At 43.0% G+C, this 122,483-nt stretch overlaps 13 protein-coding genes and 1 pseudogene across 17 annotated transcripts; 4 read left to right on the forward strand and 10 right to left on the reverse strand.

Moving 5' to 3' along the window:
* Window positions 1-5,081: 5,081 nt before the first annotated feature.
* cldn1 (claudin 1) lies at window positions 5,082-8,146 on the reverse strand. Its single transcript, XM_070974645.1, has 4 exons — window positions 7,798-8,146; window positions 6,559-6,723; window positions 6,271-6,355; window positions 5,082-5,501 (listed from the first exon to the last, which is right to left on the reverse strand). The coding sequence occupies exons 1-4, from the start codon at window positions 8,018-8,020 to the stop codon at window positions 5,339-5,341; spliced, it is 636 nt and encodes a 211-aa protein (XP_070830746.1). The 5' UTR covers window positions 8,021-8,146; the 3' UTR covers window positions 5,082-5,338.
* A 1,062-nt stretch (window positions 8,147-9,208) lies between these two features.
* On the forward strand, window positions 9,209-10,801 carry LOC139338818 (carboxypeptidase N subunit 2). Its single transcript, XM_070974090.1, has one exon. The coding sequence runs from the start codon at window positions 9,209-9,211 to the stop codon at window positions 10,799-10,801; it is 1,593 nt and encodes a 530-aa protein (XP_070830191.1).
* A 6,856-nt stretch (window positions 10,802-17,657) lies between these two features.
* On the reverse strand, window positions 17,658-19,004 carry LOC139339186 (transcription factor HES-1-like). The gene is made up of 4 exons (XM_070974683.1): window positions 18,773-19,004; window positions 18,570-18,665; window positions 18,385-18,472; window positions 17,658-18,109 (listed from the first exon to the last, which is right to left on the reverse strand). The coding sequence occupies exons 1-4, from the start codon at window positions 18,878-18,880 to the stop codon at window positions 17,658-17,660; spliced, it is 744 nt and encodes a 247-aa protein (XP_070830784.1). The 5' UTR covers window positions 18,881-19,004.
* A 7,519-nt stretch (window positions 19,005-26,523) lies between these two features.
* Window positions 26,524-43,123, reverse strand: LOC139338844 (polyamine-transporting ATPase 13A3-like). The gene is made up of 31 exons (XM_070974121.1): window positions 43,018-43,123; window positions 41,061-41,130; window positions 40,558-40,731; window positions 40,058-40,237; window positions 39,878-39,948; window positions 39,629-39,712; window positions 39,458-39,527; window positions 39,229-39,363; window positions 39,008-39,080; window positions 38,666-38,797; window positions 37,710-37,877; window positions 37,435-37,592; window positions 37,119-37,307; window positions 36,572-36,633; window positions 36,259-36,409; window positions 35,836-35,973; window positions 34,286-34,436; window positions 33,967-34,087; window positions 33,287-33,411; window positions 32,989-33,209; window positions 32,227-32,337; window positions 31,415-31,494; window positions 31,248-31,290; window positions 30,936-31,045; window positions 30,757-30,853; window positions 30,534-30,606; window positions 30,229-30,406; window positions 29,792-29,976; window positions 29,438-29,526; window positions 29,164-29,244; window positions 26,524-28,326 (listed from the first exon to the last, which is right to left on the reverse strand). The coding sequence occupies exons 2-31, from the start codon at window positions 41,109-41,111 to the stop codon at window positions 28,144-28,146; spliced, it is 3,684 nt and encodes a 1,227-aa protein (XP_070830222.1). The 5' UTR covers window positions 41,112-41,130; window positions 43,018-43,123; the 3' UTR covers window positions 26,524-28,143.
* A 659-nt stretch (window positions 43,124-43,782) lies between these two features.
* LOC139338820 (nucleolin-like) lies at window positions 43,783-49,286 on the reverse strand (annotated as a pseudogene).
* Window positions 48,881-57,825, forward strand: gk5 (glycerol kinase 5). Of its 2 annotated transcripts, XM_070974835.1 has the most exons (17): window positions 48,901-49,143; window positions 49,225-49,549; window positions 49,688-49,781; window positions 50,070-50,145; window positions 50,274-50,367; window positions 50,532-50,663; window positions 51,741-51,816; window positions 52,085-52,146; window positions 52,242-52,315; window positions 52,822-52,882; window positions 53,269-53,395; window positions 53,482-53,586; window positions 53,753-53,847; window positions 54,347-54,450; window positions 54,540-54,599; window positions 55,259-55,392; window positions 55,982-57,819. In XM_070974835.1, exons 2-17 carry the CDS (start codon window positions 49,424-49,426, stop codon window positions 56,152-56,154), a joined length of 1,593 nt encoding a protein of 530 aa, XP_070830936.1. In that variant the 5' UTR covers window positions 48,901-49,143; window positions 49,225-49,423; the 3' UTR covers window positions 56,155-57,819. The 2 variants fall into 2 exon arrangements, with proteins under 2 accessions (XP_070830935.1, XP_070830936.1); XM_070974834.1 differs by having other exon boundaries at window positions 48,881-49,549; window positions 55,982-57,825.
* A 1,847-nt stretch (window positions 57,826-59,672) lies between these two features.
* On the forward strand, window positions 59,673-64,729 carry atp1b3a (ATPase Na+/K+ transporting subunit beta 3a). The gene is made up of 7 exons (XM_070973722.1): window positions 59,673-60,079; window positions 61,315-61,443; window positions 61,755-61,853; window positions 61,985-62,178; window positions 62,289-62,339; window positions 62,889-62,975; window positions 63,061-64,729. The coding sequence occupies exons 1-7, from the start codon at window positions 59,968-59,970 to the stop codon at window positions 63,226-63,228; spliced, it is 840 nt and encodes a 279-aa protein (XP_070829823.1). The 5' UTR covers window positions 59,673-59,967; the 3' UTR covers window positions 63,229-64,729.
* A 2,287-nt stretch (window positions 64,730-67,016) lies between these two features.
* On the reverse strand, window positions 67,017-74,161 carry grk7a (G protein-coupled receptor kinase 7a). Its single transcript, XM_070973721.1, has 4 exons — window positions 73,423-74,161; window positions 71,194-71,649; window positions 68,284-68,564; window positions 67,017-67,991 (listed from the first exon to the last, which is right to left on the reverse strand). The coding sequence occupies exons 1-4, from the start codon at window positions 74,017-74,019 to the stop codon at window positions 67,652-67,654; spliced, it is 1,674 nt and encodes a 557-aa protein (XP_070829822.1). The 5' UTR covers window positions 74,020-74,161; the 3' UTR covers window positions 67,017-67,651.
* A 4,677-nt stretch (window positions 74,162-78,838) lies between these two features.
* On the reverse strand, window positions 78,839-80,204 carry fbxo36b (F-box protein 36b). The gene is given in 4 exon segments (XM_070974093.1): window positions 78,839-78,875; window positions 79,351-79,403; window positions 79,406-79,846; window positions 80,103-80,204. Coding segments are annotated over 4 exon segments (633 nt in total).
* Window positions 80,205-83,515: 3,311 nt separating this feature from the next.
* Window positions 83,516-91,922, reverse strand: agfg1b (ArfGAP with FG repeats 1b). Of its 2 annotated transcripts, XM_070975025.1 has the most exons (12): window positions 91,605-91,903; window positions 88,989-89,082; window positions 88,611-88,726; window positions 87,885-88,023; window positions 87,611-87,767; window positions 87,337-87,444; window positions 86,676-86,820; window positions 86,430-86,509; window positions 86,216-86,308; window positions 85,835-85,993; window positions 85,272-85,366; window positions 83,516-85,079 (listed from the first exon to the last, which is right to left on the reverse strand). In XM_070975025.1, exons 1-12 carry the CDS (start codon window positions 91,769-91,771, stop codon window positions 85,020-85,022), a joined length of 1,413 nt encoding a protein of 470 aa, XP_070831126.1. In that variant the 5' UTR covers window positions 91,772-91,903; the 3' UTR covers window positions 83,516-85,019. The 2 variants fall into 2 exon arrangements, with proteins under 2 accessions (XP_070831126.1, XP_070831127.1); XM_070975026.1 differs by lacking the exon at window positions 87,337-87,444 and having other exon boundaries at window positions 91,605-91,922.
* A 230-nt stretch (window positions 91,923-92,152) lies between these two features.
* LOC139338375 (probable flap endonuclease 1 homolog) lies at window positions 92,153-97,195 on the reverse strand. Of its 2 annotated transcripts, none has more exons than XM_070973314.1 (11): window positions 96,894-97,195; window positions 95,992-96,058; window positions 95,656-95,758; window positions 95,334-95,388; window positions 95,157-95,218; window positions 94,910-95,046; window positions 93,982-94,042; window positions 93,737-93,868; window positions 93,491-93,636; window positions 93,244-93,388; window positions 92,153-93,012 (listed from the first exon to the last, which is right to left on the reverse strand). In XM_070973314.1, exons 1-11 carry the CDS (start codon window positions 96,973-96,975, stop codon window positions 92,956-92,958), a joined length of 1,047 nt encoding a protein of 348 aa, XP_070829415.1. In that variant the 5' UTR covers window positions 96,976-97,195; the 3' UTR covers window positions 92,153-92,955. The 2 variants fall into 2 exon arrangements, with proteins under 2 accessions (XP_070829415.1, XP_070829416.1); XM_070973315.1 differs by having other exon boundaries at window positions 92,154-93,012; window positions 93,737-93,823.
* Window positions 97,196-97,225: 30 nt separating this feature from the next.
* On the reverse strand, window positions 97,226-103,140 carry mffb (mitochondrial fission factor b). The gene is made up of 7 exons (XM_070973317.1): window positions 102,872-103,140; window positions 101,939-102,160; window positions 101,586-101,764; window positions 100,116-100,207; window positions 99,795-99,965; window positions 99,545-99,620; window positions 97,226-99,030 (listed from the first exon to the last, which is right to left on the reverse strand). The coding sequence occupies exons 2-7, from the start codon at window positions 102,153-102,155 to the stop codon at window positions 98,899-98,901; spliced, it is 867 nt and encodes a 288-aa protein (XP_070829418.1). The 5' UTR covers window positions 102,156-102,160; window positions 102,872-103,140; the 3' UTR covers window positions 97,226-98,898.
* Window positions 103,141-104,300: 1,160 nt separating this feature from the next.
* stk25b (serine/threonine kinase 25b) lies at window positions 104,301-110,572 on the forward strand. Its single transcript, XM_070973316.1, has 11 exons — window positions 104,301-104,747; window positions 105,463-105,693; window positions 105,892-105,948; window positions 106,120-106,228; window positions 107,458-107,615; window positions 107,844-108,029; window positions 108,437-108,582; window positions 108,814-108,919; window positions 109,030-109,101; window positions 110,001-110,137; window positions 110,239-110,572. The coding sequence occupies exons 1-11, from the start codon at window positions 104,718-104,720 to the stop codon at window positions 110,276-110,278; spliced, it is 1,272 nt and encodes a 423-aa protein (XP_070829417.1). The 5' UTR covers window positions 104,301-104,717; the 3' UTR covers window positions 110,279-110,572.
* Window positions 110,573-111,255: 683 nt separating this feature from the next.
* Window positions 111,256-121,025, reverse strand: septin2 (septin 2). 2 transcript variants are annotated; one of them, XM_070973724.1, is made up of 13 exons: window positions 120,873-121,025; window positions 119,840-119,883; window positions 118,728-118,842; window positions 116,689-116,775; window positions 116,419-116,542; window positions 116,080-116,214; window positions 115,572-115,689; window positions 115,219-115,320; window positions 114,852-114,997; window positions 114,441-114,524; window positions 113,090-113,150; window positions 112,607-112,703; window positions 111,256-112,456 (listed from the first exon to the last, which is right to left on the reverse strand). In XM_070973724.1, exons 2-12 carry the CDS (start codon window positions 119,861-119,863, stop codon window positions 112,617-112,619), a joined length of 1,083 nt encoding a protein of 360 aa, XP_070829825.1. In that variant the 5' UTR covers window positions 119,864-119,883; window positions 120,873-121,025; the 3' UTR covers window positions 111,256-112,456; window positions 112,607-112,616. The 2 variants fall into 2 exon arrangements, with proteins under 2 accessions (XP_070829825.1, XP_070829824.1); XM_070973723.1 differs by having other exon boundaries at window positions 114,402-114,524.
* Window positions 121,026-122,483: the final 1,458 nt, after the last annotated feature.

A 122,483-nucleotide genomic window follows, 5' to 3' on the forward strand; every position in this document is an offset into this window, starting at 1 on the left:
TCAGATTATTCTGATCTGGGGTTTACTGTTCAGCTTCCACTTGATAATCTCTGCCCACAGTAAAGCAAAGGATGTTACTGTACACTGACAACCTGAGAGTTTCAAACCAGGTGAGAGGGCACCTCCGCTGGCAGGCAGAGGTAGAAGAAGCAAGAATGGCAAAAATACTCCACCACACTAAAAAAAATGTCATGCATTCGAAATCTTAAAATCGTAAAAATAAAGAAGCACTATGAAAAAAATGTGCTTAAAAATAAACATAGAAGTATTTCTTTCGCAGAAAAATGGCATTTTTCTGAAGTATTAATTCATTGGGTTGATATTACAAATGCAATAATTGGTAATTGCATTTTCATCTATAAAGACAGTAGTATTGTGTCTATATTAAAATAGCTTGGTCAACTGCAGTGGTATCAGACAAAACACCTCTGATCCTTATTAAAGACACACACACACACACACACACACACACACACACACACACACACACACACACACACAGAAAGAATATTAGAGTGCAGAAATGACACAAGAAAACATCACCCATTGTTTTTAATATCTATGTTATACTCTCCAATATTTAGGGAGAGTTTCAAAGTGAAGCAGCAGGGATTACATTTCGGGAACAGATCTTCCAATGTCAGCATCTGTGCATAATTCAGTCAACTCTGCCAGCTCTTCAACAAGTCATTTCATTATTCCTGAGGCTATTCTGTGACTATTACAAGGAGGATGCAGGAATCAGACCTCCACTTCCATTGCTTTACACTCTGACAACACAAGAAACTGTTTCTATATTAGGTCAAATGTTCAGTGGTCTGGACATCTGTTGATGAGATAAAGCTGATCTACGACAAGAACGTCTGCTTATTCTGTACTTTCAGGACGGTTTTGGAATATTGAAGAGGCCTCAAACGACACTGGATGAAAGAAATGATTCTCTCAACAGTTTAGTTTTCCGTCTGATTTTGTACCCGCTCATTGATTTTTCTGTGACGTCTGCCAGATGCACTCTGCTGATTACAGCAGTTTGACTTAAGAGTCTGGTTCAGCTCCAGATCCAGGACTGGACTAAGTGAGGGGGAAGCCCTCGAGTTAAGTGCTGCTCTGTCGATGCACTTCATCAGTCTAAACGTAGCGTCGTTTTACAAAAATCATAAAAAGCGTCATTCTCATTGGCTTTTATTGCCGCATATTCTCATATTTTATGGGTTATTTGCTGAAATGTAGATAAAATATATAACAGTATTGGAGCTGAGAAGTACCATACATGCCGTCAGTGCATTCAGTGCGTAGAGTAACTCTGGGGAAATAGGATTTGGATAGTTAGCTTAGATTCATTTAAGAAGCTTCTCAAAGCTGTTGAAGGATAAGGTGTACAGAGGAGCAGAGCTCTAATCTTAGTGTGTGCTGTACCTCACTGTGGATTATTACCAGCCGCCAAAACATAGCTGGTATCTTTTTTACCTGTGTGTGTGTCATAATGGCAAAATGTGGTCCTGGAGGCACCTACTCCTGCCACAACTACCACTGAGATGATTTTCAGTACTTCGCCAGGCGTTAATGCATCTGTTTGTGGACATTTTTTGACTGTGAAATTGCACCATCACCATGCAGTTACAAAACTGTGCAGGTGTGTAGTGGAGATCAAAATGAGGCTGAGTTTGAAGATGGGTGTGGTACATGAGTACCAAGTACTGAAGTAATAATGTAGTAATGACCACGTCATGGCTGCGATCATGCCGATGGTCTCTAGTTGTTTGTTTATTTCTGCTAACTAAGTCTCTCAAACATTTATTTTCAGATGGTTTGACTCTCTTCTTCAGACGTACAACAGGAATGCATATTGTTTTCAGACCATTAACTTATTATATGAGTGTTAAAGTAGAGTCAGATGCCTGTTGATGTCTAAATGATGTCATGAAAGATGCAAAATTGTTTAGCAGATTTACAATATACAGCATGGTTTCTTTGCTAGAAATTCATCTTGGCTATAAATCATGTTCATTCTGTTTTTTCTTTCTTTCATTGTTTCTTTTGATCTGTTAGTGTTGGTCTTATTATTATCATCCAATTTACTCTACAGTCTTTATTAAGTTATGTTAATTATGATGTGTTTTTATGTATTCCCTTACAGTCTTTGAGCAACGTCTCAGGAAAAACCCCATTGCCTCATAATCTCAGTACAGTCCTTAATGCTATGGTTCTTGTCTAACAGTAGTAATTGATGGTGTTCATAGTACTTGTGATAACTCAAAATCTTGATAGAGTTGAAGAGCTTGAATCAAAATATTTATTTTAGTGGTATTCTTTCTTTGATTTGTCATTACAGAGTTTCATGTTATTGAAATTGATCCCAAACTGGGCCTCTGTTGCTCTCTAGTGGCCACTGCAGAATATACCATGTACAGTGAGCAGTGGGTGCTTGTTGCTTACGTAGGAATACAAGAGTTTGTTCGATCCACTGTTGCACAAACTACATGTAACTCAGAGTGAAATCAGCCAGAGCATGCATTAGAAGTCAGTATTTTTTTTTTTTATCTGTCCACATAATCTGCATGAAAGATGTCAAATAAGTCGGTGCTTTATTTCAAATACTGGTTTTTAGATGGGAAGTCCAGATGGAAAAGTCTCTCTCCATTAATTTCCATTTAGTCTCTCTCTGCTGTATCCTATATAATGAAGGCAAGAAATAAAAAAAAATGCCCAAAATAAAAGGATGACTACATAATTTCTACAATTTATGTGAGTGGTTGTGAGATGGTTAATGAGACGGGAGGGGAGAATACAAAAAAACATTTTACATTGTTTGTATATTTATTTGTTCCCTTGTCATATCCTTTGTTTTAAATTATTGTTTGTTTTTGTGTCTCTTGTGTTATATTTGTGTGTTTCGCATTGTTTTTGTGTTTTTTCATCTCTGGGCAAACAAGTTGAATATAAACTTGAAATGCATTTATTGCCAGACATCCAGTGTTTGAACGTACAATCTAATGCTGGCAGCTTTTCTGCTACCTTTTTTGAGTTGAAATGATGTGGAGCTGCCTGGTGCTTGACCTGCAGGCTCGAGGATCACCAGAAGGTGGAGCTCTCTGCTGCAAAATAACTGCACACTGTGTGGCACAATAGAGACAGCTGTGTGGTCATATGGATAAAACAGTGGATAAAATCATGTGTGTGTGTGTGTGTGTGTGTGTGTGTGTGTGTGTGTGTGTGTGTGTGTGTGTGTGTGTGTGTGTGAAACTCTGTAATTCTTCCATACAGAGAAGCTCAGAGTGTGACTTCATGTTCTAAACCTAGGCGGGTATAAATTCTTTGGAATCTGGTTTCCATGAACTCTGAATACATTCGAGTGAGGAGGCATGTTGGGACAGGAGCCGGTGGTCTGAGGTATGCCTCCCTGTTTGGATTACTCTTGTCTTCCCTGAGGCAACACATTTCAGCAGTCACTGCTTCATGTTGGACAAAGACAACTCTCCTTTTTGTTTCACAGATTAATTTGACCTTTTCAAAAACTGCTTCAGCTGTCACTTTTCTGCAGCGTAGTAATGTGTAATAATGCTCGTGTTTTTCCATCAGCCAGTCACAAATACACTATGTGCTTAAAGATTACGGACACATTTTAGTCACAGGTCTCCTCCTTCCTATAAGAAGATGATAATCCCGCTGTGTCTTGGCTCTTATATTGGGGGATGTGCTATAATGCATCACTTTGGGAGACATGGGGGAAGTGGTTGGGGGACTTTATCCCCCTCCCCCATATAGGACTACCTGAAATCAGCTCCCACATGAGCCATGACTTGCCACTTGTTTCAGCAAACCCATGTGATTCTGGTAATTGTTGTACCTGTCCTCTTGTCGACCACCCGCTGCATGTGTGTGTGTGTGTGTGTGTGTGTGTGTGTGTGTGTGTGTGTGTGTGTGTGTGTGTGTGTGTGTGCGCGCGACCAGGTATTTATCACGTTGTGGGGACAGAAATCTGTTTACACAGTCACATTGTGGGGACTCGCCTCCCTTATGGGGACAAAATGCAGGTCCCCTTAATGTAAATCATTAAATTTTAGGGTGCAGATTGAGGATAGGGTTACAGGTTAGGTGAGGCTATAGGTTAGGTACAGGGTTAGGAACAGACAAATAGTGGTTAGGGTTAGGGTAAGGCTCCAGGAAATGAATGTAAGTCTATGTAATGTCCCCACAAGTGATATAAACACAACATGTGTGTGTGTGTGTGTGTGTGTGTGTGTGTGTGTGTGTGTGTGTGTGTGTGTGTGTGTGTGTGTGTGTGTGTGTGTGTGTGTGTGAAGCAATAAGAAGAATTCTGTTCTATTCTATCCAAAACTGACCATGATCATTGATTATTCTAACATGTGCTTTCTCTGGTGCCACTGATTTATATAATTCACTGAATTCATCAGCGCTTTGCTCAAAATGACAGATGCTCAGCTAATTCAGGAAATAACTGCACCATCTTTAAAAATGAGTCTGCAGACTTGCAGTGGTGGAATGTGGCTAAGTGCATTTACTCAAACACTGTATTTATGTACAAATTCAAGGTACTTGCACTTGTATTCCCATTCTTGCCTGACGGCTGTGGTTACTAGTTGCTATGCAGATTACAATTTTTCATACACTTCCTGTCCAGTGAAAACAATGTATCTCCAAATCAGGGCATTCTGATTTTTTCTGAAGTGTAACTGAAGAGATACGTCGTTCTCAAAGGACAGCAATGCTACAAACATATGTTGATCTGATACAAAACACTGATAGAGACCATTTTACTGCACAATGAACACTATAAAAACATGCAGTAATAGAAAAGTAATGAGGATTTTATTTTACATGATGTGGAAGAACAATGGCAAGATTCCAAACAAAGCAGATAAAAATAAAACAGTCAAACCCTGAGCAGATTTATACTAGAGGGATAAAAGCTGTGATCCAGAGATTATGTAGTTGAAAGAAATGTCTGAAATGAGATTTCTGTTTAAAAAAAAAAAAAGATATTGTTTTAAAATGTTCATAATATTTACATTGAAGTGACATTCACTGTTTACTCATTTTACTGATTCTGTCATCTTTAATATTCATTTTCATTGTTAAACTGTGAAGTATCCTGCCTCAGTACATTTCTTCAATGACAAATTTAAGGGATCCCAAACCTCTCTTTTCTTTGTGGACTTAGAAAGAATGGAGTGTATTTCCCAACAAATATAAACATACACCAAATATGAAACCTGCAAACATACATGTTGCAAACATCAAGCAAATCTGACTGTGGAAGACAATTCACGGCAAAGACAGCGTTCTTGTTGAGCACAGGCTGGATGGAGTGATTGTCCTAGACATAGTCCCCACCCGACGGGCCTGCAGAGCGGGACGGTGGGTAGCGTGGGGATTTCCCTGAGCCGTCGTTGGAGCAGTTGCAGCAGAGGAAGCCCCCTCCGATAATGGTGAGACAGGCAGCTCCCCATCCAACGTACAGGGCACTTCCAAATTCATACCTGTGAGTAATTCACACATCACACTGACATTTATGAGGACACCTGGAAAAGGCAGAGCCCCAGCTCCACCTCTAGGTCCAGCTGCACACCAGTTCAGGTCAAACCCCAGCCCTAACCCTAACTGTAAGGTCCAGAGAGGTGGAGCTGGACCAGATCCAGGGAGGTGGAGCTGGATCACCCTTTTGGCTCTGTACTGAGCACTGTGTGCAAATGAACAATCATTACGAGCCCTCAAGTCTAAACACAAACTGATCATAATATGCTCAGGTAGGTCTGATTCACAGCAGTGGTATTCAAGCTGTTATGGTAGCTTTCATGAGCAACATGAACATGAGAGTGCTGGAAAATGAAAGTGGTTCGACATTTTGAAAAATGCACTGCTGAGAGTTACATGAGAAGATTGATGCTGCACACGTGTCTTTTCAGTTAATATGAACTACAGATGCTTGTCTTAGCATAGCATAAAAGCTGGAAACAAGGCTAGCAATTTCCCCCTGTTTCCATTCTTTACTGTATGCTAAGCTAAGCTAACCAGCTTCTGTAGGGTCATAAATTCATTTTGATTTTGCAAAGTATTTTTATAGACTTATTATTATGAGTACCACCACTAAAAATGTCAAACTAGTCCTTTAAGTGTGTAGTACTGAATGAAAGCAAAGTAACAGGCAGTTTGTTTGGCAAGTGTCCATCCTCAACATCATTACACGTTGCAGTGATACCTGGTAATTAGTGTGAATTCCAGAGTAAATGGCAAGACGGACGACCTCACCTTGAATTAGTGGGAGTGAATGGGTCATAGAATTCCTGCGCTATTCTGTGGCCATACCAAGACGTTCCCACCAGAGCAAGCAGACCTGGAAAACCAAGAGAAGAGGAGCATTTTCTCTCAAACAGGTTAAAACATGCAGGACTGCGCCCTGTGTCTTTATGAAGTTCAAATAAAAACAAATTCAGTTCAAGCCAAATCATGTTCAAAAGTTGCTGCATTAACAAAACAAAACATATCCCTGCAGGCCAGATGATGTTCAAACCGTGTGTGTGCTGAATGGACTCTGACCGGCGATAATGTAGATAATTCCTCCAGCTAGAGCCACTTTGTCCTTCTGCTGCGGTTGTTCTGCCATACAGGTGGTGCACCTCATGCCCACCACCTCCACCAAGATAGCAATAAAACTCAGCAAGACAGAGCACAGCATCAGCCCTCGTGTGCCCTGTACAATGCCTGGAGACAAAGAGATGACACCAATCACTTGGTTTAAGCTGGTTTCATTTAAATTTGATGCTTTCTAAAGGCTATTTATTTATTTATTTAGCTTTGACTTTTGACCTTATAAAGTTGGGCGTCATCCTTACTCTTACTTCCTCTGTGCCTTTTAATTGCACAAATACATATTAATTGCACTCAGCTCTATTTCTAGTGTATCTAAAATAAGTTTAAAGGTGCTATATGTAAAAAGAAAAAAAAGGCCATCTGCCAAATTCATACTCCCAACGTACAGGGGGCAGCATATCACCAGGGTCACTGTTGTGTTATGAGACAGGATGGACTGAGGCCAGCTGGTTAGCATGCTAATTTAAATAGATACCTGCAACATTCTTCACATCCTTTCATAGATAAAATATCCGATCAAAGTCATCAAGCATGCAGTCTTTTGTATACAGTCAGTTCAGTATTTCTTTACTGAATCTCAGTGTTCATCTTCTTGTTTACAACAGGCACAAGCTTCACATCCAGCTGAAGTGTAATGCAAACACTAAGATTTTGTTTTTGGCTGAGCTGGTATCAGCCTTTTATGATACAAAAATGAAAAATGCATTTACACAGATCCAGTTAAATTTGAAATCCCTCCATCCCTATCTGTTTGAATTAATTTCAAAAGAGGATTTTTTTTTTCTCTCTCTTTTTGATCAGCCAGCTGCTGGTATTTGACTGACATGTCTCTGCATGCAAAGAGGTCTTACAGGGAGAGAAGAGGGCAGTCTCTTAAATCTCTACAGAGGTTTGAATGACCAGAGAGCTTTACACATTCCAGTTTTATAGTGTACACATCCAGGAATCTTAAACTTCATAAACTGAGATATTTCATAAACTCAGAATTTCACCTCAATCAAATGCTGTTTGAGAAATGCACAATTCATTGTCATATGACCCATTTTCCTACTACGTCCATATTTTTTGCAGAATAAGAAATTTGGGGCATTGTAGTACGTTTATGCTATAATATGATCAGTTGTTGCTCTTTCTAAGGGAATCTTATAAGATCTCATATGAACAAGATGTGTAAAACAACATTACCTGGTAGTTGGAGAAGTGAATCATACACTTTACACTGAACCTGACCGGTGCTCTGCGACACACAGCTCTTCCACAGCCCTTCATACAGCGCCTGAGCTGTGATGATGTTGTCTCCTGCATAGGATGAAGCTTTCCATTCCACCATGACTGTGGATGCTATCGAGCCAATGAAGCCCAGGAAGGCCAACGTGAAGCCAAGAAGCTGGATACCTGCATTGGCCATCGTTTGACTGAAGAAACTAAAAATAGGAAATATGTGAAAAGTGGAAAAAGTTCCAAAAAATGTAAAAGTTCCAAAACTTCTCTTGATGTCGTTCCAGCTGGTTTGCTGTGGTGGATTTGGTCCCAAACAGTGCAGTCTACCTGTGCATCATCAGGTAACACCCTGGAGGTCAGGGAGGATCCAGGAATACCATCACCTCCGACTCAGATTAGGAGGAGCAAGATGACACCTAGTGGAGGTGATGCTCTCCTACAACTTAACCTCACAGCCTTAGAGTACAACCTGCAGGGAAAATACAAAGCTGAGTCCATGTACTGCCAGTAGTTACACTCAAACATAGCTGAGCAGTGCCAGTTTGTGTGCATTTAAAGTGTATCAGGCAGAATATTACATTATTACATGTACTGTACATAATATATAATGTACACACCTCACTTTTATGAGTCATTTTAAATGGCCAAGTTCTCCCCTTTATGCCTGTCTGGTCCTGGTATACTGTACTCAATTACTCTGCACTGCTGTTTCAACCAGGTCACTTGTAGAGATAACATACAAAAGCCTTGCAGGTTAAACAAATAAAATAAATATTAAAATACAATTATTAGAAGTGGTAGCAATAGTTGTAGTAGTAGCAGTAGTAGTAGCAGCAGTAGTAGTAGTTGTAGTAGAAGTAGTAGTAGTTATTTCTGACTGACCAAAAAAACTCTCTGATCTATTTGCTCTGTTTTGGTAAATAGTGACTCCACCATAAAAAATCAAAATATCTGTTTTTTCTACATGTTGTGCATTATAGCAGCCAATAAAAGTCAACAGTACTCTGCGCCATGAGATGATTTACTGAATTACAGGATTGTCCACTTTTTGTTTGTGAGCAAATGAAACCATGGCACGAGCTGGCTGTTGACCAAAGGTTCTGTCTTGCCTAATTCTGACTTGTTGTCGTTTGCACTTCGTGTCAGCCGGCTTGTAGATCCACAAGGAAATTGACAGGATCCCTGTAACCCGGAGGTATGTTGAATTTCATTTATCTAAACATAGAGGTTGAATGTTACTGACTCCTGTCTTTGTGAATAGATGTCAGCTAAAGACAAACAAACATGAGCATAGTGCATTTCTGCTCCTAAAGCAGTATCGACTTTGGTTTCCTGTTAATTTGTACAAGCTTTCTTCATGTTTTGACAGTGGAAAATGGACAAAGAATTGGGCCTGATTCTGTTCCTGATGCTGTTTCTCTGTCACAAAGGCAACACACACTCACAGACCTTTTGTCCATACAAATGCCACTGTTTCACTCCAGTCCAAGTGCTCTGTGGTGATGGAGGGATGTCATCTTTACCCGGGGACATATCCACAAAGGTTAAGGACTTCATAATAATGTCATCAGACCTTGGATACCTGTTCTCCCACACTTTAGGGGAGAGCCCTCAGCTCACCAAGCTTGTCTTCATTAATAATGCACTGCGAAGTATTCACTCTCAGTCTTTTGAGCATCTGACTGAGCTGCAGGAGCTGGAAATCAGTGGGAACCCTTGGTTGGAGCACTTATTTTTGGGGACGTTTGCAAATCAGGGAAACTTGACTAAACTGATCCTTAACTTCAACAGGTTCAAAACGGTGCTTCCTGGCATGTTTGACTCTCTTAAGCAGCTAGAATTTCTGCAGATGAAGGGCAACATCATCTCAGATCTGCCTACTTTTCTTTTCCTGAATCTCCACAATCTGCGTGTCCTGGATTTGTCCCAAAATAAGCTCCAAGGAGTGGGAAGGGAAACTTTTTCTGGTCTGGCAAGACTGGAGACCCTGAAAATGAACAACAACCTCATCAGCAATCTCACATCAGACACATTCCACAATATGACTCAGCTGATAGAGCTTCACTTGGAGGGGAATAAGATATCAGAGCTTTCAGACAATATCTTCTTTGCATTAACCGAACTGAAGGTGCTGAACCTCCGTGGAAACCTTCTTACCACCTTTAGCGATAAAGTGTTTGGATTCCAGGCCTCAAATCTGAAGGAGCTGAACCTAAAAGGCAACAGACTGACTGAGCTGTCCTCTCTTAGCAGTTTGACATCTCTTTCTGACCTCATTTTGTCCTCTAACCAGCTCTCCAGCCTTCCTGAAGATATTTTTAGAAATGTCACAGTACTGGAGAATCTGGACCTGTCGGAAAACCAGCTCACCTCACTGCCTGAAATGATCTTTAGTGATCTATTTAGCATCAAGGCCATCCACCTAAACAAGAACAACCTGAGCAGGGTGCACACCAGCCTGTTTGAGGACCAGGTGCTCATTCAGCAGCTCTACTTGTCTGACAATGAGCTGGAAACTCTCCCACTGGGCCTCTTTGACACTTTTGCCATCCAGCACACAGTGAGGCTGCACGGAAACCCCTGGAAATGTGACTGCCACATGTGGTACATGCATGACTGGGTACTGAGAAACAGCCAAGACATAGAGATGCTTGACAGGATGCTCTGCGAGAGCCCTGACTTCCTGAGGAGACGGCCAGTTGTGTCCATCAACAAGGACCAGCTGGTGTGTCGGTTGTCTGAAGATGTGCTGCCTGATCGCAGCCGCTGTAGCCAAGAAGCTTCTGGTGATGCTGTGATCATCAAGTGCAAAGTGGATAAATGCTCTCCACTGACAGTGAGGGTACAGTTTCAGCAGGATGATGGCAGTGTTAAGGAGCATGTTTTGAAGAATGAGCCTGAACATTCTCATTGTAGTAATGACACACTGATTGAGAGCCCAGGTTCAGTAGTTCTGTCTGTCAATTAGACTTTGTTCTCTGTGCAAACACGCCCTCATGCGTTTGGCCTGTCCTCACACAGAGAGTCACATTACATGTTCTGACTGTCACAGTCAATACTGTAAACAAAACTCTAACTCAGCAGCTGATAACCAGTTTAAAATCATGCTGCTGAATGATAAGAGGGGTGGATGCACCCCTTTCCTGTAAAGTTCAAAGTTCAATCCACTATTTTTAAGATCCGGCCACTGTTGCAGGGAACTATGAGCAACATGGTGATCATCTGCTAACTCACATGTGTTGAGTCTCCAGCATGTGTCTCTGGTTCCCTTGTTGATGTGCTCTAGGGCTGAATGATGTGCAATAACAAACAAGCAAAATGAATAAATAAAAATCACATTTGGCTTATTTTGACATATATTGCGACCCAATATGAAACATAATTTTAGTGGAATTGGTGTTTTTTTGCAATTCATTTCCCTGGAAAAAAAATGATTTGACTTGGTTTGATTTGGAGCTTTACATGCAAATTGTCAATAAATGCTTCTTGAAATGATTACTTTCAATCAAACATTTCTACCACTTTAAAAAGGCAGGAAACATAGACTGTCCTTTGGACAGTGGTGGAAGAAGTACTCAGTATTCAGATCCTTCACTGAAGTAAAAGTCTCTGTACTGCAATGTAAACTCTATTCCAAGTAAAAGTTTTGCACTCAAGGCTTTATTTGAGTAAAGGTGTGGCAGAAGTACCAGCTAAATGTACCTAAAAGTAGAAACAGAATGTAGAATAGCTCTTGTCTTAGTATTAATGTATATGCAGCATTTTAATGCTAGTTTTGGCTCTTATATACTGTTATCATTGGGTTTGTATGTAAAAATCATAATCTGCAGTGTAACATGTTCATGTAATTGTCAGACACATGTATTGCATCAGAAAGCAGTATGAAATGGACATTATAGTAGAAGTACCTCAAAATTGTACTTGTACATGCAGTTTTTAGTGAATATACATTGTTATATTTTACCCCTGCCGGGGCACACATATTTCTAATTTACACAGGATTGTAGTAGTGAACCACGCTGTCATCTCAGGGTTTCAAAAGTCTTCCTCTGATCACTCCACTGCTCCTGAACACTGGGAAGGATGATAAAGAGTGAGGGAGGAGGGTAGCCTCGACACAACAAGGCACACAGATGGCTACACCTTGAATACAGCACTCTAACCCAGGGTTAATAAGGGTCAAAGGCCAGGGGGTCGATTGGGTCCGAGTTGAATGACATCACAATTCACATGACAAAAAGTCGTGGCTGTCTTACCTCCAAAATTTGGAGGGAGTTGGGGGTAATCCTCACTTGACCAAAATGATGGGACAAACATGATATTTAAAGTGCTGGGTTGTTAGCTAATGAGCAGCAAGACATATGGAAGTTGTTAAGTGCTTATTCATTCAGTGAGGGTGCCAGGGTTCATAGAGATATTACATTTAGAATGGCCAACAGAAAAACTACTAGGAAATACAAAAGGAAAAGCAAACCACATTCTCACATGCAAAATGATGATGAGGTTGGCTTTTAAATTGTGGCTCTAAACCACTTTTCAAGCAGAGCTTGAGCAACCTTTTTTTTTATTGTAATGGTATTTAAAGACTTCTAAAATACTCAATTCAATTGTCAAAATTCCAGATTTGCAATTTAAGTTTGGTTTAGGTTGCCTCTCTAGAGCAAAACTTTCTTAATCCTCAGATGGTTTTGTTACATCACAGTTAACCACATGACCTGCACGACCACCATACAGCAGACAGACACGGTTAGCAACTAACTAGAAAACATAATGGAGCATTTAGAAACTAAAGCAGCCAGATATTTTTCTGAAGAGTCAACAGATGTCAACATGACTGCAAATGAATGCTGCAGTTGCACAGCATATTGTAAAGATGAACCAACTGTTGGAGACAGTTTCAGGGGTTAATAGAGTTATCTTCAGTATCAAACCACCTGTCAGCATCCATCACTGCCACTTACTCTCATACCTTGTAAAACTAACAGCAGCAGGGTGTGAGTGCTGTCCTGCGGCCCGATGAAAAGCAGCTCTTCACCCTCACAGTCAGATCCCATCTCTGTCCTGCTTAGCAGGCATTTAATGCCGGACACCACGCTCCACACAGCACCTCTTCAGATGGGAGAGGGAAGAAACGGAGGGGTGCGGACATTATCTGGTGAGACACAAAATGCCCAAAACAACACAAAGCACTGGGGGGGTTTCCCACAGAGGTTAGACCGGCCGGTGAGGAGGGAGGCGGCGAGGGCAGGGCAGAGTCCTCGGGACAAAGACTAGAGGTCATCTGAGACTCAGTGCCCGGGGCAAGAATTCAAGAGCAGAGTTTTTGATCTGGCAATGCACACTAATTTCAGCTTGCTGTGTATGTGTCCATCACCATTTTTATCATTAATAACACGGGGAATATGTGTCAGTCTTGAGTACAAGAATCACAGATATTAACAGAGCATTTATCTCTATTTACCATGGTCACTTAAATGCTCAGTCAGTCATGGAATGATAACCAACACCAGTTGCTATTATGTGGTCAGGTGTCTATTAGATCCTCTCTCTCAGCCGGGGTGGGAGGGTGACACACATGCTCCATGACATGACGACCTAAACGTCTCAAGAACACAAATAGGTCATTTTGCACACTCAAAATGCGAGCCTTGCTTACAAACAAGGGTCAATATTTACCCCCCAGTGCACCCAGACCCCCGGGTGGAAGCTAAATTGGTGTTGCTGACCAAATTAAGAACAGCTGACCTGATGTGGGTGTTAAGTGGAAGCAGAGATGTCACCAGAATGGTAATCTTTTAGCATTCTGGTACTGGCTTTTGTCTTGTTCATCCCTATTGGAGGATAACAAGAGGCTATAAGCTCCTTATCATCACATAACAATTATGGAGGATGAATCAGGAGCTATGGAACTGCGGACCCTGCTCTCATACGGCTATCCTTGTTTTGTTGTTGAGAGTTTCATTATGCATGCATGCAGCCCTTCATTGTCGTCACTGCAAAACTTTGCTGTTTGTTGCTGCAAAACAATCAGAATCCTTCCCACACTCCAACGTCCAGCAGCAGAAGTAATTTCTGAAGAGGCCATTGTTTCACCAAGGAAAGATGTAGTGAAATGTTGCTTGAGTGCACTTGACAAAGGACGGTTTACTGAAGCACTGCTGAGTAGCATCATTCATGCAAGACTTTAAGAATACATCAGGTCCAAAGCTTGTCACGTCCTTTCACAAGACAACAACACTGGTTTCCTCACATTCTTAAGTGACAAAACTGTTAGGGCGCCCTCTCTCAGCTGTGCTGCAAAAAACAACAATCTGCAGAAAAATATGAACAAGTTGGTGGATTTTGGTCCACATGCTTTGCAGCTGTTTTCCAAAGGGAAGTGCCTGAGGGGACTTTTTGAAGAATTAGAGATCCATCTGAAGACAAGAGGAGAATAAACACCAACCAAAGGGATTTTCATAATCTGGTAGCCTATAAGGTATTTTAAAGTAGTTCCCTTGTTGCTTAGTGTCACTACTGCTCCTCAGCCAATTACATTTTAGGGGCATTTTTTCACACATTCTGCTTCATTCATGCTGAACAATCACTTGCTCATTCATCAGCTGTTTGTCTCCAGGCTGACTCAAATGTCCAATCATGTTCATGTAGGTGCACAGCGTGACCATAAATAACATCATACTTCTCAGTTGTTACCATTGCTGCTGCAGCCTCCTGCAAAATACAACACAGGCGATGCCTTGGTTATATTTTTGTGGGTTGAGTGTGCAGTTTCTTCCTCAGACACTAGTTTTTTCTTTATTATGTATTCAGCTTGCACTTGCCAGCACCTCCAGCCAAGTTTTACAGTACTGTATATAACCAAAGGTCAGAGAGAAGACAGTCATAGAGAGAGAGAGAGAGAGAGAGAGAGAGAGAGAGAGAGAGAGAGAGAGACGTTTTTAAGGAAGACATTGAGGTAAAGATAAGAACACATTTTCGCCAAGTGTAATTTTAGAAATGTCATCAATGAACACCATGATGAGCACAATGTTATCATTACCTGTAAGAGCAACCGACAGATTTCAAAAGCAAGAGCAGAGTTGTAATAAACTAGAATTGTCCTTAAAGCTTCCTGTCAGGTCGGCTCAGTCGATGCCTCACACATTGTCTGTCAGACAAAAAGTTCAGACTGTAATTGGAGCATCTGTATTATGGGATGTCTGACTTCGAAGGGACACCTGCAGTGAGAGTGTATCTTTATGGTCATCTTCATAAGCCATCATGGGCATATGGCCAATAACTACAGAGAAAACAAGACCTCCACCCCCCGTCCCCGACATCCAACACAACACCTCCTTTGAAGATGCGGTGACTCGTGATATAGTACCAAAGTTACTCGCTTTTAATGGTCACACCACCATCACTCTGTGTGGGTCCAAAGCCGTAAATTTCGCACTTCCAGTGTTACCGTGTCACGCTGCTACTAAATTCACCCCCGGAAGCTACACTTCCACCAGTATGTTGTTGAGTTTTTCAAAAACAACCAGCTAAATCAAAAAGGGATGAATTGGAGTGAAGGCACAAAGAGCATTGTTCATTCACCATTGATATCGAGTGCATAATCTATTCATTAGCCTTGATGTGAACCACCGCTGACTACCTCGACCCCCATCAAGCACCATAACAACCCTAAGAGCAATACTACGCCAATTCACCCTCAGAGGCGGAGGCAGTGAGGGTTTCCGGTGAGCGCTGGGGGAAACAAGCAGGGAACCTGTCACCGCTGTCACTGCGTTTGTGAGGGGAGGCCATCAATCAACGAGCAGTGTGAAGGGGCAGACCCTGCCCTGCTTCATGTTTACTATTCTCTGCTTTACAAGGTTTGGGAAAATACTGCATCGAACTGGGGTTTCGATTAGGGAGGGGGGCAGGGAGAGGGGTTAAAAGACAATTAGAGAAAAGAAGGAAGGACACCGGTAAACAGGGCAAAGATCTCAAGACTAATACGTCATCTGTTGAGGCTCCTCCATCAAAACCACTCCAGGTTCTCCATCAGGTGTGGATAGGAGCAACCTGCCAGCACTTCACAGCTCCTCTTATCTCAAGAGAACAGCCTGATCTTAGGAGTTCTCCAAAAGGCTTTAAGACCAGGACCTTTGGAAGAGGGCAACAATAAGCCTTCTTTAGCACAGTGAAAGTGACAGCGTGGTCCTTCCCCCCTCCCAGCCATTAAACCTCTTCCTGGATAAACAAGGGGAAGGCCCTTTATGAAGATGGAGAGGGTCACAAAGAGAGGAGCCATTGAGCCACTGAGGGGCCCGTCTTTGTTTTTGTGTTTCGGAGGGTCTTCTCAAAGGATGCTCTGATAGGAGGGGGAGCTCTATTTTTGTCTTTAAGTCCTCTTTACTGCCAGTCTTCTCTCAGCTGTGCCAAAACAGAGATGTAAACTTAATTGACTGTATCATTTGCACAAAGTGAGCAGTTTCAATAAGTTTTAAAGTGACAGAGGTGATTTGATCTGCATCTATGCTGACGTCCACGTTGAAATGCAGAATTAAAAAATATGTTTAGTATTTTCTCCTTAAAAAGCTGCCACATACAAATAGTACAGATGCAGAGTGTTGTGCACCTATTCCTCAGGGCTTTGGGAAAAAAATCTCTTAAATTCCATGAATATTAAATTAGGAACAACTCAGTGGTCATGGATTGTGTGTGTGTTTGCCTCTGGAGGTGCCACTGTTTGATGCTGTCAAAGGGAGGCCCTGTCTTCTGGTGATGGGCTGCCAGGTCTGTTGATGGGTTGCCAGATTCAGGGCAACATGCTGTTGGAGCTGCGTTTGTCTTTGGAGTGTGAATGAGGGGCACCTGTGACCTCTGGTCACGCTCTGCTTGCGTCCTGTTGTGTGAGCACCACGCTCAGGACACACGCTGGGAGCGTCGGCCCTTCAACTGTCCACTAAATGGACAGTGATTGGACTGGCTCTGCAGGGCTGCTGCAGATATTGTGCAAACACACATATCATCAAATCATATTTACATTCTGCTTTGTGAAAAGGTTGATTTGTTATATGAATGTTAGCAATTTCTCTTCTCGGAGCAGAAGTTGCAGGAAAGACACCTCAGAAAGCACCAACACATGCTTAATCCTTGAGTAATGACAGTATCTTATTTAGTTTGGTCTTCTTTTAGTCCTGTCACTCGCTTCACAATCATGCCCTATCTATTACAGCACGATTTTCCATCTGGCAGGAGCACAGTCAGGCCTGAATGCATGTCAACAGACCCTGCCCCAGCCACCTCGCTGCACTGACGCACACCTTTTTCGCTCAACACAACCTCTTGCGTTGCTTACCTCATTAGAGAGGTAGAATTTGGGATGATCAGGCGTGGACAAGGCATGCAGGAGGGTGGCTATATTTAAACGGCTACTGCACAAGGGATGGTGATCGACTTTCAACAGGTCTGAGATTAAGTCAAAGTGTAACCCATATGATCATGAGTGGACACATGACAGGCTGATTTTGACAGACAATGACAAAGACACCACTGCAGCAAACATTGTAGTAAACAACGTAGAAACATTTTATTCGTCTCAAAAAATACAGTGCTTTTCAAGAGCTTTTCAAGAGCTTTTCAAGGATTTTCTTGACCTCCTGAGGCAAATCAATTGTTCCATATCAAAAACAGAGAAAATCACAGTGAGCAAAGAGGCCAAGAATATCTCCTAATGTCCATATACAAATAACACAAATGAGTGTAAACATCCCTCTCAAGTAGGTATAGAAAACATTTACAAAATGTACAAAAAATATGTTGTATTATGTGATAGTCCTTGAGCGGATTTCCTACCAGGGCCTCCACACAGAGTCTGAGGTGAGCGGAGGTGCAACAGGTGACATGTGATGGCTGTTTTGTGGACTCAGAGGCATGAGAGCTGCACTGGGAACCAGAAAAGCAAACTGTCCATCAGGTGCTGGCACAACCTGGAAGCCGCCGTACAGCTTCATTGCGTCTGGGGAGACATGCATCGCTGAGCCGCTTTTGCAAGGCACCTGTGGAGCGGAAGCAGCTGGGATCTGTGCACCGGTCTGTCCGAGTCCCAGTGCACCTGGGTGAGGCGTATAGAAGTTCACAGCGTTGATTTGGGTCACACAGGCCGCCAGGTGGCTGAGGAGGCGAGTCCTCACCTCCGTGTTCACCCCTTCACACGTGGACAGGAAACGTGTGACCTCTCCGACACACTCACTGAAGCCAGCTCGGTATTTACCCAGGATGGAGGGGTCTGTGTTCACAGCAGCTGGAGAAGAAAACACAAATACTGAAATTAACAGACAGACAGATGATAGGACTATAACGAACATTATACATTTATTGACTAATTTAAATAATAAAAACAGATTTCATTCATGCACTTGAGGCCTTGTGAAATCAATTCTTAAGGGCGAGCACAGCAGCTGTGAGCAGGCAATAAATCTTGGGGACCGTGGGAACATGTTTACCATCTAAAGTTAGACATCCAAGAACGACTGCACACGCACCAACGCAGTCAGTGCAGACATGGTGGTCACATACCAGTCATCTGAAGTCGCTGCAGGTTCCTTAGGTGTTTCACAGTCATCTCCAGGATGTCCGCCTTCTCCAGTTTGGAGTGTCTGGAGCTCTAAACAGAGAAAAGGGACGATAAAGTACCAAATTAGCAAATGTGGCTCCTAAATGTAATCTATCTTGGAATAAAAGTGCAGTGTTTATCTCCTTACATCTTTCTTGAGTGCATCCATGATGAGGGTCTTCAGCTGGCCCAGACTCTCATTGATGCGCGCGCGTCTCCGCTTTTCCATGATTGGTTTAGAGGACTTAAAATAAATAATAATAATAATAATAAGTGCCGAGATGACAGTTTTTAAGATAAAATAGCAGTTGTCAACAATACGAATACTAGCGAAACAATCACTTCATATACCTTTCTATTTTCTGACAGAGTGCGGGGTTTTTCGGGTGTGGAGTCCCCACTTGCCGGTGTGGCAGCCACAGCGGATGGAGACGTCCTCACTAAGGTACCGGCTGGCATCTTCAGGCTCTCAATTAAAAACAGTGGTACAGTCCAAACAAAAACTTTATCAATAGCAGGAAGATGTACAGCAGTGTCGGGTTCAGTCCAGGGCGGTGAGCAGCGCCTTCTCCTGCCAGAGCACAGAGCGGTTCAATGATGACAAAGGAGGAGTGACTTCTGACTCCACGCCGAGCTGCCTGTCCAGTCCGCTCCTGTTTCCAGCGCCTCAGGTCTTATTTATAGGGCCCGAGGCTGCACGCGAGCGGCTCGTGTGCGAGTTTCCTGGGTTTCATTCGTCCGTCCAATGGGCGCCCGGGACGGGCTGCCAGGGAGGCGGCAGGCTCGTGCGACAGGGCGCTCCCATTGGCTACCTGTCAGGATGCTGTGAGACTGTTTTACGCAGAAAAGTGACTTCACAGTCGGAGTGCGAGGACAGCAGCTTCTTCTGCAATTAGGTGTGTTAACGACCTTCATTTAAGGGCGCTGCTGCTGTACTACAGTGCGCCATGCAGACATCTGGATTCAGTCCACCTGTTGAAACCTCATCTGAAACAAATGTGTCATTTCACACACCCGTTTCGCTTGAAAGAGTGGTTACTTTTACAAAGCAGCTGCAGCTACAAATTGAACTTAATGTTGAATCCATTAGTCGATTTGGTGTTTAAATCTTCTACAATGCTGATAATCCATTAATGATGATGATTGATTTTGTCACCTTAAATACCAGTTGTTGATTTTAGTTCATATATAAAAAAAAGTTGTTTCTCCTCCTCATTATAGAATTTGTTTTGGCCTTGGTCAGACTAATTCACTGACATTGCTTTGGGCTGTTGTACCCTGGGATGAACATTTGTGTCATTATTGACCTATTATTACAAAAAGTTAAATGTTTAATTTAATTCTGATCATGTCCAATAAACGAACAAATGAAGTACAGAAAAATTAGATTTTTTTCTTCAAAAAATACTCATCACAAATAACCTAAACGGTCTTTACCATCAGATGTGCAGCAAACACAGATGCAACATGTGGAGGTGAGTTAACCAGAACTACAGTCTCCTCATCATGTTATAACTGAATATTTTATAAACTGTTAAGAGAAATTACTTCACTTGTGTATCCAGTTATACAGCTTCTTTACCTCGGTGTGTGTGTGTGTGTGTGGCGCGCACACACACACACACACACACACACACACACACACACACACACACACACACACACACACACACACACACTCAGTGCTTCAGTTTGAGATGAAGACACACAATCCTCTGACACACTCCAGGCCTGATGTCCAGTGAAGAAGAAAATCTCTGACACACTCAGCGGTCGTCTCACTGCCATGAACTCTGACGTCTCTGCCAGAAAACAAAGCTGAAGAGTTATTTCAAGCCATTTAGAGTTTTTTTTTTTAATTAATTTAGTGAAATATTAACACACATGAAAAGGTTTATCTCCAAAATCCTTTAGGTGAGTGGATCTGTTTTGTGAAAAATCTGAACCTGAATTTATATTTGCACATAAAAGTGTTTTTTTCTTTGGCCATAAACAACTGAGCTGATTGACTGACTTCTATAAAAAGCAATTAAATCTGTCATGTTATATTTTTATAACAATAGTGTCACTGCTTTATTAAAAATGTTTATGATATATCAGTGATTACGAGACAAAGACAAATGCACAGTGCAGGGTTATGGCCTGAATTCTAATGTTTGTGTATCTTATATGAAACCAGTGTTATTGCTTTGGGTTTGCTTTTATTGTCGGGTAACTGTGGCAACATTAAAACTCTCATTTTATTCTAGCTCCTTTCTTGTTACTTTGTTGACACAGGAATCAGCAGCGCCACAGAACAACATAAGACAAACAAACAAAATGTATGGAAAGAGAAAAAAGGGTACCAAATCCTGTGCAAAGCCCTCTTATCATTCCTGTTCTGCTAGACTAATTTCACGACCTTAATGGCTGACAGATGTATGCATAGAAATGGCATTTTTATGGTTGTTACATGTTTTTAAAAAATGTTTTTTTCAAGTGTAGAAAAAAAGTTGAGATAAAAGGAGTCAAAACTTGAAATGAGGTGACTTTCAGACAAAACAAAACAAACAGCGAGGATGTGTTTTTTATATATATGTCACAGTTTATACTACATCTTTTCCTTGTTTCTTTTCTCTTCCCGCTTCCTGATAATTGGTAATTCTGACTGATTCTGATCATTATTGGCTGTTAGTGTGACAGTTGAATCCTCATCAGTTACTTACAAATTAAACCCTTGTCACTAATAACCATGTCCAATATCAATGTGAAGTCCCATCTTCAGGACACATGCTGCTCATTACACTTTTTCTTTGATATGTTTATTTGACAGATGTCTCTGTCTGGTTCAGGTTTATCATCAGATGCTTCTATCCTCCCTGATGGACTTCAAACGCTCTCTGTAAAGCTCCTAATTCCTCAGAGGTGAAATGACCCCAAAAGTCAGGTCAGTTTTTGTGTCTGCGTCTTCCTCTCTGTGTGAGCAAGACAACTTCAAGCACTACCAGCTCCTTGACCTGAGTCAATATTAAATTAAGTCAAATGAAATCAAGCCAAACTCCAGCCAAATTGGGTTTAACCTGCCACATAACTATTTCTTACATTAGTCAAAGTCAAAGATAAGTGACTGTGAAAATGATGCTGTTGTGTCTTTGACCTTGTAGATTTATTTTTCACAAATATTTTTTTTTTCTGTTCTCACTAACACTCTAAACTCGCACACACTGACCGCCTCACACTCTTCAACCAGCTGTTTTTCCGGGGATCACTTTACGTCCTCGGTTAATCTTCTCGCTGGATGTTCTAACAAGATGCTCCTTTAAACTGGGCTCTGCTCACAGCAGATGAGAGGGTTTGCAGCAATAAATTACATCCTATCAGTCTGTTTTCAGTGAGCCCGCCGCGGCGCCACAAACAACCCTTTATTGTGTGGATGGTGATGAGGTTTATAGCACAGCCCTGATCTGTATCAGTGTGGGAACTCTGGGACGGGAGGCTCCACAGAGAGGAGGAAGGTTCAGAGAGCTATCAGGGTCCAGCATGGGACTGATAACCACAAGCTGAGGGAAACAAGGGCAAGAGCCCGTAAGTTATTTTGCTTTGCTTTAGTTTGGTCCATTGACTACGATCTGATGTGTTCATAAAAAACATCACTTTGACTTTGCCCAACTCGGTCCTCTGCTGGAAGATGTAAGAACTGATACCTACAACACGAGCATCACGCTAACCAGTTTGTTTTGTGCTCTGTCAAGTAAAATGTGAAATTCTCAGACAGTCTTATTCTATTTAACTCATCCATTAATAACTCCTGTGTTTTTTATATCTATAAGGCACCACAATAGCTGAATTGTCTGTATAGAAAAAAACAAAGAACTTGAGCAGGTTGCTTTTACATCATCAGTATAAAGTCATTTTACCGTGGCTAAGATGAGCCCATACACCTGAGAAAAAATCTGTGGCTTACTTCAGCTCACCCAGCAGAGACAAATTTGACAGATTTATGTCGAAAAATTGACAGTGCTTAAAATTTGATGAACCTCTCTGGATTAGACACAGAGAGGCCGTCTGCCGGCTGTCACGCTCCTCTCCATCTTCACCTGGTCTGAAAGTTGTGGCCTCTGCGTTTCCCTCCACCCAGCCACCACCTCCATGTGGGCAGTGAAATGACCATCATTTCAACGATCATCAAATACTGCGAAGGTTCCCTTTCAACTGCTGGCATGAAAACATCTCAGGCCAGGAGGGGAGGGCGCAGACAGAGGGGATCACTTAAACATCCCATCCAGTGCTCCGCTTGCTCTCTCCATCCCTCCTTCTCCCTTTGAATTCCCCCTTAAAGAGGCAAGGGGGGCCCTCCCATAGCAACTCGCAGCCCCTGGCTCTGCCCGCCTTTTGTCCCCCTCCCCAACAGCAGTTTCTGCTCCAGAAGCCTTAGACAAGGCCTCCATTAATTGCGGGCCTGTGTGGAATACATGTGGGACAATAGGCCCAACAGAGTGTCCGGCCCCCAGACAAGGCTGGAAACAAGTGGTACAGGAATCCGGCAGAATAGACTCGTCCTGGCTGATGTCACTGAATACATTTACCTACCTCAGAGCGCATTCACTCTGCGCTTTGTTTTATTTGGACAAAAAAAAGAAGGGGTAGGGGGAGGTAGCGGTATCAATGGAGAAGAGGAGCTGGCGGGTGGGGGGGGTCTGAAGGATGGGAAATAACTGGTTGTCATGGTGACTGGCTGAATCAAAAATATGGTTGAGTTTAGCGGAGGCAGAGATGTAAAAAGGGTAGAGGGCATTAGATTAAACCCTGCGTGAGATAAGAGAAGGCTGAAAACAGAGGTTTAGTTTTTCTGGTGTATTCAGCCCTGTTTATACGGCAATAAAGGGCGGATAAAGGAGCGGGAGATTAGCAGACTCATCCAGGCTCATGTTTGTCAACAACAACCTGAGCAGTTTCAAGTCAGCTTATTCCAAGTCAGTACACCAGCAGAGAGGATGCTTAGCTGTGGCAAGCGAAGCTGCGGAGGAAAAGGGGACCATAGCAACTGGTATTTCAGCATAACAACCTGCCATCTGTCACCTAACGTGGTGGTTTCTTTCTTAAAAAAAGCCAGCATTTAGATCTTCAACTTGGAGGCAAAGGCAATGAGACTGAAGTCTTATTGAACTCTGGGTCTCCCCCTTTGAAAAGGGAACCCAGTCATCGCCTTATCCCTCATCAAATTGAAAAACGCTTTTAGAGATTCTAAGAGAGGCCTCACATTTAATTTTTAAAACCCAGACATGAAAGTGTTCCCAAACCACATTCAGCAGTGGAAACTCTTTAAAGGACTAGTTAGCATGTAGATTATATGCATTTCAGTGCATTGTCAAAGTATCTAAGTGTATTTACATGTTAATATGTTCAGGGATACTATCGTCTTGAAAAGGTGTTGGGGGGAGGTTGGTTAACCGTGTGTTTTCTCTCTGTGGACCATGGGAATGTGATTTCTTTGTGCCATCAAGGTTCAAACACATTCCTATAAAGCCATGGATATTATGAGCGTTGATTCCCTGCAGCACAACAACCTCTGAACCTGTTGATCCTGGTTATAAGATGCGCCTCTCGTCCAGAAATATACCGTAAAGTTAACTTAGCTGGTGCTTAAACTCCATCTTTTTTTTCTTTCTGATGGGTAAAAGAAGCCAGAATTGGTTCTTTTATATCACCGCCAAGCCAAAAGGCTTCAACAAGATCCCTGCTGATGCGCTGCCATGTGGTACTTATCCTTATCCATGCTTAGTCCATATCCATGAGTGTGTTTGCATTGGGATTTATGAATGTGAAGATGGCCCATTCTTGCTACTCAAGATGACTCACAAGACCGGCGTTTTGGCCACTTACGCTGTGAAAGCAGCCTGGGGGATGGCCTTTCAGCACTCGAGGACCTCTGGCTGAGTCCCCTTCACACGGGAGATCAGCCTCACTTGGGAAAAAGTCCCTGCTCTTTACAGGGGGAGCTGTCCTGAGGGATGGTGCGCTCCTTGTCCCAGGGCCTCCCTTCTTCACCTGCCGGCTTAGTGCTCATCACTTATGCACATAATCCCTGGTTAGTGCATGTGATCCACCAGCCCGGGCCCAGGCCCCTGGCCCCCGAGCCTCCCCTGCTCACATGCTTGCTGGGTGGCTCCTGGGTGGCCATGGCAACTCTCATCTTCTCATGACAGTTAGGCTTCAGTCATGGCTCTAAGTCCCTCTTCAGCCTCTGTGCGTCTTTTTCTGTCCGCTGCTTTCTGTCTCCTAAAGCCCTCCTCTGTTTGTGTGTCGCTCCATCTATGGCTCTCTGTGTCTCTTTTCTCCCGATTTGGCTGTTCCCATGCTTTGGCCCAGCTCAGGCTGAGAAACCAGCTACAACTCAGCAACAGTGCGGCACCTTCAGGGGCCACAAAAGTGCATCAATGCTATTCTAGTATACATTTAAAGACCGGATTCAGCATCACTGCAGACTGTGGACCAAATGAAGGCCTGACCTCATTTTATTGTGAGTCTGATCTGTAAACTGAGATGGTACGATACACTTGTGCACTTCTTTTCAGCACGGTCACTCCAGGCCTCTGAGTGCAGATCACCTTACCCCGACGCGAAGCCTGCAGCCTCAACCATTAGTTTGTTTAAAGCGCTGAATATCACGCAGGGCGAGAGAGGCGATGTTGTGCGGCCCCACACTAACAAGTGTCACAGTGATCCGGGCCGGTCCTCCCCCTGTGTGAACGCCATGTGAGAGGCGGCTCCATCCATGCCCCTGCCACCTCCGCACAAGGCCCTCCATTGACTTCTAACCTGTTGAGGGACCATGGGAGACAAAGCGCCGCAGGGCGGGGCCCGTCCCTCCGACAAGCCTGTGAACAAACGTTAACACGGCTGCAACTGTCCACCCCCTGAATCACTGAATTTATTGACCAACCACAGAGCCCATTCAGGCCTGGAAGGTCTGATAAAGGAAGGGGGACAGGGACGCCATGAAGGCCCAGGGAAGGAGCCCATGCTTAGGGGACAGGAGGGAGGAGCAGGGCTTTGTGACCGTCTGGTGGGTCACAGACCTTTTACCAGACGTGGGTGCCTTTGTGTCATCTGTAAAATGAGGCCAACCGTAAGTGAACATCAGGTTGGCCTTGTGTCCTGACTATTAATCAAGACAAGGGCCTTATGAGCATCCAACAACCTTCAGAGAAGTCACAGCAGATTGGCGTCTGCTTGTGGACGAGAATCAGTGGAAGAATGTGCGTCCAGTGTTTCCAGACGCACTGAGAAAGCACCTGAAATGACAACTTTTGGTGCAGACAGTGTGTTACTGTGGCCGTTGCTCTGCAATTTATTCTAAGCAGGCCTGATCTCCCTGTGGGGACCGTTGTGAGTAAAGAAACAGTAAACAAAGACTGTGTGCATAGACCCAAATCTTGAAAGTACACAACACAGACAAAAAAACGTATGGGTAAAAGAGAATGGAGATGAAGTCCAAAATGTTTGAAATAGCACACGTCTGAGCGCAAGCTTGAGAAAACCTTTTTGAGCAAGTAGCTAGCTGTGAGGAAGAAAGGGTGTGTGTTTTAGCTTCTTTATGTCTTTCCACCACTCCCCATCTGTTGCTCCACCGATACAAAAGGAATACAGCAGAGGGTACACAAAAACCCATATTGCTTTGTGGAGAGGCAACACTATCCACGAAACTACATCGCAAACACCCATCGAAAGCAAGACATCCCGGCTCTGTACACACCAGTGTTTACCGAAAAGATGATCCGTGCAAGTCAGGGAGACACACATGAATTCATGATGCCTCCTCATCCTCATCATGAATATTCCCAAAAAGGCTCTTCCCTGATCTGTGGGAGATTCTTTTCTTTTTGGTACAAGCGAGGACCCCCTTCCCTCATTCACAGTCCCTCCTAAATCCACCCATTCACTGCCTATAGGCCCTGATCTCCACATGAAATGATACCCTTCTTTCTCCTCCACTCTCGCGCCTTTAAGCGCCCATATGCCAGGCAGCGAGGAGGCTGGGAAAGCCCATAATTGATCAGTAAGTCTTGGCTGAAAAAGTGTGACCAGGGTCAGCCCCCCACGAAGCACGCAAGAGTGGCTTAATATACAGATTTATTGGGGAATGTAATGGGAGTTCTGCAGAGCAAACACGGGGATATTTGCTGACATACACCGAAAACACTTTTGTCACATTGTAGAAATAAGAAAATAAGTAGAAATACTGTATTACAATTTTCACAATCATATTCCCTTTGTGTTTTTTAATAAAGGGGAGATGGCTAATTCTCAGATTTTTCACATTCAATTCATTTTTAACCTTGACTAGAAAAATATGTATATAACAGTCACCAACAGTTCCATCAAAATATCACATAAAAATCAAACATTAAAATCAATGGTTATAAAACTGGCACAGCAGCAAGTGTCTCATTGATTCCTTTTGATTAATTACTTCCGTTAATTACTTAAAACATTATCAGTTATCAGTCGTGTACAGTACCTTAGTGATGAAATTATTTTTTCTTTTCAAACATTAAATTCCAACAACAAAGTCACGTTTTCAGACAAAGAGCATGAAGAGTTCATGATGCATTAAAGGGACACAGAAATGGTTAAGTCAGATTCTCTGGTTAACTAACACACTCTCTTGCTCCCTGCTCTCTCTCTCTCTCTCTCTCTCTCTCTCTCTCTCTCTCACACACACACATATACACACACACACAAATTTTAAAAACAGACACAGAAACTTCTGCTTCTCTCTTCCACGGGAAGAATTCGAACAAAGCGACAGAATTGCAGCAGTGGAAAGCTTCCTGTCTTGGAAATACAACAGTCTCTCGCCCAATAATGTCTCACAACTTTCTAACCTTAAAAGAAGACTGTCTTTACTCACAGTGAAGCAGAAGATTCGTCCAGTGTGTTCAGGCTCAGACCTGACTATACTGTATCTGTATGACGTATCTGGATACTGGATCAGATAATAAAAACAACAAAGAGACCATTCTCAGTGTCCAGTGATGTAGTTGCATTGTGTATGCCAGTGGCACCATGTAGTTAGCAAGACATCCAGTCATCTGAAAGGGACACGTTCACATTTTGGGAAATACACTTATTCACTTCCCTGCTGAGGGTTGGAGTCAGTTAGTTATCTTAGCTTAGCGTAAAGACTGGAAACAGGTAGCATGTATTCTGGTCATCATGTGAGGCTGCCAGGCAAAACCACAATGTGTCATTTCTACACTGCGGATTAAACCAAATCAGATTAAATGTGTTAACGAGTAAGCTTCAGAGGATTTTTCCCTTTGAGCAGAGCCAGTCTTTGTGCTAAGCTAAGTAAGCCAACAGCTGTCACTACCTTCATATTTACCGTACAGACAGGAAAGTGGTATCAATCCTCTTATTTAACTCTCGGCAATAGCGCAAATAAGTGTATTATACTATTATTAGCTTATCCCTTTAACAGGAGCCTGTGGCTCAAGTTCCAGCTTTGTGACATGACAATCCAAGTCCAGTGTGTTTGTCTGTTTGGAAGAGGTGAATCAAATTGATGAGAACTTCACGTATGAGCAGCTCACAGTGTCGTTGCAGTCGGAGGCCTCGGCTTTGAGGCTCCCGGATTTGTCGCTGGCATCCAGCAGGTCTGAGCTGAGCCCAGGCTAAGTGTGCGTTAAGGCTTGTCGGGGGTCTTAGGTTTAGTCTGCGCAGCAGTTAGCCTGTTTGTGCTAGAGGGGAGCAGAGACGTAGGGCTGTGGATCGCTGGCGTAGGTGACAGTGGATGGCCTGGGGGGCCAGTCGGTGTCGTCCTGCAGCTCCAGGGCCAGGTGCATGTAGCGCGCCCTTGGTGGTTTGTTTCTCCGACAGAACAGCCAGGAGAGGAAGGACGAGCCCCAGCGGTCATTGGCCACCTGGGGACACGTAAAGCGTGAACATTAGAAAGAAAGAAATAGTTAGTCAGCCAGTAATGTGGATGTTTGTGCATCATCTCTGCTGAATGCACGAGGAAGCCTCTTCAAAGTCGTAGTTTTGTGATTGAATCACCTGATGATATTACACTTACATACACTACTATTACACTTATATATTACACTTACTGCATTAAGATTAAAAGCTTTCCTCAGATAACTTGTTTATTTTTTTGTTAAGAGACTTTATTAATCACAACAAAATCATAAGTTGCAGTAACTTGTCAAGATCTGTAGTCTGATAGATTTATGAAATGATCCAGAAATGGTGAAAAGGATTCTTTTAGATTTAGTCTCTTGATTACTGATACAGCAGCCACGTGTCACAGGTCATACAAGGAAAACATGAAGCAAGAGTCCCTGTAGGAATGTGCAGAAATCTTTCTATAAAGTGAGAACAGAGTAAAAGAAAAGAGTGTAGTCAAAAGCTTCCAACCTGAGGTGAGCCAGCAGAGGGGGACTCTTTGGGGTGATTTAGCCCCTGATTGCCTCTGAAAATTAGCTTCCACAAGATGATGTCAAGGATCAAAATCTACGGGAGATTTCAGCGGGAACTTGAGAATCAGCTGATCATGACGATTGGATTGCAGCCACAGAAACGCACAAAGAAACAACTCACATAGAAAAAATGATTCATTGACTTCAGTGATCAGGCAGAGGTGCACTACTGAGCACTGAGTCAGTAGGAAAAAACAATCAATGCGTGCAAATCCCAGTTTTCTAATGAAAAAGGGAGATGGGCGATGAGAGCGTGCAGAGCGTGACGTCTCTGAAGCATACCTCCAGCAGGAAAGACACAGCCGCGTTCCCTATGACAATGACGACCAGTGTGACGCGCCAGTCGTGGGGGACACACACGATCTGAGTGGAGGCAGAGCAGCAGGAAGAGCACTGAATGTAACACCACACACACACACATACACACACACTGTTCCTACACCTTTGCTCTTCTGTCAAATGCAGTGTATTTTCGGTTTCGACTTTTCAAATCTAAAGCCTGAACACGAATTATATCTTGTAAACCGTCCTGAAAAATGTGAAAAACAGAGTTTACCTCCAAGGCTCTGTAGATGGCAGGAACAGGGTACAGCATGATGAAGAGGAGAAAAGTACACAGACCAACACAGGACAGCATGAACGGCCCTCATGAGAGAAAAATACAGCAATTCAGCAGGTTATTTCCATCACTCACACTGTATATACAGGAAGGGATTAGTGCGTGTAGAGGCTGTAATTGTCCACAATTGTATATTAAACTAATATTGAAGTGATGAAAAAAATGAATTTAGAAAAGGAAAGGATGCTCGTAGGAAAATTAATGAAAATGCGCCCAGAAAATTTAAGCTCGATTTGTGCCGACAGTCATTTTTCTGCAAACACATCGCGCTGATGGTCCAGGAAGTCTTACAGTTCTTGTAGCTTGGCTGTCTGAAGGGCTTCCCCTTGGACAAAATGATGGCCACAGCCAAATACTGGAAGGAGGAGACGTAGAAGAGGGTGGTGTTCTCGTAGTTCTTGATGTTTTTGTGGTCCTGAGGGGTTGTTGTTGCGTTCGGGCTGGGAGAGAAACTGGAGCTGGAAACGCTGCAGGCGCTACAGGAGACGACAGGAGAGGAGAAGCAGAGTATTAGCACAAAGCAGAAAGCAGATGTGTCAGACACAAAGCCTGATGATGTGACTGAATTTACATTTTTAAAATCTGGAGGCAGTGCACAGAGGTCAGGAGGGTCAAAGCTGGAGAGCAGGCCAAGATGAAAGACTGCGTGAAGTAGCATTTACATACATTTACTGATCGGTGATTGACTGATTCATCCGGCAGGTGCTCGTTTTGGACACGTTACTCACTCTGACTGAGGCGTCCACTTCTCGTACCAGCTCTGCTGCTGGACTAAGAGGAAAGCCAGGACCTGAAACACCAGACAGGTGATGATCTGGGTCAGAACTGAGCAGAGCAGCGGGCCAGAGATCAGGCTGGACGGTGGGCGACGCAACACCAGCTCCTTCCACGCCGGGTTCAGACTCACTGAAGAAAGAAACGATCAGTGAGCGGCTTGAGTTACAGCACATGAGGGACGTAAAGACATTAAATCAGACTGCTTTCATGTCTCTCTCTCCCTCTCCCTCTCTCTCTCTCTCTTCATGCCACTCACTCGTGAAGGCAATGACGAGGATGATGGCGATGTCGATGAAGAGGAACTGGAAGTCTCCCAAGTTGCTGAGAATCTACAAACATCAGAAGAAACATCATATTCAGATCTCAAAGAGGAAAAGTGAACTGCCAAGGGGTTGTTAAAGGTGCTTTAACAAAATGTGGAGCATTGCAATGTTGCAGATAAGTAAGCGTGGAAGAATGAGGAGCAGCGGCGCCTTTACCGAGTAGAGCAGCGTGACACTGAGGTACTGGATGATGCTGCACAGAGCCATGAACTTGAAGACGCAGAACGATGTGATGAGGGCAGCTCGGCCCTCCCTTTGGAGGGAAAGATGCTTTGGTTATATTTCTAAGATGTATACGTCTCTGTTCTGATGTTCCTGAGCGAGCGAGCTGCTACCTGATGAGGTTGGGGACACAGCAGATGTTTGGGGTGGAGGAGGTGAAGGGTGAAGCAACAGAGGCCTCCAGCTCAGACAGGGAGATCCCACTGTGAGCTCTCTTCAAAGCCTGAGACAGAGAGAAAACGCCACGAGTGGAAATCACTTTACAATCCAATATCATCCAGAGGAGGTGGAGCTTTTGTTTTTGTTTTTTGTTTTAATGTTCGCTGAGTGACTTTGACTCCTCTACATTTAGGTGCTTGTTACTTCAAAGAACAGGGTTTTACATGTAATACGTTAAGCATAATAAAGTCATAGAACACACTTACTCCACAGTCATTCGCGCCATCACCACACATGCCAACAGTGTAGCTGGGGGGTAAACAAAGAGAGTGGAAGTTGTACATTTCTCTGTTAATCTATAAAATCGTGAACTCCAACAGACAGAAAGCATCAGCAGATTGAAACCGAAGCCACAGACAGAAGAGAGACTCACTCGATGCTCTGCAGGATCTCCACTAGCTGAGTCTTCTGGTCTGGAGCCATGCGGGCAAACACGGTGCCTCTCAGCACGAGCTGCAGCGCCCCCATGTGGAGAGGCAGAGAAACATCCAAAGAACATTCACTCAAGCACTGTGCCTAAGTACAAATCTGAGGCGCTTGAATATTTTGTTTTCATGCCACTTTCTACTTTTACTCCAGTACATTTCATGTTACTTAAGGACCATTATCAATGCAGGAGTACTTGACAACCTGAGTACTTCCTCTACCACTGTCTGAACGCATGACAGCAGTGGAGTAAGACAGAAACCATCCATCCATCCGTCCATCCATCCATCCATTTTCTATACCGCCTATCCCTTTCGGGGTTGCGGGGGGCTGGAGCCTATCCCAGATGTCAACAGGCGAGAGGCGGGGTACACCCTAGACCAGGCGCCAGTCGATCGCAGGGCAACACACAAGACAGACAGTCATTCACGTTCACACACACCTGAGGGCAATTTAAAGTCACCAATTAACCTAATGAATTAACCTAATGAGCATGTTTTTGGTCTGTGGGAGGAAGCCGGAGTGCCCGGAGAGAACCCACGCATGCATGGGAAGAACATGCAAACTTCAGAGCATACAGAAACAGACAGAAACCAACCTAAACTTATTTGTCTGTAAGAGATTTCGAATACAATTACATTTTGTCATTTGGCAGACGCTTCTATCCAAAGCGACGTACATTCACACACTTTAAAGCTATTTAAACCAAATACTGATCTGAATATGTAAACATTCATGTGTCGGAAGATGGGCCTGTACCTTTTGGACGAGCTGAGGGAAGTGCTCAGTGATAACAGCAAAGGCTCTGCCATTCACAGCAAAGTGATAGTTCTGTTCCTGCTGAGTAACTGGCTTGTCATATGCCTCCTCCTCCAGGTTTATCTCCACCGTCTGTCAGACAGAGGATGAGTCAGTCATCACTAGAACACCGGAAAACCTCCAGACTGTATCAGCTCTCCTGACCAATGTCGCCCTTTGGTCTTTTTTGTCGCCCTGTGCTCTTATCTGACTGATACATGTAGTAACTGGAGAAATGTGAGTAACAAGCTCTGCAACAATGACTGAGTCATCAGTCGCTGTTGGTATGAAAATGATGATGTCTTGGAGAGCCAAGTGAAAGCTGATACATGATCTTTTTCCATCACAGTGTTATTGTGGTTATATAAATGTAATCATGGTGCTGTTAGCCTACTGCCAGACTGCCCTTAATAGAGATGCGTGGCTCCCTTTGTGGGCTGAAGGCTGAAGAGCAAACAGTTTAACTGCGGTGAAAATGCTGTTTTTTGAAGGCTAAAGGCCTGAGGCAGAATATTTGAATATTTAAAAGATCTTTTTTGAATAAATTCTGACTTTTGTACATTACAGCACTGTGGAGGTATTGGAAACTGGACCACACCAACTGGAAACAATCTTACACAGCAGCTTATTCTACAAAAAGTATAACACTAACAATATTATTGTAGCCGAATCTTTCTGTGCAACTGTGAATGAATGAATGAATGAATGAATGAATGAATAGACATGCAAGAGCTTTAATTGATTTCTTCCTTCCTCTGGCTCTGAGGCTTTCTGTCTCACCTGATTGTCTCTGATCGTCTGAGCCGTGTTTTCAGTGTAATGCCATGTGATGCTAGCGGGGTGGAGATCCTTCGGAGGCACAGCATCTACTATAATGACCTTCTCATGTGCACGGACCATCCCGCAGTCTCGAGCCACCGATATCGCCGTCAACATGTTGTCACCTAACAGAGGAGTCATACGATGTCAGGCATTAGCGCGATCATGACACAGCAGGAGAACGAGCGATGAACTGATTTACCTGTGACCATCAAAGTGCGGATGTTGGCTTGTCGCAACTGCAGTAAAACCCCAGCTGTCTCCTCTTTGATTTTGTTCTGCATGATGATCAAACCAAGGAACTCCATGTTGGTTTCTATCAGGTCCCTAAAAGCCACAAAACACACATTTCACCAGCGGACTCCTGGTACTGGCATTCACGAGCATTTACATTTACTTCATTTGTCAGAACGATGGCTAACATGCACAGAAAGGAACTTGTTGCTTTTCATCAAATGATGGTCATGAGGGCTTGTAAATCTCACAGGATAATCATAACAGATCGGATCATAAATCAGATCATAAATATCAGGGCCAGTCCCTGATTACCGTTACGCCCTTTAAAACAAATTGCACCATATCTTGTGGCTGTGTTACATGATGATAAGTTGAGGCTTGTGTTTTGTTAATGCTTCTTCTTCTGTGGAGGATTGCCTGCAAGTTGTTGTGAGTTTTCTCATGTTTCAGATGTTTGGAACATTGTCTTCTCTGCCACAGCAGCAACGTAAATATTTGGACATTTATGTCATTTGGTCTATGTTTGTCCAGTTATCAGTGGAACTGCGTCCTCCTGACATCAATGGTAAGTACAAGCTACAGGCTGGGATGTCTGTGTAATGCATCTGTCAACAGCTACGAGTGCTGCGGTCAGTGAGTAATTACCTGCTAAGGCTCTGGACTTTGTGCCAGGAGAGTTTGGACTCCAGCTGCTGATGTGCCAGGGCAATAACCCTGAACCCCTGCCTAGTGTAGGTCTCCAGAGTCTCTGTGAAACTCTGTGGGACTGAAGAGGAGGACAAAGCCACGTCATCCGGGCCTTTGTTACACGACTTCTGTATGCAGGGATGAGGCATAGAGGCCGTACCCAAAGAAACTGAGTGGTTTTTGTATTTCCTTGTCAATTATTTTGTGTGTCTTTTCAAGATGCTGGATGAATGGAGGGAATATCCAGCCAAACCATTAACATACAGACGTGTCAGACCTGTGTGCGGCTTGCAGAGTCTGGCCACAACCTCCGGTGCTCCTTTCAAGTAAGCGTCCATGTGTTTCTCCCCCAACATGCGGACCACCACACTCATCCTCTGCAGGGCCGAGGAGAAGGGGAACTGACGCACAATACCAATCTCACAGGACTGAGGAGCAAAAGACAGACGTTGAATACACCGATCGGTTTTTACTTCACGGTCAGTTTGATATTGTGGCAAAAGGCTTATTTGGTCTATTGCCAAGCCTGGATCTGTTGAACAAACAGTAATAAAATCTGCCTAACAGCTCCAGGACATCAGTGCTGACAACCAGGAAACAGTCCAGCATATAACGCTCCATAAAACTACAATCTGTTGTTTTTACACTTACACAGAGATGCTGTAAGACAGATTTTGTTACCTTTGGACAGAGCCAGGCTGTTACCCTGCTTCCACTCTTCAGCTAAGCTAAGCTAAGCTAACTCGCAGTTGGCAGCAGGCACGGCGCCAGGATTTCAATTTTGGGTGGGTCACAGTTACTTTGGGTGGGCTTCTTAATTACAAAATGTAACACTGTTTCCAACTGGTAGTCTCACTTAAACAAAAATGACTGGTATGCTGTGGAGGGCGACTAGTACATCTAGCTGATTATGACATGTTCGAAATCTTTTTAAAAAACATTTTCAATGCTCTAGCTTATTATTTCACCGCGACAGTTTGTATTTATTACAAGTGGCACGCGCGGCTTATCTCGTTATCTATATTTTCACTACGGATCAAGTGGTTCAATACATTAATTCATAAGGAAAACAGACATTTAAATGCCTGTTAATTCATTTTTATTTGATCTGACTGGATTACACTTTAAATTGATTGCAAGGAGAGAGAAACAGAGCGATCAGAGTACTGGGTGAGCTACAATGACTTTCAACAGGAGAGAGGGTGTTCATTCATGACCTTTACTGTCTGTGACGGTAGAAGACAAGTCAGGCAGGAGTATTTAGCTCTACCTCCTGTATTGTCTACATTTTCTACAAGTTTTATTTTCGATGGGAAATGCATTTGCAGGTATAGAAAATGAGCATAATGTGTCTGGGGTGACCAATGATGGCCCGCTGTGACTGGACTAGACCTCACGTGATAATAGCCGAATAAGTGTTGTATTTTTATTTTTATTTTCAAATGCAAATGTTTTGTTTTAAAGGTTTTATTAAAATGCTGATTTTAATCATTAAAAATAAATGTTAAGAAAATTCTCCAAGTCATTGAGGGTGGGGGCCCAGGCCTGTCAGACCCAACCCTAACGCCGCGCCTGGTTGGCAGCAGCTTTTTATTTAACGCACAGACATGAGAGCTGTATAAACCTTCTCCTCTAACTCCCGGCAAGAAGATGAACATGGCTATTTCCCAAATTTTCTAGTTGCTTGCTAACTAAAGTAACTAAAATGCTAACTTAATGAAAAAAGAAAAACTTACTGATAATTCAGACAGCTCCTGGAAATAAAAGGATTGAATGAGATTAGAATTGTGAAATCACATAGGAATATATTTCATACACTGCTCATACAATAATGAGACGAACCATGTTCTGAGTCAGTGGGTTCTTCTGATTGGCCTCAGGGGCTGTCTGCTTCGGAGGGCGCACAACTGTGGGCATTATGGGATTGTGGAGAGCAGTCTCTTCCTCTGTGGGCTCCTCCAGGATCTAAAAATGACATCATTTAATATCATGAGTTGATCTTAGAGACGCTATTACACTAAACCCGGTGTGACACTCTCAGTCCCTGCTTCCTCTTGACAGGAGGAGGCATTTTCTGCTGTTCATGCTGGAGTATCCATGGGACCAGACTTGAAACATTTTAGCCAAGAAGAACTGGCTCTGCCAAGGCGACAAGCGTGGTGCTGCATAATTCATGAACAGACTGGTGTCTGTGCTCGTTGCAGTGCAGATGACCGAGCACGCTGGTGTAAACATTGAATCTTTGCTTACCCAGCCCGTAGCGCTGAACATCTTGAGGTCTAAAGGGTCTCCGGAGAGCTCGCCCTCGATCTTGGTCAGTGAGTGGCAGGTGGCCATGCAGGCCACAAATGCAGAGTCCACCAGACTTTCTTTAGCTACATCAGACTCTGGAGGAGAAAAGCTGGAATAGAGAGGGAGGATCTCAAAAACTACAACACATAAACACAATATGTGCTACAGTCACACCCCTCTGGATGTGTAATTCTTATCTGTGTTATGGTTACTCTCAGGAAGCTGATACAGATGTGTGTGCAAAAGACCCAAATCCAAGAGCCTCTGTTACCTGCCATCATCAACTCTCTGAATACCCCACAGGTCCAAACCATCCTCAGTCAGAGTGCCAGTCTGAGGGGAAAAACAGACAGGTAACAATGCACATAAAGGTATCAGCTCAGGTACGCCTGACAGCACGAAATCAATTCTAACACCCGACGAGTCTCAGAAGTACAGAAATGTAATTTTGCACACACACTTTCTGAGGTATACAAATATGACACATGAATTAAGACGACTGTGAGCTTCAACATGTGTCCACAGGAATCCACCACTGTGTGTCCGCTATGCACTGAAAAGTCAAAAGTGTTCCAGGCAGGTATGAAACTGGTTTGGACGATCTGTACGATCACAAACCAAACCTCAACAAACGATTGTTTTCAGCATCAATTCTTCTGTTTGTTTTCTCAGTTAATCACGTGATCTAGGAAATGAAAATGAGGTTTGCAGGAATGAAAGCAGAGCCTGAACTTCTACCTTTTAAAACAGCATTTCCTGAATTCCAGACAAAAACAGAAAAATCACACAGCAAGAGCTGGCAGCTGTGTTCAGACTACCTTGTCAAAGCAAACCAGGTTAAGCTGACCACACATGTTGATCCTCTGAGGACTGATGCAAAAGATGCCGACTTGCTTCAGACGCCGCTGCGCATACACGATACCAGCTGTCATGGCCGCCGGCAAGGCCGGGGGCACGGTGATGGTGATGATGTCCAGGGACTCGACGATGATGGTTGCTGCTGGAACCTGGATGAGATCAAGAAGGAAAAGAGAAGGATTTCTACAGGATGATAGGAACAACCACGGCATCGCCAGCAGAATCAGAGATTTCTCTGAGGAAAAGGTTACTCTTCCTCTGTGAGAGCTGTAATACCTGTTTCATGATACTGAGGACGATGGTGTAGATGAAGCCGATCCCTGCCACCCCCACGAGGCACAACAAGAACAGGTAAGCGTCGCGGTACAGCTTGAAGTCTGTGGGTTTAGGGTAGAGGATGGAGCGCACCAGTTGGCCTTTCTCTGTACTGAAGCCTGCGGGAACACGGAGGCGATGATATTTGTAGGAGCTGAATATGTATTTACAACCCCTGAGGCTGAATATGAATATGAATAGCAAGCTGTTATCCCCATCTGTTTTTTCCATCTCACCTGTTCTGACCACAACAGCCTTCACCAGCTCACCAGTGTAGAAGCGGGTCTGGATAACACTGGTACCACAGAACAGGGTGTATCTCTTGTGTTCCTCCATGTCGTAGCTCACGGCAGCCTCCTCGCCTGAACTGGGCAGACTGGTCTTGGTAACTGGCACGCTCTCTCCTGAAGGTGGAGGGAGAAGTAACAGACATGCATCAAGCAAGCACAACTCAGAACAGGACAAGAGCTGCACAAGTGCAATGAAAATAATTAAGAAAACAAACTATTGCAAAACATAGCAGAACAACTAAGTTGCTGTGGATATAAATATTTACATTAAAGCCTTGAAATGAATTCAACTAATATAACTCTACTTTCACACTGCAAAATGCTCTTTTTGTTCACAGCTATGGTTTAATGTCATGTGAAAGAACTGACACTCTATGTTTTGAGGGAACATCAAGCCAACCAAATTACATTTTGTATTAACATAATGGAGAAATGCTGTGAGTTAACAGAGCTGGCAGGTTGATACTACACATAAGTTCCCTGGCAACATATTTCATTTGTTTACAGGCAATCCTGCCGGACACAAGCCGCTCACAGCATTGTTCAACTTTTTTGTGCTTATGTTTAGACACTGTCAGCACTTGATTAGGGAAAGATCAGTATCAATATCACTATAGTCCTGCACTTTGTATGTCCACCGTCCATCCCGACCACGTCCTTGTGACTCCAGCGTGCTCTATAGATGTGTTTGATTCACTCAAAGACACACTGTCTCTGAACATTGTGGAAACAATTCAGTAATAAAGAAATGTCGAGTATACAGGGCTGCACTGTGTGAGCCAAAAGAGGGCTGCAGATGGACTGACTGAGCTTGTATACAAGAGGACGTCGCCCAGCCCCACCCGCTCACACAGGCAGCAGCAAGGACTGTGCTGATGTGAGGAGGTACGTAGAAATAGGACCTGTCAGCATGCTCTCGTTAACGATGCAGGTTCCATGGATGAGCACAGCGTCGCAGGGCATGATCATCCCATTGGCTGGAATAACGATGACATCACCAGGCACAAGCTCTGTCGACATGGCCTGTTCAATATCTAGGAACAGCATTAAGAAGGAGAAGAGTGAAAATGATATCATATGTAGACTGATTCTCTGCAGGCGAGGATGAGGATCACAGATTAACAACTCATGGATTAGAGAATAATACAGATTTTCACAGCACTAATACACATTAACTCTGCTCGTGCAGTGTTAATGCTAATGTTGTCTGTAGCTCTGCTTTATCTTCACAGAGTGAAACTTGCCTTTATCTCCTCTGCACACGGAGACACGGAGCACGCTGTGCGCTGCCACCATGTCATGCAGCATCACAAATTGCTGGAATCAGAGAGACACTTCATCAAAGAGTGGGGAAAAAAAAACTCGACAAATGCACAAAATGCTGATTTTTCAAGAAATATTATTACAGGAGACTATTTACAGCCTTTCCCTAAAAACTGCTTTTACTGTGAGTTCTTTGTCTCACCTTCTTAACGGTATACAGTGAGGTAGCTATTGATATGACAGACATGATAACTATGGCTGTAGCATAATAGTAGTAGTCATCAGCACACCAGAGAATAACGCTGAAGAGCTGGAAGACGTAGAAAGGATTCAAGACCTGACAGAGGAAAAGAAAGACGATATTATTATTGTTGGCATATGCCAAAAGAGGAGGTGTCAGACGTGATATTACACAAAGAGCTCTAACTCACTTCCTTTATGAGGAGCATGAACAGAGAGGGCACCTGTACATCAATCTCATTCTCCCCGAAAAACAGCGCCCTGCCAAAAAAAAGAATTTGTCACGTTAACACGATCACATGCCTGTGAGGAAGTCAAGCTTCCAGTGAAGATACATGAAGTGTGTGTGCGTGTGTGTGTACCTGTACTCCTGCAGTGTCTTAGACAGACCAGCGCTGTGGTCAGAGTGGATGCTTGCACAGCTCGCCTTCACATCCTCCAAGCCTCTAGAAAAGTCACACACATTCATTTCTACTGTGGTCGTGCAGAGCCAGAGACATGTGTGTACAATGCATGTTGTAGCAGCTACTCGATTATGGAAATTTTGTTTATTTAGCAAAGAAATCTGACACAAGACTGTTAATAGCATTGCTTTTCAGTGGGACTCTTACTTATAAAATTCAAAGGTCTGCATCAGGTCATTCCAGTAGTACGTAACGTTGTGGTGGGTGAAGTAGTGGATCTAAGCGGGGGGGGAAAGCAGAGGTGGAGGAGGTGGTCAGAAATCTGCTGTGCAACAGCGAATGCATATCTTTAAAATGTGAATCTGGAATTATTTCAGTTTGAGGTACCTGAACAGGCTCTCTGTGGGCAAATTTCCCACAATGCTCCTCATGCACAGCGCAGATGCGGAGCTCTCTGTCTCCATTCGGCAGCTGAGCCGTGGGCGGCAGATCCAGGCTGTCGAAGGGTTTCCTCCCTGGAGCCAACATCACGTGTACTTTGGCTCGAAACCACTGCTTGAACTCATCCTGTGATAACAATGTGGAGAGTTACGTTTTTCCTTGGCTGGGAGACTGAATTTATCATTCGTAGTGTAATACGGTATGTGTGCCAAAGAATATAACAGGTGTCAGGATGATTTGTGAACAGCAGCAGCACAAGAGTGAACTCCAAATTGTGTGAAAGAAGAAACGGATTCCCACACATACTGTTTAACACACTACATTTAGCAGTGCTTTTACGAGCGTCTGCAGTGTCAAACAGGTGTTTTCCTTGCATGAAAACAACATACTTGAGGAAAAAAACTCATTAGAAATCCTCTAAAATAAGTAATCTACCATTTTCCTACCGTGGACCTGAGCAGCAGAGTGTGTGCGCCCTTCAGCGAGGTGTGTGTGCAGGTGCCCTTGACGCCCCACTCAGGCAGCCAGTAGAGCAGCAGCAGCAGGAGGCCCCCGGAGCACACGGCACCGACTCCCACCAGGATCATCTTCCACAGACAGGGCTGGTAGCCCCACACCTCCTGCACGGGCAGAGGCTCATGTTAACACGCTGACGGTGGGATGAACACGGGGCTCTGTGGCTTGTGACAGCTGGTGATACATCGGGTTTGTAACTGAATAATGACGATGTTTGGAGCCTGTCTGGCTGTGTGAAGCGGGACTTGTCAGCCTGCTTAAGATAAATCTGTTCTTTTCTGTATTTTCTTGTCAATAGATCATACACAAAGACCAAAACTAACAATATATTTGTGCGCTGTGTGTGTGAAAAGTTACCATTTGATGATGCATTGTTCAACAGAAACGACAATCACTCAGAGAACATAGGTTGCAGATTGGCGGTGATATTTACCATCTCATCCTCGAGGCCCTGGTTTATAATGGTCACCTCTTTTGTCTTCATTTTGCCAGAAGTGCAACAACTACAAAGACAAAGAGATATGACTTTGTTACAAAATCTCCAACAGACGCTTCACATACAGAAGCTTTCTTATCATAGAGGCTGACCCTGTCTGGTCAGCAAAGATGTTGCAACTTCAGTCTCGGTCAACGACATGAAAGGATTCACTTTTTATGGCTTCAGGAGCAAAAACAGGCCAAACGGGGAAAGAAAGTCAGTGATTTACTTGCTTTCTAACTCTAGAAGTTACTATTTGTCAGTGGAGACGAACAGCAGAGGTGGGGTGTGTTTGTATAGCATCAAACATAGAACGATTTCTCCTGAACCTGACTGAAGCCCAGCACCTGAAACACATGAAACCACATGAGAAGACAGTGGGCTCAAAGCCTCTGGCACCGCGCTTAAGAAAACAGCAGCTTCCATCGAGGGTTTCCCTCGTCAGTCTTGACGACTCATGTTTTCCTGGAACATTAGCTGACACAGAAGCTGCTGTTCTGCTTCATTAAGGCTGGATTGCAGATGTTTCTTTTTTTCCACCGTTTCAAAAAAGCATTAGCCGACTTACCTCCTTAGAATAACTGTGATCCCTCTGAACGTATAGTATTGAAAGATGCGTTCACAAGTCCGATCTGAGCCTCACGTTCACCTGTCTGCTCTACGCACATGCGTTGCAATCAATGTGACATTTGGTGTGATATAGTGTTGTGGTGTTAGGCATTGATCCAGTGCAGGATAGGCTGTAATACATAGAAACCTTTGCACTGTGTGCACATTTTATGATCAATAACTACACTTACAGTAATGCATGACTCACAGTCTGACCTGACATCACACCATGAACTGAAAAAAAAGCTTTCCTTCAAAGGGAAAACACATCAATCCAGATTAGGTGAGACACAATTTACTGACTGTTTAAGCACTGACCACATCTACGACAGACCTTAAGCATGGGAGCGTCTATGGCCTCATGAGACAAAAGCTACACTTTCATCCTTCGCTGTAAAAACTATGTAACTCCTCATACCACCGTGAGCACCATCCCCATCACGAGGGCCGGTGGTGACAGCACTATGCCGTGGAGACGCCTTTCTGCAGCTGGTCCTGCAAGACTTGAGGAGGTGACACAGTCAAATAAATGTAGCAAAACTTACGAGGAATCCTGTTTGAACCCCTGCTGCAGTCTGCCAGTGAGCCAGGACTGGGGATAAGATTTGTTTTTCCAGCAAGACAAAGAAGCCAAACATAAAACTTGAAGCTACAGGACTGGCCTCACAACAACTATGTTGAAATCCTCCAGGAGCCAAAGGAGGATTTCAATGCAATCTGGATTTGTGGCAGGCAGTCAGATTTTCTCTTCAGGCCCTGTAGCAACTTGACAGAACTTTCTATATAAATTTTGCTTCGAAGAATTGGGAGGATTTACAGATTCCAGATGTGCAGATCTATCCACGTAGACTGAAGTCGAGACTGATGCACAAGGTGCCTTCACTGACTTCAGATCAGGGGTTTATTCCACTTAAACTAGATTGGTAGAGATTTCATAATAACACTGGTCTGACGTGCCAACAAATCCCAATTAATCAAACACCACTCAGTTATAAATAAATAAAACAAAGTCAAGACGGGCTCACGTTGTTTGGACACTGAATTATTAACCAGGCTATTGCTCCAATGAGAACACAACCTAAAGTTTGCGCTATCCGAGGGGAAAGCAGAGGATTTCCACACTGTTGCAACACTGGATCATTTCACACCAAACACTGACTGAAGCCTTCTCACTCGCAGTTCGTGTCCTCAGACGCAGAGTCTGTTGCTGTTGAGCTCAGATGAAGCTCATGTGTAAACACGGCGCACATAAGCACACGTGATGTCCACAGACAATGAGTCTTTGAGTGAATGGACGGCTTACCGAGCGTCCCTCTCTTCTCTGTCAGCACATCACACGTCGCATAATCAGGTGAGTGAACCGCAGAACAGTCGCTGCATGGAAAGTTTGCTCGGACGTCCGCTGCGCCTCCACGCCGCACAGAGCCACGCTGCGCGCTGACCGGACCGTCCCAAACCGGTCCATTCACAAGGAAGTGGGAAAACAGGATGTGAGGTCATTAGAGGACACCGTGTTTGGGCTGAATTGCTTTATGTTGCCGCAACTCGGAGAGCTGCAGCAACGTGCGCAGGGAGCGGTGAAGCTGCAGGAGTCCGTCCGCGCAGCAGCGCTGCATCGGCTGCACAATGAGGCGTGTTTAGCTGCGAGGCTGGTGTTACTGCAGGTCAGTGGCAGAGGAGGAACAAGTCAGTGACTTGGCGGAGATTTCAGCAAGTCCTCGGATAACCTTTCTTTATCACAGATGTTACAAGTAAACTCAGAAACACAGCTGCTTTTATAATTAGAAAATTACACGTGGATGAAATCTTCATCTTTTCACATAATAGAGCTACATAATGTGAAAATAAATCAGGGTTCTTCCATAATAATGATAGATTTAATGGTTTAAAGTACAAGCGTCACCTTCAATCAGGCGGGACTAACAACAGTTTCCACATTTCCACTTGCACAGTCTGTACATTAAACCAAACTCAGAGGAGACATGACATCATATAGGCCTTCAGATTTAAGAGAGAATCTCTGCAGGATCACTTTTCTCACGAGAGTTAGCCTTTATTTCCCACTGCTTTAACAGCAGCCTGGCCTGCCAGCTCCATGTCCTCCACCCGAAAGAAAAGTATTTTTACTCAAAAGCCATTAAAACCAAACCTGTCAAAAATGAAGGGAAGCCAGTAAAGAGTCATAAACGTAAAGAGTGATGACCAGCACATTTCTCCCTGAACCAAACGCTGGATGGATTTCAGCAAAATATCAACAGGTGAATATCACTAACCAACTTATGCAACAACGCATAAGTTGTTCCGCTTTTATTTAAGCTGGAGTCAGGTTTTTTTTTTTTAGACCGCCTGTGGGCAACAAGCTGCAAATACTGACACATGATCATTTTACAGAGCTCTGGCTTTAGCAAACAAATGCTAAAACATCCATGTTTGAGGTTCACTCCAGGATTCACTCTCTCAGCTCCGTCTTGGTCTCCACCAGCTCCTGAGGGCCAGAGCTGGCTCTTCAAGCGGCTACAGTCCACTGTGTTAGCGGGCTGCTAACTGTGTCTGTGGGCAGGAAGCACTGAGCGGTTCATCGCAGCAGCTGCCTGTTTTGGTGGAGAACAAGCTTGAGTGGAGAGCTGAGGCAGAGCTGTGAGATTAAAACACTTTGGGCCACAAAAACTAAACGAGTTGAAAGATGATGAAACATTGGACAGATGAACTGCAGACTCGGGTTCATCAACCCTGGTGACCCCTTTCACATAACAAGTAGTTATTTAATCCATTTTTAATATAAAACATACTGACAGGTGCAGCTTGAAATCAGATTTTACTCTTTCTCAACTACGAATGACACATTTACAGTGGACTGACATGCCAGTGCAGTTCAAGTGTTACCTCCTCCTCCGCCGACGCCTCTTCCTCCTCTGTCTTTACGGCCTCCTCTGCCAGCCCTCTGACCTGCAGGCTGCCCACCAGGACGCCCTGCCAAGCCTGCTTTGGCACCGGAGGGGTCTTTCTTGGCTTTAGGCTTTGCACAACCCAGAGTCACTTTGCTGCCGTCTCTCTCACAGTCCTCCATGACTCCTCTGGCAGCACTGCAGCTTTCTTCACTCTCAAACTCCACAAAGCCAAACCTGAGAAAAAGAGTCAGTGTAAAGCGAACAGCCCATGGGTTCCAATATTGGTGTAAAGCAGAAAAACTGGACAAACACTGACCATTATTAGACAGTTATGACATAAAAAGAGAGCGTCATGCTACCCACCGTTTGGAAACTCTTGTCTCTTTATCTACAGGTACTCTGGCACTGAGCGCCCCTTCAAAAGCACTTTTCAGAGTCTGTGCAGTCGTCTTCTCAGCGAGGCCCGTCACAAGCAGTGTTTTTGACTGGACTGAGGAGGGAAAAAACAAAACTGTAATATCACCTATTCATTACACACCGTGACTCCAACTGACTTCAGAAACATGATTAACATGACACAAACGATCCCACATACTTTTCAGCTTTTCTCGAATTTCATAGAATTGCGCTATGACCTCCCTTTCGCATAACTTAATCTTCTGGGTCGACTGCAGGGCCTTTTCAGCGTCTGCCACAGTTACAAACTCGACAAACACGTACCTGCAGAGGATCACGTGATATTATAATGTATTATAATATTATAATGTATTATAATATAATATTCAAATGCATCCTTCAGTGGAAACAAAGAGCAGGCTGGTGTTCCTGTGCTCACCCTCTGGATTTGCCGTTTTTTTTTTTTTTTTTTGAGGTATGTCGACGCTGACAGCTTTCGGAAAGACGTTCTTCAGTTTCTTCTCTTTCACGTTGTAAGACAAGTTGATCACAAATAAGGTGTTATTTGGAGGAGCTGGAGCTGTGAGAGAGAAGAAAGGGACAACCACTAAGTTCAGATTTAACCAATCAAGAAAAAGAAAAAACTTTAACGGCTACAGAATCATGTTAGCTACAGACCACATCAGCCATTTATCTTTTGTGTTGTTGTTAGCTTTGGCATCTTTAGACACCTTTGCTTGTCCTACCAAGTCCACAATCAAAACCCCGTCTTGGATCTTGGCTACTTGTTTTTCTGCTGTACTTTCTTCGCAATATTTTTATTTCCAAACTCCACAAAGGCAATGCTGTTGAAAGATCAGGAAATTTCATTCAGTATGATTACAGATCTCTGTATTATCACTCATTTTAAATGCATATTTATATTTTTAAATAAACATAACCATTGCATCACTTAACATGATGAATAATGTATGTTTTCCATATAGACAACACTGTTTACTTAATGCAGGTTTGCAGGCTCTCACCCTGTGATTGGGCTCTGAGCTCTTCCAGGAAACCTGACGGCGACGGCCTTGTGGAAGATGTTCAGAATGTCTTGTTTGCTTGCGCTGTACGGGACGTTCTTCAGAAACAAGCATCTGGCATCTCTGGTTGCTAAAAACAGGACAGTCCTCAAGTCACAATCTAGACGCTTTACATTCGAACGTCATCACGTCATAAATCCATTATTTAAGCAGTTCATGAAGAAAAAACGTGCATCAAAGACGGAAAGTAGAATTTAAATTCATGCGTAATAAACTTGGATTTAGTCGGGTTACCTTTGTTGTCCTCCGCTGAAGCTTTCACCTTCACCTTGTCCACACTTTTACCTTTGCTTTGTCAATCTTCATCAGCTTATCAAGCACCATCTCTCCATTTAACGTCAAGGCTTTGGTCAAGTCCATCTCAGAGGCCAAATCGACGTGTGCATGCTTTCTACAACAGCAAAACATGAATTCTGAGTTTTAATGTGGCAGCAATGTTAATTTGAGGTGGATGAAACAATCAATGTCAAATGCACCACGAGAGGCCAAAGGGGCCTGATGATGAAAGTTAGGGGGCGTCTCAACAGTGGAGCACATTTCCTTTTCCCTTGTACTGCAAGAACTTTAAAAAAAATAATTTCAAGATATCACACGTCATCTACCACATTGATATTTATAGTGCCACAAAGAGGACACTCGTGCCTGTTGCACACCAATCTGAACCAGACTGCTGTGAAAAAATCTGAAAAGAAAAAGACAGAACATCTACTTGAAACAGCTTTATCATTAGTCCTGTTTCCATTTCATTATCCAGTGAATCTGAAGCAAACTTTTGGAGTTTCCCAAAAAAGAAAATGCGAATTAGGTGTACGTCCATCAACTGGAGCAAATACATGTGATCTGGAAACAAAACCAGCTGTTTGTCAACCTCCAATACACCTCAAAGAAGAAGAAGAAGGAACAAAACCAGTCGCCTTCTACAAGAGGAAAATGCCGAGAGGTCTTCTTCTTCTTCTTCTCCCCTCAGTGCAGAAACAGCTGATCAGCTGCGAGTTAAATGTTCGCTACATCAGAACTTATTCAGAAAAAGGGCTTCCATCTCCCTTAAAGTGCATTAACTATGGCCATTGACCACTGGTTATAAACACTTGGAAACATATTTACATGCAGTCTCTTTTATAATCATCTGTTCACCTTTTTTGGTTTTCATCTCTCTGTCCCTCCTCATTCGTCTTCTCCCAGGTTACCGTCACAGTGGGCGTACTTTCATTTTCTTCAGTGTCCATCTGAGATTCTAAAGAGGAAGCTTGGTTACTGGCATTGCTCAGAATTTCACATTTGTGACAGACTGTGCTGCTGTTGTATTTGTAGTACCTCCAGGCTCTGCCATCTCTTGCTTCATCTCTGTCTCTGTGTTTTCTCTGGGAGCGTCCTCTGTGGAGGCGACTGCATCAGCTGAAGAGACGATCACACCTCCTGGCAGAAACAGTCACAATTTAAGTGATGATTTGATATTTAAATAAAGACTACCATAAAACCTGCAACTTGTTGGATTAGGAAAAATGACAGTGAGAGTCATCAAGTCCATGATTTACATACATGTGTTGTATTTCAGCCTAAACTGTTTATAGTGGATGCAGTTTAATTATTTATAGTGGAGATATGGCCTGCTACAGATGTAATAACCCAATTACTTACAAAAAGTAGCATCTTTAAGATTTGAAACATATCAAAGAACAACTCTTTCAGGAAAAAAAGTGATGCAATAGATATTTTCGATTCTTGTAATCGTCCTCACCGCTTTCCGTCATCTGACCGCTGGCATTGGTTCTCTTTTCCAAATCATCCATCTGTCCTTCCTCTTTCTTCTCGTCCCAGGATATGGTTACAGTGCTTCCTTTAACTTCAATGACAGCGTGCATCCGAGAATCTAAAGATGCAGCTTTGTTAGTGGCACAGCTCAGACTTTCAGTTAGACCTCGTGTGTGATGTGTTTGCGGAACCTTGTTCTTCTGGGTTCTCCTCCTCGCCTTTCAGCTCTCCGACAGTCTGTTCAGCTGAAGAGGCAGCCTGGGTCTGTCCTTCTGAAACAATCATTAGTTGAATTATCTTCTGTTATTGCCATCATTAAGTCCAAACAGTCATGTTCAGTGTAATTTCCAGCTGTTAAGTGACTTGCCAGTGTTAACATCGTCCTCTTTTTGTACAGCTTCATTGATGATAACTTTGCTGTCGTTTTCTACGTATTTTAGCCTGAAAGAGAGATTTATAAGATGATGACCCTGTGTGATCGTGTTTTTGATATTTTCAAGATAACTGAACATACAACACGTATAAAGTGATGGAATACGACCATAATGTTTCCCAGAGCCCAGGGTGATGCCTTCAAAGTCAATTGTGTTGTCTGACAAACAGTCCAAAATATTCAAAATATATGTATAAATGCAGGCTGCAACTTGTGGCATTTGAGAAGCGTAAACCACTTAAAGTCTGGTATTATTTCTTTATGAGGTACTGAAAGTTTTAAATGATATGCAAAATTGATGTGGATCAACAAACTGACCACTGGTTCAGTTTAACAGTTTAAAAAAAAACTATGTCAGTGCTTGTAGTTACACCTCTGGCTGTGACCATCAGCAACTGTTAGTTAGCAGCTAGTTAGTTTGCAGCTAGTGAGACCAAACAACGGTGAGCTAAAACAACACACTCAGCGCACGCTGAAGCCTCGTTAAAATAAATGTAATGTAACGTAATTCTTACGTCTGTCTTTACCATATTTCGTGTTTCAAAAACACACAATCATAGAGTGGTAAGATGTGACCCGGACTGTAAATACACGCGCATAGCGCCACACAGTACGCATGCGTGTCCTGTACTACGGGTGCCCACAGGGATTAAAGCGTTTCAACAACAACCACTTTCGGAATCCCCATCTTAACGATTCAATGTCCGGACTTCACTGCCAAGAGCGCGTACTGGGTGAATATTGTGTAACGGTGAAGAATGTTTAGAGAGAGGCGGCATTTTGGTCGATGCTACGCCCAAATGTTATTTCCTGACAGCTAGCCAAGTAGCCAATTAGCTTAACCGAATTCTTGAGTTGGTGAAAACCTACTTCAGGTATGAGTAAGTCCAGCTCTCCAGCTGACTCAAGAGGAAATGAAGTGATTTTGAAGTGAAGCAATGTGTTGACCGGGGCAGGTAGAGCTGGAACTGGACTTCGAAGAATCCACCACAGTCCGAAGGTCGAGTTACAGCCTCATCGCGAGAGCTCAGCCCCTGCAGATAAAGTATTATCGGGTCACGCCACACTTGCAGTAGTCTTCTCACAAGAGCGAAATGAGCTGACCATGGAGGACGTGGGACTGGTTTGAGGACTACTGGGAAGACCTTTTCTACAATGGGAAGTCAGAGAAACGGTTTCAAGAAGGAAAGCTTCATCGTGTCAGTGGACGTCGGAACAACATCTATCAGGTGTCATGTTTATGACAAGGAGGCAACAATCCGAGGATCATGCACCACCGAGGTACTCCTCTGCCTATGGCTCCGCTTTTGGCTCTGTGTGCCTCAAGTACACCACTTACTTACAACATACAGTATAAAGAAACTTTCAGGTTTATTTAAAAGGCTGATTTTTCTGTTATTCTGGTAATACTTTGTCCAGGTTGTCCCCTTGTATCCAGAGGCAACACATGTGGAGATGGACCCAGACGCACTATGGAACGGGTTTATCTATGTGGTCAAGGGAGCTGTGCAAGGTACAGGTGCACCAGTTGTTGTTGTTGTTGCTGCATCTATCCACAACTCTACCGACAGGTTACACAAGATATGATTAATTTCACGTTATTATACACACCCTATGATAAATGGCCATCGGGTGAAACACATGTTGAAACATGCACTGAGATGTTAACCCCAGAGCAGGACATTGGTCTATATGGGGATTTGTCTCATGCAGTTATCTCTCTGTGTGAGTCCCAGTTTCAAAAATCTTTCTCTGTTTCTCACCATAAACATTTGAACGTGTGTGTCTGGGCTCATGATAGATGCAGGAGTACAAATGCGTCAGATAGAGGCCCTCGGCATTTCAACCCTACGAAGCACCTTCACAACGTGGGACAGGTAAAACTAATACAGTGAATCAAATTACTGTTTGATCAAAAAAAAAAAAGTTAATATGACTTGTATTCAAACTTGAGGAGAGTCGTGCAGCACATCTGTTTTTCACATCCTGCCTCTCACTTTGACAGGAGAACTGGGCTTCCTTTCCATAACTTCATCACCTGGCAGGACCAGAGGGCTGCAGACCTGGTGAAGTCCTGGAACAGATCCTGCACTATGAAAGTGAGTCTGGCCACCGTTCATGTACTTTAATAATAAGTTTGCAGTTAAAAGAAGAGTGGCCTTGGTGGAAAAAAAAGTGTTTGACAATGCACAGCTTTGGGATCAGTGCTGGTTATCGTGTCCCTTCATACAGCACGGCTTTGATTGTTTTACGACCACTTTAGGCAATCCATGGCGTGATGAAGGTGCTCTACTTCCTGACCAGGCAAAAGCGGTTGCTTGCAGCAAGTCTTGTCATCTTCTCCACTCAACATGTCACCTTTCGCCTCGTGTGGGCCCTGACACACTACAAACAGGTGTGTTTGTGGGGAAGGGGGGGGGGGGGGGTGAGAGTTTGACCTGTCAACTGATAGGAACTCAAGCCTCAAGCAGCTGTGATCCTCATTGAGCAGTGCTATGAGCTGCAGACGTTAGTATGCCTAAACAACCTTTTTACATTGAAAAATTCAATTGAACGAGTCCAGAAATAGTGAAAACTGACATTGTGTCATCTGATACTACAGCCAATTTAATTTTAAGACTTTGCAATTAACATTTTACGAGGGCTGTAACTACTAACTAACTGACTGTTTTCATTGTCAATTAATCCACTAATGATTTTCTCCATGAATCAGTTTATCGGTTGGTTCATAAAAACAATTTCCAAAGCTCAAGTTTTGCCAAACCAACAGTCCAAATCTCAGAGATATTAAGCAGAGAGAATCCTCACATCACATTTGAGAAGCTCGAACTAGAACTAGACAAAGTTTGGCCTTTTTGCCTGAAAAATGACTGAAACAATAGATTGAGCATTAACATAGTTGCAGAATAACTTTACCTCATTCAGCTAAGAAATTAATCAACCAATTGTTTCTTTTTGTTCTTTTTTTTTTTTTTTTTTCTCGATTATTTTTGGCCATTTCTGCTTTATTTGATAGTGGTAGCTGGAGAGAGAGACAGGAAGGGCAGGGGAGAAAGGGGATGTCATTGAGGAAAGGGCCCGGGCTGGAATGGAACCCGGGCCGCTGTGGTAAAGACTCAGCCATGATACACGGTACTCGCTCCTCCAGGTGAGCTACTGTGGTGCCCCATCGATCAGCTGTTTCAGCCTTTCACCACTCACCTGTCTGCCTGCAAGAGACTAGCACTGAAGTAGAACTTCAATGAGCTGTTCAGGCTCTAGTTAAGGTGCAATGAATGCAAACGTGTGATGTGGCCGTATGGATAATCCTGGTGCAGTGCATGGCAGAGCAGACAGCTGTAACCCTCCAGGGCTGTGTGTTAAAGGGCTCATTAGAAGGGTTAATAAAACCAAGGCAAACAGGGAGCGGCTGCATCATCAGCACAGGCCTCACTTGTCTTTTCAGCCTCATCATATTTCTTTCTTCTTCCAGGTTCGTCAAGCAGTGACTGAGGGCAACTGCTGCTTTGGAACAATAGACACCTGGCTGCTATTCAAACTCACTAAAGGTGCGTTCGGCATGTTAAACTCATGTGAATGCGCCCTGCTCATGAGCACAGCTTCTTTTGAGCAGTCATGTATTAGCTGTCCAGCCGGTTGTATTTCGTATTGTCCAACAGGATTTTAAGACCCAGACAGAATGTTCTTTATTTCCAAGCCTGTTGTGTCACTGATTGGCTGAAATTCCTAAGAAGTGTTTTAGCTAACTCCAGTGAGAGAGGGAGAGTTGAGAAACTTTGGAAATGGATTTTCTTTTTTATTTTCTGTCATTTTTAGGACACATCCACGCTACAGACTACTCTAATGCCAGTGCAACAGGAATGTTCGACTCCTATCAGGTCCGGTGGATGTCGTGTTCGCGTACTGTTTCTGTTGTTTGGTTTTTGTTTTGGTTTGTTTTTTTCATATCACTGTCACGTGACTTTCCTCACAGATGTGTTGGAGTGAGTTTCTCTGCTCTCTTGTGTCTCTGCCTTGCTCCATTTTTCCCAAAGTAGAAAATACAGGGTGAGTAAATATTTACTTAAATATTTATAATATCTTCTGATGTAAAAACATACATGTACAGTGTACTTCTCCCAGTGTTCCACTGGTTTTTAGCTGTTTCCCAGATGTCAGAAGTAATATAGCTAATAATGTATTGCAAGATGATTACGAGGGTAGGAAATCAGAAAAAAGCCTTTCATTTCTTTCTTTTATTTCTTTGAAATACTGCATATTTCTGCCTCTTCAGGCCTCTAAAGCTAAACCATTCTTCAGTTGAACTGCTCACAACTAGTTAAAATAATCAGCAGCTCTGTGTGTGATATGCTATGTGCGATCATTTGGAACATTTCATTAAACTTTGGAGTCATTTCACCACCTCCACATTGTTCTAGTGTCACTGTAAAGCACATCATCATCATCTCAACATAGATCGTGTCGTTGTGATTCCCAGTCTGGTCTGTAGTTGTACATTAGAGTGAGTCAGAGTGTGAGATATTGTCTCTGGTTTCTCCCTCATGTTGTGCCAGCCACGACTTTGGTTCCACAGACCCATCCATCTTCGGCGTGCCCATCCCCATCATGTCAGTGGTGAGTTGTGTGTGGCATCGCACACTCTGTTATCTGTGTGTTATCTGTCGGATTGTGTTTAAGGTCAGCACATCCAGCTTGATGTCGCTGACATTATGTTGTAAAAGGAAATTAAGCCGACTTACTGAGTTAATCAGCAGCAAGGAACACATGTCTTGAGCTTGAGAGTGGAAAGTAGAGTCCTGGTGGAGAGATGCCTGCTTTGAATAATGAGGCATGGAAGCTTTAAGTGACACAGGGTCTTCCTCTTTGTCAAACTTGGACTGTCCCTTATTGGACACCATAGGAGCTTTAGGAATTTCCAGCATTGCTCAGACGAAACTAAACCTGTTTAGGGTTTTCGTTGCCACAACATATGAATGACTTCCTCTGTCCCTGCGTCGTAGATAGCGGACCAGCAGGCGGCCATGTTTGGAGAGTGCTGCTTTAATGTTGGCGATGTGAAGATCACCATGGGAACGGGCACCTTCATGGACATCAACACCGGGAACAAACCACATACGTCTGTAGCAGGTAAAGGAAAGTACACACACATGTGAAGTTGTTCTATCCAGATGTGTCCATGCAGGCACATCACACACCGTGTTTGTTCTCTGTAGGTCTGTATCCTCTGGTGGGGTGGAAGATCGGCTCAGAGGTGGTGTATATGGCCGAGGGCAATGCAGCAGACACAGGCACTGCCATCAACTGGGCACGGGAGCTGGGTGAGTGATGTGTGTTACACAATAGGTCTGATGATTGCTGGTTTTTCACCTTATTTGCAAGAAATTGTGTCTGATTGTTGAAAGGTTTTCTGAAAAAATAATCTTCTTTTGTGTGTGTCTGTGTGTCTGTGTGCCTGTGTGTCTGTGTGTCTGTGTGTTGTTGCAGAGCTCTTCTCTGACGTCCAGGAGACCAGTGCCATGGCTTACAGTGTCAGTGACTCAGACGGAGTGTGTTTCGTCCCGTCCTTCAGTGGCCTGCAGGTACATTGTGCATGTTAGTGTGTCTGTGTCAAGTGATGAATGAATTTGCTTTCATGTACAGTTTGGTATTTGGTTCACATGTATTCACTCTGGCCCATGGTCCACCATTACGTTTCTGCTTATACGTAGTCGTATTTTAAACCAGTGCAGGCATTGATTTACTTTTTTGTGTGTTTGTGTGTGTATGTCTGTCTCTTTGTAACATGTGTCTCTTTTTTTTCTCTGCTCTCCATTGTGAACTGGCCTTTGTAAGTGTGTGTCCTGAATGTTTATTGTTTATTCAGTGCAAAGATGTGATTACAAAGTGAGTTTCCTCATGGTTGCATAATCAAGAGCTAAACACAGTAACTGTGTAAGACAGTGTATCTGCTCTGCAGCTGAGCAGAGGCTGAGTGTCAGTTTGATGCCAAACACACGAGGACCAGTTCATACCTAGACTTTGTGTCAGGTCGGTTTTTCGCTTATTGACATGTTTGTGTGTCACCATATTTATCCAAAGGCTCCTCTGAATGATCCCAAAGCTTGCGCCTCCCTCATGGGCCTCAAACCTTCCACCACTAAAAGTCACCTGGTTCGTGCCATTCTGGAGTCCATCGCCTTCAGGTGAGACATTTTGAACAGGTCGTTTCTGTCTAAATGTCTTTCTCATCCTTTCTATCCGCGCTAACTTGTTTTCTTCTTATTCTTTGCAGAAACAAGCAGCTATATGAGACCATGCTGACAGAAACTTGCATCCCCATCACAAAGATCAGGTACAGATTTTCTCACGTGTGAATTAAACATGATCTGATTGCACAACTCCAAAAAAGTTGGGACACTGTGTCAAAAGTGAGTACAAACAGTGCAGTCGTTTTGAAATCTTTGCACAGGGACGTGATATTTGACGCTCAGACTGATAAACTTTATTGTCACAAATAAACACTCATTCTGAATTTGATGCCTGCAACACGCTCTAGAAAAACTTTGGACAGGGCCTGTTTACCACCGTGTTACATCACCTCTTCTTTTAACAACACTCAGTGACGCTCAGAGTGTCCCTGAAAAACACGTCATCTGGATGGCAGCGTGTTGCCAAAAGTTTGCATTCTGCTTTTATTATCTGTGCGTTTTCCACAGTGTCCCAACTTTTTTGGAATTTTACTGCACATGTGGAGATACCGCAGGCATTTGTCTCAAGTAGTCGTCTCACAGCCCCTTGACATCCCAGCTTACAGTGCAATATCGGACTGAGGGCTTGGATTTTAGCCAGCAAACTGGGTGTAACAGAACAAACTCTTGTGTACCATGCTTCTACTAATGCAATTCAGCTTTTATTGGCAATGCATTAGGCGTATATGTTGCTCTGATACTGTTACGGTAAAGTGAGTTGCCGTGTAATTGAGTGCTCTATCTTTCTGTCTTGCTGTCTCAGGGTGGACGGCGGTGTTTCCTCCAATGACTTCGTCATGCAGCTGACTGCAGACCTGTTTGGCAGAAAGTTAGCCAGACCCCAACACCGTGAAATGTCATGTTTAGGGGCTGCATTTGTCGCTGGACTTGGAGTCGGTATGCACACACACACTTGCACACATTTACACTATGCTGTATGCTTTTTAAATCTGAAACGTTGTATTTATATTAGGTATGATATCGTCACAGCCGCAGTTCTTTTGTGTGAAGCTGCGTGTCCTAAAGAGGCCGCTCAGCACAAACTTTGTAATGTGGACATGAAACGAGCAGCAGCTCTGTCAGGCAGTCAGGCACAGACACCTCAGCGTTACTCTTCATTTGGTGCTTCTTTGATTTTCTCTAAAAATATTACAGCACTCGCTCATGGCATCAAGTCGCATTTGAAGAAGTTCTGATCAAAAGTCCTATTTTTATTCGAGGCACTGGCAGAAGAAGCAAACTGAAATGCTGCTCCTTGTTATGTAACCTTTTTGTTCGCATTATGTAATTAGATTGTTATATATTAGTCAGTGCGTTAATAAAAGCAAACACAAACAAACATGAGACAGGGTTGGGTACACACCACTTTCAGCCATTGATTAATGTATTTGTGGACATTGGACTGCATTTATAGGACTCCCTGTATTATACAAGGGTCGTTTTCAAAGGGTTTGTGTTCATGTTGTTTTACCTCTGTCTTCTGCAGGCTTCTGGAGGTCTAAGGAAGAGCTGAAGAAGCTGCATAGCAGCGACAAGGTGTTCTTGCCCCGAGAAGTACACGAGGAGGGTGCTTGTAGCCCAAGAGGGGAATACGTCCCCATCCTCCAGAGCTGGGAGAGAGCTCTGCGACGCTCCATGAATTGGTACACCAAGCCTTGACACTGGATATACGCACAGGGAGGTCAAATAGGAAGACGGAGACATGAGGATTCGTTCATGCGAAAGCAGACAATAACTAATAATAAAGACATAGCAGCCGTCAGCTGTGTCTCTTGGAAAGGTCCAGTTCAGGTCTGACTCAGGCCATAGCGCCGTCAGCCACCCGCACCACCTGCACAGCCTTGAATTGTTCCTGATACCAACATGACTGCACTGTTTACTTGATTTCTTCGCAATGTAGCAGCTTTATCAGATGAATACTTTACTCATTCCACATCTCAAGCCACTGGTGCCTCTTCAGATGACAGTATTTTATTCATCTGGCATAATATTTGTGCAGTTTCCCACACGAGGGCGCTAATGACTGCTTTTACAGCTTTTAAATTTATGAACTTGCCATAGCAACCACATGCCACATGCTAATAGGAAGCCACAGATTGAAAAAAAAAAAGAGCCAGCACTGATTCTTCTGTTCACAGTGCCACAAGATTTAAAGAGCTCCAAACATGAAGCAGAGCTCAAAGATTTTTAAAATGGTTTCATTCAAGCACAGTTTATTAGCTCCTGAACTAAATTTAAACTGCTCTTTTTATTTAAGTGTTTCTTCTTGATTTAACAGTATTCTAACTTTGTCATTTCTAGGAAATGTTTGTCCCTCAGAGAAAATATCCAGTCACACATGTTGACTTTTGGAAAGCTGGAGCAGCTTTTAGCTTGAATCAGAGCTGCACGCTTTACGCAGTACTTAAACAAATTAAAAACAATTATTCAGTGTGATAATGAGACAATTTAAATGTGACTGGAAGAAAGACTGTGTGTGTGTGTGTGTGTGTGTGTGTGTGTGTGTGTGTGTGTGTGTGTGTGTGTGTGTGTGTGTGTGTGTGTGTGTGTGTGTGTGTGTGTGTGCATGTGTGTGTTGTAATGGATTTTAGTGTTTCTACGCCTCGTTATCAGAAATGCTTCCATTAGAAAGGAATGTTTCATAACGTCGACTGTGAGAAGGATTTTTACAGGTATACGTGGCAGCTCACCCACACATCTCAAACACCTGCGTGTTCTGTTGTTTAGGAACAAGTTGATCAGGGATATAAATATGTATGAAGTGAACTGACCTAAAACAGAATTAGGACACACAGAAGCATGTATGGAGGGGTATTCCTTGTTAGTCCATGTTGTGTGTCCATTATTTCAGTTAGGCATCTGTATATATGGTTGAATTGTTCCACGGGGGGCAGCCATGTTGGTGTCATATGATTAAGTTGTGACTCAAGTCTTTAATTTGACCTGATGAACTCTGATGACTAATTTACGAATACTTATCGCGCTGTGATTAAAAGAAAGGCTCACAAATTAGAGAAGATGTAAACTGTGAATCTCATTCTGAATGTGCTGCACTGCTCAGATGTTGCCTTTCCAAATACTGTCATATCTTTCTGCACATACAAAAAGATTTGTTATGCAAAGTGACTGAATGTGTAATGGAAAAATTAACACCTCAGACAATGACATTCCTTTTCTAACACTTCATTCAGTTCTTGAATGGCTAATGTCCTGCCGAGCTGCTGGGAAATAACAGAGTACGTTTGTGTGGTCATACATTTTGTCTGCATGAAAATACAAAGTGCTCTGTATGATGTGAAAGGGCTCGCATTAAAAACGTGAAGTGCCAGCAGCTGCCTGTGTGATTTGAGTGTCCCGTGCCTCTATACAGTAGGTGTCACTGACATGGTGAGTTAACAGATGCTGCCTGAAGGGTCCTGCCTCCACATGGACCCCGGGGAAATGCCGCTGTCTTGTGCCTGGGGAATTATCACAAACCCAGGCTGTTGGATGAGTGGAGGGATTGCTTCCCATTGATGCGACCAGCCTCGCTGTGAGTGTTGCTATGGTAGCTTGCGGATGGAGTGACTGAGAACAAATGGGGTGTGTTTTCCTGCTCGTGGTGCTGGTATGGTGAAGGGGGCGCTAATTGAGAGCACAGAAAAGGGGGTTTTCCTAAACAATGGGAGGATTGTGTGCTTGTCCTCTCAGAGGAGAAGCAGGAGTTTTGTGTAAGATGCACACAGTATAGTTTTTCTGCATCAACCCCCTCACCCCACCCCTCTTTCCTGCAACGAAACACTTCCTCTATCTGTCAATCTCAGTTTGCTTCTTTTTTTTTTTGCCAGTGGGCTTGGCCTGCAACGGGATGCCTGCACAGTGAAAAATGTGCTGGAGTGAGTGAGACAGACAGGACTAGCCCATGAATCAGTGCTGCCAGCTCTCACACTAATCAGGAAAATGGGTGTGTGTGCTAGCATTGTGCTTGGTACTGCATTGTATGAGTTGTGGTGGACCCTGCCTTGCAACAAATTCAATCTGACAGCAGGAACTGGATGCAGTGTGACCACTACTCCAGGTCCCCCTCCCCCATACAAGCTGAACCCTGCATCAGGGGTCATTATATAACTCCCTCTTCTCTTTTCTCTGTGACACACTGGGATTGTTCAGCAGAGAGTCAGGGGGTTGGAAGTTAAGCTTTTGTCTTCCACCCCCCACCCTCCCACCCCCGTCGGTGTCTCAGCCTCTCCCCCTGCTGCCTGAGCACCTAACTCCTCTCTGTTCATTTCAGTGATTGGCACGACATACATGTGTACAGGCTGGCAAAGCCCGAGCTTGAATACAGATGAGATGAGATGTGATTGTTCTGCAGCTGGTGCTGATTGATCCATAGACAATGTCGGGATGAGGCTCCCCAGAAAAGTGTTGTTGTCTGTTAACTTTGACACATCTGTTTCCAGTCATGCACTATATGTACCTCTCTCTCTCTCTCTCTCTCTCTCTGTGCATTCCTTTCTCTCTCTCTCTGCCTTCCTCTCACACTCACACACACAGTGGTGCTCAATTGCCATAGCAACAAGAATTGGCAAATGCTCCAAATATCTATGCTTAACCAGTCAGTCACACGTAACACACTCATGGGCTTCAAATATGCTGATCAGTGTCATTCATGTACTTATAGGTGTGTGTGTGTGTGTGTGTGTGTGTGTGTGTGTGTGTGTGTGTGTGTGTGTGTGTGTGTGTGTGTGTGTGTGTGTGTGTGTGTGCGCGCGCGCGCGCGCTTTCTGCAGAGAGTGATCAGCACAGCATCCACTGCTGTCGAAATACTCTCCAGCCTTTAGGATTGGTTATTGCTTTGGTGACTCAACGCAGAGGAGCTGTGGTGAACCTCGAGCGAATCAAGATGATAGACAACATCACTTTGATGCCACAGAAGACGACAAGTAGCTTTTAGACCTACAGGTTCACCACAGGCGCACTTTAAGCCTCAGATTTCACACTATAAATGCACATGTCTTGTGTCTGCCGAGGGCTCCCACAGCCTGCAGACACTCTATGTGAAATGGAGACCCCAGCTCGTTCCCAAGCATGTGTCCATTATAATAGAACTGATGATCAGGAAGATAGCGTGCGCTCTATTTATAATATATGCGCGAAACGGCGCGTCTGCGTCCCTCCGTCGTTAGCCAATGTACATCCATCTGGTCGCACTGCATCAGCTGCCACGACGAGGCTTGTGTGGACGTCACTGATTTTTTTCCCTCTCCTTTCCTCACCTTCCTCTTCTCGTTTTTTTTATTCCACCAGAGCATCTCTCTCCTTCTGCTCCCCCCCTTCTCTCCCTCTCTCTCTTCACCGCCCACTCCACTCACCGCCGCCTCGCCGGCTTCTTCGCCTCACCACATCGCCCGCTGCCCTTTTTCTGCATTTTTTCAGGGAGAAGAAACCGCACATTTTGGAGCAAATAAATAAAAAAACAAAAACAGAATCACCATGGCGAGCACCGAAGATAAACCGGCCAACAAGGAGAACACGTCCAGCTGGAGGGACTCCATCTACAACCCGAGGACCGGGGAGGTGCTGGGTCGCACGGCCAGCAGCTGGGGTAAGGATCCCTGTTACACAGCAGTCAATTAGGAGATGTGCTTTGACATTCACGGGGCTTAAACCTAATCTGGTGCGCTCCTCTTCTCATTTTCAAAGCATTAACAGATGCTTGCCTCTTGACTATATGGCCTGCTGTATATTTCTGTGCATATATGGGTAAAAATGAATGCCATGCAGATATGGATTAGCGGAGGAGCCATCACAGGCCTACGTGAAGGTGTAAAGGAGAAGCCTGTACCAAGAGGCTCACGGAGATGAGTGATGCTATCAGAGGTGTGTACCGGCTTGTCTTTGCTGCATAGGCAGAAATCAGCAACCAGGTGATGATCAATCTTAACACGAGAGATTTTTCATATGTATCATCCGCATTAACAGGATTATCAGACAATTGACAGTGAAGACCTCAGCTGATCAAAGCCCTCATTACCTAATCCCATCTGATGAGTGTGCTTCAGCATTCCTGTGCTGAATCTCTGCTTGTTCAGGCCATACATTTTATATAATGATTCCCCAGTTATTTCCAGAGTGAGGGAGTAACTCACGACCCTCCCTCCAGCAGCCAGCTCTTATAGGCTAGCGCTCGCTGTCAGGCTGCCTGGGCCCCTGTGCTGCTGTGCAGTGGGATGCTCCATTGCAGTTGCATGGCCGCCCACATTAGCATGCCTGTCAAGGTCAAATGGGATTCCCTCTCTCCTCTTTCTCTCTCTTTCACGCACTAGGCAGGTGCATTGTGGGATGCTGCTGGAGAGGAATGAGAGGAAGGGGGGATGTACAGCAGGAAGCTGAGGGGTCCATCCCTTTTTTTTCCTTTTTTTTTAAACTTAGAGGGCATCCGTGCTGTGCAAGCTGGATGGTGGCGAACCATTTTGAGTCAGATGTTTCCATAGCTGTGGCTCTTTCTTCCCCTCCTTCCTGCTTTGGGTGAATGAGGCTTCAGATGCTGTGAGCACTGTGGCGTCATCCTTAAAGCATGTGCGATTTGACACTGAGGGGTCTCCAGTGAAAAATGGCCACAGATCTGGTAGCAGGGAGTAGCTCAGCCCCCTTGATCCAAAATGGTTTCTCTGTTAAGGATCGTACACTCAAATGGCAACTTCTCTCAACCCGAAGACGAGGAAAGATGTGGGAAATCAGAAGGCATTTGTCCGAGCTCGAGCGTAGTTAATTATACATGAGCCTTGTCTGTCTCTGTCCGTCATTATGTCCCCTTTCTGTTCCTTTTGCTTCCTCCAGCCCTCATCCTGCTGTTCTACCTGGTTTTCTACTGTTTCCTGGCCGGTATGTTCGCCCTGACCATGTGGGTGCTGCTGCTCACTCTGGATGACTATGTGCCGAGGTACCGAGACCGCGTTCCCTACCCAGGTTAGTGTCTGTGAAACACACATGCCAGGGGAGGGAAACAGGGCTTTCAGCTACTGGAACTTGCAGCATTTCTTTTTGAGTACATCCATTATTCATACTGGCACCACAGAGCCGCTGTCACAATAATGTGCTAACATTACAGCTGCTTTTTGTATCGATCTATTTTGAAGTCTCTTCCTTCTCAGCAGTGCAGCCTGTTTGCTGGATGGAGAATGTTTTCCATCCAGCTGTAATTCGAGACAAGCCCGCCGATGGCTGTGCATCGGGATCATTTACTTCTCTACTCTGTTTGCTTTCTGTCTTTGTTGCAGGGTTGGTGATTCGTCCAAACTCACTGGACATCATGTTCAACAAATCCGACCCGCTCAAGTACGCACAGTATGTCAAGCACTTGGAGTCCTTCCTGCAAAGTAAGTGCACTTCTCCCCAATACGAAGATATATGAACATTAAAAAACGGATCCCGCTCGCCTTCCTCCAGACCTTTTTTTTCCAATGATTTTTTCCATTCATCTGAGCGTGTCTGCACCTCCGTCTCTCAGGATATAACGACACGGAGCAGGAGAAGAATGAGGACTGCCCGCAAGGAGATTATTATGTGCAGGACAACAGCGAGGACATGACAAAGAAGGCTTGTCGCTTCAAGAGAGGCTTCCTGAGTCTGTGCTCTGGCCTCTCTGACACCAACTTTGGATACGCTGAGGGAAAACCCTGCGTGCTGCTGAAAATGAACAGGGTAACACCCGTTTTCACTGACCGACAGCTGCCAAAATTCATAATGAATGCTTTTATCTCTAGTGTTGCTTCTACGCAGTCTCAACCCCTCGTGTTTCCCTCACCTCACAGATCATCGGCCTGAAGCCTCGTGGGGATCCTTACATCAACTGCACAGTAAAAGTAAACATGCCTTTCCACACTCTGCTGTACATGTGCTGTACTTGCTTGTATGTGTATTTTTTTCTTTTCATTTCTCTCATAAAAGATGACCATAACAGTCTCAATGTTTTCTTTCTGTTGATCTTGCTTTCATTTCTTCCTTCTTTTTGTTTGTTTTTGTGTCTGATTTCTTTCTGCATGCTGTCACTGACGGCTTTAGGGTAAGATAATATGCAAATTATGAGGATAAGGCCAGTAGGAGTGTTAACACATTTTTATTATGTAACAGGTTATTATGCAGGTGCCTCTAAACCCATTTTAGTGCCATTTTCAAGTCATCTTAAACTAATCGGTGTAGTTTTAAACCACAAATGTCCTTTTTGCAGATTAAAGCAGAGCACATCATGTTTTCTCTCTCGTATAAGTCTCTTTGCTAACTACACAGGGTCATTCATTTTCCTTTTCTCCATGTCCCATTTCATGTGATCTTGGGGAAGTGTGATTAATTTAACATAATGAAATGCATTTAATATCAAATTTTCATGGACTAACACGTGTTCTTCTTTGTAGAAAGAAAACCCGGTCCAAATGCAGTATTTCCCCAGCGAGGGGCGAATCGATAAGATGTATTTCCCCTACTATGGCAAGAAAGCCCATGTAAGTATTTATCCCTGGTCGGATCACGTCTGCTAACGTCCTCTCAGGGATGTGTTATTGACAGGCTGTCTCTTTCTTGATGCAGGAGAATTACGTGCAGCCTCTGGTGGCTGTGAAGCTGCTGCTCACTAAGGAGGACTACAACAAGGAGCTGCCGGTGGAGTGCAGGGTGGAGGGCTCTGACCTCCGCAACGACGACGAAAGGGACAAGTTCCTGGGCCGCGTCACTTTCAGGATCAAGGTGGTCGAGTGAGAGGGAAGACAGGTGGTAAAAAGAAACCCAATGCAGAGGCTGCCAACATTTGCTAAGGATTTATGTTTAAAAATGTAAAAAAAAAAAAAAAAAAAAGAAAGAAAGGAAGGAAGTGTCAAATACGTCGCAAAGATGGCATTGTCGGGGGGGTATGAGGCCAAACAGTTCGATGTAGATTAGTGTGGCTTCCGGTAGGAGAGCCAGTCAGATACAGATATCGAATGTTGCTTTGAGACTTTTCTGACCCTTCTTTCTTTCATGATTCCTTGCTGACCTCCTCAAAGATCCCCAGAACAAAACACAGGCTCTGCTCCTGCTCTGACCCCATCCACCCACCCACACATCGTTCTGTTCACCTGTTGCACTGCTCATCCCTCACTCCGTTTCTTCTTCTTCTTCTTATTTTTAGCATTGGTGTGATTAGATAACTTATAGCCATTGCAACCAAGCCATTTGGAGCTGTTGTGTAATTGCTGATACAACTTTTTTGAAATGTTTTTTATTTTTTTTTTTTAGATCTGCGTTGTTTTCATCTCTCCAAACTGTATGAACAACTGTATTATTGCTGGTTTTGAGAGGATTTTTATCTTGTTGTATAGTACAAATGAGAAAGTAGAGTATTTCCAACACATCTCCAGAGTATTCACATTATCACATCACGGAGACTTCATAGGAACGTACCTTGATAATCAAGTATAGCCACTGTATCCCTGTATATGAAATGCCAATTACAAAGTCCCTTTCTACATATAAATACATTGTGATCTTTACCATATTTAGGGAGTTATAGATAGATCTTTGCGTTGTGGTCCACGTAGCCACAACCCAGTCTTGTGCTGTCTGTCTGTCTGTCTGCATGTCCGTCCGTCCGTCTGTCTGTCTGTCTGTCTGCCCGTCTTCCTGTTTACTCACCTCTCCACCACAATAGCCAACGTTGTGGGTGAGCCCTCCAGGACCAGATAAGTTGTCTCGCTCCACCTCGCAAGGGTGCTGCGTATTGTGGTGGCTGAGGCGGCACACACACACACACACACACACACACAAACACGCAGAAGGTACAGCGTGAAAACTGCATCAAAGGCGGAGAGGCGCTGGGAAAACATTGCAAAAATAAAAAGTTCACTGTAACTATGTACTGTATATCTTTACGTGATCTGTATATCTATCTGGGTCTCAAAGATTGTTTGTTAGTTTTCTCTCTTCTTCAGCCTGTTGATCTGATTGTCTGCCAATCTATTACTCTTCAATGTATATATATATACACTATCTACCATATTTACTTAATTCACATTGTATTTTTGTCACAAAACACAATGTCTGTGCACTGTAAAGAAATAATTTAAGCAAAGATTTACAGGAAATTATCTTATTCAAAGCTATGTTTACACAGTCTTAAAAGGAACCCACATTTGAAAGAACAACTTGTAACATCTCTTCAGGGTGCCTTAAGACCTGATGAAATAAATTGTGGAATAAAAGTGATTTTGAAGAAAAAAAGAGAGATTTTTCTCCTGTCTGTTTTTGAATTCATTGGGTTTAACTCTTTGGGCCTCGAACAGTCAGTAAAATGAAGCCATCTGAGAAGTTTAGAGGGGACATCAGTCTTTGGTGGGACCGCCAACGACTCAATGATGCTTGAAATGTCATAAGGCGCCTTAACCACCGCTTGTTGTCACAAGCCCAAAAGGTTATGAAATACTGATTAATCTTTAAAAATCTTTCTATATGCTGTATGTTTCATGTATACAAATGTAAAATCTTATTTAAGTTTTCCCTAATACCTAGTACCATCTAATACTCACTGTCCAAGTATTTCAACGCTCTGTTAGGTTGTTCAGCTGGTTTGTCTCTGTTTTTGAGCAAAGTCAGGTCAATGGACGTAAGAAGAATTACAAAACACACAAGAATCTGAACTGCAAGTTGTTTGTGGGCTTCATAACTTGACAGCAGAAAGAAACCAGGCGCACTGAGTGACATTGCTGAGATAATGTCTTGGCCTCCTATCACTGAGCTGTCAGCCTTATTCTCACCATCATTGTGGTAGAAATGAGGCGCCACAGGAGGGAGCCAGAAACATGGCGAGCTGAGGGCGAGAGTGTGGCTCAGACGCTGAGGAGGTTAGTGAAGTGTCTTACATTTCCCAATGCTCTATCTTGTGTCTTTTCTGACAACACAAATCAATGTTGACACTTCCACACAGCAAAACATCCCACTGGTTTCTACAGTATCAGGTGAAATGAGCAAAGAGGGTAAAAGCTGCAGTTTGTTTTTTTCACCTCCACCACTAAAATCACATCCAGTAAACTTGTGTTAAATTGTGTCAGGTACATGGAAATCTCATTTTATTTCAAATTATTTGGAAAATTTGATTTGGTAATATCTCTAAATGAGCCTCTGCTACCTGCGTTTGGTGCGTTTGATCAGTATCAGTGGGCTCACATTTCCCTGTTCAGCACTCACAGGCAATTGGCTGATTCTTAGATTTGTCTTTCTAAAAAAAATTTTAAAAAAGAATCAGATGTCAAAATGTGATGAAATAACATTTCCCAGCTCATTACTGTAGCTGCTGTTTTCTGACCGTCACTTGGCAGTAACATCAAGATACTTCACCTGAGGGGATTTGAAGCTGATTTAAGCAAAGAAGGCGCAAGGATAACACTGGTTATCGCCTTATCAGCTAAGAGGTGAACTTGCCAATTTGCGGCAGCCTGGAGCACAGCCTGGCTGTAGTCAGCATCCTGAAAGGGATTAATGCAGCTGATATTTTTAGGTTTTACTCCAGAGTCCCTGGCAGCACTTTCTCTGTGGTTATATTTAGGCCGGAGAACATGCATAACATGGCACAATTTGAGGCCTTCCCTGACACTGGTGGTACTCTGGAAGCCTTTTTAAGCCCTAACACTGCAACAAATGTATAGAGACGAACACATGAACATTCACAGTCACACAACAGACACACATTTTAAAAGACATATATTTTAATTCAAATGATTCAAGATTCAAGGAAATCTCTGCCTTACTATTTCTATAGTAGCCATTCCTCTCGTGTTATATTTACAAGTACACATATCATATATATTTATATCATATTAACATTAACTGTAAAAACTCAACTCTGCCCAAAATCTGGAAATAATTACCCTGAGACAAGTAAACAAGAATAACAAGGATTTTCTTTTGGACTAACCCAAGTCTCTACACTCAGCTTAATGACCACAACAGTGGAGTCTTTTTTCAGGATCTGGCTAGTTTGAGTTATTCTCACTCATCTCAAACTAAGAAAAGGGCCCTGAAGCATCACAGTGTTTCAGGGCTGCGGACAGGGCAACCTGCACATTCCTGCTGCAGGAAATTATTGCCCAAATCCTCTAATTTGCCTCCTTCATATGCAGCAATGAACGTCTGTTCCTGCACTCATCGCTCTCCCAGCATCTCAGCGATACAGACTCTCCATTTGTCACTGAGTTGAGCCTCATAGCACCAACAGTAGAGCGACTCAGTGAAAGGGTGTTCAGTATTCTTCATTTTCTTTCAAATAAATTCTAAATGACTTACATCTTTGCCTCTCGCTCTCTCTGTGCATAGATATAGATAGATTTCTTTATATACAATAAATACAATCGCAACAATTGCCTTTTATGTTTTATATAAAACTAAAATATGTAGGATGTAAATGCAGTGATCAGCCTTAATTATAAGGTTTAGGATCACAGCATATAGAATTAAATAAGCACTAGAACTATCACTGTCGCATGCTTAAAAATCTTTTGTATTGTAGAAACAGCGTGACCTCATAATGGCATCAATAATGGAGGGGGAGTGCTAAGAAATGATGTAATGTTTGAAAAGTCCACTAGGAGAAACAAACCAAACAGTTTCAAGGTCTAGAGGACGTTTGTTCCAATTGGTTTAAAGCTTAATGTTGAATGTAACAGCATTGTTTCAGCAGGTAATTCTACTGCAAACACTGTCTGAAAATTCACTTCTCAGGCCGTTTGGAATTAGACATTTTCTTCATAAAGTAACATAGTGTTTCTGGCACAAAGCCCTTTAACTTAGCAATCTAACACTAGCATCCTTAATGAAACGATTGTGAATTACTCCTAGCGATCATTTATGTTCAACGTGGTTGCACGTCTACATCATTACATATGTATATTTGCAAGAAAAGCTGTGAACCAGAGAGACAATGCCCAAAATATATCATCACATCTTCCAAGTTTTACTGAACCTTGCCTCAAAAGCAGTAGATCTCTAAACCATGAGCATCCTTACAAGAGAGGGGTGGTACATCTTTCCCAGCATAGAGGCTCATGCTCGCCTCTTCCTGAAACATCTTTTACACCAATGTTAAGTACATCTGACTGATAAACACAAATAATTGAGTGTTATTACTGGTTTCTGACATCAAGCATGTGGCTTCTCACAGCAATATACACGTGCCAGACTTCTTTTCATCATCGGGATCTCCTCCACCCTCTTTCCTGTTGGGATCATTAAGCTCATCAAACAGTCCGGTCTCAACCATCTCCTGCTGCCACGGAATGGCCACAGCGCCCGTGCTAAATTCCTTGAAGAATTTATCGTCCTTGGCGTCAAACTCGATGCCCTTGATCTCGGAGAATTCGGCAATGTCGCCGGTGTCCTTAGCATAGACAACGTTGGGCTTGGGCGTCCAAGGAGGATCCACCAGCCCGGCCTCCAGACGGGGGAAGTTGATGGACTTGAACCACTCGTGCTTCCTGGGATCCTCCATGTTGTTCCTAATGAGACAGCAAAAATATACTTCTCCATCAGTGTTTGAAAAGTACACCGCCAGATTTAATGAAGTAAGATGTGGAAACTTTTGGTTACAGTTAAGGTGAACGCGTTGTCAGCTTGATGGTTCCCTTACTCAATCAGATCATTCTTAATAAGCCTGTTGCTCCAAAATTTGAATCATATTCTGTTCATCAATATTCCACACTAATTCCAATAAACCAAAAATTGACAACACGTCAAATTCTCTACGCCACTGAGTGTAGCCACTGCCAACAGCACATGACTTGCTCTTACTTCATGCCAAGGCGCTCTTCGATTTTCTTCTTGAGGAATTGCTGGATGATGTCCTTGGTGACAGCATCAAAGCACCTGTGCTCCCACTTGGGCTCCTCGTTGATAATGCGGCGCTGCACCTCTTCCTTCTCCACCTTCTCCTTCTTACTCTCTGGGCCTTTGAAAGGCGTGTAGCCAGCCACCATCTCATAGATACTGCAGCCCAGGGCCCACCAGTCCACTGATGTCCTGTATGGAGTTTTGTTCAGGAGCTCGGGGGCCATGTATGCTCCAGTACCAGCCTGGAGGAGAGAGAGGAGGGTAGGGGCACTGAATTGAATATGAGGCACATCAATACATCAGGACATGACATGAACATTGCAAACGGTGCATAGCCATGTTCATGAACAGAAAGAACAGAGGTACAGCCTTCTGGATGGACAGAATAATAAAGAACTACTTTCCAACAACGACAATACAACCTTCATTCAAGTGACATTGACGAGTGTTGCATACTGTTCGTCAGTTGCCTGGGTCACTAATAGCTTTACTCTCGTCTTTGCCATCCTCTCTTTCTGTCTCCCTCTGTGTTACTTTGACCTTCGTCTCTCTTGCCTGCTCTGGGCCTGCTCCTTGGTTCCCCTCCCTCTATGACCTGACCTGCATCCTCGAACCAGGAGCTTAATCCTAATGCTAAGCCTACTACCTGTCAAGAGTCATGTGTGTCTACACACTGACAGAGTTGTCCAGCCTCTTATATAAAGTCTGGCCATTTCTGGATGATCCATCCACCAGCAGAAATGCGTAGCACCCAGACAACACACAGACATGCCTCTAATGTATAATTAATGCACATACATGGAAAACTGGTGCGTTGACTGGAGTCAAGAGCTCCTGAAGAAACCCTGCCGCAAAAATCTTTTTCAGGAAAATCCTATGTTAGCACATGAAGTGTTTTAAAGGGACTGCAAGTGCACTGTCCTTTTACAGCACTTTAATATAGCATCACCTAAGAGACATTAGCATGACCGCAAAGCAACTGATTTTGCATTGACACCATCAGACACTGAATCATTTAGCAAGCTCTTACAACTTACAACTGCTACTGTGAGTGTCATGAAAATGTGCACATTGTTGTAGGTTGGGGTTTTTTTGTGTGTTTTTTGCATGACAGATTATGATCATTACACTAATGCGAGAGCTGTCCTTTATGGCATGCAACTCTTTTTGTCCTCATCTTAACTTCCATGCCGCCCGGCATGTAACTCTAAACTGTTGCATTATTTTCAACTTTCCCTGGTGGCTTATTGTAACAACGTTCTGTTCACCTGACGTGTGTATCTGTTGGTAATCAGTTTAACTTCACAAAGAAAGAACCTGCACACTCTGGTCCATTGAAGGGGCAAAGCTCTTTCATGACGGGTGACTAAATGAATCTGATCTGATCTGATCTCACTGATATTTTTCATCCCAGTTGAAGTCACCTTGTTTGCAAAATAATATGTCTAAATATCTTCAACATTCAACAGCTTTTTACTGGGATCTGTCAATCTAATCAGGGACAGACTTGTGTAATGCCCACTAAGAGGATTAGCGGACCAAAGCCAGCCTTGCCTGTAGGAGGTTAGCCCAGCCGTTTTGGCTGGTTGAGGAGCATCAGAGTACTGGATAATGAGCTTACTGGACTTTCATGGAACTGAGAGCTTACTCTTTGCTACTGCAAGTAAGTCCCGAAGAAAGAATACTTTATCTTTCTCAGGTCATCCATAGGTTATGGCATGTCAGGTCTAACATACTGTAGGTGTCATGAGACAAAAATGGAAGATATTTGAAGACAATGTTCTGTACTCTTGCTCATTCTCAAATTCTTCACTCATTTTGTAAGTTTGTGGTCATGCCCCATCTCTATTAAACATTTCTGTCAGCACCTGACAAATTTTTAAGGCATCTGATTTGACAGGCCGTCACGATGTCTGTCACTGACAACCTTTTCTTTTGCATATTGTTGAGTCATCCTCATTTAGATGCAAGAGCCAGTGGTGGAACATCAAGCTGAACTCACTGATGACTGTTACTCTTGCTCATGGCAAGAAGAAGAATTATAGACTAGAGCCTAACTGAAGTGTTCTGCAGATGAGAGGGCACACTGCTGAGGCAGTTCTCTCAAGGTAAGGCCTCTACAGAAATAACTAAATCTCTGTACCCAAGCTGCTGAGAGAAACCTTCTTACATATATTGACTGTGACTGTTACAAGCGCTGGACCTCCGAGGTTTCCAACATAGCCCCTACACAAAATGGTGGCCTATAAATGGCCCGGCTATAATCTGACTGCTTAAGGATCAAATGAGTTACATAATGGATTCAGAGACTCTCATTGCACAGATCTTTAAGCATTCTGTTAATCCCTGTCCGGATTTAAAAGAAAAGCCCCCACCAAGACCGGCAGTCTGTCTAAGAGCCTGAGTCCAGTTTTTAGCTTCATCCTCATCTTCAGATAAATGAACCCAGAGAGGGTGCAGATGTAGATGAGGTGCCACCCAGCAACCAGTGTTTCTTTCTATTTCTTTTCTGTTGCAGTTTGTGTGTATGTGTGCTCTTAAACTTAGTCCAACCCTGCAGATGATGACTTCAAATCCTGCTCGTTTAAAGATCAGCTACGCATAACAGCCTGTCCGCCATTTGGTGTGTGAAAGTTCAAAGACCTTGAATAATAGATGAAATGGCCCTGTAAGCTAGACATCTTTCACCATGATGTAAAGTCTATTATGATTCCCATTATCACTGCTGACATCATCCAGGTCCTCTCATATTAGCAGCAACCTAATGGCTTTGAGAGTGCAATTTAGTGCACTTAGAGCACTTCTTTATTGGGTTTCGAAAGGGAAGAGGCTGGCATTTGCCATTTCAACCAGAATGTCACTGCTACTCACCATCTGTGTAACAGTCTTCTCTGGAGCAAGCTCGATGGCCAGACCCAAATCTGAAAGTCGGCACTGGCCTTGGCTATCCAGCAACACGTTCTCTGGCTTCATGTCACGGTATATGATATTCATGTCGTGCAGATGCAGAATGCCGGTGGTGATCTGCGCTGTGTAGTGGATGATGCGCTTCATCTCAATGCCCTTGTCTGCACCCTTGCCATCATAGCCTATGTTGTAAATGTGGTACTTGAGGTCTCCTCCGTTCATCAGGGTCATGACAAGGCACAGGTGGGTCTTGGTGTCATAAGCGTAGGCCAAGTTGACCAGAAACAGGCTGTTAACCTTCTCCAAGATCTTCTTCTCCAACAGGGCCATCTTCTCCCCACCCTTCTTCTTCAGTCGCTTTTTACACAACTTCTTACAGGCATACATCTGGCCTGTGTTCTTCACCTGAACAGCGCATACCTGGAGAAAGGCATTATTTGTTAAAAAAGATGGGCTTTTGTATTTCCAATGTTTACACAGTTCTCATTGGATATATTAGAGCTAATTTTTCACAGAGCCAAAACATGGTCTGCTGGTACCAGGCTGACAGGCAGGTGTGTGGGCAGCACAGGAAGCACTCTGCTTCACTGATCAGACAACTGAAATTTGATTATAACTTGTCTTGTGTTTGACAGTGTACAAAACTTACAAAACAGAACTTTAGTACAGTACATCAAACAGAATAAATGAGGCTGATACTCTAACTCATCGATCTATGCATCACATTTTTCGTGATATCACCATTGATATAATCACAAAAATGGCCTCTTTTAGAGAAACAGAGGGACGGTGTGTGCTTGCTTTGTCATATTTTAAGATTTCTCTTAAACCTGACCCTGATGTCAAAACCACTGGTTGGACTGAAGGTTGAAGAAGCCAACCTGGCTTGACCCTTGTGTCCCAGCGGAGTCTTGGCACTCCATTTGCCACCTGTCTCACTCACACCTTTAATGTAATGTTTATTTCCTTCTCTATAGGCAGACAATGAGGTTTGTCCACTGCATTTGCACTGCTAAGACAGTTACATGAGCAGTTTCAAACTTTAAACCCCTGTTTTTGCTGCTTTAGAAGAAATTAGCATTTTAGCCACAGTGGATTTAGACAAGGTTTAGTAGCTGCCTTTACCTTTGTTTTAATTAACAATATAGTTAAAAATTACTGAAATCATTTTAGATGTTTAAACTGCTGTCTACACCTGTATTATTGTATTTATCTTAATAACTTTCCTTATTCTGGGATGTATGCTCAAGCTTGTTGCTAAGAGCTTGACTCAGAGAAGAGGTTCCTCAAGGGTCAATTGTGGGCCCTCTCTATGTGCATGTGAGCCATGGTAACTTCTGACAATTTGCCTTTGACTTTTTTCAGACATCTCTCACCAGTCTCAAATCTTTCAGATGATTATCACAACAATGTTTTTCTTTCACCAGAACTCATATCATTTTCGGTCCCTGATATTCTGGCTCTTTTACTATGTTTCCATAACAGTTTGCCTGTCAAAACAGACAAGCCAGAAACCATTCTGGAGTGATTTTATATTCTTAGGTGCTGAGTTATTTTTTTCTGTGCTCTACTGACATCTTCAGGTCCATATTGAAGAAAGGGCTCTTGATCTCAATAAGACAATAACAATCTCTCTTTATCAGCATTTGAACGACCACAGCACTTAAGTAGCTCTATCAAAGCAATATCACTGCTTCCTGCATTGTGGCTTTGTATTTGTTACTTTGCGAAACATCAGCCATGATTTTCTTTAAATTCAAGAGAAAGGCCTGTATGCTACAAGTCCACATGGTCACCTTGAGACAAGGTAAATCCTCACGATTATGTAAGGTATGATCTCTTGTCCTAAAATATCCTTTCTTATGCTTCAAAGCAAATGTTCCTCTGCAGCTTAGAGGTTTCCTAAGAATGGATTGACGCTGGCACTGCATTGTAACACTACTTCTGTAGCTCCATCATTAGAATTCCAAAAGTTGTTATATGCGTATTATTTTGATTTCTTTTTTCTTTTTTCCATACATACTATAAACAATATGATAGTAATACATATTTTTGAAATGGATTATACCATTATATGTAAGGAGCATTTAGAGTCCTGCAACTAAAAGCAGTGTTCAAAGATAAATTGTTTGTCATAGCACATATTTCAACAGACTTGCTTGAAACTATATGTAGGCGTGTTTGCATGCTTACCTCTCCGAAGCCTCCTTTGCCCAGAGTTCTGAACTCATAAAAGTATTTATCACTGATGGGCTGTCTCTCATACTCTTTCCACTGGAGGAATTTATCAAAGAATGGGCTGGCCTGGTAATCTGTGAAGGGTTTGGCTTTTAGATATTCTCTTACACCTTCCATGACTTTGCCTTTCATCACCTCCTCAAAGGTGGCATCTGTCACAGCCTTGCATTTGCCAGCAATCTCATCATTGAGAAAGGACAGGAAGTTCTTGGAGTCAGCCTTGCAGAACTTGTTGATGATGTTTTGGCGTGCCTTGTCTTTTGCTGCACCCTCAGCCAGATCCCAGTCATACAGCTCATCCAGGAAATCAGCAGCAAGCTTATATTCAGGCTTCGTTGCCAGGAAGTCACGGAAATACTTTTTGCCAATAGGCTGCCTTTCACAAAGTGATGTAAAGTCCTTGTCGATGGATGCTCGTACAGAAGCACATTGATCAGGCTTGGGGAGAGACAAGCTGCGACGGCGCTTTCTCATCTCCTTGTCATCGCCACCCTGAGCTTTTAGGTAGGCCGTGTTGGCCACCAGGTTATCCAGTCCCCCCATGTCACACATCTTGGCGGCTGTATGTGGTCTGTCCCCCCTAAGTGACTGGGTTCTTCAGTGGCTCCCCAGGGATGCAACTTCTTTCAGAATGTTTGTGTCTGAGTGAGAGTGCAATTCGCTCCAAAGCCTGCACGCAAATGAGCTCCTTCACCCAGCCTACCTGCAAACCTAAGACACACTGACACACCCAGTAATTACTCATTTAGAATTAAATACCAGGGAGGGATTTTGGCTTAAGGATCTTTGTGTGGTCTATTCAAGGATGCTGTGCACAGAAAGGGAATCGTAAGCGGGCTCTGTCCTAAGAGGCTTTGTTGCTCTCTGTATGTGCGAATGGTGTTCAGTAGTCTCAAACAGTGATCCAATGGGTTCTGTTGACTATGCATTTAAAAAGAAAGAAAACAAAAGGGAGAAAAATGCTCTAGAAAGGAAACTGTCAAAGTAGTGGTTTTGCAGGATCTTCTTATGATCATTGTGAAGTTAGGCATTTACATATTATACTGCAGTATATGGAGAGAAAATAAGACTGTATTTGAAGCCTTTTACAGATTACTGCTGATGAATTTCACTGAGGCAGGCAATATAGTAAACCATGGCTCTACGATATGGTAGAATATCCACCTGGATCCTCATCTTCTCTTTCCTCCTCCCAGCCTCAAAAGAGCAGGTACTTCAGAGAGCTTACTCCTAATCCGTCTGTCTTCTCCTTCTGCCCTCATGCACTCTCTTTCTCACATTTGACTGTGAGTAAATACTTGTTTTTGAAATGTTTCAATTAGTCAGGTCATGTTTACAATACATTAAACATAATTTTTAAAAAAAATTACACATCATTGAACTGAGCAATACTACATTGAGTCATTGTTTAACATATTATAATTATTATTATTATTATTATTATTATTAGTAGTAGTAGTAGTAGTAGTAGTAGTAGTAGTAGTAGTAGTAGTATTGTTGTTGTTGTTGTTGATAATACTACTACTACTACTATTACTACTACTACTACTACTAATAATAATAATAATAATAATAATAATATGTGGCATGTGGAGATCTCTGCTGTATGTCTTTGACATTGAAAGATTCTCTCTGGTCCTTCTCAGTCATGGAATGTGTGTCTTATGTTGGTTAAGTGTACAAAATAATAATGAATTAAAATGAGTGACATTAGGTGCTCAGTGGGATGCAGCCAGTGACATTACAATCACATGGTGATCAAATAAGTGACGTACTGCATAGTGAGTACAAGGCCTCAATAGCTGGTTTCTCTACCATAAAGTACACTTATTCTGCTTCTTTCAGCCACGCTGGATAACAGAGGATCATGTCAATGTGACACCAGACCTTCTTTCTATTAGTTCGTTTGAGAAAAGCCAGAGGAAAATGACCTCATTTATGTGACAGACCTGATTAGACTGTATAAATATGTACTGTTCAATATGGTAATAATGGTAATGAGTTGGCTTTTTCCTTACTTTGTTGCTTTCGCAGTAATCCCAAGTTACAGATATGGCAATGGCTAATTCAGTAAGATAAACCTTGGATAATATTAGCTAATCCTTTCTCAAATGGTCTCAAGCCGTCAGTGCACAAGATCAAGGTCGTTGCTTGCCATGAGAGAGGTCCTGAGACCCTGATACAACAACACAGTGAGAAGGATGGTTGAAAAAAAAAAAAAAAATAGTGACCAATTACATCAAGGAAGGAGAGAATAGAAATATTTATTATATTACTAATATTTCCCAAACTACAACTTCAATTTTAACGAGAACGAGGCAAATATGTCAAATGTCATACAAGCTGTATATGAACAGTGTGTCATAGTGTCAGTAAAGCACTTAATCCTCCTGAGTGGATGAAAAGAGACCACAGGTTTTATCTTAAACTAGGTCAAGGAAGGCAGAGAGGGGTAAGTTGAGGGTTCACCTGCAGCAGCAGCAGCAGCAGCAGCAGCCTTAAACAAATGAACAATGAAAATAAATATGGGATGAAGTGGCAACAATGGAGATTAGAAGAGTTTTTATGTTTGTATTATGTTGCATTTTCTTGTCTTTTTCATGCCACGATTTAAAATTAATTGAATAAATTAATTTTTTATCATTTTGTGTCGATCCAAGGAAGTTTAATGACCACCACAGTTAATGGGGATCCAATTGGAGAATAAAGAGAGAGAGAGAGAGAGAGAGAGAGAGACATTTCTGTTCTTCTTCTTCTCTGTTTTAGATGTTGGATCTTTTCAGATTTAGATGTTCGATCTTTGAGCTGCCTGCTCCTTTAACCTTGGGAGGATTAACCTGGCCTGAGGAGGGAGTAAAGGTTAAGATGTGCAGAGAATTCTCATCCTATTTCCCACATGGTCTGCTACGTGGTCCGCTACGTGGTCTGGCACCAGTCTCTTAAGTCCTCTCTCAAGCTTTCAAGCAAGAGGTGGAAAGTATTCCAGTAGAGGAGTGGGGATTAAATAGAAGAAGGTAGAAATGCATAAACAGGAATGTTTCAGCGAGTGCTTACAAATCAAGTACATGGAACTGGCACAAAAACGCAGCACTGATGAAGTACACACCTGCACGCTTGAAATTCACCTCAAGGTTTCTGTTCTTTCTCATCAGCAAAATCTCCCACCATGCAGGAGAGATACGTGAAAATGATGTTGACAGAGACCATTTGATCTGGCCCGCGAGGAAATCCATAAATAGAAAAAAGCAATTAGTTTTTTCAGCGATAAAGGAGACCAACATTCTTCCATGTGGTCCATGCAGGAAACGTACATGTAGCAGTTGATATCACATCAACGCATCATGCCAACTGTCAGAAAAACCAAATTATATGCAGAGTGTCATGCTTTCCAAGAGAAATGGATAATTACTTAAATTGTTGTACCTTCATAGTGGAGATGAGCTCACAGTGATGAAAAAAAAGGCTTATCTGGAGCATTATTGCAAGGTGAAATGCATTTGGGTAAAATTAACCCTCTTTGCACGGTCTGAATGCCCAACAAGCAGCTTTTACAAGACCACACTCTGACAGAGACAGTGTAATGAAGGCACGTTCTCTGATGCTGAGCTAATAGACAAGAAGCTGAAACCTCATTCAGAAGGAGGATTTGTGAAGGAGTGTCTTGTTGCTGCTGTGGAGCTGCTAACACCAGACAAGGTAAAATTGTTCCAAAGTGTCAGTTTGTCTGGAATAATTCATAGAGATGACGGAAAACCTGACGTATGAACTCAGTGATGGCATAGAGTCAGAGCTGAAGCCTCTCAGCTCTCTGCTGTCAAACATGAAATCATCTGAAGTGAAATTAGGAAAGAGGAAACACTGAATTTTCCTCCTCTGCATGAACAAAAGGCTGCTATGATGTCTGAATATGATGGTGAGTGTGAAATTAACATATTTGCTGCACCATCTAAAGTGGAACCAGCTGATGTGCTGACAGTCTACAACATGAAATCACTGCCTGTGAACATTAAGCTCTGGTGTGACCACAGATCAGATCTCAGGACGGGAAAGTTCTGAACACATACACCCTTTTCCTGTTTACCTGTCGTAACACCATGGAGGATATCGAGCAGCTGGATGAAATTAAGGACCCCACAAACATGAGGGTCATCCTCTCAAAGCTTCCATTCATGGTGAAAGGCAAATGGAGGGTGCAGCCTTTAAAATTCAGGAAAGAAGAGCCAAAGCTGCTTTATCAGCAGAAGACAGCAAGCGGTGTGGAGGAGTCATGGAAGAAAGAGGATGCATATGCACAACACAGATAGAAACAATCACATTATCTTGCTGACCTGTTCTGGTTGGAGACGTGTTTTAATTGGAGTCACGCTCACTGCTTCTTGTAGACATGCCAGGTTTTGATTTTGAATCAGACACTACAGGAGGACAGGCAGCAGCTTGGCGTGGAGTTACTTGGTGAATGGAAAGGTCTCCTCCTTATGACTTCTCATAGAGTGGAAGACTGTTGCTTGCATGTACAACCATTAGGGCAAAGCAGGTCAGGTGAGTTTGGTCAGATACCAAGTAAGGTGGCCACATGGAGTGACGGTTTGCTGGGTATACCTGATTTAGAGCACTCGATTCATAATGATTTCAACTATCATGTCCCAAAAATCAGGCAGTCAGTGACTGAAGTAGCTGCAGATGCAAAAGCCTGGGTGAGAATGGGCCATTACCACTGGCATCTTCTGCCCCCTAGGGGACAGTTTTTCTGTGTGCACTAAACACATAATCCTATCAAAACTAACAGACATTATCTGTGTCTTAAACGAATCCACATCATGATGTAACTGGAACTGACCCACTTTGTCACTTTTATTAACAGTATTACTGACTGTTTTAGTTTTTCACAACTTGAAACCTACAATCATACTATACAGGTACAATAACACAAACGTGGAGGGTGAATCCACCTCAACATCAGTTTATGTGTATTTGTAAATCTTTAAGATGTAACACATCAACAATAACCAGATCAATCAGAACAATTAATTCCATATTCTCAGTAAAAACTTTCTCCTAATTGGTGCAAAAAGTGTACATTGGACTACTGACTGTAATAATAAATCTTATTTTTTGTATTGTCTGTTATTTTCCTTACTGTGATTACAATTGGACATTTTAATTTGTGGGTTTTAAACATTTACCAACATAACACTGCAGATAAGTTTTGTTGTAGTTGTTAAATATCCATTACGTTGGGAACAGTAAAAAATATTCTGGCCAGTTAAAGCCTCAACATCAGCCTCACTGTGGAAACATAAGGCTAATCTAAGAGTTCAACTTCAACAATTAAAAACTTAGGAATGTTTAATTTACTGTCTCTTTCAAAGTGCTACTCTTCCATACTAATAAGAGCTAGATGAAGGAGACTGGGTGACAATGAAGAGCATTCATTATCACATGAATACCTTACCATTACATATGTGTGTCCCATCAGGTATAGTTATCAGGTATAGTCTCATCCTAAAGTGGCAAGCAGATACTGAGGTTTTACTCTGAATTAGTTCATAATTACAAGACACAGACAGGAGAATAGCATACAGGTATTGCTAAAAAAAAAAAAAAAAGAAAAGAAAAAACAACTATATTAAATCTACAACTTATAACGATATTGATATAACAATTTGTATATTACAATGAACTATTATTATATACAAATACTACTTATGTAGAAGATTGACAATCATACCGATCAGTCACACTGAACAAATGCAAAAATGATCATTTCACTTTTGACAAATAAAAGATCAGTATTCTTCTGATAATAAATAAACAACACATTTTAGGTTGAGGCATATCAATATAACAGTAATCCTGAAACACAGAACATATGCAACATCTGACACAAGGATTGACTCAGTGTCTTCTCCTTTACTATTGCTCAGTGCACTGTTCTGTTCTGCGCTGCTGTTTCCACCACAAAGTTGTCCTCCACTGATTGGCCAGACACAGGCATGCTGGAATCAGAGCCAGCCTCTGGTTCAGGATTACGGCCAGGGTCAACACAGTCGGAGGTGGTGTCAAAGGCAGTACCAGTGACGGTGCCAAGGCTTAGATTGGGTATAATGCCTGGGTGAGATTCCTCAGAACCGGATGTCTGGTCTGAATGTGAGCTTTCATCGGGAGATTCCTGTGCCTTTGTATTTGGGTTGGAGACATATTCTTTCTGTTGCTCCTCCAGCTGCAGTCTTCTGCGACTGACCAACTTCTGCAGCTGTAGCTTGCTGGTGAAGAAGATGTTGCACCAGCCCACTTCAGGCACCAGAGACACTACCTCAGCTGAAAGTGTGTTGCAGCAACACCGCACTGCCCACTCCCAAAACTCCTCTGACCCACACAGCTGAAGAACGAAGTAAATTATTACAATAAACACAAGAGCAGATTTTGTTGCATTGATATAATTGCCAATTTTGATCAAATACCTGATGATTTATAATGATGTAGTTACACAACAGACAGAAGGACAGAAGACAAAATGTGTAATGGTGAAACCTTAAATAATAAACTTGATATTTTACATCTAAGGATACAGTTGACTTTTGCCAGCATCTCTGTTTGTGTCTCTGGTTCTAGACAATTTATCATCCCCGAAGTAAGGAGTCAGACAGGCGCTCCAGATGGCCTTTGCACAAATCCTTGGTGTTCTGCAAGAACTGGCGACCGAAAACCATGCTGACCTCACCTTGGAAGAAGCCCATTATTTTAGCTGACATTAGTTCGCCCTCACATACAGTATTCATAAGACATAATCTGAATATAGAGTGATGACACCTAAAGCACTGCATAATAAGAAGAATGCATTTCTGTACAGGTCTACTGTAGACAGAACATGCTAAAAAAAAATCTCTATACAACATTTGAGGCTTATCGAAGCAGCAGCTAAGTAAAGTTTTGATGATAATGACCTATCCACAGGAGCAGAACAGTATTAGTATAGCAGTAGTATTTTAAAAATGTTTAATATATTCAAGCAAAATTGATGGAGTATGTGTCCTCTTTTTAACATCACTTTGCAAAACAGACACAAACCTGTGAACTGGCACAAAACCACTATAGAGGCACCATTAAGAGTTAACAGCTTTTGGGGGGTTTGAGAGCACTCAGAAACACACAATTTACAGATCATAGTAAAAGACCTTTTCACAGCAGATATTTTGGCAAGACAAAAACAGGTGTAACTGATAATGTTAAAAATGACTGCATTCCATTTCTGGTATTGTGCATGCTGGCTCACTGACATGGCTGACTGAGACACAAGTGTGCTTGTGCAACTATGACAAGTCAAAATATCTGCAGTAAAAAAGGTCTGTGTTTTTTTCCATGCCTTTGTTGAAGCCACATATGAAGAAAAAGAGCCACAATTGGTCTTTTCTTTTATCCACAGCAGACCTTTTAACTTGTCAAAAGCACAGGTTTCACAAATAACATCTCCTCTATTCAAGTGTCCCTGTAAGCCATGAAAGTGTGACAGCATGCACAATACCAGGACCCTGAAACTAAAGCAGCTTAATGCAATTCAGCCCATCATTCAGAAATCAGAAAAGCCTTTATTGCCAAGTGCGGTTTTACACATACAAGGAATTCGCTTTGGTGAAGTTGGTGCATGACACATCTAGTAGGGGGGGGGCTTATGGCGTGAGGTTTTGGTCTTGATGGACCGCAGCCTCCTGCCAGAGGGGAGTATCTCAAAGTTTATGTCTGGGGTGGGACGGGTCAGCCACAATCTTTCCTGCACGCCTCAGGGTCCTGGAGGCGTGCAGGTCCTGGAGAGACGGGAGATTGCAGCCAATCACCTTCTCTGCAGACCTAATGACACGCTGCAGTCTCTCCTTGTCCTTGGCGGTGGCAGCAGCGTACCAGATGGTGATGGAGGAGCTGAGGATGGACTCAATGATGGCTGTGTAGAAGTGCACCATCATTGTCTTTGGCAGACTGAATTTCTTCAGTTGCCGTAGGAAGCACATCCTCTGCTGTGCTTTCTTGATGAGGGAGCTGATGTTCAGCTCCCACTTGAGGTCCTGGGAGATGATGGTTCCCAGGAAGCGGAAAGGCTCCACAGTGTCAATAGTGGAGTCACAGAGGGTGATGGGGGCAGGTGACGCTGAGTTCTTCTTGTAGTCCACAACCATCGCCACTGTCTTTAGAGCGTTGAGCTCTAGGTTCTTTTGTTTACACCAGGTCACCAGATGGTCACCTTCCCACCTGTAGGCAGACTCGTCGCCATCAGAGATGAGTCCGATAAGGGTGGTGTCGTCCGCAAACTTCAGGAGCTTGACAGACTGATGACTGGAGGTGCAGCTGTTCGTGTACAGGGAGAAGAGCAGAGGAGAAGGAATGCAGCCCTGGGGGGATCTGGTGCTGATGGTCTTTGTGTCGGAGATGCGTGTTGTCTACAGACCTGTTGGCTTTGTAGACAAACTGCAGGGGTTCCAGGAGAGGGTTGGTGATGTCTTTGAGGTGTGAGAGCACAAGGCGCTCAAAGGACTTCATTACCACAGAGGTCAGGGCAAGGGGTCTGTAGTCATTAAGTCCTTGGTCCTTGGCTTCTCGGGAATTGGGATGATGGTTGAAGACTTGAAGCAGGCTGGCACGTGACATGTCTCCAGTGAGGTGTTAAAAATGTCTGTGAACACTGGAGACAGCTGATCAGCGCAGTGCTTCAAGGCGGTTGGGCAGACAGATCCTGTCCAGCTGCTTTCCGGGGGTCCTGTCTCCTGAAGAGTTTGTTGACGTCCCTCTCATGAATGGAAAGAGTCGTCATTGGAGTGAAAATCTCACTCTGAATTCAGTTCACAACTTGAGAGCCCTGATTTATACAACTTCTCCACAAATGTAGAGATTTTCCCACTGTTTCATGACGCACGAGGCTTCAGTGATTGGTCAGTGAACATTCAAAAGAACAAATACTTATCGATTATTGGACGAAGAGGGGAAGGGCGGCAACAACAGCGCTCCTCTCTACAGACTGTTCATAGACAGACACCTGGCGGCGAGTCTGTGGAACTGCAGACACTTTCAGACTCATCCTTTCTCTGTGTCGTCAAGGGGTGGACAGCCCCTGGTTGAGCTCTGGGGCTTCTCCTCCTCAGGAAGGAATGCAGGTGGAGGAGCTGTGGGAAAATCTTTTGTTGCCTCCTCTTTTTGTTTTGTTTTGTTTTTTTTCCATTTCTTTATTAACAATTACTTTGATAAGATATTATCAGTGAAAAATCGTGTGAAGTCATAACCAGAGAACAGAACGACAGACAATCCAAGACATGAGCATAAGATGATAAATTATATTATAAACAAGAGTAGAAACATACATTGGAAAATGATATTAATTAAAATAAATTAAAAAACAGAAAATTAAATAATTAAGTACAGAAAAAAAAAAGAATGGGGGAGGGGTAGATAAGTATTAATTGATAGTCATTTCATGTAATTTGAATAGAATTGTAGAGCTGGTAAACATTTTTTGTTAGATTCAACAAGCGTTAGGGACTCCAAACTCCTTCTTAGTTCATTTAGAAAAAGAGGAAATGAGGGTGTTGCTTTGGATATTCTAACTTTATGTATATGAAATTTACCCAGTAAAATAAAAAGATTGATTATATTATTGCTTTGAGAAACAGAAACAGAGAATAACATTTGTTTTTTGCTTGTGCTTGATTTTGTTCACGTGCTTTTGTTCTCTACTATATAAGTCATATGAGTCAGTTTTGATCTGGAACATGGTATTTTGTGTCACTATCTAATCATTTTCAGTGGTTTCAAAACCAAAGTCCTTGTTAGACACTGAAACTGGGTAATCTGTGAAAAATACCACAATATGTCGAATCTAACATATATATACAGTATAATGCACATTGACCACAAATTGGCGTAGGTGGGTCAATGTCAGGCCATAAATAGCAGATGGAAGTTCAAAACTGCTATTGCTCACAACAATTTGAGCTGATAAAATGATGAAACACAACATTAGGTGATAATACATATATATTCAAAAAATCAAAACAGTCGCAAAACCTGTAGTTAAAAATCTTTTAATTTATTTATACATATATTTATATATGTACACATTTACTTACCTATTCTTGTAAAGACAAGAAACACATTGTCAAATTTATTGTTAGTCATTGGTGGCACAATAGAGACCATGCTCTGCAGAGACCCAGGCTGACCCAGTAATGCGATCATCCCTACATCAATCTGTTCTTTTCCCTTGCCTTATGTAAAGCAGCCTGAGAGGATCAATATTTCTCCTCTTCCTCCTCTTCTTCACTCCAAAAAAAACTTTTTAATCAGAAGGCAAAGAAGAGAACAGATTTCAAGAGAGTGTGGCAAACACAACTAATATTTCATAAATATTTTGTCTTTTTGCCTAGGCAGGGTCTGGTAAACCTGTCATTCCCTGTCAAGAGGACAAGTCAAGGGCAACCATGTGAACAACTACTTCACTTGTTCTGAGGAAACCCAATTTGGGTCACACCCACAACCCTGAAGCATCTTAACAGTCTTTCCTTTTGTCTTTACCGTATTCATAAAATATAGTGAATATCTGAAATTTGCTCCTCTGACATCTTCAACCAGCAGGAGGGGTTAATGAGACTATATTTAACAATTTTAACAATGTTTTATAGATTAGGTAGGGTACTGTAAAAGGACAAAGAAATGCTCGTCTTAATGTCTGCACCTCTTGTCTCTTTCCTCCATTTGTGCTCTAGTGAACATGCCTGTCCTTTTACTTGGCGGACTAAAACATACGATGTCTCTGCTGGCCTCATATTTAAGGAGCTGCCCTTGGTTTCAAAGCAAAAGTTAGCCTCTGCTATTTTCACACAATATTGGCAATATTTAAAAGGATAACTAATAGCCTAAGATCAATGCTCCGTCCCATCCACTTGCTTGGGATGGTACTCAGATTCAAAAAGATGTGGATTTGGTTGCTTTGGGTTACAACTTGGATCTGGATTACTAAATCTGGTAACTAAAGGGCAATTTGCACCTTAGTGCCATCATAGAAGCAATTATGGTGAAATAAGAAAAAGAAATCCCTTTTGAGAATGAAATACCTGCATCATCATGGTCGCTTCAAACCACAGATCGTGGATTTGGATGGAACCCTGTTAATAACCTAAAAGTGTATACCCTTACCTATGTAGTCTGTAGTAAGTTTTTTTTCTCCACAAGGTGTGTGTATACTCACCTTTGTTAACTCAGTCCTTGTTATACATAACATGTACTTACTTGTGGTTACAAATGATGATATGCACAGAGCTTACAGTCATAAACAAAAAAGTAAAAAGCATATAATGTATATAGTCCAAACAGTACATTTCCCCTGACAAGAGTCCCTTAGTCTTCAATATAGTCCTTTGTACTCCTTCATAGTGTTGTAAACTTTTTTAATGAAAAAAAAAAGAAGAAAAAGAAGTCTTTTTTTAAAAAACGTACTGCCTCTAATTGCACGGAACGGGTGTGTTGAATATGTGCTGCATGCTGCCATCTGGTGGCGATGAGTGGGAGCTGTGCTACAGAAAAGGGTTGGTGGATGAACCCCCTGAAGGGAATGAACCGGCTGGGGCTCCCGCCTGTAAAAAAAAGAGGGAGACAGCATTTAAGACTTAAGACACCTACAGAAAACATTACTGCAGTGAGATCTAATAGCAATGTTTTTCGTGAAATCTTCAGTTCAAATGTTTTCTTAAGCTGATGAAGCCCCTTCCACAGTACATCCTTTCTTTGACAGTCCTTAAAAAGGTTAAATAACAACACATGCTCACCATGAATGGATTATTGGACATGCCAGGGCCAGCCATGGGCTGCCCAAAGGGCGTCATGGTGGGCTTGTTCTGACCGTAGACCGGGAATGCAGGGCCTAGGGGTGATACATAGAAAGGGATTTACAACAGTGGCTGAGTCCACTCAGGCTATAAAGAATCAAAGATAAAACAATGTTTTCACTAAACTATGGGAGTTATTTATTTAATGTTTTTAATTCTATGGCACTAAGGAGTAAAGAAAAAAAAAAGAGTGAGAGAGAGCCAAGCCCCAGCGCATCACATTGCATTCAGGTGTGAACAGAGCCTTATGGGTGAATCAGATTAGTTCATTATATGTCTGCTCCAGAAGCAGAACCCTAAAGCTTTTCACCCTAAATGCAACCTATTGTCACTGTGCAGTAGCTGCAAATGACAAGTCATTCTTCATTTGCTGCAGTAAGACTTCTAATAATATATACATATAATTAATGCCAATGAAAATGCCGCATGTGACCTTAATCACTGACAGGTACTGCACAGGTGGAACAGGGTAGGAGGACAGAGGGATGTGGAAGGCCACTAACCATTAGACTGAGGGTGGTAGGCCCCAGGTTGAGAGTAAGGGATGGGGGCCTGGCCAGGGAATTGCTGCTGGAAGTTTCCGCTGAAACTGGTCGGGAGGCAGTAGGAAGACGCATTCCCAAAGCCGGCGGGCATGCTCATAGAGCCAGTGCCAAACGAGGCTACAGGACACACGCAGCATGTGTGCACAAACACACACGCATGCACACACACACACACACAACACAACACAACACAAACACACACAAGGAGGAGTAAATTCTAGATACTGTGACAAATCACAAAGCTACTTGGCAAAGTAACTGGGTTACATGAGAGTAACACAAATGCCTAAGTAAAAAAAATGTGGCTTATTAAATACACGTAACTTCAAATACACACACCTGCAGCTGGAGCTCTGCCATTGGTCTGGAAAGGGTTGGTGGCCATCTCCGGGGCAACGGCTGCAGCAACGAAAGGATTTGTGGACGGGACGGCTGGATGAAAGACAGGCAGTAAGTTGCTAAATGAGTCTTTGACCTACATGTGAAAATGTAGCACTCTGAAAATGTATTTTCATTCAGTGTGCATCACTGTAGTAGTAATCACTGTTACAACCTCCAAAGCCAGGCTGCATACTGGGTAACACAGGAGGATTCTGGGCTGGCGATGAACCAAGCACTGGTCCAAATATGTTCCTGTGAAGAAAACGGCCAGAATAAATGTTTTTACATGTATTTAACACACGGCAGACATTAATTCACCTTTGTAAATGATTCACAGATACTGTAAATATTTCTCCCTGTTACTTTTCAACAGGCAGTTTAAAAGCAGTGTGTATGCATGTGTGTGCCAGTCGCTCACCCTTGCACGCTGCTGCCTGTGGAGACAGTGGTGCTGAGCTCGTTGTCTAACTCAGCCAGAGCAGCATAGCGATCCTCTGTGCAGCTTCCTATCTGAGACTGGGCAGGGACGGCACTAGACATAGACGGGATTGGCACGCCTCCCCCTTTCAACAAATTTTTGAAGGGGAAAAAAAAAAAAGAAAGATATTCAAAGATCGAGTGCCACATGCATACACCTGCACTCTCACATAACAAATAAAGAAATAACTAAATGATTTTTGTAAAGGCTTGGTATTTCATAATATATGCACAGTGTGAGGTTGAGGGCTTGATGTCCACTGGGTGTTTCCCCTCACAGCACTTCTGACATGTCTAATCCAAATAGAGGATGAATTGGTGCGTTTCCAAGATTGCGAACAATTCAATATGTCTTAAGTGCTCACTGTGTCTGAGCACTACTCTGAAAACCTTTCAAATCTTATCTAAGAGAAATGTGTTTCTATCAAGTTTTCAAAAGTTGCCAGGCAACAACAGCAGAAAGCATCTATAGAGCACTGCTGGATAGAGAGAGGGCTGCCCAGTGGACATAGTGGATATGAAATGAGTAAGAAAAATACTGAGGTGAGGGTGAGTGTGTGTGAATATGGTGGAGGAAGGACGATGGTGGGGAGGGGGGGTACCTGATGAAAAGGACTTTGAGGGGGGTGACGTGCTCAGATGGGATGAAATTGCAGTGTTTCCAAATGCCTCAAAGTTGGCAAAGTTGGTATTTGAATTACCCTGAGGTGCTGCAGCCACACACAACAGGAAAAATTAACACAGAATAAGAATGTGGAAATAATAACAATGGCAGGGCAATGCATGGGATGGTGACAAACCAAAGGCTGCAAATTTTTTTTTTAATCTGTATTAGTCTGAGTGAACTGGTCAACCATTGAGAGCGAGCCGTCTTACCCGACTGGCTTGGAAAATGTGCAAAGTTGGCAAAGTTTGCAGAGCTGGAAGTTTGAGTGGGTGGAGCAGCAAAGATGTCTCCTCCCAGGTCAGAGAGCAAGTCAAACTTCTTCTCCTGAGCAGCACTGTGAGCCTGGGAACGAGTTAGTCCTGGAGACTGGGCAGCAGCCAGAAGAAAAAAAAAGGGTTAAAACATTTCTCCAACCAAATCCCAGAAGGCATCATGGATGGCTGCTGAACGGGCAGACGGAGAATCAGTGTACATTTTGGTTACCTGGCGCAGCGGGGTCTTGTTGAGCTGCAGGGTTTTGAGGGGTTGGACTTCTGGGGTACTCCCAGTACTGCTAGCTGAGGAGCCGGACACAGAGGCCTGGACACTGACTACTGCCCTTGCCTGGTCTGGAGGAACATACCTAGGCAACCAGGAAAGAAGAACAACACATATGTAAAGACATATTTACAAAAGGAGAACAGATTTTCTCATTTGATCCATGCAGCCACGATGTGAACACAGAGCAACAAATGGCTAAGTCTTCATGTGACTGATCTGATTGGGATAAAAGAAGTATTTTTAGTCTTATCAAATGGGTCCTGCCTTTGAAAAGCACAGGGTTTAAAAGTTGTGCTCTCTCTCTTCCAGCAAAGTGACACGTAGCCATAGACAATGAAGTGCACGCTGTCCAACTAAAACATATGGTTGACTAAATGCACAACTGCAAAATGCTTTTTTGGCAGAGGTAGCACTCAACTCTCAGCACTCTTCTCCTTTGCATCACAGCTGATAGTAACAAGCCAGCATTACTCAATGACCTGCAGAACTTCTTTTAGCTTTATGAAGTATTTACTTGTGTTTCGACCACATTATTTACAGCAGTATGCACCCAAGTATAAAATACTGCTCAACTACTGTTGGTTTAATCCTGACGTGATCTTTTAACTACAGGTTTCACTCATCAAACAAACAATAAAAAAAAAAAAAAAATCAACATGTTTATGTTACCATCTTTTCTTTTCGTATTTTTCCTGAAGAAACTCTTTTACTTTCTGTGGTTCTCGGAAATCTGGAACAACTGATGTCCTGTCGTCATAGAGGCCCAACCAGATGTGTTTACAGACCTACGGGGGGGCAGAGGAATGAGGACAGTGGGAGGTAAGGAGGGGATCGGGGTGGGGGTGGTGGCAAAGCCGAGAGAGAGGTGAGAGTAAGTAAACGGAAGGGGGAGGGGATGGCAAGAAATTTGGAGGGGGGACCAATAAAGCTGATGACACAGGGTTCATAAAAATGCCAAGATGAGCAACTTCTGAGTCAAAACCAGACAGCCATGACTCTTGACAATAATGGTGACATGTGTTCTTTGTTGTAAAGTGTGCATGATACCTCATTGCTGTGTTTCTGTAGGAACTCGATTTCCTGGTGTGTGAACGTGGTCATAGAGATGGACTTCACTCTGTGTGGGGGATTCAGTCCTCGCCTGTGGGTGGAGGAGGTATATGTTAGCTTAAGAACAAGAGAAGCAGGATGCAACCCAATGCTGTTCATGTGATATGAAACAAGCAAACAAAAGACCCAACCACAGATGCACTGACACATTGTCTTTTTGGAGTGTATCTTTGGCACATGGAAACTGAGCAAGTGTGAACATATGAGAGACATTTGTAAAATACAAACCAACAAAACACCAGAGTATCACCGAAAATGACAGAGATTGTCCTCACTGTTACTGCGGACTTAAAGCAGATGCCATCATTACTATATATAGTTATAGTGCCAGCAAAATCTGTAAACTCAAGGTTTTTGACAGATCCGCAGCAAATATACTTGAGTGTCAAAGCTAAAACGAATAACTACAAATTTATCTAAACCAAGTTCAAATATAAAACAAAAAATAAGTAATTGCACAAGTATTTATTTGTGACCAACAAATATTAGACTGTAACTGGTGCAGCCAACTGTTAAAGAAGGCACATAATGAGCCAAAATCAAATCGCCTGCGTGTTGTGAAGTCACTCTGCAACTCAGAGTCAGCAAAATAAACAACAGCTAAATCATTAAACTTTATAAGCTTAAGAAACACATCTGACGAGATTACTCCGTTACTGCTTGTTTAGATAGTGTGGAGGCTTGTGTCCTTAGACCCTCAACACTGATAGGGAAAAAATCCACAGACACTTCAGAGAATAAGATTAACCTTTCATTAAAAACATAGATAAAGAAAATGGTTGCAAGTCTCTCTCAGGCCCTGAGCTCTCAAAATGTGAGGCTTTGTACAAGAGGGACACCAAGGAAGGAGGGCTCCAAGAGGCTTCAGGCAAGTCTGGAGGAGTTTTTACTACAGAGGTGGGAGACAGCGCAGACAACAATTGTTACTTCACCAGTTGCGGCTTTATGGCAGACTGACACAGACAAAACCACTGTTGAAAAAAGAAAAGTCACATGACATCTCGCTCAGGGACGTGGGAGACTCTGAAACAAAAAATTCTACGGTCTGATGAGACAAAAACACGTCATCAGCATCACGCTTGCAATAGCGGCATCGGGCTCTGGGGGGGCTGCTGCAGGCCATGGAAGGCTCGAGGGGGTTCAGATTAAAATGAAGTCAGACACTCAAGACGCATCCTGGACAAAAAACCTGATGCAATCTGTAACAGGACTGGCTGAGAACCAACAACATTTATATCCCAGTGTGGCCAAGTCAGAGTGCAGACCGCCATCCCAACAACAATTTATGGCACGATTTGATTATTGTTGCTCAACGCAACTTGACAGAGCTTTCACAGTGTGGCAAAGAAGAATGAGCAACAAACCACAGTCTCGATGTGCACAGCTGATACAGACCAGGCTGTAACTGTCGCCAAAGATGCCTCTCCTTGTTTCACAAGTGAATACTTGTGAAACAAATAAGTTTTAAGTTGATTTAACATTTAATTGTTTGTCGGTGCATGTCAAAAAGGTCCAATTAAGCCACTAGAATTTACATATGCAAAACAATAAAGAGCACTGCACCGTTCATGCATTTAAAGTTACACCTACTTCCCCAGTGTCACTTTTCCCAACTGATGTGCTACTGTCCTTATTCTGTACAGTGTAATAATGGATATGGGACAGACTCACGCAGCTGGAAAGAACAACACAGTATTTTATCTGTGTCACTTTAGCTGATACATTGATTATGTTCTATGCATACTCCAACAGAATACAAGGCAACATGTGTCGATACTGACACTGGACATACGGCTACAATACACTGTGTGGATGTAAGCTTGCAACACCTTCCCAGTCAAGAAAAACACATGTAACATACTGACAGCAAGATTAGCAGAAGTGTAAGCAGCTAAATAGGCTTGGGCAGTTAAGATATTGCATAAACCGGGTTGGCTGCCTACATCACGGTTATGATTTCATAACGATGAGAGCTTTTGAGGAACAAGAAGTGGTTTCTTGAGGCAGCAGCAGAAGACGACCCACTGCCCTACTTCGTCTTTCAACTCTTTGCCAAATTGAGAGACCCACCCTTCTTTGGCTTATCTCGAGGTGTGTGTTTGCGACATGCCTTGTTGGAGGTCCAGCTAAAGTTCAACTAGAGGAAGTTCCGCTGTGACGTTTTTTAACAAGGTGCTCAAATATTTGACTGGGGTTACATTGAGTGAACGTAGCGTTAAGGCGTGCTAACCTTGACCACACAGGCAGTAAGCCACTGAGACCATCCCTCACACTCAGGCTAAATGTATCTGTAACACCACGTCTTATCACCATGAAGTCACGCTGTAAACAAGATAAACTGTCGACGCTACCAGGCCCAGCCCGACGGCCTCGGGCAGAACCGAGGGCAACGTCAACGTTACCTGTCCCGACTTTAACGCTAGCTAACGAGCTAACGGTACCGCCAAGCCAGCGGTGGACCGCACATACCCATGACCGACAGCGGTGACCTGTCCTTGTCTGGTGGACACTGTTATCAATAACCATGAAACTTTGACCCAAAGGGAAACTCACAGGATCCCAGAGCAGGTGGTACAGACGAAGGAGCCCACTGTCATGTTGACATAGGTCGGGCCGCGCTGGTCACAGTCGAAGCATTTCCTATTCGCGGGCAGGCTAGTCATTTCTCGGAGCATCTTCAGATGAGTCTCCTCCTGCTTTCGCTTCGCACTCGTTGCCATGGCCGAAAACAGCGGACTGGTATCACCGGGGGAGAAGTTCGGTTGAGGGACCCGGGAAAGGGCGGGTGTCTACGGGGCAGACTTGTCGCGTGCGACGGCGGCGGCCGGGCAGACACCTTGTTGAGAGGTCTAGCAGGGAGACTGGGCGACTGACAAACTTCTTCTTCTGCACGCTGAAAGTGTGAAACAGACCAGCCTCACGAGCACAGGCGCCATCTGTTGGTTTGGAATGATGCCCCGTCTTTTCATGAAAAGTAACACTGACTTGGAAATATTATTTGGAAATATTTCAAAGAGGAACTGAAAAATTGCGCTGTAAAAACGCTGCGCTCGTAGGGTTTGCAGTGTTTGACGTAGCCACACAAAAATCACACAAAGAAAAAAATATTAAACAAAGACATTATTTTAATTTTAAAAGGCCAACAGCATTACATACAAAAAGGCAAAATATATATGTGTAGTCTGTGTATTTACAAGCATTAAAAATGGATTGAAACATCTCACTTTCTCTTTTAGTACATGTTTTAAAATTCAAGACTTTGGTCTCTGCCTTGGCATGCTTTCCACAACAGGTGCTCACTGAATATCTAGTGATGAGACATCCCCTGTCTCCAGTTTTGGCTTGGGGGAAGGCCTTCCCGACAGTGATCGCACTGTTCTCTTTCATTGCCGTCCACCGCCTGCTCTGCTTTTCTTGGTGGCTCTGCAGGAAACTGCTGGATACGCTGAAGAACTGCTCAGTGGATTGCATTGTTGCGGACACTGCTGTTAAGACTAGATCTGATTATTGTATTGTCAGTGGGGGTAGAGCTCGTGTGCAGTGGCAAAGACTTGAAGTCAGTGTCTTGAAAGATGCCTGTTTCAGCTCCTTTGGAATGCAGTGGTGGAAAAATGCAGTCCTCCGCCAATGCAAAACTATGACACGACTAAACTAAAGCTGCTGAAACTGTTCAAAACAATCAATTAGTGTTAAAGAAAGTAAAGTTAAAGTGAATGGAAAACCATTTGAGCAGAGGAATAAAGCATGATAGTTTGTCAAAATAAACTCAGAGCAGAAAGCCAAGATCAGTATCCCTGATTTGTCTGTCACTGTAAATGTTTGAGATATCTGGAGGCAGACAGGGTTTAAACAACGTCTTTCCAACTTTCGTGGTGGAGGCAGCAAGCGGCAGATGGCGACGGCCTTATTTTGACTTTGGCTGCTTTCTGTTGCTGCTTAAAGATTCTGCAGCTTCCACAGACTGAGGAAGAAAGAGAACAACTGTTCAGACAGATCAACACACCGCTACTGAAACTAGAGTAGAAATCATTACTGATCCAAATACTTCAAAGGTGCTTTTACACAGCTTTTGAGTGAATTTAATCCTTAGAGCTTTTCATCCTACTGACCAACTTCTGGATCATTTTATTAAGCTTTAAAAATGCTTTGAATTAAAACGGATTTTTGTAGGTGATCATTATGTTACGCTCACCTGATGCCTCTTTCTGGTAACTCTGAAGAAGTCGTCCATGCGAGTCTGCCTGTTACGTCCTGCTGCCATCTCCTTTTCCCTCTCCTCCCGCTTGCTTTCCCGCATCTGACGGAACTTCTCCATTCGACGACGGACCCTGTCCTCCCTAAAAACACACACCAGCATGAACACAGGCATAACTGTCATGAAAGAGACCGAGAAGTATGTGAAGTGAAAGACGAATGAAAACACAGCCATGAGTACGTACTTAATGCGTTTGACATGGCAGAGGAACCCGACCAGGGCTTCTTCATCCGGCTCAGTCCAGGTGAGTTCAGGAGCTACAGTTTGTGGTGCATCCAAGAAAATCTTGCGTGCTTCTTTGTACTTCCAGAATTGCGGCACAGGATGGGTCTGAAGGGCGGCAGATAAAAGTGTGTTATTAGATCTAACACTTTTCTGTAAAGCAACGTACAGCAAGAAAAACAAAGAGCAGTGGTTGTCCATCTAGTACCTTTCTGTTGACATGCAAAACCACATTCTCAATAGTACGGTGCTTCTGGATTAGCGTCAGAGCTCTCTTAGGACCCAAACCAGCGATCTTATCACAGTAGTCACAGCCCAACAAAATACACAGGTCAACAAACTGGTGGCAGAAAATTGCAAGAGGAAAAAGCTTGAGCAGATATTTGTATGCAGTATTTTACATTATGATATTCTATGCTTTCAAAGACATCTTAACACAAGTTTCAGTCTTACCTCCTGGTGAGTAATCTGGAGTTTCTCTAACAACTTGGGTAAACAATATTCAATGACTTCACTGTTAAGAAGAAGAAGAGTGCAGATCAGCCTTTGATCAGTTCAAGTTGAAGTGAGACGGCTCATTGTGGCATCAATACATGAATACTGCTTGAAGCTTACAAGTCCTGTCACCAAAGATCCGTCAGCCGGCCAGCGGCTTGTCAGGCAGAAATCAGCAGGAGCAAACAGAAACATTTCAAGTCAGAGTGTAACATGAAAAAAATAATCTTTGGCGCATTTCCAGTGTTTGACCTCACTCACAGGGTATTTAAGACAACAGGGTGGAGCTCATCTGCATGTCCCACTGCCATTAAAAGTCATTTCCCTCATAACACTAATGGACTGTACGCAGCTCATTTTGGTCCAGCGGGTTACTGCTGTGACCTGCACGATAAAATAAGAAGCACCTAGTTTGTCTTCTTTCGAGAGTCTCTGTGTCTTAAAATACTTCTGTCAGCTTGACCCACTTTGCTGCTGTTCATTTTTGTCTGGCAAGCCACCAGTTGACTGGATGATGTCTGACTCACAGCTTCAGGTGATGCCAAGGTCTCAATATCACTACAGATGAGCAACTTAAGGCCACCTTATGTCAGCAGCTCTAATGCCTAGATTATTGTTTAAATGTATAGAGGACACAAGCTTGTGGGTTTAAATTTCCATTGACAAGGGTCATGTTGCACTTGAGTGCACCAGCCCCAAAGCAACTGTACCACAATGCAAGAGGAGTACAGCTTTACCAAAAATACATCTAAACAAGGCATTTTCTGCAATAGATGAACAGGCCTTGAAAACAGGCGTGCATGTGAATCCTTCAAAGAAATGAATTAAAATGTAAGAAAATTCCAGTACAGTCCTTGGAGCGACAGGTGAATTGCACAGTTCTCACCTGTCCCTCTTGGCATTCAGCTGGCGAATGAGAATACTGGCTCCAAACGGCAGCGTGTCCATGTCCTCGGATGCCACGGCGTCCACAGTCCCCTCTCTCAGCAGCCAGGCACAGAGTGCCTCAGCGTCTCCGGGAGCCTGGTGCACAAGACATGAGAGCAGAACAGGGAGATAAAAATGAACATGCATCATGTGAGGGGAGGATGAAGAGGGACAGCAAGGGAATATGTATATTCAGCAGCTTGTACCTGGATGACAGGTACACCCAGAAGCTTCAGGAGATGGAGACATTCATTGGTCCGCTGTGATGCTGCATTGAGCACAAAAAGGCAAGGATTCATGTGAGAAGACAACATTCAAAGTAAAATTCTAAGTAATGAAATTTCAAACCCTGTGCTTGCAGCGATCAGTGTGTGAAGATGTACCTGTGCCTGTGCGGTTGGGGGAGCTCCAACCAGCTGCCTCAGCTCTCCTCTCAAGCTGCAGGAAAAACAGAGGAGCTTCGATCAGCATGGGAGGCCTGTGGTGTGGACAGGTGTGTGCTGTCTCTATCATATCACACTGGCCCATCGAAGTCACTTTCACATCCGTGTTTCAGATACTTTCCTCAGTCAAAACATGTAAGGAGACCAGTTCTACCTCCATTATGAGCACAGGTCTCTGACCTGTGACTGTCCTACTTGCAACAGGAGGATATGTTTAGTCTCAAGTTGAGACAATAGACACAGGCTTAAAGGTGTCCCTTACAACAGCTGTCTTTTCCCCCGGAGGCTTTCCATCAAATACAAAGACTGGCTTTATGTCATGCTCCAGGAAGGTGAGCGTGCGGAAGAACACACCTGTTAGGGGGCTGCAGAGAAAAAATAAAGGCATTATCTGATGGAAAGCCCTGAAGAGGGAAATTAAGTCAACACACAAACAACTAAGCAGCAGTTTGACTATATTACACAGAAACACTCAAAGTATTTAAAGCATTGAAACTGAATTGAAATTGGAATCAATATATATAATTCATTCGTTGGAGGAAAGAGAGGTGCATGTGTTGCTCCTCTTCAGCAACACCGAATGAGTGCAGGAGGTCACCTGAGTGAAGGCGTCGCTGCTCGGAACTGGTTCACAACAATGGACGTATCCAGTGCTATGACTTTTCCTGTGGAGTCACACAGCAGCAGTAACATGAGCATCACAACACAGACTGTGTGTGCACATCACATGCACTTTCACCCAAGTTCAAATTTAATTCATTACATTCATTTAAGATATTCCACTGTGTTTCAGAGGAAAATATTCAAATTGATATTATTTAAATAATGTAACTGTATTAAGTATTAAGCAGCATTAATAAGTTGTCACTAATGCAGATTTGCATTCATTTAGCTACATGAAATCATCATGGTCTCTATTGAAGCCTCAGATCATCATTTCCATTTAAAGATAAAGCAGCTGTTTACCAGATAACAGAGAGCAATTAAATACTAATGTAGCTTGGAGTTTAATGTAGTATTTAGTTTTAATACTTTTGCAGTGGTGGAAGAAGCATTCAGATGTATTAAAGAAAACTAGGACCTGCAGTCAACATTTTAACTACTTTATCGTATTAAGTATTAATAAGCATTAGTATTAAAATTCGAAACAGAAGTAAAAAGTACGTACTAGCTAAATAACTAAATAAGCTTAATACAAAATAGCAAGAAATTTAGATACTCGGGTAATGTTACGACTAGCTAACGCTGCCACAAACATGTACCTTAACACAGAGTGAATATCATCAGTTTCCATCGCTGTACTTCAGTCAGGTTAGCTCCATCTAACTGGTGACACGTTTAAAGGTCCATTATAAGATTACTGTGAGGTAACGTTGATGCTAGCTAAGCTAGCTACTGGTGACTGTGTGCTGACGTCATCGATTAGCCATCACCGTATAACGTGAGTAAGGTGATCAAAACTGCGCTAAACAGAGAGCGGTAGAAATTTGGGTTTATTACCGGTGTAGTCACTGATATCCTTGTAGGAAACAGCACCAGGAGCTTCTGAGCGGATCAAATCTGCTAGTTTAGTGATCCCCATCGCCCTGCCTGAACAAACGCTTTTCTCCGTACTTCCGGTACAAAATGAAGACGACAGTTCAGTTTAGACTTGCTCCAAAATCATCGGTCATCTGTGGAGGCTCTCTGGTTGTATATATAGACTTACGGACGTTAATCGATACCTCTCCCCTCTTATTCAACGATGCCCACCTCAAACCTCTGAACATCTTCCTGGTGTTGCAAGCCCGCTTACAGGCCAGTAGGGGTCAGCATTGCACAAAGACAGTGGACAGACTAAACATCCATCATTTATTACAGCAAAAATATTAAACAATGAATGTATTCATAAATTACAAAGAAAGTCAAATGTGTAACCTAAAACTCCTACTTTAAGTTGTGGGTACAGCGCTGAACAGAAAACAAATGGTCACTGCAACATTTTGTTTGTGCCTTTGCATTATGTGTGATACACAAACCTCCATGAAATATATATACTTGCATTATTGAAAAATAATGACATCAATGTTTCAAATACTTAGCCATCTATTACACAAGATCATACAGACAGTAGCTCTAAGATTTATATGAGGAATAAAACCACACAGTCCATGCTTTTAATGTGGAAAAACATGAGTGGTCAAATTCTGTGGAAAAAAAGCTCAAACTGTAGAAAGAGCATCAGAAAACAGCATCACTTCACAGATAATACCCTCAGTATTTTTGATGGGACTTCATCAAGTTCATAACATAATCTTTAGGCCAAAGAGGTTAAAAATAAAACAACATTCAGGACAAACTACAGCAAGTCAACAATAGGCTATTCAAGTACTGTACACAAATGTTTTGGGTAATGCAGAACTCAAAAGACAAATGTTATGGCAACTCTAGATTTAGTCATTGTACTTTGACACTTGAAGAACGGTAGTGCTTGACAAAACGGATGAATCTCATTTTGAAACAGCCAGGACAGGTCGTGTCTGAGGCTTGGTCCTGGAACTATAGATCCAGCTGTGGGAAACGTTCCCAAAACATTTGCTGCTGAAGTAAATCCTTGTTTCCCCTCGAATCAATCTTTCTTTTTCATAAATGTACAAAGTTAGTTTTCTCTCACAAAGATGGATGTTGGTGAGCTGCACTACAATGTCTCTTGCTGCTGTGCAAAGGATTTATCAAGCTTGAAAGTGCAACCAGTAGTATTTCCCCAGCTCTTTGCACAAAATAACATATCACGAGAGCACTCATTTACTTTAAACTAGCCCCCATATTCCACAGTAGCTGCACCACATTTAGTTTCTCCTAAACTCCAGTGAACATCAGTGCAGCATTTCAAGTCGATCTTCAACACTGAGAGCTGTCATTCTATTTGTTAGTCAGAAACTGATGCTGTAGCCAGTTTGAACTTCGTAAAGTAAGTAAGTTGTTCCTCTAACATGGCCTCAACTCACCACATCAGAGCAGCTGCAGACATTTGACAAACATCCAGCTCTTGTGTCATTGTGCTTTGTCTTGCTAGTCGTTTGCCAGTTTACACACGAATGAAATACACAGACGAATCTCTGAATGTGAGATATGCGAACTTTAGCTTTACCTCCAGCTCCAGCGCTGATGTTTCCCACCAGCACCAGTTTGTAGTCAGGTGTGAAGGTGTACATGCAAGCCAGTGTGAAATTTACAAGCATCAGTTCGATATTAAACACTGGTGTTTGACTGGTTTTGTAAACATTGGTTGTGTTTACTGCCTCAGGTCTTATTTTGAGAGCACTGAGCTTAAAATTTGTAAGTGTAATCCTGATGTAATCTGCTCTAGAAACATAAAGGGTTGCGGAGGACATTTGCCAGTGATGGAGTTCCCTGTGGATGCCTTCAGATGTAGCAAAGACTTGTATTGTATTGTAATGGTTGCACCTTTAACAAGGAATTGCTTTGGCTTTCAGTGTTTTGGGAGACTCAGTCTTGTCCCGTCTTAGCGACGGAACCAGATCCAGGTGTTAATAAGCCAGAACGCCACAGTAGCAGAATACAGGATCACCTCTCGCTTGGAGCGCTCTTTGTTTTCTTCCTCCAGCAGCTGCAGACGCCGGTTTAACTTCACAATCTGAATGACCACATGAACACAAAAACAATGTATGTGCTGGGTCTGGGTAAGATTTGCACAAGTATATGCATTAGAATAACCACTACCTGGTTTTCAGTTTAAAGTGTGCAAGACGATGTCAAAAGCAGACATAGCAGACCAAATCAAAATCAACAACAGACATGAAGAACCTGGAGCTCTCGTGCTTTTTGTTTTTCTGGGGTTATCGCTTTTGAAATACCATCTTACCAAACAAACTTGTAATGCGTTTCTTTTATTTGTTTGGTGTTTGGCGAGTATCTCACAATGCCAGCTGTAATTTATCGCTGGCTGAGTGCTGCTCTGCCAGCATCCATTTCAAGCAGCCTGATACGGGATACATAAGCTTGTTGTGTCAGCATGTCTTCACTGTACCCTAACAGCTGTAATTGCAAATCTAAAAATAGGAGAAAATGCTCACAACAGGTCCGATCTGACCATAAGAACAGCGGAGAAGCATATTAATGACACAGCAGTCACTGAGACGTGTGATTACCTGTCGTCGTAGTGAGGAGGCGTCCATTAAGCCAGACTCATCAGGGTTTATATCCAGGGCCAGGTCCAGGTGTGTCCTGTGGAGATCAACACACGGCCTCTCAATTTACTAATGACGACAGTGACATGCTTCACAACATTAGTCTCAACTAACAAGAATGTCCTAATTTCATGAATTCCAGCTTTTTATCAGAAACACTTTGTGAATTCAGTGACTTCTGAGAAATTCAGGGACAGAGACGAGAAATCACCTCCGGTGGCTGTCATCCAGCACCTCGAGGACCTGCTGGTACGCCCGGCGTGTTGATGACTGGATGTATGAGAGGAACCCCGCAGCTGTGAACAGGTTGATGTTTGCATCCTCGGGGGAACAGAGAGGGGGACACAAGCGGACTGGGGGGGCAGAAGGGGAAGGGGTTACACTGGCAGAGAGGTAAATGGGAAGAAACGATAAAGAAATAAGATATTTTTTAAACAAAATAGGGCAAAGTAAGAGTAAGAAATGAATTGAGCATGGAAAGGCAGCAGCAGGAAAGCTCTAACAGGTGTGTCATTTGTGGATACGTGCTTACCTGATGTCACCTCTGCCCATGTGACCGCTGTGGCGACTAGACATGTTCTCACTCGCGCTGCGTTCCCTTCGAGACCGAATGTGAAAGTGAGCCTGTGAATATGAAGAGTTAAAGGTTAAAAACGAGGTTTATGACCTGTACTGCACTGCAGCCAGACACCAGGAGGCGATCGAGTGGTTTCGGTTTCGCTTTTAAGGAGCAGTCATGTCTTTATATAGTGTCACTGGTTAAAACATGCTGTGTTATTTTTCACTCCTTTTTTCAGGTAGTAGCGAGTAAACTAGCTACTTCCTGACCAGCTAACCACGACACAGAATTGCTGGGATTGATTACTGATTGGAACAAACCCACAGATTTTGGCCACTTGTAATTGCTGTGTGATGACCGTTTTTGACAGCAAAGGGTAAAGTGAAACTTTCCATATCTGAATTTTTCCAGGAGGGGCTTGAATTTTGAAATGTGCTCTTGTTTTCATTCCCACCGTATTTTCAGAATTGCAAATCGAATGATAAGCAAGAGCAATCTCCATCATTAGGCAACCCGACTACACCCATCAATTTAAAAAACTACCTGGATAAACAATGTTTTTGGTTTCAAGTATGTGTGTAACACCATGTCCTCTTGTTACCACAGTCCCAGCTGCAGGTGGTTGTGTTCTTAGTTGATGTACCATGAAGAGAAGAACTGAAAGGGAACCACACTTTTTTTAGCGTCAAGGGGAAGAGGAGGCGCATAAACAACTGAACTAGAGGAGCTGAGGAATTAACTCTTCTGTTTACAGACACATCTGTGGTGACTATGAGAAAACAAAACTTCCACCTCCAATATTCATATTGGTTCTTGTTTCCCACCTGATAACCTCCAAATAATCAGCTTTATACTCCAATGTAATGGCCTTACAGCACTAATCCGATTAATACCTAAAATATTATTGCATGTGCAATGTTTTCATCAACAAACATAAATCATGAGTGATGTTGTAAAAGCATTATTGGGGATCAACATGCACACAAGAGCCATCTTCAATGATGCTGTGTGTTTAACTCCAGGGAAATCGCAATAAATAAAAATTGCAATTTGCAATATCCAAATTGAGGGAGTTGCAGGTTTCTAATAAAGGTAAAATGTGTCACAACATATATGTGGAAATAAAGCATTGTGGTGCTACAGAGACGCATACAAATATGGCATACAAATCAGATTCTGCAGTTGTGAGGGAACATGCTTGATTGGTGCAGGCACCAGCAAAACATCATCATAATTTTTCTACGCTTTACAGTGAAAATGCAAAAATTACCATTGACACTAAAATCCTGACTCATTGCAATCACATTGTCTTTCAAAATAATCGCATTAATATTTTCTTTTGCGTATTGTTCAGCCCTGGTTTCAAGCTCAGTGAAGTGAGGAACTTCAATTCATTATAAAGAGAAATAAAACACCAAATTAAAGCCTCGACTTGACGCTTACTGGCTGGCTGGGATTGCTCTGTGAAGAGGCAGTTTGTTCAGTTTCAAGGGAGTCCAGTGGCTGTTCTGTAAGGGTGAGGACGCGCGGTGGGGCCTTCATGCTCAGGAGGTCCACAGGCGGGATGGACTGAATCAAGTCTAAGTCTCTGGGACGAGAAAATAGAGGATCATCATCATCACCTGTGGAGGAAGACAGGAGGAGAGGGACAGTTAAATAAAAATGGTTAGCAATAGGAGGTAGGAACATGAAAAGTGTAAACAGTGCCTGCTTCATTTTCAGTGTTAAATGCACATTGTTGTGGATGTGTGGGGTATTTTCTGCAATGCACCCATCAAATGAAGTCCTGTCCTCACCTGCTACGACGATCCTCTCTGGCACCTGCATCAGAGTTGTGTGAATGGGCAGGGGTTGCTGAAGTGGCAGAGCTCCTGCTTGCTTGTCTGGGGCCACCTTGAGGGTCTCTGGGATTCGCATGCGCTGGCTGATCCCCTCTGTGTACTCCAACTCATAATGGATGCGGTTCATCTCAGCCACCTCTGCAGAGGGGGAGGTGAAAGTTGGCCCACTCATCCAGCCTGTGGACACATCAGATGGAGGGAAATGGAAAGACAATTTAGAAATACTCAACGGATAAAAGGTAAGACTAGTGTGCCAGTTAGAGTGTAGACATCTCAGGTGCACTTCAGTCATGCCACTATCAGAGTGTCAAAAGTGAAGTAATAACAGGAAAGCTCCTCTCTGTGAGTCCTGGATGTTTACCATTTCCCTCATGTGAATGACAGTGGCCTGCCTGCAACACCACCCTGCTTTTCTGATTATGACTGAAAGAAGCATCGTTTTGAAATGGCAAATGTAGTCCTTGCTAATTGGCTTAGTGGCTTATAGAGTACTGCCCCAAACATGCTCCCTGGCTCGTGTGAAAGGGCATGTCCCGTAGACGAACCACATAAGAGCCCACAGGGCAGAGGGTAGGAGGTGTACCAGCCAAAGCTAATACATAATATATCAAGAATAACACTTAACGTTGTATTGCATGAAATGACGTAACATCGACGTGAGGTGTAGCTGTTGTTGACACATGGCGTCAATGTCACTGAATGAAAATCCACATAAGACGCCATGTCTTGCATGTACGTTAGCCACCATCGAGCTAATGTACAAGTATATCGGCTCTGACAACCATTAGCTAATGTTATCTTTATCACAACTCGTTAGCTAAGCGGTGCGGTGACAACCACGGTCACAGCCTGGATAAACGCACATATCTGTCGCCTGTAACTACTTACCGCTGTAGTTTTAGCAGCAGAGTTCAAAATGTCATGTGTCACAATGTTGTCCGTTCTGTAATATTTGCATCAGGCAGGACGGACGACGAGGAAAGCCGAGAGACACACCGCTTGCAGCTAGTGTGCGTCCGTGTTGGCGCGAGGAAAATACCCCGTGTGTCCGCGGGGGCGGAGCGTGTGAGCAACACCGTCAGTCCAACCGAGCCGCAGCAGCAGGCGGCACCCAGGTTGGAAAACGAGCGCACACAATTACGACCCTCGAATTAATTAGGTTCACATACAATATCGATGTTAACTGTCTAATTAATACAACATAATGCAAAACCATTATTTTGATTTGTTTTTCCATAGAAGTGAATTGAAGTATTCTAGCGGTAATTCGATTTACCTGTCATAAACAAACGGGGGCGAACTGCTAAATCTCCTCGCTTGCAGACAGAACACAACTTTGAATTTTCTCACATCCGAAATAATCTAAGGCAGGTGTCGAAATTAATTAAAATGCATGCGCATACACATTATTCACTACCTGTAAATTTACAGATAGCCAGAATAAGAGGTCATCTGCATCTGAAAATAATGAAGTTTGACCCCATTTAGAGGTGCAAATTCACTGCAGCAATCAGTTACTGGGCAAGTGGAAGTGATTTCAGTAAAAATATGCACACATCCAAAGAAGTTCAGGTGCATCAGAAGAGCTCTAATATATAGCCAAAGTATGTATTTGGGCGCCCAGCAATATGAATTATCCACTGTGCATTATGCATAAATCAGTGTTATTATAGTCTGTTTGCAGGACATTTCCAGTCTATGATAGGATGAGAGTCAGATAAAGACATACTGCACTATATTATGCAATATTATGTTGACCTGTTACATTGTTCTATTAGGCTACATGACATGCTGAACTATACAGTATTATTTTTCAAGATGAATAGAGACAAAACTGAGTATCGTTACTTTATCATATTTTATTCTCGTGTACACTGTTTATATAAACTGTACATAAGTGACCTTGATATAACTAATCACATCACTATGTCGCTCTTGCATTGTTCTTGTAGTTTCTATTTTTATTTTTATTTGAACGTCATTCATATACTTCTAATTATTTCTTTTTTAATCTACTCATCTGTACTCATTTCTGTCCTTGTGCTATTGCAACACCTGAATTTCCCCCAGGGGATTTTCTTATCTTATCTTAGGTTTGCCAGTTACTCTGCTTTAAATCGATTAAACACAAGTGATCAAAAACACGGTGTAGATACAGTTTTTTTTATGATTTGCTTTAACTAAACAGAACTTAGTTCAGAGCTGTCCACCGCTTGTATTTACGAGGTATATTCTGCTTGTGAATGTCTGGCAGCAACTACACTGAAGAGGCGTTCAGGTCCCTCGGCAGAACAGCCCTTAGAAATACAACTCCCACAATTCCGCACGCGCCAAAACCAGTGCGCATGCGTGCTCCGCCTGGGCCATTATTTTGTCCTCTTGAAGCTTCAAATGAACAACAGGCTAAACGTTCCTTGAAATGAATTAAATATTAATTCACGGAAGGAGCATTTTGTCCCTCTTGTTCATCACCGCCGACATAAATGGAGTCTCTCGGTCAGTAGGTCGTTGTGTCGCCGGGCTCTTCGGTCCTCCGTTGGACTCGGAGGCCGAAAACAGTGCGCGGAGTGACAGCGCCGTTAAAGCCAGCAGATTGGGTGTTTATCTAGGTGGCTAGCGACCTAGCTAGCTTCCTAGACAGCTAAGAGGGAAGGAAAAACCCTGAAAGGACCATTTGATACCTTCGGAAAGAGGGAGCCGTGGCTGTCCCTGTCCCGTCCAGCCTGCAGAGGGGATGGCACACCTTCGAGACATGCAAAACCAGGTACAGAAATGCTCTTTTCAACAACTGTCACCTCCCTGCTCCTTGACCAAGACTAGGCGAACCCTCATGACTGCTAGGCTCTCCATGAATAGGTGGGTGGGGGTCTTCATCAGCCACTACGAACAGGCATACGAATGCCTTTATTTCTCATCTCCTTGCCATTGTCAGCTTCAGGGGGGCACGTTGCCAAAGCAATCGACTAGCTGACAAAACCATGTTATTAGAAACTCTAGATTTCATTTAAAAGGCTTGACTGTGTTAGAATTGTTGATGGTACATGCTATAGATGCTAAATACCTAAAATGTGTTGACTTCTTCACGTTCCTCCTACTCAGTCAAGTCATCACTCATTTCCTGCTGTGATGAAGAGGGAAAACCAGTGAACTTTCAAGTGCCATTCGTCTTGAATTACATTCTGGCTCAAGGTTCAGTCTGGGTGATTATATGGGCTGGGACTCAGATGGGTATTGACAGAGATAAGAAAGGTTAATCATGCATCGTCTTTTTTTTATTTGAGCAGCGCGTGAGAACATAATTATAAAGGCCAACAGATAGATGCAGCTCCTACTTTCACATCTAATAACCTTTATAAGAGAGCATCTGAATGTGGAACAAGTTCAGTTCTGGTCGCATGCTTTGCAAGGGACAGGTATACACACAAATAAGTGCAGTCTATATGCTCAGTACTTCAATGCTTTCTTTTGCACTGGACCAGAATACCCGATTGGACCCCGAGGAGTACTTCACCAAGCAGGAGCGGATTGGGAAGGGTTCCTTCGGAGAGGTCTACAAAGGCATCAACAACCGCACCAAGGAGGTGGTGGCGATTAAAATTATAGATCTGGAAGAGGCAGAGGATGAGATCGAAGACATTCAACAGGAGATCACAGTGCTGAGCCAGTGTGATAGCCCTTTTGTTACCAAGTATTATGGATCATACCTGAAGGTGAGACCATTACACAGACACTGAAGTGATACATGCACAGGTTAGATGCTGAGAGAGACACACACACACACACGCGCACGCACGCACATACACACACACACACACACACACACACAAACACACACACACACACACACACAGTGCCATATAGGCAAAGGCAAAGCAGTGTTTGAAATCTTAAATTTTATTTCCTCTCAGGGGACCAAGCTGTGGATTATCATGGAGTATTTAGGTGGAGGGTCTGCTCTGGATCTGGTAAGAAGATTTCTGCTTTTATACGGATTACAAAGTTTTATGCAAATCTTGCAAAGTGGCACTTTCTATACTTGAGAAGCCAAACCAGTCCAGCTCCTGGCTTGCTGTCCCAGCTTCCACAGTTTTCTGATTCATTTGTTGCACCCTCATCATCTCCCTTCCTCTCCCTAGCTCCGTCCAGGGCCTCTTGAAGAGACTTACATTGCTACTATACTGAGGGAAATACTGAAGGGGCTGGAGTATCTGCACTCTGAAAGGAAGATCCACAGAGATATCAAAGGTAATAAGCACTCTCTTCATGCAATGAAGAAAAAAAACGATGCCTCTTTTTCATTTGGCGGTTTATAGATATTAGTTCTGTCCTGTTGCAAAGCCACATTTCACACTCATAACTCAGAGTCAGGCTGTGGCAGTATGCTGTATTGAGTGGAGATGCTGCCCATTAAATGGTTTGATTCATGCTTCCTATCAGCAAGTAAATACTGCACTGAGCAAGACACTGATTGTTGAGCAGTGATGAGGGAGCTGCTGAGGAACATGTGCATCCGGTCTTAACCAGATGCTGCACATAATAAGTCCACACACTGAAATATGCTACTGAGATGCATACATTTATGAACACCATCTGTGAGCTCACAACATGCTGTGGGTGATAAATGTGTATCTGTGTGTAGGGTGATTCTTTTTTTGGCACTGTTCTGTTATCTCCTGAAGCTGTTTGAGTTCGCCACAGTGACAATGTTTGCATGCACAAAATAGTCTGGTCGTTGCTTTTATTCTGAAAAAGACAATATTCCCACTAAGATGTTTGCACGGCTAATGAAAAGGAAAATTCTGCTAATATTCCTGTTTCCATGCAGCCGGGTATACTCTGATCAACACAGTGACATTAATGATGACACAACCTTCATTTGTTCAACCACCTTCTTGAAAAGGTCGGCATTGTGACATTTGTGCAAAACCTGTTGATATCCCAGACTCGCATTGTGTGTAAAAGTAGGTGTGTTTCTCCTTCCGACCAGAAATGTGGACTTTTCTTTTGTGCATGCATCTCTGCTACAGCTTTGCAAACTGTTGGGCAATGCACAGAGCTGACCTTAAACAGGCACCAGACTGTGTGTCGCAAACTGCACACTCTGAATGTGCTGGATACATGTCCAAAGAATGCTCTGAAAACCTGAGTAATGGCAGCATATCCCACATGGCTTCATCGGAAAATCTACATTCAGGATATCCAAACACATCAAATTCAGAATATTGTCATATTCAGAATATTAGTGGAAAATTAGTGTGCATGTAAACGCAGTCAGTGAAACAGGGGAAGGGGCTGGAAAGTCCATCCTTCTGTAATGCACAGTATGATAAATAGTTATTGTCCTGACAGTCCAACACTCCAAACTCTCATCCTTCATGCTGGATGATATGTTTATGTGTTATTGTTGCCTTGTTGTTTCCACTGCTTGTATCACTTGTTCCTGTAGGTTGACTGTCTCTGTCTGTCTCTCCTAGCTGCCAATGTGCTCTTGTCGGAGCAGGGCGACGTGAAGCTGGCAGATTTCGGGGTGGCGGGACAGCTGACAGATACCCAGATTAAGAGAAACACATTTGTTGGCACGCCTTTCTGGATGGCTCCAGAGGTTATCAAACAGTCAGCCTACGACTTCAAGGTGGAGTTTTTTTTCTCACTTTTCGGTGTCTCACTTCGGTACTTTGAATTGAGCCCATGAACAGATGAAACACTGATAAGTTGACACTACATACATTTTTCAGCATGGAAAGACTAATTTGATCCACATCACTGTAGTTGGGGAACCGTTTTGTCGTTCCTTACATTGTTTCCAGCGTCTGTTTGTGAAGTTAACACACCTCACTTACACATTTCATTCTCCCCTCAGGCTGATATTTGGTCCCTGGGAATCACTGCCATTGAGCTGGCTAAAGGGGAACCTCCCAACTCAGACCTACACCCTATGAGGGTCCTTTTCCTCATCCCGAAAAACACTCCACCCACACTTGAGGGACCTTACAGCAAGCCCTTCAAAGAGTTTGTGGAGGCTTGTCTAAATAAAGACCCTCGTTTTGTAAGTAATAAACCTGCATCCATCTGCAGGCATTGCAGCAGAACTAAATGGGATCAGACATGCTTGCTCTGGGCTAAATAAGATCAGAAAATTGGAAAATGATTCCAGATTGGCTGTTCTGAGTGTAAGACTTTGGTCATTTGTCCTACCAAATATTTTTGTGATTGGATTAGCATACCTTGTCATTAACAGGAATTATCATTTGCGCCGTGCTTTCTCAAATATGCAAACCCAGTCCAAATCACATTCTTGTTAAATCTAAGCAATGTGATGGTGGACTTGTTCTTTAAGCATGTTATGACTAGACAACTGATCCCAGCTGTCTGGGGCTCTGGGTTTCTTCAGACGACGCCGTCACTTAATGTTCGTCTTTTTGCTGCGTCTGTCTTTGTGCCACGTCTGCACAGAGGCCAACAGCCAAAGAGCTCCTGAAGCACAAGTTCATCACACGTTACACCAAGAAGACGGCCTATCTGACAGAGCTGATTGACCGCTACCGCCGCTGGAAGTCAGAGGGGCACGGGGAGGAATCCAGCTCTGACGACTCAGATATGTGAGTCTCAAGAACACACACGCACACACTCCAGCTGTACTCTGTCAGTTGGCGACCAAGTAGTGTCAAGAATGAACCTTTTCATGTTGCTAAATTTCCATCAGCATACAGCACGGGCGAACCTGCACCTCTTCCTGCTAATAACAGTAAAAAAAAGAGGATATAACACACACAAATACACACACACACATATACGTACACACGTATACATCTATGTATTTCTCTCTTCAGGGATGCTGATGGTGATGTGGATACATGTCCAATGTGGACCTTCCCCACAGTCAGACCCAACTCAATGAACAAGTTACAGAAGGGCTACACACACACAGAGTCTGAGGTAAGATACACACACACACACAGAGTCAGAGGTCAGATACACACAGCACACAGAGACAGATCTTAGCGCTTTTGTTCCTAACACCTTTTTTTTTTTTTGGCTCTTTCCAGTCAGGCGATTCGGTGAAAAGGCAACCCAAGTCACAATGCTTGTCCGCTTTGGTAACACCCATCTTCAGAGAGGTAGGCACAACTGTTGGGGATGGCGATTCTGTAACCTTGAAAGCAGTGACTTTTCAGCCAAGAGCAAGCCTTAATCTAGATGAGTTAATCCTGTCTTTTTGAAAAACATCTTAAACTGGGAGCCGTTACTTCCTGGCTGTTGAGCCCTGGACAAAGTTAAACGAGGTTAATGTGTAAGTCCTCATTAGTGACTGTATGTGCACAGAGCGCTGGCTTGAGGTTGCTCTGAATAACTGACCTGGATCACCGTCATCTGCTGGATTTGGAGGAGAAAAACAGACCGAAATAAGTAGCTAGGAAAAAAAAAGAAGAGGTCTACAAAGAGAATACCACAAACCTTAAAGCTGCCAGCGCATGAGGAGCATTTCCCTCAGTACATTAATTGCATAGATAACACACTGCAGTGCAAGTCTGGGCCTCAGAGTCGATCTGATCTGCACTGCTTTTTCTTTGTGCATGTGAAAGCTGTTCTGGAAACTGATATCATCACATTTATTGAGCAGGACCAATTTCCTAATAATTTGGCCTTCATGTAGTCCCAGAGTCTCTCTGATCTCCTTCAGGAAATTGATCTAGTTTATCCAAGACTGCTCCAAAGCGTGTCTTTATTGAAGAAATTCACTCTGTCGCACCTCCTCCTCCATTGTTGAACCTAGTATCCCAGTAAGAAGGTATAAAAGTGAATCATGATGTGTGTACATGTATCATACATGCACACATACATGCTGTTTTAAAGTATTTTATATTAGAAGGGATAAAACAGAGGAGAGCAGGAACACATGTTACTCTCTCAGAGTAATCTCTGCTTATTATGAATGTTAAAACCAATGAATGTACTGTTGAAATTAGGCTTCAAACAGTCACATTGCACGACATACATCTTACTATTTGATTTCCAGTTGAAGGAGAAGCGGCGGGCGAGTGGCGGGGGTGTAGGAGCCATTGAGGAGCTGGAAAATGCCTTCAACTTGGCCGAGGAGTCGTGTCCGGGCATCTCCGACCGCCTTGTCACACACATGATGGAGAGAGTGTGCAGGTGATTCACCAACCGTTGTCACAGCTGTCCGCTGGGATGTCCATCATGCAGCAGAAAACATTCATTCATGTGAATAAATCGATTTCATGTCTTTCTTCCAGGTTTTCTTTAAATGGTAACACCACCCCGTCTACGCGGTGAAACCCCAGCTGGATGTAACTTAACTCTGCCCCCTTTTCTGTCTCCCAGACCCACCCAACGCCTTAGATAAGGACCACAGAGGACCCCCCCACCCCCACCCCTCGTATCTTTGCACCCTTCCCAGTTCTGTCCCTCAAGAGATCTTTTAATTAGTTATAATTAAATATTTTTACAGTTTTTCTTTAAGAGCGGAGAGTATTTAAGACAAAAAAAGCCATGACATTTAGAGCGTTGTGTATACCTGTTAGACTGAGAAGAAAAAAAAAACTATAATAAAGTCTATGGAAAATGTCCCTTTGTCTTCAGTGTTTGGTGTTTCTCAGATTCTCACTGGCAGGAAAGCAGCATCGCTGGCACCAGGAGTCGTTTGGATCAGAATGCAAAGGACGGCTCACAGGTGTGTGTTTCCACGGCAGGTTTATCGTACTGTGTATCATATCAACATGGCAGCTGTGCCTTATAACTGATTTCGCCCTTTTTGTCTGTGATGCTCACATTCAGACATGTTATCTGCTCAGACATGCTACAGTATGACTCACCTCAGTCTAGGGCAACACATTATACTGCAAAATATACTGGTCTGTAGTAGAGCTATAAAACTATAAATTATTCATAAATATTGTAAGTTTAGCATGTTTAATTTTTTTTTGGTATATTTCTGTTAAAATTATCATTAATTACTATTTTCATTTTCTTGTGTCTATAAAGAGAATGTAAGCTTAGAGTTTGGGGTCATTAACCTGTAATCACTGACAGGGCAGGTTCGCAGTGGTTTTATCTGCCAGATGTAATTAATCTCCCTGAAATGAAGGGAGCAGGAGGCATCAGCTGATGTGTTTGTGGAGAAGCTTCAGGCTCCTCTGTACCAGCTTTTGATGAAGAGCAGGGAGTCTCCAGAGCAAAACCTATTAAAGGATCGTGATGAACCTTGAATAAACACTGACTAACTAAAAAGCTCAAATCACACATGACATCGATTCAGTTTCATAAAACTTTTATTACAATATAATCATCAAAAACAATATTTGGAACTTTTAATATTGGATAAAAACAGCACAGAGAGGAATGTCAAGAACTCACATCTTGGCTGGTGAGGGAAACGTTGGCTACAATGACCTCGTCGGGTCACCTTTAACCTCTGTGGTCATGGAAACCACAAAGTACTGAGCAGTTGGGCCAGGTAAAAGTTTCTACCTCTTAAATCTCACTGCATCAATAAACACATGACAGTTAACGCTCCTGGCACGTGACTTCACTTTACAGTGTGCAGGAGACATGGAGTAATTACATCTAGCTGAATGAAAGCACCAAACTGAGGCGTCGCACCACATCTGCTTGTCCTTCATTTGTCAGGGCTACAGGAAGACTGCAAGAGGTCAAGGGTCACAGTTCATTTAATTCATAATAAACTCAAACGGAGCTTAACAACACTTGAATGCTGTACTTAAAGACACTGATCTGAGACACAGCACTAGAGGGAAATTTCACCTGAAGTTTTACCAGGCATAGTCAAAGAGTTGCATGCAGGTGAGGGGGGTAATGTGATAAACACTGAGCCAGGTGGACCCTCTTTAATGGGGGCGCTTGTGTGGTCGCTTCTAAACCAGAGGGAATATGAAATCATGTTTTCTCTTGGCAGAAAGATTAGAAAAAAAATGGCATAACAATAGCATGAAAAGCTATTTCTGCTACTAGATTTCACCACAGTGGACTCTCCCAATGAAGCTCTTACACAGAGCAAAGGTTCGCATGTGCTTTCAGGGATGTTTCAGGACTGAAAGCAGTGCATACAAGCTGCGATACTTTGGTTTTCTCAATAGCAAAAACAGTATGGGAACAAAAAAACAAGCGTAACAGAACATCCCAATGGGCGTGCGTTAAAGATATACGCCACCATTTTTAAAGATGGGTAACATGACTTCATTTGAGTAACTGGCAAAAGTTTAATAAAAGGAAACAAAATAAAAAATGAACCGTGTGTAAATATATAAACATAACACTGTTTGAATATACTTAACTGTATGTATAACAAAAAAAAAAAAAAAAGACTCCGGATCCGTGTAGGATTGGAATAAAAATAGTGGCAAGCAGTACGAGTCAATAACTGGGTAGACTTCACACTTTCTCTGCTATCATCCGTCTCTCTCTAGTCAAACTCAAGCAGTGGCTCAAACACACCTACAGCAGAAAAGAAAAGAAAAGGTTACATCTCCATTTCCAACTAAACTCAAGCCTCACAGACAAACAGTCTCATCTAGTCAGTAAATACAGTGCAGTGTGTGCAGTGTGTCTGTCGGCGCTGAGTGAATCCATGGGTCTGGCTCCTACCATAGACTTTTCACGCATGGGGACCCTCTCCCTCTCCGTCTCCCTGCTTCTGCATCTGGGCCTGCATCTTGGCGATCATCTCCTGCATTCGTCTCAACTGTGTGACACAGAGCATCAACATGTATGACAGGGACACAATAACTGCGCTTGAAATTGAGAGAAAGGCACATTCACAGAGACGGATGAGATTTTCAATGTGCCAATTCTATTTATAGATTCTTTCCTTTATGTGTTACGATTAATACTGATCGATAGTTACAAATCACTGACTAGAAACAACTGCTCCCACTCCGACTACTACTGACTACTACTGTGAACTCCAATCATTGGCCAGTTAACACGTTTTATGTGTCCAGATATGAGAATGATCAGTCTTGATGGCAAGAAAACAAATAAGTCAAACAAATTATGAAACCTGGCCAATCAAGAAGGATGATGAATGAAAAATGAATTTCTTTTCAATGAGTGTCTAAAATGTCCCACCTCAGCCTCCTTCTCCTGCAGGATCATATCCTTGTCCATCTCCTCCGGCTCCGGTCCCTTTCTGCATCGACGATACAACAGATAGTTAATTTTGACCTTACTGTGGCGACACATGCTGCAGAATCAACCTCTGATATTTGTGCAAAATGTGTGCCAATTAACAAAAGTCAACGCACCGTCAGAGTGATTATACACTGTGTCACTGTGTGTGATGATTTAAGAAGTATCAGAGTGACTGAGTCAGAAGTCTGCGTGTGTGCACAGTGTACCATTTTAAGTAGCATTAGGCAAACATGACAAAAGCCACACTGAGAAAGGGAAGAAGGGGTCAGTGGGTTAGTGGAGTTTTCTTGGCAGAAAGACAGAACAGCTCACAAGAGAAGAGTGGGCATCTACAACAAGTAACTACAAGGAGATGAAAGCAGTAAGACTGGAGAGAGAAGCAGCGAGTGCGAGAGTCAGGGGAACAGCGTTACCTCCCCCCTATGAAAAAGAAAAAGAACAGTACCTCCAACAGTCCACTCATGGGATTGGACAAATCAAGACCAGACAGCCATCATTGGACAGATGGCGAGGCCATGAGAAGGCAGTAAAACCACTCCCTTTATCCTGGGCTGGCTTTAGAGGAACAGCTAAAACATTCTTCCTGGTCTACAGTGAGGGTTAAACGATGATACATCCGCTCTATGTTACATGACACACACAGTAATCCTGTTTACAGCCTCTACACATCTACAGTCACATTACAGATGCCCTAACTAACCATGGAACACCACATCCCACTACAGCCCGCAGCATCTCTTTAATTTCTGCCTCCCTTCCTCTGCCTACCTGATGTAGTTCACATGCAAAATGACGAGTTAGAGCTACAGTACTACAGAATGACACAAGTTCAACCACCTTACACTGAATGGACAGCAGAAGAATAAGTGGAGGTACATGATCCAACATCCAATACAGAAATTCATCCACTAGCTCATCTTCCATATACACTGCATGTTTTAACTTTACTCTAACATCTGCTGTGTGTGTTGTACTCATGTGCCTGTTTTTAATACTACTGTATTTATCATATATGATTAAAGGTCCAGTGTGTAGGATTTAGTGGCATCAAGCAGTGAGGCTGCAAAACACAACTGTTCTTATTTTCAGGTGATTTTAGACAAATGAAAACACACTTCTGAACATTGTATTCCATTTCTGCCAATATACCTGCCTGAATCCTACACACTGGACCTTTAAAGTCTCATCAGAGCTTAGCTGTTTGAGGTGGGGGAGGTGCAGAGAAGCAAGCTGACAGACAAGTACGTACGCAGGAGACAGAGGCAGAATGTAACCATGGGAGGACAACCTGCCACCCCGCTTGAGGCGGTCCGAGCGGAAGTTCTCGTAGTGAAGGTCCTGGGTCACTTCCTGTAGATCCTGCATGTGGGTTCTGTGGAGTTGTGGAAAAGCCACAACCAATAAATCCTCAGACATTTTAAGAAACCACACACATTGGCTCTGCTGTGCCTCTCATGGACAGAGGCCCAAAACTTGTCTGAACCACATTACACTGCTCATGTTTCTGGTGTTTAGTATCTGATCTTTTGTCTTCTTTCCTGCCTCGGCTCAATCCCTTTTCTTATTAGCTACACCTTAGCTTAGACTTGCCCTCATTGTGTTTGAAGGCAGCTTCTCCAAGCAAGTTATGGTTTCTAACATTCTAAACATCTCTAACATTTGAAAGAATAAGTGGGTTTCAGCCTCCTCTCCCACTCACATGAGCATGATCCGCAGCTTGAGGAAATCGTTGTGTTCTGGATTCTCCACCTCCACCACTCCCCAGGGGTACAGGCGGCCCCTCACCTTCTTCCCCTTGGCCTCAATCTGCTGGTTGGATCCCACCACTGCAAATGGGATGCTAGCCTGGAAACGAGGAGTGATTAATGTGTCTGTAGTCATGGTTCAACCACCTGGACACACAATCAGGACACTAAACAAATCCGTAGAGTAATGGGAAGATTTTCAGGATATTTTATTCAGAGGATACAAAGCAGACTGCTTTTATCCTTGGCAAAGTCTCATTCCTATGGTAAAAAAAACAAAACGTCAGGGATGAAAAGCTTTGCAGGGAATAGAATGTTTACCTTCAGGATCCTGGTCTGTTCTTTGAAGTCCTCGTCCTCATCCGACTCAGCATCAGGAAGGTGGTAAATCTTGATACCATGTTCATCGATCTCATCCAGAATCTTAGCACGCAGACAGTGGGAAAACACAGGTTATTATCACTATATCACATCACTGTATCTGTCTCACTGTGGTTTATCTACCTTTTGGTTTTATATATTTAAACTAAAGCCCAGTTTCAATAAAGTACTTTCTGTACAAACACTACTTTCTTACACTGGATGGCTAAAGCAGGGACCGCGAGCACATGATAGCTACTGTTTATTTCAGGAACTGGAAAAGATCCTGAACAATGGGTGACTGTTGTTCTCACCCTGCGCTTGAGCCTCTCCCTCTCTCTGAGGGTGAGCGTGTCTGCCTTGGCGATGACAGGAACCACGTTGACCTTATTGTGAATGGCCTTCATAAACTGAACATCCAGGGGTTTCAGGCTGGTTGGACAGGAAACAGACAGGAAGTCAAAGAGAGACAGAATAGAGGGCGTGACAGATATGTAGTGGTGTAGGGAAATGTAGTTGATCTGGTTTTTATCTGATCATTATCTGATGAAAAACGCAGGTTGAATGATTAAGAACACAGCTTTGCAGAGTGTCTGGTCACATGGTCTGATGGTATCAATTTATGGAATACACCCGAATTCACTGTAATGCCAGATCAAATAAAACAACTGTCAAGAACACAACTCAAGACCCTGAGTTTTGTGATCCTTCAGTGCAACTTTTACTGCCTGGAAAGCCCTGTGTGTGTGTGTGTGTGTGTGTGTGTGTGTGTGTGTGTGTGTGTGTGTGTGTGTGTGTGTGTGTGTGTATTGCAGGACTCACCCATGGCCGAGCGGGGAGATGAAATAGAAGCAGCAGTGAACTCTGTTATCAACAATGTGTCGACGATTTAGGCCGCTCTCATCATGGAGATAGCGCTCAAACTGGTCATCAATGTAGCTGATAATGGTGCTGAAACTAGATGAGAAAAACATCCATTGTACTAAAACAGAGCCACTGTGCTGTCCTTCTGATTTAAAACATTGGAGCAAACATTTATTTCAAACTGTCCAGGGCTAGCGAACCATCACTGTTAAAGATCACAGGACTGACGCTGGGTAATTTAAATTCCAAAAACACCTCATCTACCCATCAGCATACGCCCTGAAAAGGATTTCATACCAGTCTTGGCTGTTGATGGCGTCTCCATATCCTGGTGTGTCGACCACAGTGAGACGGAGTTTCACCCCACGCTCCTCAATTTCTACTGTCGACGCCTCGATCTGAACAGTCCTTTCTATCTTTTCTATTGGAAGAAAAAAAGAGCATACACTAGATTTTCATTAAAAAGCTGTTGATTGTGTGTTTTTAATTTACAGATTTTATTAAGTACTTTACAATAAACACAAAAACAGCTTAAAAAAAGCATCATTGGGTGTGTGTGTGTTTTACCTGCTGCTCCGGGGATGACTCTCTCAGGGTAAAGGTCGGTAAGGAACAGGCTGTTGATCAGGGTAGATTTTCCAAGTCCAGATTCACCTTTTGACAGCAGAGGAAACATCAGAGTGAGAAGTCAAGATCAGACTGAGAAAATGAATAAATATTACAGGTGCTGGTTGGTGCACACCTCTTCTAATATAGAACAAAAGGAGATCCTCAGTGTGCTGCAGGAAAAAAGACGTCTGCACTCTGAGGCACAGCAGGCAGAGCATCACACAGAAATACATGATACTAAATCTGACTTCAGCATTAATCTTTCCCAGAACTATGTCAGGTGGCTGACTAAACAAGCCTAGTGTCAGAGGAAGGAGTGCAAGCGTTGATAATCAGTCAGTATTCAGGTGCTACCAAGTCAAGAAGAGGACCACTGGATAGTTTCACTCTCCCAAATACTACCATCACGATCTGAGAACCTGGATATCCTCCTCTAGCTTGACTCCATCTTTACATGAGAATCTGCGACAAATTAATGAAACTGTGCAGCTAAGATTGAGCCTGTCTCTGCTGAGACCATCTGATCATGAAACATCAACAAAATCTTGACTGGCTGCCTTTTAAATAGACAAAAAGGGAATGATCTTAAAAATACCCACAATCTTCTTCAGCAATCTTCTTCTTCAAATTTTCCATATACCAACAACAGGTGTTAGGCTACCACAAGTGCATGATGATCAGACAAACAAATAAATAATACAATAAGCATCTACATTGTAAGTGATCAAGCTTTAAATAAAAGCTAATGACCTCAGACACAAGTGAGGCCTTTAACCAGACTAAAAATATCTTTCAATTTATTCCCGCAGACCCATTGAGCATTTTATTCTGGCTGTATGCCTAACGTCTGTCTGGCAAATCCATAAAACTAGACAAGCAGTTTATCTTAAGCAACAGCAATGAACAAAAAAGAAACTATATGGGAGAAATTGAAGAAACTTTGTTCCTTAAGTCTCACAGTCAGTCGAGTTACAGATGCGGAGACATAAACAATCTAAAGCCTGTGTGCTTTACCCAGGAATGCTGCTACCATGGTTCCCACCAGAGCCATGCCAAAAGATTCACAGGAGTCTTTAGTATAACCCAACCTGGAAATTTTCCAAAACATGTATGGAAAATCCAAATAAAAAAATAAATAAAAAAACATATATATATTTATATATATTATGTACTACAGTTTCAGGCGCATGTGGAAAAAGCACCGGTGTTTTAGGGTAAGCCTAAAAAGTGATGCATACTCAGCAGAAATTTAGAATTTTCATAGCAAGTATCAGTGGGAGAGGACGGCAGCTATCTACAGGAAGTGTGCAGCAAAACACTGATGTATTTGAGAAGCCGGGTCACACAGAAGGTTAAATAAGCACTCAATGAGTATTCTTGCAGTAGAGGGACCGGCAGGAATTGTCCAGTGTGTGAATCAATCCCTCGAGGCCCACTGGCTACATTCCTCTCTGGTTTATTTTAAAGCAAAAGGATGAGCAGTGTTCAACCCTCCCCCCTTACCAACAAGAAGGAGGTTCACACAGTCACATTGCTGCTGCTGTTGACGCCAGCTGAGCAACTACACTGACGTGACATCTGCCATTTTCTACTCACACAAAGCCTTCACACACACAAAAACACACCTATGCATTACTGAAGTCAAGATCAAAGACAAAGCAACTTGCTTACTCTCAGCATACAAACAAGAGGAATGACAGGCATGACAGAGTTGTAAAACTGTTCTGCAGACAGGCCATTATGAAAAGAAAGCCTATGACTACAACAGCTGTATATTGTGCAGGCGACTGGCCAAGATCCCACCATAAATTAATCATAAAAACAAACTCACAAGAGCCAAAAAACTAAAACACATTCCTCAAATGGCCATTTTTACTCTCACTGTCTAGCATGAACCTTGTTATCACTGATATGCACTATCATTTTCCAAACTAAATAAAACCAGCATCACACAGTGACAAGAGAAAAGGCCTGAAAAACGGCGATGATACACTCACCTACTACCATCAGTGTAAACTCAAATCCTTTTTTCACAGACTTGCGATGAACCTGATTCGGCAGGTTGGCAAAACCGACATACCCCGGGGTCTCAGGGTTGGTGAACTGCCCCTGCTGTAAAGAAAACCAAAGTGATTAGTCAGCAGACTCATCATTTTTAAGAAAATGTTTGGTGACATTAAAAAATTATTATTACTTCAGCTAAAAGTTATTTTGCCACAAGTCTAAATCGGGCTGAGGTTAAACATGGTCTGCCTATCATTAAAATACTAACATGACAGCCAATTATTAGTGCTAGAGCAGAAACCACTGAGGAGACATCTGCTCATGAACAGTCAGGATATTTAAGGGGGGAAACACTGACTTCTCTGGAGTCTATTTGCAAACGACTTTCCATCCATCATTCCAGTGTTTATGGCCCTTTCCTACAGAGCTAGTCAAACCAATGAGAAGCAGGCCAATAGGACATCTTTTAGCCACCCCTGTAGCAATGCTAGGGGTAATTTCAAATCAAATACAAAAGGTACATGTTCCTTATTTAGCTGGCCCATTTTGGCCTCATACTATTGTAAGATCCATAAACCCTCCCTTCCCTGTGCTTTCAGCAGAGGTCATGACTGATAAGCCTGATAAGCAGTGTGTTCTTGCTCTGCCTTTGGGCCTTTCAGCCAACATAAAGCCACAACAGTGAGTCCTGAGGATGGTCAGCAGCACACTGATCGCAGGTTTGACTAACACAGCATTCAATGAACGATAGTGGGGATGCTCAATTAAAGAAAAGTTCTGGACTGAAGTAAAAATAGACGACAGCAGCCTTTTTGTTTGCATTTACAACAACACCAAAATAGCTTTTCACTTGGAGAATAAGAGGAAATAACACCCTCTCTCTCTCACTCACTCGCACGCACGCACGCACGCACGCACGCACACACACACACACACACACACACACACACACACACACACACACACACACAAATAGCTTACTTTCCCATCTCTATTACGGCTTAGCCATTAGTCTAGATGGACAGTCACTGAAGCAGAAGTAGGAACCTGGTACTACTGCTTACTGTAGTGCTTCAGATGTAATTATCTGGTTTCTGACACTCACCTTCATTTTGTCGGCCTGAGACATTGTTTTCCTCGGTGTTAAACCTGAAAGAAAGGACAGACTGCGTCTCACACTGGGGAACAAAAACTATTATTGAAACTCAGTCACATTTCATGCTGCAGTTTTGGCCTCGATAGACCTTTTTTTTTTTCAAATGGAGATAGTTCATATAGACACATACTGACAGGCCTGACTGAAAGAGACAGGAAGTCTGGTTTGTGCTCAGAGAGGTTTGTGAGACTGCAGTGTCTCACCACAAAAAAAACTCCCTTTCCTGCTGAGATAGCTGCATTACAGCTGCGTCCCACTACAGCGCCATGACATCAGGATAAGATTAAGCCATGCTTGTGATATTAATCCCAACGTATGCACAATTGAGATCATATGTTCACTATCTGGTAGCTGGTTGTTGAGTTGTAAGTTGTGTTTTGTTTAAACCCTCCTGATGCAGTCAGCCACGCACAGCACTCAAGAGTGTTAGGATGAAAACGGCTCCATGTATGACTCAATTTGACATGGCTACAGAAAACTGTGTCCAAGCTAGTTCAAAAGCTTTCTGTCTGAGCCAATTCAAGAAGCCTCAACCCCTTCATTAAACATAGCATTATCTGACGCTAACCAAAACAAACATTGCTAGCAAATTTTCTTATATATCCGGGTATTGGAATGGAAAATATTAGCTGGTTAATTAGCTCTTTCCATAACGGTACCAACTTAGTGGGTGTGAAATGTTCTGACGCTACCATCTGCCGCGAAACCCATTATTTTATTGTAATCCTTGTTCTTGAATAGCTGTCAAAACGACCCCAAGTCAAAGCTATTTACCAAGCTACAGCCCTCGATAGCTGTTCAGTAAACTCGCAACATTAACGGTACAAGACCAGCTTAGCATAGCGTTAACCACTAACTAGCCGAGTAGCTTCTCCTGCAGGATGTTCATTAAACAGCTCATGTTAGCGCCGTCGGTTTAACACAGCACAAAGGCAACTCGGTGACGAACAAAGCTAATTCATTAGCCCGAGAAACAAGTTACCTTACAGTCCGCCCGCAGAGGTTACAGCGCAGATAGATACAGAAAGACGGGCCGACGATGAACAGCAGACTTGGCGGACACCTCAAATTCTTCAGATTCCGGTGCAGCAGCTTCCTTTAGCACACAGACCACAATGCACTGGGCGAGAGCATCGGCGGCGCGAGCGCGACGCATGAAGACTTCTCCACTGGTCACACTGAAAGCCAACCCGCATGACTGTGCCAGGGTCATATGTTAGCAAAGACATCATGCAAGGGCAAGGATAGAAATCCTATTGACATTATTTTAATTAGCTTGAGTTATTCATGTAGCCCCGGTGAAACATAAGTTACATGCAGTGCAACATGCAGCTGCAGTGTTTAAGGTCCATTTGTATGGTCCTGAAATCATCACCCATAAGTAGTCAGAAAATGCTAAACACACTGTAATATGAATAATTATTATAGATTCCCTTATAGGTAAAATATTTTTCATAGTTAAAGTTTAAAGAGAAGGGGAGATCAGTGCCAATAGAGGAAGATTAATACAATTAAAAGATGCAGAAAGGGTACAGAATGGACTTAAGAATGGAGATTATTTAAAGTTTGGTTCAGTCCTGATGTCCTGAGCATGTTCCTTTGATGTCCCACAATATCTGAAAAATATTATAGTTGGTGGTGGAGGTGGAGGAAGCACTCAGATCTTTAGCTTAAGATGAAGCATCAATACCACAGTGCAGAAATACTCTGCTACAAATAAAAACCCTGCATACGACATTTTTAACATTTTCTAACTAGCACATTACTTGCCATCTTTGCCATCGTCAGTTGGTAATCCCTTGAGTTATCATTTAGCGCCATCATCAGGTCAACACTTGAATTTGTCCAATATTTTGCACTTTTGTTAAGGGTTAATTAAACCAATCTAAGCATGCTAACATGCTAAACTAAGAAGGAGGATATGATAAATAGTATATCTCACTTTCCAGGTTAAATAAAGGGTATATTTAGAACACAGAAAGCTACAGGATGTGATCTTTACCTCTGTTCAATTTAGGTTGTCTTTTTCAAATAGTAGCCAATTTAAGTTTGAGACATAATTCGCTTTCTCAAAAGCCACTTCACTTGGATGTTTAGGCCTAAGTAGGCACAGAGCCCTGGGTCAACCATCGGTTTGGCTCGGCTCCTGGATTTGACTGAGAATTTTCAGATTTGAAGTATCCACACAAGGAACAGAAAACCAGATTTTTTCTGTCTGGCATTTGTTTGAGGCAGAAATAACCGGCTGATCTGTCAGTGGCTATTCTGTTGGTGCGTGACCACTGGTCAGTCTTTTCAAATGCAAATTGAAGTTTCTTTTTTTTTGTTAAGCAAAACCATGATTCTAACATCATTCATCTGTGCAGTGCCAGATGCAGAGGCCAGAGGCAAAAAGAGTCACTGCAGCCATCCTATCGGACACTCTGGTGTGATACCAGTGGTGTGGTACACTGGTGAATGTGAATATATTGAGGTTCTGATGATTTCAGGATGATGTAGAGCATCGTGGAGTCTGACTCGCTCTCATCAGACCACCTAAGCCTCTGAGCAGCAGCCTCCTGCTCCTCGCTCTCTTCCCTGCCCCTCCATGTGG

This window comes from Chaetodon trifascialis, chromosome 11 (genome assembly GCF_039877785.1).
Source record: "Chaetodon trifascialis isolate fChaTrf1 chromosome 11, fChaTrf1.hap1, whole genome shotgun sequence".
NCBI classification, from domain to species: domain Eukaryota; kingdom Metazoa; phylum Chordata; class Actinopteri; order Chaetodontiformes; family Chaetodontidae; genus Chaetodon; species Chaetodon trifascialis.

Bases quoted from the DNA above. Each gene is read 5' to 3' on its own strand.
- cldn1 (XM_070974645.1), bottom strand. From the start codon at position 8,020: ATGGCCAATGCAGGTATCCAGCTTCTTGGCTTCACGTTGGCCTTCCTG. The intron at 6,724-7,797 runs GTAATGTTGTTT...CTTTGTCTCCAG, and splicing joins TTCACTTCTCCAACTACCAG to GCATTGTACAGGGCACACGA. The intron at 5,502-6,270 runs GTGAGGTCGTCC...AATTACTCACAG, and splicing joins TTCACTCCCACTAATTCAAG to GTATGAATTTGGAAGTGCCC.
- LOC139338818 (XM_070974090.1), top strand. From the start codon at position 9,209: ATGGACAAAGAATTGGGCCTGATTCTGTTCCTGATGCTGTTTCTCTGT.
- LOC139339186 (XM_070974683.1), bottom strand. From the start codon at position 18,880: ATGCCAGCCGGTACCTTAGTGAGGACGTCTCCATCCGCTGTGGCTGCC. The intron at 18,666-18,772 runs GTATATGAAGTG...ATTTATTTTAAG, and splicing joins CTCTGTCAGAAAATAGAAAG to TCCTCTAAACCAATCATGGA. The intron at 18,473-18,569 runs GTAAGGAGATAA...TTCTCTGTTTAG, and splicing joins TGGATGCACTCAAGAAAGAT to AGCTCCAGACACTCCAAACT.
- LOC139338844 (XM_070974121.1), bottom strand. From the start codon at position 41,111: ATGAAGACAAAAGAGGTGACCATTATAAACCAGGGCCTCGAGGATGAG. The intron at 37,878-38,665 runs GTCCTATTTCTA...CTCCACCTTCAG, and splicing joins TAACGAGAGCATGCTGACAG to GAGAGAGCGTGCCAGTTACC. The intron at 30,854-30,935 runs GTAGCAGCTCGC...TTCCCTCCAAAG, and splicing joins TGTGTCCCCAACCTCATCAG to GGAGGGCCGAGCTGCCCTCA.
- gk5 (XM_070974834.1), top strand. From the start codon at position 49,424: ATGGGAAGTCAGAGAAACGGTTTCAAGAAGGAAAGCTTCATCGTGTCA. The intron at 50,368-50,531 runs GTGAGTCTGGCC...CGACCACTTTAG, and splicing joins ACAGATCCTGCACTATGAAA to GCAATCCATGGCGTGATGAA. The intron at 54,451-54,539 runs GTGAGACATTTT...TATTCTTTGCAG, and splicing joins CTGGAGTCCATCGCCTTCAG to AAACAAGCAGCTATATGAGA.
- atp1b3a (XM_070973722.1), top strand. From the start codon at position 59,968: ATGGCGAGCACCGAAGATAAACCGGCCAACAAGGAGAACACGTCCAGC. The intron at 60,080-61,314 runs GTAAGGATCCCT...TGCTTCCTCCAG, and splicing joins TCGCACGGCCAGCAGCTGGG to CCCTCATCCTGCTGTTCTAC. The intron at 62,179-62,288 runs GTAACACCCGTT...CTCACCTCACAG, and splicing joins TGCTGCTGAAAATGAACAGG to ATCATCGGCCTGAAGCCTCG.
- grk7a (XM_070973721.1), bottom strand. From the start codon at position 74,019: ATGTGTGACATGGGGGGACTGGATAACCTGGTGGCCAACACGGCCTAC. The intron at 71,650-73,422 runs GTAAGCATGCAA...GCCTTTCTCCAG, and splicing joins GCAAAGGAGGCTTCGGAGAG to GTATGCGCTGTTCAGGTGAA. The intron at 68,565-71,193 runs GTGAGTAGCAGT...TCTCTCCTCCAG, and splicing joins AGAAGACTGTTACACAGATG to GCTGGTACTGGAGCATACAT.
- agfg1b (XM_070975025.1), bottom strand. From the start codon at position 91,771: ATGGCAACGAGTGCGAAGCGAAAGCAGGAGGAGACTCATCTGAAGATG. The intron at 86,821-87,336 runs GTACCCCCCCTC...ATTTGTTGAAAG, and splicing joins CTCAAAGTCCTTTTCATCAG to GGGGAGGCGTGCCAATCCCG. The intron at 85,994-86,215 runs GTGTGTGTATTT...TGTGTCCTGTAG, and splicing joins TGGCAGAGCTCCAGCTGCAG to CCTCGTTTGGCACTGGCTCT.
- LOC139338375 (XM_070973314.1), bottom strand. From the start codon at position 96,975: ATGGGGATCACTAAACTAGCAGATTTGATCCGCTCAGAAGCTCCTGGT. The intron at 95,047-95,156 runs GTACAAGCTGCT...CTTGTGCACCAG, and splicing joins TGGGTGTACCTGTCATCCAG to GCTCCCGGAGACGCTGAGGC. The intron at 93,013-93,243 runs GTGAGCGTAACA...TTTCTTCCTCAG, and splicing joins TTACCAGAAAGAGGCATCAG to TCTGTGGAAGCTGCAGAATC.
- mffb (XM_070973317.1), bottom strand. From the start codon at position 102,155: ATGAGTGGGCCAACTTTCACCTCCCCCTCTGCAGAGGTGGCTGAGATG. The intron at 99,966-100,115 runs GTAAGCACGTAT...CCTCTCTGCCAG, and splicing joins ATGGGCAGAGGTGACATCAG to TGTAACCCCTTCCCCTTCTG. The intron at 99,031-99,544 runs GTAATCACACGT...GTGGTCATTCAG, and splicing joins CCTCCTCACTACGACGACAG to ATTGTGAAGTTAAACCGGCG.
- stk25b (XM_070973316.1), top strand. From the start codon at position 104,718: ATGGCACACCTTCGAGACATGCAAAACCAG. The intron at 106,229-107,457 runs GTAATAAGCACT...TGTCTCTCCTAG, and splicing joins GATCCACAGAGATATCAAAG to CTGCCAATGTGCTCTTGTCG. The intron at 107,616-107,843 runs GTGGAGTTTTTT...TTCTCCCCTCAG, and splicing joins AGTCAGCCTACGACTTCAAG to GCTGATATTTGGTCCCTGGG.
- septin2 (XM_070973723.1), bottom strand. From the start codon at position 119,863: ATGTCTCAGGCCGACAAAATGAAG. The intron at 113,151-114,401 runs GTACGTACTTGT...TCGTCGATGCAG, and splicing joins ATTCTGCCTCTGTCTCCTGC to AAAGGGACCGGAGCCGGAGG. The intron at 112,704-113,089 runs GTGGGACATTTT...TGTGTCACACAG, and splicing joins TGCAGGAGAAGGAGGCTGAG to TTGAGACGAATGCAGGAGAT.